Here is a 130,654-nt window from a genome sequence, read left to right as displayed (position 1 = left end):
GTGGGGGTGGGAGGACTTGGGGGCGGTGGACCGGCGGGGCAGGGCGCGGCCGGCGGTGGTTAGGCGCGGCCACCGACGTGTAGGATGGATCTAGCGACGGTGGGGTTGGACGAGTACGGGTCTGGCGGTGAGGGTGGGAACGGTCGGGAGGAGGGTGCGAGGGTAGGGGGTGTCTAGAACGCTCGAGTTTTGGTTTTAGTCATTTTTAGGAGGGGTGGGAAGACTAAAAGATTTGTTTTAGTCACCTTTTAGTCAGCCGGCTATCACCTTTTAATCACCTTTCAGTCACTTTCATTTTAGGAGGCGGGAAACCTTACGCTATCATAAAGCACCTAATTTCTTCTTGGGAAATAGAAAACAAGTCATTGACCAGCGCAAGGCACGAGCTATATATGCTAGTCCTAGAGAAATGTAGGCAGGTAGGCTAGAGACAGAATCAGAGATAGATCCACGAGGTGCAAGCAAGAATCCGACAAGGAAGTTTTCAAAAATAAGAACCGACAAGGAGAAACACGAGATCTTTCTATAACTTGAATTGCAACAAACCAAGAACAGAAGAAGCTGCAGATTACAGAGAACGAGGTCAACGAGGACAGTTGTGTCTGTTTGGACTTGATTTCAGTACGGACTGATTGAATATATACACTTCTGCCTAAGTTTGGACTATATGGCCTTTCTTTCTATTTCCTCCTATAAAAAATATAACTCCATCTGTGTTTTGTTACAAGTCATAATTTTTTACCTTTGACTAAAATATCTAACATTTTATATAGATTGACAACATAAGTCTGGCATTAGTAGACTCATAAAAATATTATTTCATAATCTATAACCTTTTCTATTTAAGATAATATATTTCTATAAATATTTACCACACAGCCATATGCTGATATGCTGAACCTGAACCGATAGAATAGTAGGGTTTTTATGGTTTTTCCATTTGTTAATTTCTCTGGCTTTCATGAGATTTGACCTTTTATTCAGCAACCATTTTGTTCCAATTAACTCTGTAGTATTTTGTCTCAACTTTTTCAAATATAAATTCACTAACTCTGTAGTATTTTGTATAAACTTTTTTAAATATAGTTTGGATAACTATATGCTACCTAGCTTCAGGTTATTAGTCATTTTCATCATGTTCAGGACTTTGTTACCAAAGAATTGGTGTCACACTGTTTTATGGAATGCCTATTGTCATCTAGAAAATTATGCATTTCGTAGAAAGAAATGATGTATGCTATTTCAGAACTGGTGTATTTCAGATTTTTACAATAAATTTGCACTGCTTTCTTAGAATTTGACACTCTACCTTACATTTAAGTGACTAAGAATGATCCTACGTATTATTATGACAAAAGTGTCAAATCTTGAAAGGCGCCAATTGAATTTTGTGCTGTATTCCAAAATCTCTTAGGAATAGTCTGTGAATATGGTCCCAACCACTAATTCTGAGCGAATTATTCGGTACTCTCACACTCTCAAAATTGGCAAAAGAACACAGATAATAGTGCAAGATATTAGAATAAACATCAGCTTGGAGTCTTGGGTTGGGTCATTTGTTTTGGTTGGTCACGAAAACACACTAAATACAAATGATCAGCCTACTCAGTGCTCACTCCTCTGAAATAGACTAAGTCGGTACCCATGAGTTGCTATAGGCAAAACAAATGTTGAAACTTATCATTTCTTGCAAAAAGGACCTAAATCATAGAGCGTCTAGAGAAAATAAATAATTTAGAATAATGTGCTTTGTTACTTGGTGCAAGATCATGGGGGAGCAGCTGATTTAAATTAATGTCAACTACAATCATAGAGATTCAACACTACATAGAATAGAAATACCAACACAATTATTTCAACCCTGCATATGAATAGAAAGACCAACACAATGATTAAAAAAATCATTACAAGAAATCTTTGGACCTATGACGAACCAAAAGTGTTATAAACGCGTTTTTTTGTCATAAACCGTGATTTATGATACGGGAGTGACGAAAATCCTTTGTTATTAGTCGAGCGTCATAAACCGCTACTAGTGACGTTCCTTATTTCACTGCGTCACTAAGATTATGACGCCTACGAATCGTCAAACAGAAACATCATAAATTGGTTCCTACTGTTTTGCCATGATGGATAGAATCTGATGTGGCATCCGATATGGCATGACAATTACGACAAATTGTTTCGTCATAAAATGAATTTGGCCCATTTGTTATTGGGTCGAGTCCAAAATTGTTCCCACAGGCCAATGTTGTTTAGATAGCCTAAAATTGATTCCAGTAGGCCCATTTGTTACTGAGTTGAGCCTAAATTTGTTCCTAAAGACCAATATTGTTAAGATAGCCCAAAATTGATTCCGGTAGGCCCATGGGTCGAGCCGAAAAGTTGTGCAAATTATTTGCGGCCCTTTTAGTCCCGATTTATAAATGAAATTGACTTTTAGCCCAATTATATGTGAACTAAGTCCACTTAAGGCAAACATAAATTTAACCAATCAGGCCTGATAACTAATTAATTTCATTTTAATTCTGATCCGGTTGGCAAAATAATAAACATAACACACATATTTATGTATACAAGAAAATAAATTATTGTTCCCCATCGAGACAACCACTACCATATTGTTCATCACATATCACAAACTATTACAAGATAACTATCTCACAAAGAATAGAAATTAACAAAGCTACATCCAGGTCATAATCGCAAGAGACAAAGTAGAGCATTGATCTTAACCTCTTGTATAGGTTAGCAGTTGACGAATGAGTGCTTCACTATCTTGTGTTACCTTCTTTAATATCTCAATCTCGGCTGACTGCAATTTGAGAGTTGATTCTGATTCTTCTGTCTTCTTCTTCAAGGTAGTTAACTCTTGTTGGTGAGCAACAAACCGTTTTTGAAGTTGTACCCCATGCTATTTGTCAGCGTCAACTTGCTCCTTGTTGACGGCTCTTAAGTGCCAAATCTACGCTGTGAACTCCTGCATAAACACAGAAAAGATGAACATCAATAGTAGTAGTATGAGTTATTACTAACAAATTCCATAAGTGTTGGTGAATATTTGTATGCAGGTCCATTAAGAGAGAAAACACACCTCAAAAGCAAGGAAACACACTCAACCAATCAGGAGAAGGCACACACGAATCCATCGGCCCACAACCAGAAGGAAATGGACTACATTCACCGCTAAGCATCCTGTACCCATATGAGGACCCACAGGGCAGCGACCTAGAGCAAAGGTGGTGCGAGAGGCGGTTGTGGGGGGTTGGCCGAACCCATGGTTCGGCCGAACCCCTCCTGTCTCGTCCTATCTCTAGCCGATGCATAGCAGCGGTCGACGGTTTCCCAAAGACGGTTGTGAAGATTTCCCAAATATTCCTGCCCGGAACTGACCCAAGTGCCTATAAATACAAGGGGAGGGGTCTCATTTCAAGACATCAACCACTGCTACACCTTCCAACTCCACTTCCACTCCTATCAAGAGAAGACCTCCATGGTGAAGCCTTGCTTAGGCTAGTGCTTAGGATAGGGAGAGAGTAAGAGAGAGGGAGTAGCTCGGAGGAGTGCTGAGTTCCTCAGCACTCTACTCCGGCCATGTACCTTTACGGATGCTAGCTTCCTTTGCTATAAGTAAGTAAGTATTCGTTATTCCTTCTTTGGTTTAATGCTTTTTTATAAGTGAGATCAATTCTCTTACTTGTGGGTTCGTCGAATCGTATTTATACGGAGTGCTGTATATCTGGTATGGGTTGACAGATGTAGTTAGATTACAGTAGTAATTAGTAGCGTAGACGTGGTGTCTGGGCTAAGGGTTATCCTTCATTTATCTTATATCCCACGGGCCGCAGAGGTAGGTCATAGGTGGTGACAGCCCTATTGGTCCTTCGTAATCCTCCACGTCAAGATATAGCGTAGAGCCATTGGCCGGAGGCGCCTGACTAATTCAGGGTAAGCTGGTGCCCGAAGCGAGTATTGTGACATAAGAGATCGACCTTTAACTTATCTAGCATTATCCATAGGAATCCTCTCTATCTTTCACCCACCTTTGGTTGGTGGTCCTTGGATACTAGAGTCGTAGATATACACACATGTTCCCCTAGGTTCAATACCCTTGGAATACTCTAAGGTGTGTAATGCAATAACTACTACAAATGACAATGGTCAACTCATGGATACACTGCCTCTTATAGGTGGGAGTGTGTCATTCCAAAACGGCCATTCGTGAACGTCCGTTACTAGTTTTGAATTGACACGTCCCTATTGTGCGGATAGTCTTGATTCCCAAAACTGCAAATGCACATTGTTCCGAAACTGCAAATGCACGTTGTTCTGACAGTGGTGGTCATGAACGCCCATTACCAGTCTTGATTCTCGCCCTTTGGCAGCATTTGTTCTGCCATATTCCGCCTAGACCTTGTTGCATCGGCCAGTTCACATTTTTCAGGATCTGTTGGCATTCGAGAATCATCTAGAGTGAATCCATGCCCTTCGCAAACCTTTTCAGCCACGCACCACATATGAGTTGGACTAGTTATGACATCCTACACCATGCATCTGATAATGTAAGGACTATCCGACCTTATGAATTTGTGCAACATGCCAACAATTATTCTCTTTCTCCAACTGCAGTTGATGATTATAACTATCACAAATGAACGGTGGCAACATCTTACTTACATTAAACTCACCTTCAAAAGGGAACCTATCACTCATAATTGCGTATGAGTTGTTTCGCAGGAAAGTCTTGTGTTGTATGCCGGACAATCCAGCGAAATGTACACATGCACACGTTGGGCTTATTCCGTGACACCCATCGTGCACACATGTAACCAATGTGTAGAATTGAAGATTCCTACCTAGATTCGTGGCAGGCATAGGTTTGAATATATTCTGAGCATCTCACATTTTTCATTGCAACTTTGGCCTGCCACACCGAGCTTGTGTGCCTGTTGTAGTGCTCAATAAATAGGCGGGTGCACAATGTTCTTGCAGGGCAATACCTTGACTCATTGGTTCACCATCTTGCATTGTTCGATTGGGGGTACGCGATGTCATTTTCTTGTCTATCTCATTCATTATATGCATGGTATTGATATGGTCAGCATTGTAAGCATATGGTGCCTTTGTTCTTCTCTTTTGTGTATGTAGTGGAGACTGGCCGAACATGGAAGAGATGGAGCATGGAACTTGGAGAAGTGGGAGCAGCCTGCCTCCATGGGACCTCAGCAGCAGCCAGCTCTGATGGCACCTCCAATTCTACCGCTAACAATGGCACCTCAGCAGCACCCTGTTCGCATGATGGCACCTCCACTTCAGCCACTAGCAACGGCACCTCAGCAGCGGCCTATCTGCATGGCACCTCCGACTCAGTCGCTGGCAATGGTACCTCTGGATCAGCTAAACCTTATGGCACCACCTTTTCACCCGTGGCCTAGGCCACCACCTCTGTTACTGCCCATTGAAATACCACCTCCAAGGCCAGTCATCATCAAACCAGATGAATCTCATCAGCTAAAATGGTCTGTTTTAGCTTGTCTTCAGTAGTCCAGGCTCAACTGTGTTTGTCTCCATGGTATGTGGGTCTGCCCTTTTTGCCACATGGGTCACAGGCAATGGACCATTCATGATCTCTTGTTCCATGCACATACCATTGCCATTTCACCTGCGTGGCTGTGGGATACTAGGGCGAGGTATTGTGCTCTAGAAGAGTATTTGCACCAGGATGGCCATTTTGCTGAATTCCGTGCTACCGCGGGGTTGCCATAATGGTAGTAGTATGTCGGTGCACCACTTGTTTCGTTCGTTAGAGTGTGTCATTGTACCGATAATGGATGTATGCCTTTGTATCCTTCATTCCTTTAGAGTGTGTCGATGTGCTTGTACCATCAGTGGATTTATGCCTATGCATGCTGTGACCTATGAATGTGGTGCTGGTAATAAAAAGGGTCATGTTTATCTATGTTCTAACACATGTTGTTGCAGTTGTGATTGGTACGTTGACATGGCCCACGATATCTTTTCTGAGGAAGGGGGAAAGTCCGTTGCTACGTTTTTGAACTGACCGTATGAAAGCCGTAGAAATAGGCCTTCTTGGTCTCTCAACAGTTGTGTAATGTTGGACAAGGGGGAAAGTCCATTGTTAGGCATTTGAACAGACCAGATCCAGCATCGCGCCCCCTCCCCTCCCACGTGGGCTCCGCTGCCATGGCACCTCCCCTCCGCCGCGGGCTCCGACGTTGGGCCACTCCTCTCCGACCTCTACTGTGCCTCCGCCACCGAGCCTCGACGTTGATAACTATGGCAAGTGGTCATTCTTTTGGCCATGATGGTGGTGGTCGTGGAGGTGGCCGTGGACGCTATATTCTCGAGGAGCCACCATTGGATCGTCCTCCAGGAATTTACTTCCCTAATCGCGTCATTAACTTGCCGACCGGCGATCAAAGTCAACGATCGATGCCCAACATAGTAATATTCTTTCCCCCTTGTAATTGTTTTTTTTTGTGCTACACATGAATAATTCCTAAATATACTTACATACAATGTAGTGTATCAAATCTATTAGATGGCTCAAAGATGTTGTCAAAGCTCTAGGTGGTACTTCTCCTTTAGTGCAATCCGAGGTTGTTGGTGCAAGGAATTTTATGAGAGTAAAGATCTCTTTTCAAATACATGTTCGAGGAGGATAGGCTAATTCGATGCAACCAGGACAGCCATCCCGATGGTATCAATTGCCGCATGGGGTAAAGAAGCACCAATTAAGAGTATTTTGAAAAGTCTGCCGTGGAGGCCTGTCTACAACAGTTTAAGGATCATGAGTACTTTGTGCAAGACTTCTCATATTTTCGAATAAAGGTGCTCGAGGAGGGAGAAAGCAATGTGACTATGACTACTGAGAGGCTTTGTCAGCTCAATATACATGACATGGTATGGAACATATCTAATTATTCTTCTATGATTTATGTTATATTTTTTAACTTTCATCATGTTTCTTTTGGGATATCTTTGATCAAACCATTGTGGCAATGAGCTTTCATGTGATTCTAGCTTAAGCCTGAGCTTAACAGAATATGAAATATGTAGCTGTTAGAGTCGCATTGTACTGACAGTGGGTCTATGCCTATGTTTGGATTTGTGTCATTTGTAATAAGAACGATCATGTTTATTGATGTTCTAAGACACAGTGTTGCATTTGTGATTGGTACATTGATGTGGCACAAGATATCTTCTAACGAGTTGGAAAGCTTTAGCGAGGAAGAGGGAAAGTCCGTTGCTACGTTTTTGAACTGACCGTATGAAAGCCGTAGAAATAGGCCTTCTCGGTCTCTCAACAGTTGTGTAATGTTGGACAAGGGGGAAAGTCCATTGTTAGGCATTTGAACAGACCAGATCCAGCATCGCGCCCCCTCCCCTCCCACGTGGGCTCCGCTGCCATGGCACCTCCCCTCCGCCGCGGGCTCCGACATTGGGCCACTCCTCTCCAACCTCTACTGTGCCTCCGCCACCGAGCCTCGACGTTGATAACTATGGCAAGTGGTCATTCTTTTGGCCATGATGGTGGTGGTCGTGGAGGTGGCCGTGGACGCTATATTCTCGAGGAGCCACCATTGGATCGTCCTCCAGGAATTTACTTCCCTAATCGCGTCATTAACTTGCCGACCGGCGATCAAAGTCAACGATCGATGCCCAACATAGTAATATTCTTTCCCCCTTGTAATTGTTTTTTTTTGTGCTACACATGAATAATTCCTAAATATACTTACATACAATGTAGTGTATCAAATCTATTAGATGGCTCAAAGATGTTGTCAAAGCTCTAGGTGGTACTTCTCCTTTAGTGCAATCCGAGGTTGTTGGTGCAAGGAATTTTATGAGAGTAAAGATCTCTTTTCAAATACATGTTCGAGGAGAATAGGCTAATTCGATGCAACCAGGACAGCCATCCCGATGGTATCAATTGCCGCATGGGGTAAAGAAGCACCAATTAAGAGTATTTTGAAAAGTCTACCGTGGAGGCCTGTCTACAACAGTTTAAGGATCATGAGTACTTTGTGCAAGACTTCTCATATTTTCGAATAAAGGTGCTCGAGGAGGGAGAAAGCAATGTGACTATGACTACTGAGAGGCTTTGTCAGCTCAATATACATGACATGGTATGGAACATATCTAATTATTCTTCTATGATTTATGTTATATTTTTTAACTTTCATCATGTTTCTTTTGGGATATCTTTGATCAAACCATTGTGGCAATGAGCTTTCATGTGATTCTAGCTTAAGCCTGAGCTTAACAGAATATGAAATATGTAGCTGTTAGAGTCGCATTGTACTGACAGTGGGTCTATGCCTATGTTTGGATTTGTGTCATTTGTAATAAGAACGATCATGTTTATTGATGTTCTAAGACACAGTGTTGCATTTGTGATTGGTACATTGATGTGGCACAAGATATCTTCTAACGAGTTGGAAAGCTTTAGCGAGGAAGAGGGAAAGTCCGTTGCTACGTTTTTGAACTGACCGTATGAAAGCCGTAGAAATAGGCCTTCTCGGTCTCTCAACAGTTGTGTAATGTTGGACAAGGGGGAAAGTCCATTGTTAGGCATTTGAACAGACCAGATCCAGCATCGCGCCCCCTCCCCTCCCACATGGGCTCCGCTGCCATGGCACCTCCCCTCCGCCGCGGGCTCCGACATTGGGCCACTCCTCTCCGACCTCTACTGTGCCTCCGCCACCAAGCCTCGACGTTCATAACTATGGCAAGTGGTCATTCTTTTGGCCATGATGGTGGTGGTCGTGGAGGTGGCCGTGGACGCTATATTCTCGAGGAGCCACCATTGGATCGTCCTCCAGGAATTTACTTCCCTAATCGCGTCATTAACTTGCCGACCGGCGATCAAAGTCAACGATCGATGCCCAACATAGTAATATTCTTTCCCCCTTGTAATTGTTTTTTTTTGTGCTACACATGAATAATTCCTAAATATACTTACATACAATGTAGTGTATCGAATCTATTAGATGGCTCAAAGATGTTGTCAAAGCTCTAGGTGGTACTTCTCCTTTAGTGCAATCCGAGGTTGTTGGTGCAAGGAATTTTATGAGAGTAAAGATCTCTTTTCAAATACATGTTCGAGGAGAATAGGCTAATTCGATGCAACTAGGACAGCCATCCCGATGGTATCAATTGCCGCATGGGGTAAAGAAGCACCAATTAAGAGTATTTTGAAAAGTCTGCCGTGGAGGCCTGTCTACAACAGTTTAAGGATCATGAGTACTTTGTGCAAGACTTCTCATATTTTCGAATAAAGGTGCTCGAGGAGGGAGAAAGCAATGTGACTATGACTACTGAGAGGCTTTGTCAGCTCAATATACATGACATGGTATGGAACATATCTAATTATTCTTCTATGATTTATGTTATATTTTTTAACTTTCATCATGTTTCTTTTGGGATATCTTTGATCAAACCATTGTGGCAAAGAGCTTTCATGTGATTCTAGCTTAAGCCTGAGCTTAACAGAATATGAAATATGTAGCTGTTAGAGTGGCATTGTACCGACAGTGGGTCTATGCCTATGTTTGGATTTGTGTCGTTTGTAATAAGAACGATCATGTTTATTGATGTTCTAAGACACAGTGTTGCATTTGTGATTGGTACATTGATGTGGCACAAGATATCTTCTAACGAGTTGGAAAGCTTTAGCGAGGAAGAGGGAAAGTTCGTTGCCCTGATTGTTAACAAACTAGATGATAACACAAACAAATAGGCCTTCTTAGTCTCACAACAGTTGTGTAAAGCATCCACAAGGGAAACTTTTGTGAGAAAGGGGCAAAGTTTGTTGCTAACCGGATGAAAGTGTAAGAAATTGGCTTTCTTGGTCTCAAAATAGTTCTGCTAGGTTCGACAAAGGGAAAAGTCTGTTATTTAGTTTTTTAATAGACCGGATGAAATTGTTACCAATAATAATGCTTCTTAATTAAACCCCTCTTACTAGGAAAAGAAAACTGCATCGCAAAGGGATGTAGATCCAAGATCACAACAGATTGTTACCACTACGACTACTACCACTAATGCTTCTTCTACTACTACTACTACTATTTTTTCTTATTCTTCTACCACTAATTCTTCTTCTTATTCGTCTACCACTAATTCTTCTTCTTCTTCCACCACTAATTCTTCTTGTACTACTACTACTACTACTAGTGCTACTACTACTACTTCTTCTACTACTAATCAAGGCGCCGCTTCTTGGTCGATGGTGTGTGCGAAGCCTTGATGCAGCTGCCCGATGATGAGGCCATCCCTCCGTTGTCACCGCGTGTGGAAGGTCGTAGGCCTCCTTGGCCGCCACCCAAGGATGAGGCCGTCCCTCCATTGCAGCCGCCCGTGGATGATGGCGCCGCTCCATGGCCGCCGGTTGAGGAGATAGAGGTCCATTGCCACCGCTCAACGATGATGGTAGAGATCGACTGCTGCCGACTGGCGAGGATGGTGGTTGTCCCTTTTAGCCTCCTCGAGCTCCACGCATGAGGACAGTGGTGCCTCGGCAAGTGGCGGTGCTTCCGCGCCCCTCACCATGGCCACCTCTGGCTGAATTGTGGATGGTGCGACGTCGGAGAGGCACCTGATTGGTGATTTCAATTTGTACCACCAACTCTGAATCATCAGTGGATGTGTTCGTCGTCGCTTGAGGAAACAATGAATCGCTCGGCTCCGGATCCATCAGCCCTGGAGCTTTCTCCTCTTCATTAGAGGATGTGACATATGCCGTCGCTCTAGGAGACGATGGTGCCATGGGGAGAGGAAGAGGCACGCTACCAGACTGGGGTTTTTTGGTGGTTGCAAGAATAAAGAAGAAGCTTACTCGAAAGGGAAGAGAACGAGATAATAATATAATATGACGCTGCTCTTATTGACAATTGGCCCCTGCAAAGTAATGTAAATCATAAAGCGGTTCTCCAATCTCTCCATGAGTGCCACATCATCGAGCTATTTCCAATACTACCCTTGTCATATCACAGTTTCTTTTGAGGTGTAGGTTCATTATTGATAGAAATACATAATTTCATTCCATGGATTCAAATACATAATTTCATTTCAAATACATACAAGCCATAGCATTTAAATAAGCGATACAAATACAGGAAGATCTAGCCTATGAAACAGTAGTTATACAAGATGATCCAGTGAACACGAACATACAGATGCAGTTGTTAGTATTCATACACAAGAAGGTCCTTTCTGCAAAACATCAATACGCTAGAAATTCACCAATCGGTTCCACTCCCTCATTATTACTCTATCTTGGAACTGCAATCTCTACCTCATCCATAACTTCCCTCTTCTCTATCTATTATGAGTTCTCCATTTTCTCCCTCTACCTTTTTCTTTGACTATTCAGTCACTAAGGTTAGTGATGCAAGAGATTTCATCAGGTTCAAAGTAGTCTGTAAGAGTTGTAACTGTTAGGAAGTATGTGTATTTTAGGATGTATTTATCCTTTCCTTGTACACTTGATGTATTCCTTGTACTCCAAGCCATATTGGCTATATATATAGAGGTGACGCCCCCCCTCATTAGGGTGTGTGGTGTTTTCCCATCTATTTCTCTACATGGTATCACGAGATTAGATATGGTATCACGAGATTAGATTGTGGGCCTCCTCTCCCTGTGCCTTCCCCCTGATCCACGCAACCCTAGGTGGCGCTCCCCCTACTACGCCATTGCCACCCACCCTCCGCTGCACCTCCCTGACCGTCCCCCTCCCGATCGTGCGTCATGTCTTCCTCCTACTCCTCTGTGTCCGGCGACACCACCGCTCCTGCTGCTAATCTTGTGCCGCCTTCTGAACCATCCCCTGCTGCCAATGGCGATGCATCTATGCTGCCACTGGCACCGATGACTCCTCTGGCGGTGCGCCCCAAGCTCCTCCTGTCGGCGACGCACCCGGCAACGGTGGCGGTGGCTTCATCGTATACTCGGCGCCGCAGCCCACCGTCCACCCCTACACCACCGTTTCTGTCAAGTCTCATGTCCCCGTGACATTGATGATGAAGTCCAATGCCTACTCCAGATGGGCATCCTTCTTCAAGGCCATGTGCGGCAAGTTCGGCCTCAAGTCGCACATCGATGGCACGGTGGCACATCATCTCTAGGACCTCAACTGGGATCAAGCGGGTTGCTGCATCCGCTCCTGGTTCTTCAGCTCTGTCGACGACTCCGTCCTCAACCTCGCTATGACCGGCAACGATTAGACCACCCAGGATCTTTGGCTCGCAATCAAGGGCCTTTTTCGCGCCAACAAGCAATCTCGGGCGATCTTCTTCAGCCACGACTTCCACTCCATGACACAGGGCGACTCCTCCATCATCGAGTACTGCAGCCGCATGAAAACCCTCGCCGACACCCTGTGTCCTGAACCTCCTCCACGACCTCATCCCACTCTTCTCCAACACCGCCGATGACATCACTAACTCCACCGCCGGCTTCCTGTCATGCTCGCCCTGAAGGAACTTCACCTCGCCAACGACGAGAAGATCTCCAACTCCACCATCCTCCTCACCGGGAACTCTTCGTCATCTCCATCCTCTGGTTGTGCGAGCGGGTGTCGGCTGCCGTCCGGTTCTGTCCAGACTAGCGGCGGCAGTAGCAACAATAGTGACGGCCGCGACGACGGCGGTGGCAAGAAGAAGTGGCAACAGAAGAAGGGTAGCGGCAGCATCCAAGCGCACCCTAGCGGCAGTGGCCTCCATGGCAGCGGAGTCCAACAACCCACCGGCTCGTGGTTCTGCTTTAGTCCGGGGGCTAGCTGTTGGAGGTATGCCCTAGAGGCAATCATAGAGATGATGATATTCCATTTGTATCCATGATTTGTATATTGTGTTCATTGAATATCCATTAAAGGCTACTTGAATTGATTTGCAATTATGTGAATTGTATGTGAAACTCTTTACTTGTATGGTTATTCTAAAGTTGTCCCTAGTCGGAGTTCATGTGAGGACACACATGAATATTAGACTAGCACATGTATTAGTTGATGACTATGTTTCACAAGTCATGGACATGGAGATGTTGAACTAATAATGTGGACACATGTGGAGACATGTGTTAGGACTGACCCAACGCGAGAAGTAGTTCTCTCTTTAAACAACATATACGCTTTGTCCTTAGACCTGAGATTGTCGCATGTATTCTAGATGTGGATCGACCTACTTAGGGGCTATCAAACGCTACGCCGTAATAGGGTAGTTATAAAGGTAGCTTTCGGGTTTGTCAAGAAGCATGCTATGAGACATGGTCAATCAAGATGGGATTTGCCCCTCTCTGATTGAGAGTGATATCTCTGGGCCCCTCGAGTGATCGGATCCGAAAATGCATGGCCATGCTACGTACGGTTAAGAGTTAACCTACAAAGGGATTCCGAATCACAGGATCGAGAAAGAGCGGTCGGCTTGAAGCTAGACCAAATATCGTGAGGCAAAGGGAATAGCATGTATATTATGTTGTGATGGTTCGTCTGATATGATCTTTGTGTGCGTATAGGAGTTGGCACGTCTTGCTAGAGGCCGCTACCGACTATTGGGCCGAGTAGGAGTACTCGGGCCATGTCTATACATATCCGAACCCATAGGGTCACACACTTAAGGGGCTGGAAGCCCAATTCGGATCTGATCCGAGTTGGATTAGGTTTAGGAGTACTAATGGGCCTCGGATCCAGAGGCCCATCAGGAACCTCTATAAATAGAGGGGTGGGGGCGCCCTAGGGTTTACACCTTTTTGGCGAAACACACCTGCCGCGCCTCCCACGCCCTCGCCTGTTGCAACTCGCGGATCTAGCAATCCGGCTTGCGATGCTTCCTCCCTGCACGTGTGGATACCTTGGAGGTGTTGCGCCTGCAGCACTTGGACGAGCCGCCGACGAGCCACGACGAGCCGACGACGAGCCGCGGTACCGGAGGCGATCTTGCTGCACGTGGACAAGCTGCTGAGGAGCTGCTGGACGTGATCGACTACGTACGACTACGTTGATCGACTACGTACGACTACGTGATCGTCTTCACTGCATCGACGCATATCTACATCTTCCGCACCTGTAGTGCGTCGAGTGGTAATCCTGTGATCCTTATACGGCAGTTCTTCCTGGTTATACGCGGTAGAAATTTTGATTTGCGCTAGTGTAGCCTACCTCGTATCCCAACAGTGGTATCAAGAGCCGTAGCTGCTTAGTTTTGGATTCGGGATGTGTGCATATGGAGATATGCGAGTTTTCTGTTTGATCTATGTCCTGGTTTCGTGCCCTTGCTGCAATGGTAGTGTAACGACATACTCCTACCGGTCGGTTTCCGCCATCGGAGTTAAGTGATACACGTAAATCCAGTTGCAGTGAGGGAAGATCAATATGATTGGTCAAATCGAGATCCAGGGTCATACGCCAGGCGCATTAGATGTGCAATGGTAGATGAGATCTACTGCTGGGGTCGGGATTTTGCCGTATGCGCATGCTTCGGTAAATCAGCCGCAACTTTTCGGTACGATCTCGGATCGGGGCGATTTCTATACGAAAATTGATCTACAGAAAAAGTTACACATGAAATTCAACCGCTTCGCCGTTTTCGGCGAAATTAGATTTCCCAAATTCGGCTTGGAAGATGGAGTTTCGGGCCTCCGAAGTTTGGAACGTTAGGACGCCTAACTCTCTTTTGCAGGATGTATGTATGTATCTTGTGATCAGTATGGCCCCCTTGTGTATGTGATGCATGTGTGTAACTCATTCGTGACCTGCGTGTCGCGCGTACGGCAACACGGCAGGAGCCATATGTGTTGTCACTTTATTGTATTTAATGGTCTGCGTACCAATCTGTGATGATCCAAGCAACTATGTAATCTTCATTACTAGATTCTTTACTAGCTATTAGGCGTAATAGCATGCTCTAGTTCTTGGAGGACTCATCACCAGAAGGATTGCGCACATGGAACATGGAGATGGAGATCACCATGGTGAACAGGTTCTATGGAGATGGAGATCACCATATGAAAACAGGCCATACTGTGTCACAACTGTGTGAATGCTATTCTATTTATGTTTTACTTTCTGCATGCTGTGATGTTAGAAGTAGAACGATCCCTCACAAAGTTTAAGTTAGTATGCCCTCCCAACTAAAACTTGCACCGTCCCATGTCTTGTACAATTAGTGGTGGGTCTATGAAATTAGGGTGCCACTAGTTTTCCTTGACTAGACGGGTTTGTGTCGGACACTTACACGCATAAGGGTTGGTTTGCTTAACGAGGTTATCTTAACGGTTAAGGACCTTGGGGCATAAAGGTTGGGCGCCGAGACATAGAGATGTCACCCAACAACAGGAGTCATATGTGATATGATTAGCAAAAGTTGCTTACCGATCTACCTCGTTTGCTAGCGGTGATGCTAAAGCTCACTAGTAGACTTGTTAGTTGTGGATCCTGAATCACTAAGTTTCAATAGAGGGATATTGATTTTAGTGGGAGTAGATTCTGTTAAAATAGTTTAATGTAATTTGCTCTATCATGGATACGTTTGTCTTAGTGTATTTTGCATTACTTTTGTTGTAGATTAAATGGCACCTAGCAACACCACCACATCGTTTGTTTTGCGTTCGGTCCTTGAGAAGGACAAGTTGAATGGAACAAACTACTCGGATTGGATCCGTAACCTGAGAATTGTTCTCAGGGCTGAGAAAAAGGAAGATGTTCTAGACAACCCACTACCAGAAGAACCTGCTGATGATGCACCCGCTGCTGCTAAGACTGCTTACAAGAAAGCATGTGATGCTAACCTTGAAGTAAGCTGCCTTATGCTTGCTTGCATGGAACCCGAGCTGTAGATGCAGTTCGAAACAAACCATGAGGCGCACGATATGATCGTGGCGCTTAGAGACATGTTCCAATAACAGGCCAGGACTGAAAGGTTCAATGTGTCTAAGGCCTTTGTTGAGAGCAAGCTAGCAGAAGGCGTAGCAGTAGGACCACACGTAATCAAGACGGTTGGTTACACTCAACGGTTGGAGAAGCTAGGCTTCCCACTGGGCCAAGAGTTGGCCACTGATTTCATTCTTTCGTCTCTTCCGCCTAGCTATGGGAACTTCATCTCGAACTACCATATGCATGGGACGGAGAAGGGTCTGAATGAGCTGTGTGGCATGCTTAAAACAGCAGAGGCTGACATTAAGAAAAGCGCTAGTACCAGCCATGTGATGGCTGTACAGAACAAGCCTACCTTCAAGAAGAAGGGCAATTCTTGGAAGAAGAAGGGTAAGGCTGGAGTGTCCAAGCCAAACCCAGCGTCCAAGGCTAAAGCTGGACCTGCTCCAGATAAAAAGTGCTTTTACTGTCATGAACTTGGTCACTGGAAGAGAAACTGCAAGCAGTACCTAGCTTCGTTGAAGAACGGCGGAAGTAAGAGTACTTCTACCTCAGGTACGCTTGTTGTTAATGTTATAGACAACATATTTCTCGCTGATACAATTATTAATTCTTGGGTATTTGATACCGGATCGGTTGCTCATATTTGCAATTCGATGCAGGGAATGATAAGAAGTAGAAGCGTGGAAAGAGGAGAAGTTGATTTCCGCGTGGGCAATAATGCAAGAGTTGCTGCTTTGACCGTCGGGACGATGCAACTCCACCTCCCGTCAGGATTTATTATGGAGTTGAATAATTGTTATTTTTTTCCTAGTTTAAGTCGAAACATTTTATCTCCTTCATGCTTGATGGAGGATGGTTATTCATTTGCGAGTGAAAATAATGGTTGTGTGATCTCTAAGAATAATATGTTTATGGCTTTTGCACCCATTGTGAATGGATTATTTGTTTTAAATCTTGATGGTTCACCTGTCTGTAATGTAAGTGCTAAAAGGCCTCGGCCTAATGATTTGAGTCCTACCTACTTGTGGCATTGTCGTTTGGGTCATATAAGTGAAAAACGCATGAAGAAGCTCCATTCTGATGGACTTCTAACTTCGTTTGATTTTGAATCATACGAGACATGCGAGGCTTGCTTGCTAGGCAAGATGACCAAGACGCCTTTCACAGGATTTCCTGAGAGAGCAATAGACTTGTTGGAACTCGTACATAGTGATGTATGCGGACCAATGAGCACGACGGCTAGAGAAGGATTCCAATACTTCATAACTTTCACTGATGATTTTAGTAGATATGGCTATGTCTACTTGATGAGGCACAAGTCTGAAACCTTTGAAAAGTTCAAGGAATTTCAGAATGAAGTTGAAAATCAGCGTGACAAGAAAATTAAGGCCTTACGATCTGATCGTGGAGGCGAGTATTTGAGCCACGAGTTTAGCAATCATCTAAAGAGTTGCGGAATTGTTCCACAACTTACGCCGTCTGGAACACCTCAGAGAAACGGTGTGTCCGAGCGACGTAATCGAACTTTGTTAGACATGGTTCGATCAATGATGAGCCAGTCGGACCTACCGTTGTCATTTTGGGGATACGCTCTAGAAACAGCAGCTTTCACACTTAATAGGGTACCTTCTAAATCCGTAGTTAAGACACCATATGAGATATGGACTGGAAAGGTTCCTAGTTTGTCTTTTCTAAAGATTTGGGGATGTGAAGTCTTTGTCAAGCGACTTCAGTCGGACAAGATCACACCCAAGTCGGATAAGTGCATTTTCGTGGGATATCCAAAGGAAACTTTGGGATATTATTTCTACAACCGATCAGAAGGCAAAGTGTTTGTCGCTCGGAACGGGGTTTTCCTAGAGAAAGAGTTTCTCAAAGGAGAAAAGAGTGGAAAGACAGTGCATCTTGAAGAAGTTCAAGATGAGCCGATCGGGTAAGAATCAATGAATGATGCTAACGTAGCAGAACAAGTTGAGATACCCATGGCAAGAGAAGCACCGCCACAACCACGAAGGTCGGCAAGGCTCCGCGAAATGCGGGAAATATTATTGTTGGACAATGATGAGCCTGCGACATATGCAGAAGCAATGATGAACCCAGACTCCGAAAAATGGCAGAGTGCCATGCAATCCGAAATAGAGTCCATGGGAGACAATCAAGTTTGGAACTTGGTTGACCCGCCTGATGGTGTTAAAGCCATAGAGTGCAAGTGGATCTATAAGAAGAAAAAGGACATGGATGGAAATGTTCACATCTATAAAGCACGACTTGTCGCAAAAGGTTTTCGACAAGTTCAAGGAGTTGACTACGACGAGACCTTCTCGCCCGTAGTGATGCTTAAGTCCATTCGGATTATTCTAGCTATAGCTGCATATTTTGATTATGAGATATGGCAGATGGATGTCAAGACAGCCTTCCTGAATGGAAACCTAGCTGAGGACGTGTATATGATACAGCCCGAGGGTTTTGTCGATCCGAAAAATGCTGGAAAGGTATGCAAGCTTCAGAGATCCATTTATGGATTGAAGCAAGCATCTAGGAGTTGGAACATTCGTTTTGATGAAGTGGTCAAAGGGTTTGACTTCACCAAGAACGAAGAAGAGTCTTGTGTTTACAAGAAGGTTAGTGGGAGCTCTGTAGTATTTCTAATCTTATATGTGGATGACATATTACTGATTGGAAATAACATTCCTATGCTTGAGTCCGTAAAGACTTCACTGAAAAATAGTTTTTCGATGAAGGACTTAGGGAAAGCGGCATATATTCTGGGGATTAAGATCTATAGAGATAGATCGAGAAGGCTTATAGGTCTGAGCCAAGATACTTATATTGACAAAGTGTTGAAGCGGTTCAGCATGGAAGAGGCAAAGAAAGGGTTCTTGCCTATGTCACATGGCATACATCTCAGCAAGACTCAGTGTCCTTCGACTGCTGATGAGCGGGATCGCATGAGTAGAGTGCCATATGCCTCGGCTATTGGATCTATCATGTATGCAATGATAAGTACTCGCCCAGATGTTTCATATGCGCTAAGTATGACAAGCAGACACCAATCTGATCCAGGTGAGAGTCACTGGACAGCGGTGAAAAAACATTCTTAAGTACTTGAGAAGGACTAAAGATATGTTCCTCATCTATGGAGGTCAGGAGGAGCTCGTTGTAACAGGCTACACCGATGCTACTTTCCAAACCGACAGAGATGATTCAAAGTCACAATCAGGATTTGTGTTCACGCTAAATGGTGGTGCTGTTAGTTGGAAGAGTTCCAAGCAGGAGACGGTGGCCGATTCTACGACAGAAGCCGAGTACATCGCGGCTTCGGAAGCCGCGAAGGAAGGTGTTTGGATAAAGAATTTCCTCATTGAGCTTGGTGTGTTCCCGAATGCGTCCAGCCCATTGAATCTCTACTGTGATAACAATGGGGCAATTGCGCAAGCATAGGAGCCAAGGAACCACCAGAAGAACAAACACGTAATGCGGCGATTTCATCTCATTCGAGACTTCGTTAACCGGGGTGAGATCAAGATATGCAAAATACACACGGGTCTGAACATTTCTGATCCGTTGACAAAACCACTCCCGCAGGCTAAGCATGATGCGCATGTAAGAGCTATGGGTATTAGGTACCTTCTAGATTGACTCTAGTGCAAGTGGGAGACTGTTGGAGGTATGCCCTAGAGGCAATCATAGAGATGATGATATTCCATTTGTATCCATGATTTGTATATTGTGTTCATTGAATATCCATTAAAGGCTACTTGAATTGATTTGCAATTATGTGAATTGTATGTGAAACTCTTTACTTGTATGGTTATTCTAAAGTTGTCCCTAGTCGGAGTTCATGTGAGGACACACATGAATATTAGACTAGCACATGTATTAGTTGATGACTATGTTTCACAAGTCATGGACATGGAGATGTTGAACTAATAATGTGGACACATGTGGAGACATGTGTTAGGACTGACCCAACGCGAGAAGTAGTTCTCTCTTTAAACAACATATACGCTTTGTCCTTAGACCTGAGATTGTCGCATGTATTCTAGATGTGGATCGACCTACTTAGGGGCTATCAAACGCTACGCCGTAACAGGGTAGTTATAAAGGTAGCTTTCGGGTTTGTCAAGAAGCATGCTATGAGACATGGTCAATCAAGATGGGATTTGCCCCTCTCTGATTGAGAGTGATATCTCTGGGCCCCTCGAGTGATCGGATCCGAAAATGCATGGCCATGCTACGTACAGTTAAGAGTTAACCTACAAAGGGATTCCGAATCACAGGATCGAGAAAGAGCACAGGATCGAGAAAGAGCGGTCGGCTTGAAGCTAGACCAAATATCGTGAGGCAAAGGGAATAGCATGTATATTATATTGTGATGGTTCGTCTGATATGATCTTTGTGTGCGTATAGGAGTTGGCACGTCTTGCTAGAGGTCGCTACCGACTATTGGGCCGAGTAGGAGTACTTGGGCCATGTCTATACGTATCCGAACCCATAGGGTCACACACTTAAGGGGTTGGAAGCCCAATTCGGATCTGATCCGAGTTGGATTAGGTTTAGGAGTACTAATGGGTCTCGGATCCAGAGGCCCATCAGGAACCTCTATAAATAGAGGGGTGGGGGCGCCCTAGGGTTTACACCTTTTTGGCGAAACACACCTGCCGCGCCTCCCACGCCCTCGCCTGTTGCAACTCGCGGATCTAGCAATCCGGCTTGCGACGCTTCCTCCCTGCACGTGTGGATACCTTGGAGGTGTTGCGCCTGCAGCACTTGGACGAGCCGCCGCCGAGCCACGACGAGCCGACGACGAGCCGCGGTACCGGAGGCGATCTTGCTGCACGTGGACAAGCTGCTGAGGAGCTGCTGGACGTGATCGACTACGTACGACTACGTTGATCGACTACGTACGACTACGTGATCGTCTTCACTGCATCGACGCATATCTACATCTTCCGCACCTGTAGTGCGTCGAGTGGTAATCCCGTGATCCTTATACGGCAGTTCTTCCTGGTTATACGCGGTAGAAATTTTGATTTGCGCTAGTGTAGCCTACCTCGTATCCCAACACTAGCTCCTACGGCGCCCCGGGTTTCCAGCAGGCTGGCGGTCGGACCGGTGCCCCTAGCCTTCTTAGCCCCCCTCCGCAGGCCCATGCCTACGCCCCCGTTCAGGCACCCCCTCAGGCACCAACCCGGGACCAGGCGGGCCTAGTAGCTGCCTTGAACCAGATGGCGCTGCAGAACAGCAGCTGGGTCGTTGACTCGGGTGCATTCGGTCACATGTCATTCTCGGACGGTATTCTTCTTTCCCACCTCCCTCCCTCTCACTCCTCCATTACTGTCGGTAATGGTCCACCCGTCGAGTCATCAGTTCTTCTCTGCTCCAAGGTCAAGACCAATTGTTCTTTTTTGTTTAGGAGAAGAGGATGCACAGCTCCTGGAGCTAGGACATCAATGAGAGAGATGTTGAGGTGGTGGAATTTATGCTACATTCATTCATCGGTGATATTTGGCAGCCTATTCCTTGAGAGACAGCTCTAGAGTTCCAGAATAAGATCATCCTATTTGGACCTAGCAAGTGCATTGTTGTACAAGAGCATGCCATTTATGACTTACCTAACTTGAAGGAAAGTCACATTTACTTCCTAGGAACTGATGGGCATGATGAGTAGTCGCAATACTGGCTCTACCAGTAGGGACTAAGAAATGTGGCAGGCGTCAACAATGATCCTACGATCCGCATTGGTTCCTGGGAACTGGATTTGGTCGCGAGGAACATGGTTGTTGCCTAGCTATGAGTAGAGCAAGTGATCTTTCATTTTGTAATAGTCGTGCCACCCGTTGTATTTTCAGACCACACATTTGTATATATAATATCAATATCTATATTATTAGTGTTCCTCAATTATGCAGCGTATCTGAATTATGAATGGTAAATATGATAGAATCAAATTGAAAGTAGATTAAACCAAAGTGGCATAATCAGATGGCATGTCATAGCCATTCATCACTACAAAGTTCATAATCATCGTTCTTACTTATCATAATTTGCCAGATAGTACCATCAGCTACCAAAATCAAAGCACGATCCCACCTCTCAACCATCTACCTCATCAATAACAACAAACATCACAGCAGTAACAGGTTTCATAAGATGGCATGTCATAGCCATTCATCATTACAAAGTTCATAATCATTATTAATAGCTATCATAATTTGCTAGATAGTATCATCAGCTACCAAAATACAAGCATGATCCCACTTCTCAACCGTCTACCTAGCAATAACACCAAACATCTCACCATCATCCTTGAATGACTTTCTATATGAGGCCTGCAACAGTGATTGCTTAACCTTCGTCACCACATTGGTGACCTGATTCAGGTGTCCCTTCACCTTCTACATCTCAGCGGTAGTCGCTTCAAGCTTGTTGTTAGCCTTTGCGCATTCTTCCTTCACATCCTTGCACCATTTTCAGCTTTTAGATCCCTATTATCATTTCCCATTTTTAGGTGAGACATCACTGCATCGTGTCTAATTCTCTTTGCTGTGTTCATCAGCTCATTGGTTGTATCCCCAAAGTATCCTCGTTTCATCATGTGAATCTCATAGATTTTGTCATCGGACTCCTTCTTAGAAATTCTCCATGCTTCTTCCCATGACCCTGCTTCCACTTCAGCTTTTTCCTTCCTCTTCATCAGCTCATTGGCTGTATACCCAAAGTATCCTCGCTTCATCATGAGGATCTCATAGATTTTGTCATCGGCCTCCTTCTTAGCAACTCAACATGCTTCTTCCCATGACCTTACTTTCTCTTCAGCTTTTGCTTCCTCTTCATCAGCTTCACCAGAACACCTTTAGTCCTAGCATCCCATTCAGGATCAACCCACCTAAATGATGCGCATTTCATCCCTTCATTCTGCAGACACCGATTACGTTCATACAATTTGCCATTTACAACACTAACATCAAAAGTAGAAGCAATATTTATTAGAATTGAAATGAGTTATCATTTACCTCGCAGCAGCATGCATACTAGCATCCATGGTTGTCAAATGTCCAATCATACCTCACATAGAAAGGCAACCCGTGCTTGCACTTGTTTTCAAGCAACGACGATCTATAGCTATCAATGACTCCAAGCACCTGTGGAAGCTAATAAAATACATGAACCTATCAAATTATAAATTACTCTCTCCGTTTCAAATTGTCGGTCATTTTAGCTTTTCTAGATACATGATTTTTGCTATGCACCTATGGGAGCTGATTCTACGAGAGAAGTTATTTTGCGGCTAGAAGTGATTCTCTTTGATTCTCTAACATAAACTCTTAAAATTAGGATGGAGAATCACTTCATAAACTATAGCCTATCAACTTCTAACACCAATCGGAATGCAAATCTAAGGGTACAACGAAATTGGAATCTAATATCTTCAACCCAGATCCCAAATCTAGAAATCCCCTTCCCTAGGACGATAGGGGAAAGTAGCAGCACAAAATAGGGGACTGACCTGATCGTAGCTCCTCCTCGTCCTCCCTTCACTGCTAGGATTCGCCATTTCTGCCACGGGCGGTTGTAGATCTGCGCACCGATGCTAGCTCTAGTCTTTGACATAGCCAACAGGAGCGCAGTGCCGATGAGTCTCTTGCAGTAGTGTACGCCGTATCGAGAAATGAGAAATATACCCCATGCTTGGGCCTGCAATTGGCATGTGGACCATACTTATTAGAACCAAAATATATAAAATGTGTCCTTTTGAAAAAAACATACATAGTTCATGTCTCAATGGTAGTGTTGTCTCAGCACTTTCAAGAGGTCAAATGTTCGAGCCTTGCTATCGGCACTATTTCCTTTTTATTTTTCTTTCTTTTTTTATCTCATACTAAAATAACTTACCGAAACTTCTTCCACCAACTCACCTGAAACTTACATGTGGGACCTGGTTACGTAAATACTTACTTCCCATTCGATCGGTAACAGGTTCGATCCACGGGAGGAGCATGTTTTCCTTTTTATTTTACCATCATATTTATCAGCTTAAATTTAAATGTGGGATCTTGGTTGTTTTATGACATTTTCGCGGACCTTATATCATCACAAAAGCACCATTTAACAGTGAGTGATGATTTCTTTTTGGCTACAGTGGCACATTTTTTGACATTCCTTAACTGTCACTAAATTTGCTTGGATGTAAAATTTTATGATGTTTTCAGCTAGAAACGTCATAAATCTATGACGAGAAAATATGTCATAAAATTTTTGTCATAGATCAACACATTTCTTGCAGTGAATCTTTTAGGACCAATGATCAACCAAAGAGAAAAAATATACAGAAATCACATAGAAAATATTCAATGGTTCTTTTTATTATGAAAGAACAGGAGGGCAAGCCTATTAAAGCAAAAAAGAGTTCCAGAACGAAAACAAAAGGAAAGGTAAAAACTACACTAGTCACAAAAACTGGAAGAAAAAATTACAAGGCTCGAAGCCACGCAGCCATATGCTGATATGCTGAACAGAAGTGGGTCTTGCTCTAAGAATCACTAAGGAGAATTCATCCATGAGTTTCCTTTTACAAGATTCCACTGATGGATCAAAGTTGTTGAAAATCTAGTCATTCCTTGTTGACTAATAAATACTTCATGACATGATGATTATTATCCTCGTAAAGAAAGGGACCGCAAGTTTTTCTTTAATTTGCCTGAAAATGTTCAAGAGTGGCCTTGTGGTGATGACTGCAACTCCAGTTGATGCCCAACAAGCTTTGATAAAATTGCATCGCAAAAAAAGATGGGAGATATATTCTGATCTTTTAAGTATACAAAGATCACAAGTGCAGGAATCAAGTACCATGTTTCTCCTTCTGAGAAGATCTCTTTTGCTTAATCTATCCTTGAGCAGAAGCCAGAAGAATACTTCATGCTTCCTTTGACGTTTAGATTTCCACAGCCAAAAGAAGGCAGGATGCACACCCCTGCTCCCAATAGTAGTTCTGTATTCGTTCCAGGTTCAATCGTTCTTGCATCGATGGTCACGCAGTTCAGGCAATAAATCCTCGGATCAGTTGCCGCAGGTGGCAAGGCAATCGGAGAGGTCAATTATGGTTAGTGTTAAAGAGGGATTTTTAAAGAGGGATTTGATGGAGTAGCTAGTGTTAGTGTTATCTATTGGATTGAGAGATTGCGGCTGCTTTGAGGGAGGAAAGAGGAACTGTGACGGCTTGGCACGCATGCAATGATAAAATAGTGGAATATGGGATTTAGTGTAGAGTTGTTCTTAACTGCTATAGCTCACTGTAGCGCCGCTATAGCCCGCTAATAGGGGCAGTTAGCATCAACCACTATAACCCGCTATTTTTTATATTGCATGCAGGAGAAGCAGCAGAAAAGGGAGGAAACGGCTTGGTGGATTGGTGGTGAAGGAGATGCAGCTGCTGCTTTGCTTCCTATGCAACGGATGGAGGCAGCGGCGGTGCAGAAGCAGCTGCCAGCGACGTGGCGGGAGGGCGGCTGGCTGAGGCGGGCATGCTTTGGCCGTCCGCTAGGAGCGACCCGCAGGGTAGGCTGGGTCCCACCTCTGATCAATGGGACAGAAGGAAGGGTCGGGATGACATGACAATACGCCAAGGCATGCATGTCGGACGACAGACAGACGAATATGAGCGTACGGGGATCGGACGGTGTCTGGAAAACTTAACAAATAAAAACTTGAAAATCGGCATGAATCTGCACAATCAACTAGATTATAGAAGGAAGGCGGGTATAATTAGGAGAACTTACAGATACAATCAGATTATTCCAGAACGTAACCTTGAAAGCTTTATGCAGATCAATACATGAAAGGAAGGGCCTAACAGTGCAATGGCCAATGAAGATGGTTCATGAATTATGGACAACCAAATAATTTGAGTAATACAAACTGGACTATAATAAACAAATATCAATATTTTGCAGATCCAAAATATGCATCAATAAAAATAAGAATTTTAACAAATGACTTGAATCGTTATGCATGTACATAGCTAGTAAGAATAATTTTAAGCACTGGGGAGCAAAGAAGGCAATTAGCAACAGATTATAAATAATAGAAAACAATTGGAAAATCTTACTTGCAAGCTTACTGTCATCAAAGGAGACAGGAGAGACAACAATCTTGAATACAGGAAAAGAAACCTAACAAACTAAAACAAAACATTAGGCAAGCTTAGTGTCCTCAATGGAGACAGGAGAGAACAATCTTGAATGGAGGAACATAAACCAAACAAACTAAAAATAATAGGATTTTGCAAATTACATCAAGTAGAGGACTTCATACAAATGACCATCGTCCTGGTTGGTTTAGGAGGATACATGCAACAGAAATTTCATGACAGTGCTCATATAAATGATTGTGTGATAACTTAAACTGAGATTGCATTCTTGATCCACTCATGAGTTTATTTTTCTAGTCACAGACTCACAATACAAGCTCTACACCAAAGGCAGAGCAACATGATAAGACAAAGATATATATATTTGAACATTTCCGTATAAAAAATACAAGATATATACTAATAATATTTTATTAATCAGTAGGCATTACCTCCACTATGGTGTTAGGACCTCCGTACCATATTCTTCTTGTATGTACCATTTATTGTTGGTCCTTTTTCTCCATTTTTTTTAGTATTTTCTCTTCTCATCGTTTGGTGGGAGGGTGAGGATCATGCAATTCGGTATAGTAGTGGCTCTATATAGCGCAACATAGAACTTGCCATAAGACAACAAGTTTAGGTAAGTACACACCGACATCGGAGATAGTTAAGTGGCGGGCTCAGGATTTGAGATATGGGTATTCAAAATTTTCAAACAGTGATTTTTTAATAGCTTAAAGTACGGATTCATAACACATAATTGAGTACCAATATCATAAAATTGATCATAAATTGTTCAACTTATAGACAATAGATGTACTAAATGATCAACATGGCAAAGGGCAACATCTTGAATCTAGAGAGAATTAAAACAGCAAATGTCATTGATTCATAGAGGACTAAAACAGCAAATGTCATTGCAATACTAATATGTTGAAATAGAGTGCAAAATTGCCAATCTAACAAAATTATCTTACCCATTTAGTAATGCTTGCCGGCTTGCTGCTGCTGTGTGAGTGTGTGGCAGTGTCATGTCGGAGAGGCAGAGAGAGAATGGAAGCAGGATTGCATGAAGAAGGCTGACTAGCCAAGCCGCCAGGAGCAGGCCACTGGCCGGGCTGCCACGCTCCTGCGCCGGCACGCACCGGCCGTCTCCACACAAGCTGTCGCATTGCCGCCTCCCGCCGATCGCCACTACACCGCGCTACCGCCTACAAGCCTAGGGTAGGATTTGTGTCGAGCCGTCGAGCGTCGGTCATGGGGAGATGGTGGAGTCAGATGGAGAGAGAGGCTGAGGGGCGGGCCGGGGTGGATAGGTGGGCTGGTCAATGGGTTGTTGGTCCATTTCAGATGGTGGTAGGCTGGGTGATTGAATAACCTGTATTCTTAACCTTTTCTCATTTTTTGAATATAGATATAGATGCAACATTATGTACTACATATACTTAATTTTTTGACAAAAATAATGCGTATTCAACTGAATACTCTTGAATTCAATGGGGCCTGCCCTTGGCCCCCTACAATTGAAGCAGTTCATGGCAACTAGGGTTTTATGAAGGTGGTTTTCTTCACACCCCCACTATTCACCCCCTGACTGTTTGAAGTCTAGTGGGCATTTTTCCCATATACACGCGCAAAACAACGTACTGCTACCAGGACAAAGGAGCAAACAAAGTTGAAGGAAATCAAGAATAGACTTAGGCGATGATAACGATGATGCTAATGCCCTGTTTGACTCGCCCGAGTGTTGTCCGCCTCGCCTGAGGGCTCGGCGGTGTCTTTTTCTTTTGACCGAGGGTATCTGTGTAAAATTCCGAGGACTTCTCTGTATTGAATCTGAGGATCCCGGTGCAGTTATTCTTCCAGTCTAAGGATCAGATCGTAAGTTTTTCCCAGACCGACTCTTTTAATTCGTTTTATATCGGCAGAAGCTTGGAAGTTTCATCTTAAATCGAGGAAAAATCGGAAAAATGTGAAATCACTTATGTTGGAATTCTTGTTCTGTTTGGGTTCTTACAAAATAAGTAATTTTGGAAGATGTACATAAAAATATTCAGAAGTGAATAACTCGCCTAATGCACTTGAACCGCCCCAAACGCAGCCTCTCTCTCTCTTTGCGCAAATTCTAAGTTGCAAGAATCTAAATGTGTACAAGCATGAATACAAGTGACCTCCTGCATGTGCCTGTCGTGTAGAAGCTAATCTCGGCGACGGAACCTACGAGCTCGACCCTGCACTGGAGGAAGAACTTGCTGTGGGACTTCATCATTTGGAGGGTGAGCCCGAGCTAGACCAAGACCCCAAGGAACCGCTAACTTTTCCTAAAGGCAAGCCCCGGTGCATGCTTCCCTGTTTTTAAATTACGTCATATGTTGATGCTTATGATTGTGCATTTACGTTTATAGGAGTTGAATGACACCTTAGATGCATAAACTTAGTATCTTGCTATGAACACTAGTTTTTGAAGTCGAGTAGTTGCAATGCTAAATAGGACTCGGTAAAAGTCGAGTGATTGCCTATCACTCGCAAGTTATAGGAGTTGTTTGTTTACTTATGTTACAACCCTAAGGACGACGGGTGGGGCAGGGCCTTGTGAACTATTTTGGTGGTCGATGGATTGCCCCGTCTGTCTAAATGAAATTGGTTTAGGTCGAAAGGTGATGGTGTTCGTGATCAAGTGTTTGAAAGTACTAATCTCATACCTAGTATGGGATGGGGAAGCCTAGTACCTGGTTGAACTGGGGTGTGGCTTTTACCCCTGCTGTCCCTGGAACGAGGTTCCCATTGTGCATCATATGGGTGCAAGTGCGGTCACAGTGCAGCAATAGGCCAGGACTGTGGAGCATTGCATGCCAAGGGAAGTTTGGACCTGACACGCGCCTAGGAATTGATGGGGACGGCTGACAAATGAAGCGACCCTTCGTGGTGTACGGATGTCGTGAGATTAGGTTCGCTATGCATGGTTAAGAATTTCGAATCGATTTGTCTGCCTCTCACAGTTTGGGACTGCTTGATCGCTATGTTACTGAGTAAGAATGAAAGATGATGGTGATCTAAACATTGTTACTTGCTTAATTGCTTGGAAACCATTGCTTGTTTAGTAGGGCTGCTAACCTAGAATGGTAAACAACAATAGAACTTGTGGCTAAAATGTTGAAAGTAAGGATCTACTGTAGTCGCTTTTGGCAAAACAAACCTCTCAGCCAAAAAAAACCTTGCATGTCTAGAAGTTGGTGGATTGGAACCACCCGTTGGGTCAGTCTTGCTGAATATTAGTTGCTCAGCCTTATTGTGGCTTAACTTTTCAGGTGATGTTAATAGTTTGGCTGCTAGCACCACTTGGCCGACCCAGCTCCCTCCAGGCTGGACAGACGAGTAGGATCCCTCCTCGGACGTTGAGGGCAGAGATTATTGATGTCATGATTGGCTTCTTCATTATATCATATATCGACGTTTAGCTTCTGCTTGTTTTCCTTCGTCTGGTCGAACCTTGCAAACTTGTTGAATTTTGAAAAACTCTAATGTAATAATTTGTTGAACTACGTTAATGTGATGGGAACGTTGTAATCTCTGTGCTACTCACCTTCGTGTGAACAATGCTTCTCGATCCTGTGTAAGTGGTTTATCGGATGAAATCCGACGGACGACCAAGTTGACTTGCTTAAAGTGCATGATCGCGTGTCAGGCGACTTAAGTGCATTTTAGTCAGGTTAATTTGGATGGTTCCGCCACACCAAGACAGTAGGCTGTAAATAGGTCTACAAAACTAAGGGCTTCACACAAAAAGAAGGGATTGACTATACTGAAACCTTCTCGCCTATCTCGAAAAAAGATTCATTTAGAATCGTTATGGCATTAGTAGCTCATTATGACCTTGAGCTGCATAAGATGGATGTTAAGACAGCATTCCTTAGCGGTGATTTGCATGAGAATGTGTACATGATGCAACCGGAAGGTTTGTTGTGGAAGGCAAGGAACAAATGTGATGCAAACTAAGGAAATTCATTTATGGGTTGAAACAAGCATCCATAAAATGATACCTTAAGCTTGATTAAGTAATTAAGAAACTTAGCTTCATTGAAAATAAAAAGGACAATTGCATGTATGTTAAGATCAAGGGCAGCAATATTATCATCCTAGTACTTTATGTGGATGACATCTTGTTAGCAAGTAGCGATAAGAATTTGCTACATGAGACAAAGGGTTTTCTCTCATCGAATTTTGACATAAAGGATCTTGGTGATGCCTCTTACGTTCAGGGCATTGAGATTCACCGAGACATGTCTAAAGGTGTGTTAGGACTGTCTCAAAGGGCTTATGTGGACAAGGTCCTTAAAAGATACAACATGCACCAAGGTTCAGGCACGGTTGCTCCAGTTGTTAAGGGAGATTAGTTCGGGTTATTCCAAAGTCCCAAGAATCAATCATGAACTAATTGGATGAAGTCGCTTCCTTATCCTTCAACTATTGGAAGCAACATGTATGTACAAGTGTGTACACGCCCTGACTTGGCCTTTAATACCGGGATGCTTGGCAGATATCAATCTGATCCAGTATTGGGTCACTGGAAAAGAGTTAAGAAAGCTTTGCGTTATATGCAGGGCACTAAGAATTACATGCTCACGTATAAGAGAACTGAGAATCTAGAAGTTATTGGCTATTTAGATGCTGATTTTGCGAGTTGTGTTGACACTAGAAGGTCAACATCAGGTTATGTCTTCACACTTGCAAATGGGGCAATATCGTGGAAAAGCTCCAAACAAACACTTATAGCAGCATCCACAATGCAATTTGAATTCGTGGCGTGTTATGAGGCCATGGGGCAAGCTGTGTGGCTTAAAAGTTTCATCCCAGAACTAAGAGTAGTGGACAACATAAATTGGTAAAAGATCAAATTGCACCTCGACCTTCCTTGGGAAATCTGCTAAGGGAGAGAGAAGATTGATGAGAGGTGGGAGGGACAAATATCTACTCAACAATCATTTAGCTGGTGGATCCAAACACGCCTAGCTAAAATTTAGCTAGCTAAAAAAAAAGAGGCACTAAAGTTTTAGCTAGCTAAACATTAGCTAAACATTAGATGGGAGGAGCCAAAAAGGGCCTTATCCATTTACCTCTGGTGTGGATGCATCCCTAATAAGATGTACAAACTCACGGATATACTATGGGTTCCCCATTGGTGATGGAATCCTAATTCAAATTGTTTGTTCAAAACTCTTCTTCTTTTATAGGCTCTCTTCCCCTCCACCCGGCGTCCTGTTTTACAACCTCTACGGTGCACTCCTTGCTGCCCTCTAATCAAGTGTCTTTGCATGATGCGATCACAAGACTATTTATTTCTTAATATCCTGTGTTCAACAAACATTGCTACATATAGGGCTCTGTCTCTCTCCTGTGTATGTACATTAGGAACCAATTGTGGTCGTGAATTGGATGCATTTTGATCACCTACGGTGAAATTAGCATAGCATATATTTAGACATGTTGTAGAGCCTATCATTATCCAAGACATCAAGTGAGGTATTATTCTACTTAGACTAGGGTGATATCAGCTAAGTCCATAATGTTGTCATTGTCTGTCTCTATAGCCCTGTGCGCATACCCCTATTTATAAATAATCCTCTGATAAAGCATGCCTAGCCTCGTCAAGCAAGGATTTGGAGCTATGCATGCGTTTGGATGGGTGTCGAGTTCACCTTGTAATCTGTGTTGGCAAGTTTCTTCTTGCTGCTGAGAGACAGCCAATTTGACTCGCCGGGTTCAGCAAGGTTTGGCCTGCATGTCTGGGCAAGGCGAGGCAAAGCTCGCTTGTCAACTGAATGGCCCCTAAGAATATGGGATCATATTATATAATAACACAATATATTAATATTATAACAATACCTGATAACTAGGTGGATATTTTATCATAGTCAATATTATGGGGCTTGTATGAATCATTCCTACGTAACCGATAACTATTTCATTGTGATCCACGTTTTCCTTGTTGAATGCAGCATCTCTTTCTACAAATTGTTTGCAAGGACATAAGAATGAAATAGAGGGTAGCGGAATATGATGCCAAATTCAGTAGTACAAATTGCTATCTATAAATACTGGTTAAGCTAATTGGATCATATTATAAAACAACAGAATAATCCTTTGCACATGTCATAACATTAAACATACCTGGAAATTGATGGATATGTTCGCATTGTCAGTGTTATGTTCATCAGGAACCATGTTTTCCATGTTTAATTCTTTGACCTTTCTTTCTTTTATATGATTCACGTTGCTTCTTATTTCTTTCATTTCTACATTGCTGCATATCAAGTCCTGCCCCCTCCCGCTTACATTCCCTAGGATATATGCCTTGTGGCCGTGAATTGGATGCATTTTGAGCATCTACAAGAAATCAGCATAGCATATAATCAGAGCTTGCACCGATCTACTTGAAAGGTCACCATACATTTGTGTATTCATTAGTTACCTCCATTGGTGGCGTTCCATAGGTCTTGGAATGGAGTTAGACGGCAATTCTTTTTCACCAGGTCCATCTATGATAGTCTGACAACCGCACATCAACCAATTGCTGCTATCAACCATCAATTGGAAAATTATTCTATATGAACACTATCGGATATACTGCTCCGAGGATAGCAATGGATATAGGAAAAATAGGCTCTGCTATGAATTTTGAAATTTAAAAAAATATGAAGCATTAGAACTAAAATTCAGGCAGATATCTGGGCACAGATTCAGGCACAAATGTTGGCTGTTGCTACTATATATTGATGCTGACAACCATCAATTGGATATAAAAAAGATGCTATCAGTTTCAGACATAAGAGATGCTCACAATTTAATCTCTAAAATTCATAACCACTTGTCCATTGAGATTCTTGTTTTAGCACAATATCAGTAAGACAGTTAAGGAAAGGTTTAAATACTTTGCTGGAGTTTTGTTTCTGCTTCTAGGATACTAAACTCATGGCATACAATAAATAATTGTACCTTAGGAACTACCTAATTGAATTTCACAGCCATCATTTGGATGTGAGTTGTGGAGGATCAGCTTTAGTTCTTCTCTCTTGTGTATATCGTTTACCCAGAAACTTTTCACGATGGTGCTACCTGAGACCTGTAGAACACACTTTGAAATAAACAATCATCTTATTGAGGTGTTAAAGTTCTACTGGTCATTATCATATCATCAGAAAACCAGCCAAAATCGTCTAGAGTTGTTGCTGCTATTTGCCTACCAGCAAACTCAACATGCCTATCTGAAAATTAGTGTTGTATACAGAACATACACAACAAAACTGAGCATGGCCATTACTGTTGAATCCTGATGCTTCTAGGATACTGAACAAATTCAGAACCACAAGAAGGAGTGGCATTTAACCACTAAGCATCAATTTAATTACTTGCTTAGCACCATTACATCCCAGTAAGTACTGTCCTAGCTTTTAAAAAGAAGTACCATATGTATTTTCTCAACATAAAACTGCTACTACATACATCAAGATTTTATTTCGATAGCAAGCGACACAGGTTGTCATACTGAACTATAATTTCAGAAGGACAAGTTCAAATAGATCCTTTGTCATTGTAGGATAAATAGTGTTACAAGTTCAATATAGAAGTCTGAAAACATGATGTAACTAAATTAAATGGTTACAATTAATGAACAAAAGTCATTGATAAAGACATGGTTTTGTAATTAGTACTCCAAGGAAGCACGATCTCAGATCTCTGAATGAGGCTACATAATTATTAATTATTTGAAGTTTAACGACTTAAGGAGAATATAGGACAATAATATCGAATACTTGTGAAGCTAAAAAAATACCTGTTTCTCAAGCTCTGCTGTCTGGGATTCAGTTGGCCTAAGCTTCTATTCCACTAGTCCTAGCTGAATTTGGAAAATAAACTATTGCTCCGAGTACAACAATGGTAAAAAAACAGTCCCCAAGATGCTATGAGTTCCTGAAATGAAAGAAGCAAGCATTAGGTCTAAGATTCAGGCACAGTATTGGCACAGATTCAGGCACAAATGCTGGCGGTTGCTACAATTGGTCACAACCATAAATTGGATATGTAAAGGATGTTATCAGTTTCAGACATCAATTGGCTGGAGTTTTGTTGCTGCTTGTAGTATACTGAACTCATGGCATATTGATTGAATAAAGACACAGCTTTTGCATGACACAGGGCTGTCCATCAGGTTTGCTAAAAAATGCAAGTGACATGAAGAATTGAGAATATATGTATGTCTGAGCCAATCAGTATTCAGAGTGCATTTTTTTTGGATAATTTAAGGAAGTAACAAGTCTGGATCATGGGCAGATATAAACCAAGGTAACCGGCATTGCTGAAGGGTTGAACATGGCCAATAGTTTCTGCTTCTAGCATACAGAAGTAACCAATTGATTGAATCATTTTTTTTTCGAGAATACCAATTGATTGAATCCTCCCAGCCTATTACTTCCCTGGACAAAACTGAATTCTTTTTTTTGAACGAACCGCACAAGATAGTGCGAGTTTCTATTGATATAGCAGGAAAAATACAAGACTATAGCCTTGGGAGGCCATAGGCAGGAAAAGAAAAGAAAGGAAAAAGAAACAGTTCGACTTGCCCGGTTGGATTGGGACGTCAACGCGGGTAACCACTCAACTCAAAACCACTAAACCCGACCGATTGAATTGAGACATCAACGCGGTTGCACCACTCTACTCAAACAGCAGCAGGTGGCACCTCCAACAATCTCGCGCTCATGTAGTCGCCGAACCTCCAGGCGTCAATAGGGAACCGAAAGACACAGACCGCACCGTACCAAGAAGCCCACCGCCATGTGGGACCCAACACCGTAGTGGCGCTGCAACACCACACTTCACCTGACGAGTGATACCACCTAATCCGGACCTCTCACAGGCTGCCTCGCAGTCGCTACCATGAAAACACAACACACGGGGGCCTCACCACATCCGCCGTAGGACTCTACCTCGCTCTCATCACCTTGAAGAAGACACCACGTGGGGGCCTCACTACGTCTGCCACAGTACTCCATGTCACGGATCCGTTTCTTTTGGCGCCGTCGGAATGGTGAGCAATGTTGCCTTGCTTCCTAAGGTCTCCATCAACAACCAAACCACTGCCGTAGGTCAACTTTTCCTCATTGTGTAGCCCGCGCACATAGCCTCCGCTGTCGTGCCAGCAAGCCAAGGAAGTCGCTTGCGCCATCTTTCAACGATGTACCGCACTGGAGTAGCCCAGCAAAGTTGAGCAACTTGCCGCAGTCCACTACCAGCCTAGTCATCCCACGATGTCTTGCTGCAAGCGCCGTCCTCCGACGTAATCCCACGCTGCAATAATAGCTGCCAAGCAATGCCTGCCGCCGCGGTTCGCTGCAAGTAGCCAACCCGACAGTCATGCGACGACCCCTGGTCGCCATCACAACTACGATCGCCCCCACGTGAGCTTAGCAACCCCCATCAAGCTTGCCATCCTGCACCATGCTGCCTTGCCACGCCGCCACCGGTAGCAGCCTTATATGACCATCGGCGTCACCAGCATTGCCATAAGCTGAGTTGGGTCTCTTAAAACGATGCCTCCAAGGAGGGCACAACGCCAATGGCACCGCCGTCGCTCGTCCATAATCTAGATAGGGTTTTCACCCAGAGAACCCCGTGCAGCAGGGAGACAACGCCAAAAAGGCGTCCCCCAATGGGGATAACGACGCCATAGGGCGCTGCCGCCATCACCACCAGCAAGATTGCCAGCAAAGGCTTTCGCCCAGAGCATCTCATCCCTAGTGCTGCATACACCCAGCCCGGCAATACCAGGACCATAGCCATAGAGGGCCCCCCGGGGCACCGCCGCCACCGTGCCTCCTCATCCGCTACCACTGCACGCCCACGGCCTGCTCTCGCCGCCATCCGCAGTGCCACAAGCTCCGCACTCGCATGCAGTCTGCACGTCGCGGCCGCCACCAAGACCGCGCGTGCTACTCTACCAGATCTACCACCCCCGGAGCCACCAGTCCCGTTGAGCTCGGCGGCACTCCGGTCAGCACGCCCCTCCACGCCCGCGCGCGGCCACCACCTGGGTGGCATGCCGACGCGCCGCTGCCGTCCGGTCGCCTCCGTCACTGTAGCCCAGCCCCGAGCGCCGCAGGGCCTCCTCTGCACCGCATTCTCCCTTGGCTTACCCCTCGGTCACGCACAGCTTGCCAAGCACGCGTGCCACCGTTGCCCCAGATCCGGTCGGGCCTCGCCCTGAATCAGGCGTGCGGCCTCCTTCTTAAAACCGCTGCTAGCCGCACCAAAGATGGCCGCTACTCCTTCTAGCCGCCGCATCAACCTGCCAACCGCTCCCGGGAGCTCCGACTCGCCCGACCATGGATACGTCTTGTGCGCCCACGCCGCTCCCCGCTTGATGCAGTTGCGCACGGCCAAGACCTGGCGAGATACCCCGCCACCGCCGTCCTAGGGGGCCGTGCGGATTTCCAGCGGCCCCCTCTAGCGGCGGCAAGGGGAGGGAAGGAGGGGAAGGGGTGGCAACGGCTAGGGTTGTGAGTCGCTGCCTGAGTCGCCTGAGCGGGAGGGCGACGCTGGCCAGCTTACTAAAAAAACTTGATAATTCACATTGTCTAGCGGCTAAATTACACATGAGTGCAAATAACGGTACCCTGCTGAAATAACTATAACGGTTTATAGCGATAGCTATAGTGGGAGATTTAAAACCTTGCAACCAAATATATGTGCATCTTCTCAACAATTTCAAAATGGCAAGTAGCAAGCTTCATGTTCTCAAATAATTCTAAACCGCAAGAAGGAGAGGTATTTTAACCACAATGGTACTTTCCTAGATGTTAAAAAGAAGTGCCAACTAATAAACTTCAGGACTTCAATTACATCAACTTTTAATTACAACAATTTGTAGTTTGAATGAATTAGAAGCCTAGCTAGGATAAAACTAACAGATTATATATTGACCTAAGCAAACAGGTGTAGGTTAGAAATTTCAGGGTAGCGTCCTGCATATCCAATCCTGCAGGGGATTGAGGAAAATAGCTGAACACAATTTAAAAGAATATCTAAAATAAACTGAATTCTTGTCAGATCTTTAGTACTGTTAGATATTGAACTAGCTGAACATATTAAAGTACTTAACATATAGAGATCGACAAAAAATAGCTGAAACTTTCCTTGCAACAACTTGATGCATGTGATTAGTGGCTACCGGCTAATAACCTAATGTTCAGTAAGCATCCAACAATTCGTACTTACTGAGAATGGTAGAGCAGCCGGGGGCGTTGATGCGGCGTCATGAGCTGCCGTTGCGGTCGACAAGTAAGAAATGCATTATATATGTAAGTGATCGGTCAGTAGATGAATGGGAGAAAAGCTAATGTGCAGAAATGATTTTTGGAACAAACGACACTAAACCTGATGTCTACCTCCTGGCGCCAGTAGGGATCTTGAAGCTGAGCAGGGAGTAACTACATGATCGTTACGGATCGAAGTCCATCCAGAATTAGTTACATGCGGGAAATAATTTTTCAGAACCACAATTAAGTACCAAGCATCAATGGCAGAATGATCGAGATACACTCACGTCGATCAGGTCGGGGTGTGTGTGATGGCGGCAGCCGCGCTGGCGATGATAGTGGCCGCGTGTCGACCTCGGGCGGCCACGGCAGTCTCGCTCGCTGCGTCCTGATGATGACGGTGATCGAGCCATAGCCCCTAGGCGTGAACGGAGTTAGTGAGGTGGTGAGCCCCCGGGGCAGACGATCGCAGGCGGTAATGATGGCGGCGTCGGCAGGGGCTGGCTCCCGCGTGGTGGCGAGCCCGGCCAACGATGGCTGGTAATAACGGAGCGGCGCACGGGTGGGAGCGGACGGCGAGGCGGAGCGGATAACAAGTGGACAGGCACGGCGACGAAACAGAGCGATGGGAGTCGAGGTCACCGATCCGTTTCTCTTGGAAGCACGCCGTTCGTGCTTGGCGGCGGTTCGATGCGGGCGAAGTTGGATCGCGAGGATGGCGGCTTCATTTACTGGGGTCTGGGGAATGGGGATGCGGCTTGCGGCGTGCCGTCGTGCGACCTGTGCGACGTGCGCGGAAGTGATAAGAGGACTGGTTCGGCTGGGCCGTTATTTGTTTCAACTTTCAACTGGGCTGCAATGAGTTACAAGTCTACCACACAAACAAGATTGGAAAACGGGCTCGTACAAGGCCCAGGACGCTGCCATCCGCACGGTCGCGGGTACCGCTGGCCCGAAAGAAAACCTTCATGGTTTGCGGCCACGGCGGCGGTGGCGGCGGCGACGGCGACGTCGGGCCCAAGAGTTCCAGCGGTCTGCAAGGCGTGGTCGAGAAGGCTAGCATCGGCTGGGATGGGCGTGGGCGGAGGTGGAGAGGCGGACCTCTAGCAGGGCTTGGGAGGAGCCGTCATGCCCGCCGGCGCCGCCGGCCGGGGGTGCGACGCGGTCGCGCTCAACGACGAGCTGGGTTTCTGGATGGTAACCTCTGATTTGGTGACGTCCTATTAGCTGCTCTAAGCGGATTGCGGTGATTAGTGGCTCTCTTTCTAGTCTCAATTGTTCTGTAAATTTGTTTATCTGAATGCTACTACTTCTCTATTACCGCTATATTTTGCTGAAAAATGTCCTGACATTGAGGAGAAAACACATGGCAACAGACCTAGGATGAGGCATAATGTGGTGACCATTGGTACCATTTTTGTGCAGCGGTGATGCCTTTTTGTTTTTGATGCAGAGGAACCCACATTAACGAGAAACAAACCACGATTCTAATATCATATTTGTTGATAAATAAGCGACAATGCTATATCTGTGTTAATGGTGCTAACCTCACATTCTTTTTTGTTCTATTTGGAATTGTTGTCGCTTTTCAAAAGTGTTTTCCTTTCTAATTTGGATGCAGTACTTTGAAACCTTTGCTTGCCATAAAAGTTAGAGTAGATCTAACTGGAATTAGTCAAAATTCTTTAAACCAACTATATTTCACAGAGCAGCATAACTACTGCAGATTGCCACTTTGTGCAATGTGACTGCATTCTTCCCTTATAGAAAAGCCAAACAACTTCCCAGACCGAACTGATGCAAACTACTAATCAATCAGTTCCATATTCTAGTTGTTAATGGGCTAATTACCTGTCTGAGGTTCCAATTAATGGTTCATACTTTCGAGACTAGCAATTGAGAGCAGATGGAGTTAATTTACAAAGGAACTAGGTGAACACTAGAGATAATTTACAAAGGAACATACTCCCTCCATTCCAAAATAAGTGTTGTTTTAGCTTTCAAATTTTGTCCTGCAAAGAGTGTTCTTTTAACTCCTAGTGAATCGCATCTAATTAAAGCAATACCCACATCAATAAAAAAGAGGGTATGGAGAAGTGTGTGGAGCCAATCAAATGAATTTATGCTATTTCTCAGGTTCCAATGCACATAAATTTACTTAGGATCCAGAAAACTAAATAGACATCACAACTTTCAATAACAACTAGTATGAATAATAAGGGGTAACATGGTTATTTCTCACAACTACTAATGTGTCCAAAATTTTCTAAATGAACACTTATCTTGGGACGGAGGGAGTATTTATTATTTATTGCATCAGCCAAAATTTTAGGTAGTCATGATTCAAAACTAGAATGAGGACTTCGACATCTAAACAAGTCATTGATCACAGAAAAACAGCAAAATAACATGTCATATAGATGCCACGATTGGTCTGAAGGTGCTAAGGTTACAGACCTTATTACATCAACATGTGAAAGTGGTGAGGTAGAGAAGACTTCAACAAATAAACTACAGGAATATGACATGAAGTAGGTGCTTCATAGGTCTGTCTACAAGCCACGCCTCTCTGACTCAGGAAGATTACCTTTGTTAGGTTTGCTTGAGCTATCTGGTTTGCTATCACTTCTGTTGTTCTTCATTTGCTGAGTATCAGAGGGGATTTTTTTCTTCCGGATTAACTTCTGAAGTTTTCTCATAGTTCTTATCTGCATCTGTGGAGATATCCTTCTTTTGCTGCACTGTTCCAGACCCCAGTGGTGTGGTTTCATAACCCTGCTTTACATTTTCTTGCAGTGATATACCAGACCTGTCTCCTTTCAGTTGCTGCTCTTGCTTTCTCTTCTCAGGGAGTGAAGGCAATACTTCTTTGGATGTTGATAAGCTAGAAGAATTTGTTGTCTCTTTCATTTGCTTGCCACCATCTTTTGACGGTTGAGGCTCTTTCTTGTCAGACTGTATCTGCAGCTTGGATGGCGCATCATGTGTTGTTCCTTGAGCCTGTTCAGTGATATTGTCACTGGTATTTGCCAAGGAATCTTCATCTTTGCGCTTGCCAATTCTAGTGGTTGGTGTTGCATCGTCGCCTTGCTTCTTCTTTTCAGCTAACTGAGCCCTGGATTGATCTCTTGGTAGCTCTTGTCTGGCTGCTTCTTCCTGGTATGTTTTGTTATCTTCTGGTGACTTCACTGCTGGAGGTACAGAAGCTGGTCCAGCATTCCTCGTAGCTTGCCCACCCAGCTGATCATTGGGTGATACCACACTAGTTTGAATGGTTTCAGCAATACCAGTCTTCTCCTTCCTTGTGTCAGATAAGGAAGATACTGGTGGAGATGGTTTTGACAATTGACCTGCATTATGTCATGATTATACCTATGATCAGCCAACACACCAAACATTATAGCTTATAAAGGTTCTAAAGAATCTCTCCGTAAGACAAGGACTAGTTGTCCTAGTGAAAAAAGAAATGTAACTAAATTTATGCATGACAGCTTAGCTGTCTAAAATAGTATTGTACTTAAACTTAATTTGTTCCATAAGAAACACCTAACAGTTTCCTGCTATATGAGAAATGATTTTACAGTAATGATGCAATGTCTACAGAAATGCAGAAATTTTACCTGAAGTGTCATGGGATTGTGTCTCAGGACTTGGTGCTAGCCTTCCTGGTGTAGTTGGGAGTGTGGTTCTTAGATCACCAGGAGATGGTTTGGCTGCCTCATTCTTGCTATTAGCATCAAGATTTCCTTCTCGGAGAACTGCAGAAGCATTCTGTCCACCCAAAGCTGGTGCTCCTACTGGTGCAGTCAGTTCTGCACCTGGATCAGCTGTTGCTGCTCTGGTTGACTTATCACCAGGGGTTTTAGGTGAGGTAGGGCCTGCTCCTTTAACTGGTTCTGTAATTTGTTGAGAACCTGAAGTTGGTTCTGCTGCCCTTTTGTTAATAATAGATTTTTTTGTTGTGTCCCGGTCACCGATATCTCGAACACCGGGGATTTCTTCTTGGCCAACTGGTGCTTGCTTCCCACGGGTATCAAGAATTGGTTCTTGGATCAATGCTGAAGTACCTTGACTGTCAGAAGCCTTCCTTGTTGCCTCTGGAGCTTTTCCACCCATGGTGGAATTCTTGTATGTCTGTTCATCACTGATAACACGAGCATGTGCATCAGCTCCTTGCACAAGTGCTGAACCACTTCTAGCATCAACTGTGGTTTGCTGTGGTGCTCCTTGTGGTCCTCTCATGCTAGCATCTTCTGTTTTGGACAATTTGTCAGTTCTAGGAGCAGCAGGAGGTACTTGTTGAATGGGTGGTGTTTTTTCTGGCCCAGAAGTAGCACGGTCATTGTAAGGCACTCCTTTAGGTGGCAAAATGGCTCCCCTTTCATCTGCTGTCTCTGGAGTGTAAGGAGCTCTTGTGCCTGTTGGAGGAGTGGCTGGTACTGTTGTGGTTTTCTTTTCTCTGTCATGGACATCTGAAGGCATATTGGATATGGCAGGTGCTTCCCCCTCCATGGCAGGGTCTTGAGAATCTGGAGCGTCTGGATCAAACATTCTCCTGAGCCTCTTAGTTGAGAATCTTTCATCTTCATCAATGCCACCTTGAGTATCTTCTTCAGATTCTACTTGCAATGGTGATGTGCCAGATGCTTTCTGATCAGCAGGCAGTGCTTTAGCTTGCTTCTGGGCATCCTGGACACCTGATTGTACTTCCTGGGCTCTAGGTGGTGGAGCCCGATTTTGATCAGCCTCTGTTGCTCTCTTTGCAATAGCTGGGTAACCAGAGTATGTAGATTGTTTTGCAGTTTCACCTTGAGCATAATGAGTGCCCATTGCACTTTTCTGTTTTTCACCTGCCTCAGGACCGACATAAGTGTGTGTAACTGTCTGTTCAGGAGGCTTTCCATAAGGTGTTTGTTGTTTTTGTGTGTCAGGCTTGTCAACCTGAGGGTGGACGCCAAAAGGTTTGCTCTCACTTTCACTGTAATCTGGTTCAGTAATTCTGTGGGGAGATTTGGCTGATCCTTGACTGGGCTTGTCACTAGCAACTGCTTCACTGGCCTGCCTAGCTCCAGGGGTCCCAGAGGGAGCTTGTGGACTGGGCTTGGCAACAGATCCTGCCTCATATTTATAGCCACTGACCTTAAAAAATCCAGAAAGATGGGGCTTATCAGGAGCTTCTTTGGGTGATATTTGACTGGTTTTGCTAGGAGATGAGGCATCTTTGTGGATGGGCTTCTCGGCATCGGTTCTCTGATGCATCTTGGCAGTGGTAGGAGTGGAAGGCTGGGTGAAGAAGTTACTTTTAGTGCTCTGGACACTACTAGGTGGTTTCTGAGTGGTAGAATCTGTCTGCCGTGATGGTGGTTGTGTTTTTTCAGTGGTTGTAAAGAAGCCACCTTGATTTCTTTCGACAGGCGAGGAAGGCTTATGTTCAGTGGTATTTTCATGTTCTCGTGGAGCTGGTGAAATAGAGGTTATGATGGTACCAGTGCTGGGAGGCGCAACCAGCACCGTCTGTGACTTTGTGCCCTCCTGCTGCCGATGGCTTATGTGAATGTCGCGGACAAACTGTGGCTCTGTCTGCCATCGCTGCTGCTGCTGCCTCTCATACTCCTCCTTTATGTGCTCCTCCTCCACGGTCTTCATGTCCCTCAGCACCTGCTGCCAGGAATCTCGGGCTGAGATCCTGTTCCACCAGTTTTGCACATTCTTCCTTGAGTCATACAGGTAGGCAAATCTCTCGGATGTAATGACATGGTGGGTACCAGGCAGATGAACAAGGTCGGCAAGAGTGAACTTGTTCCCAGCAAGGTAGTCGCTCTCACCAAGCCTCTGCTCGTAGACTTCCAGAACTTCCTCCAGCTTCCGCTTCTCTCGGTTGATGTCTTCATTGTTTTCATCATCCTCATCATGCAGTGGGAAGGCGATATGGCAGAACAATGCCCGGCTTGGAGGGTCGAAGGCATGCTCCTCATTCCGGAGCCATTGTTCAATGGAAGCCCTCTCAAGGACATCCTTTCCCAGAAGGAAAGGATACCCCTGATGCTCATAGGTCTCTGCTAGATAGCGGCAGATTGCTCTTGAATCTGCAGTTTATGGGACAGGTCAGTTCTGCATTCTGTCTCAAGGTGTATCATCTATATTTCTGGTTTATTTGCTTCACACATTTATATTTCTGGTGTGATTCATGGAAAGAAGCACCATTTTGTGTTGCTACCATGCAATCCTGCTAGTACAGACATGTAGAATACTTTAATGTATATATTCATTCTGAAAACATTTCTATAAAACATATAAACATCGTTGCATTCCGTTTCCAAATCGTGATCCTGGAACAATTTGCTTCTAAAGCTTCATGCATGATTGGGAACAAACCAGTTTACATTATAACAAGTGCATTGTAATCAAAAGAGTGGGTAAAAAATTTGGAAATAGAATGCTGAAGGATGAACATCTAGACAGAGTAGTCTTTGTTTTGTTTTGTAGTTGTCATATTGCTAGTCAGTGGAAATCCTATATAATCTTATTTTTTTTGTGAGGGAGGAAGAAATTATATTTATTGGACCTACAGATTGTTCCAATATCTTTTTTATTCTTTCTGAGAGTTACTTTTGGTATCAAGAAGTATAGTTATTGGAATGTGATGCAAATCCCTTATACTTAATTGGCACCATAGTAGTCTTTGTGCATTTTTTCTTTGATGTACCCTGCTACTCGCACACTTCCCATTCTAATTGTTTCAGGTAGCAGGTGATACTAATAATAAGAATTGAGAATGACACATATAAAGGTTTACTTTTTCAAATCTAGCGCATTTTCATTGCTCTTCACAGCAATTACTGCTAAAAAATATCTTCAATCTTTGTGAGAGAATAGTATCATCAGTATGTCTCCTATATCAGTTTATACACTGAGTTGATCTTTTATGCACAGATTATGTAAGCTCTGCTTCTAAAGTTAAGATTATTAACTTAGTAGTTACTTTGAGGAAGAAAATAGGAATTTTAAATCATGTCCTTTGTGGCTGCTAATATACTGATGTCATAACAATTTTAGATCAACAGAGTATTACAAAATGCTGGCTTATAGTATGGCCTTTTCAGCCTGAACTAATGTGCAAGAAGATTAAAAAAAGAACCTAAAACTAATTGGAAGCATTTTTTGCAAGTCTAGTGGATGAACATGTTTATTATGCACCTTTTCCCGTAAAGATTCTGCCTTGGAATGATAATAATCACCTTATGACCTTTTTTTTAATCTGATTGTTTTCTACTAATATGATCATTTTACTTGTGGTTTACTTCTTGCTTTCTCTGAAAGATGTATATTCTGGCTTTTACTCAAAAATGTTATTCATCAAGCTTCTCATACTGTTTTTCTTTTTTGTATGTCACTGATTTAAGTTATTCACTTGGACAACAAACATATGATTCTAGTATGTGCATGTGTGGCTTGCAAAATACTATGTCACTGTAACTATGCAACCCAATCGTTACACAACAAGCTAGGGGCATTACCTTGCAGAAACAGGGGACCATCATAGAATGGAACCGGAACACTTCTTGATGCCTGCAGAGACAAATGAACATGATACAAACTTTAGATGAGGGTTGAGTTGTTCTAAGCCAAACAAACTGCTGCTTCTACTATTTGGGTGTTGCAAAGGACATTGGGACATATACCTGGAGGCTGAGTATGTCCTTGTAAGAGGCTTTGATTGTCTCAAACTTGACATTTTTCTCATACAGGCATGTGAGCACCCTTGACACATCTGGTAGGATCATGGACTTCTCATGGTACACATTCACCACGGGAGGCCCTGCTCCAGTGCTAAGGCTTGCCATGGAGGCAAGAGCTCAGGCTCACTGGTTGGAAGAACTGAAGTTAATGGTGTGCAAGCGTGGTGACCCAACCGTCATTGTTTTAATATTAGAAGGTTCTGTTCGTGCCTGCCTGAGGAAGCAAAGAGAAGATGCTTAAAGTGTGGTTGAGGGAGAAGCAGGACTAGAAATAGATAAAAGGGAAAAGGAAAAAGAAAAGAGGAGAAAAGCAAAAGGTAAAGTTACCTACATCTGGAGGATTTGGATTGTGGATGATCTTATTTATAACTTCATGCCATAAGTTTATATGTGGGGAATTTTGATTGTGGGCGATGTTTAAAGGGAAAGAGCAAAAGAAGCCTATTTGCCAAGGAACTGGGATCAGCTGAGCTCTATGTGGCTTTATTCATTCTGCACAATTGCTCAGCTAAGTGACTTTATTCATTCCTTGCCGCTTTGATCAAAGGAGATGCAAATTGCTGGTAGGGAAGCACACAGGTTCTGCCTAAGAAGGCAAGCTTAGCATCAGACCTGATGTCCCCTACACGTACCGGCGTACCAGCAGACAAACTGGATGGGTGATGGACGCCCTGAGTTTCCTAGGCTTTTACCATGCAGAGAAACTTCTTTCGAAAAAATAGCTTGTCCCCAGGGATAGGAGCAATATTGAGATTTACATGTAGCGTGATTATATTGTCTACTTTTACCCTGCATCAAGTTCTTCCATTGGAATTACTCACCTAGCAAGGCTGTGGGCACCCTTGTTTGCTTTGCATTCATATAAATGATTTCTTGATACAGCGTATCGATTTGAGCTCCATTTGAGTAATCTGCTTTGAAGATCTCTTGCACGCAGTCCCTGCACAGGATAGGATTATCATGAAGCATAGAGGCTGCAAGCCCTGCAAGTAGTGTGGTCCTGCAAAGCAAACAGGCAGAGCATGAAAGGAAGTGCTTCAGTTCGTAATAAGGAATACTCCTAAATCTTAATGCGTTCGCGCTAGTTAGTAGTTATAATGTTTATTGGGCAAACCTTCTGAAACTTGGCGATTGAAGAGAAAGAACTCCAGATCTGCTTTTCAAGGTGCATGTTAGATGACGGGGATCGTGTATTCCTGTTTGCTCTTTTTGTTTCAGAAATGATATATGGGAAGTGCGAAAAATATTTCTAAAAGCCATTTGGCTAAGGAAAAATATTGTGAACATTAGATGCATTTGAGGGTGGCAAGTGGAAACTCAAACTTAAACAGGATGCTTGGAGTATCCCCCATATGGTGATGATATATGCACTAGAGAAAAATTGAATAGCACATACTAACATTGATGTACTAGTAGGCATGCAACGGTAGTGAGTTCATGAGTATGTTCCAGGCCGGACGGAGATGAACCGATGCATTTTGTTAAGCGCTACCTTTTTGTGGCAAATTTGTGGCTTCCTGCCTGGATAAAATCGACAATCATGAGCAAGCCTTTTCCATTGTAAGTTCAGAAAATAACTAGCAATCAAACTACGCTTTGCCAAAAACATTTATCTGCCAAGAAATACTGTGTAATTAGAATGATTTAGCACAACTGAGAGTTACGTGAGGCACCCATATACGGATCGGACAACTGAGAATCCGGCACAACTTTCATCTGGAGGATAAGGCTAGTCCCAGTGAGGTTTCATCGTACTGTTTCCAAGGATGCCACATCATCCAATGAGATGTATTCTCATGAATGAAACAGAGAGTCCCAGTGCATAGTTTCATTTCACGATTTCATAGGATGACCATGACATTTAATTATGAGGCATGTGATTGGATATGGTTAGATGAAATGAAACTCTATAGCCCCCAATGCAAGTTTCATAGTCTTGGAAACAGTGTATACACAGTTTCATCCTGATGAAACTCCTTCCCTCTCTCACTTCATAACTATCATGCCATGTCATCACATATGCTGATGTGTCACTGTATTTAATGTGCATGAAACCTCTATGAAACCCTAATAGTTTCACTACGACCTTTTGCAATTAATGATGTTAATGATTACTGCAATTGCTACAAATGCTGATGTGTCACACGTTTTTCACACAAAATACGGACACATGCGATCTGTAGGACTTGATCCCAGGACCTCTCACCACCTCATTTGAGTCCTCCTTACTATTCCAACATAGAAGTTGTTTCAAAAAACACAGAATTTGTTACTGGTGTCGATAGTATAAACCCTCTATTTCAACCTTTGTGGAAAATTTTCAGAGGGGTTTCGATGAGGGTTCGCGGGACAAGGCACCAGGTGCCATTGTCGATGAGGGCTTTGGAACTTGCCCACCGTGACAGCACGGCAGTCGTTGGGATCGGCAAACCCACTGTGGTAGTTTGCCGGGATCGGTGAGATCGACGAGTGTGCTGTAGTGAGGTTCAGAGAATGAACCGGACAGAGGAACCCAGTTTGGGACCGAATCACCGGTAGGTGTTGTACAGGAGCAGGCATTGGAGCGGGTGCGCGAGGTTGCGGCATGGGAGCTGGGGCCGGCATGGGGAGGTGGGGCGAGGCTTGGTCGACGGCCGTAGACGAGATGATAGGAAAAGCGCGATATGAAAAGGTGCTCCCATATGGCTCATAGTTCTTCCATATGATTTGCAATATTATGAGAATAATCCAATAATAAGAAAGGCCCAATAAATTTTAATGCATACAAAAAAAATTTGCGAGAACTTGCGTTCATTCTTCACTAACAGTTGTGTGAGATTGAGGTAAGTGGGTAAATTTTGAATACATACAAAAAATATGCAAGAATTTGCTGCCGGCCCGATAAATAACCTAAACCATTTGTAGCGTCTAGCCAGGACAGATAGAGCTCACAACTGAACAACATTTTTGTCTTCTCTTCCCTATAAACGCATGGCCAATTCCGTCCTCTGAAGAATCACAATACCGGTTGACTACTGATCACCCAACAAGTCTTTAAAGACACGATTGAGGCATAAATCTCCAGAACTTTTGAGATACGCATCCACACACTCACACACTCAAAGATGATCAGTGAACTGGATGCCGATGGGGTTGTAGGATACTTCAGGGGCAAGAGCATCCTGATCACAGGTTCAACAGGCTTCCTAGGGAAAGGTATGTTTTCAATTTTTCACGGACACATTCAATAATCTTCCACAGGGTTATCATCTCAGATTCTAAGCATTTTTTTTTGTTTTTTGGTCGTTGTGTAGTGCTCGTGGAGAAGATACTGAGGGTTCAGCCTGGTGTCAAGAAGCTCTTCCCCCTTATTCGAGACATCGACGCCGAGTCCGCAAAGCACAGGGTTCAAACGGAGGTGAATGGATTTTTGTTGTCCCTTCCCGTCACACCTTTTGAAGTCACATCTATCCAGTCTGATTTTTTTCTCCTGGAATAAATGATTGCTATATACGTGCATCAATTATAATATTGCGTGTAAGGAAAATGGCCATAGATCATAATAATCTTGGTGATCAATGACAATATAGTCATTTGAACTAATATGTTTGCGAGATGTACCTTTGTAGGTGTTTTGTAGGTCCCAACGATAATTTACAAAACCATCAAAATGAGAAGAAAAAGAAAGACTTATAAGAATTCTAGGGCATCCAAATGATAGTACAAATGATGGTAATGAAGTCGGGATAAGAACACATAAAAATTGTCGCATGTATTCTAGATGTGGATCGACCTACTTAGGGGCTATCAAACGCTACGCCGTAACAGGGTAGTTATAAAGGTAGCTTTCGGGTTTGTCAAGAAGCATGCTATGAGACATGGTCAATCAAGATGGGATTTGCCCCTCTCTGATTGAGAGTGATATCTCTGGGCCCCTCGAGTGATCGGATCCGAAAATGCATGGCCATGCTACATACAGTTAAGAGTTAACCTACAAAGGGATTCCGAATCACAGGATCGAGAAAGAGCGGTCGGCTTGAAGCTAGACCAAATATCGTGAGGCAAAGGGAATAGCATGTATATTATGTTGTGATGGTTCGTCTGATATGATCTTCGTGTGCGTATAGGAGTTGGCACGTCTTGCTAGAGGCCGCTACCGACTATTGGGCCGAGTAGGAGTACTCGGGCCATGTCTATACGTATCCGAACCCATAGGGTCACACACTTAAGGGGCTGGAAGCCCAATTCGGATCTGATCCGAGTTGGATTAGGTTTAGGAGTACTAATGGGCCTCGGATCCAGAGGCCCATCAGGAACCTCTATACATAGAGGGGTGGGGGCGCCCTAGGGTTTACACCTTTTGGCGAAACACACCTGCCGCGCCTCCCACGCCCTCGCCTGTTGCAACTCGCGGATCTTGCAGTCCGGCTTGCGACGCTTCCTTCCCGCACGTGTGGATACCTTGGAGGTGTTGCGCCTGCAGCACTTGGACGAGCCACCGACGAGCCGCCGACGAGCCACGACGAGCCGCGGTACCGGAGGCGATCTTGCTGCACGTGGACGAGCTGCTGAGGAGCTGCTGGACGTGATCGACTACGTACGACTACGTGATCGTCTTCACTGCACCGACGCATATCTACATCTTCCGCACCAGTAGTGCGTCGAGTGGTAATCCCGTGATCCTTATACGGCAGTTCTTCCTGGTTATACGCGGTAGAAATTTTGATTTGCGCTAGTGTAGCCTACCTCGTTTCCCAACAGTGGTATCAGAGCCGTAGCTGCTTAGTTTTGGATTCGGGATGTGTGCATATGGAGATATGCGAGTTCTTGGTATTAGGCGTAATAGCATGCTCTAGTTCTTGGAGGACTCATCACCAGGAGGATGGCGCACATGGAACATGGAGATGGAGATCACCATGGTGAACAGGTTCTATGGAGATGGAGATCACCATATGAAAACGGGCCATACTGTGTCACAACTGTGTGAATGTTATTCTGTTTATGTTTTACTTTCTGCATGCTGTGATGTTAGAAGTAGAATGATCCCTCACAAAGTTTAAGTTAGTATGCCCTCCCAACTAAAACTTGCACCGTCCCATGTCTTGTACAATTAGTGGTGGGTCTATGAAATTAGGGTGCCACTAGTTTTCCTTGACTAGACGGGTTTGTGTCGGACACTTACACGCATAAGGGTTGGTTTGCTTAACGAGGTTATCTTAACGGTTAAGGACCTTGGGGCATAAAGGTTGGGCGCCGAGACATAGAGATGTCACCCAACAACAGGAGTCATATGTGATATGATTAGCAAAAGTTGCTTACCGATCTACCTCGTTTGCTAGCGGTGATGCTAAAGCTCACTAGTGGACTTGTTAGTTGTGGATCCTGAATCACTAAGTTTCAATAGAGGGATATTGATTTTAGTGGGAGTAGATTCTGTTAAAATAGTTTAATGTAATTTGCTCTATCATGGATACGTTTGTCTTAGTGTATTTTGCATTACTTTTGTTGTAGATTAAATGACACCTAGCAACACCACCGCATCGTTTGCTTTGCGTTCGGTCCTTGAGAAGGACAAGTTGAATGGAACAAACTACTCGGATTGGATCCGTAACCTGAGAATTGTTCTCAGGGCTGAGAAAAAGGAAGATGTTCTAGACACCCCACTACCACCAGTACCTGCTGATGATGCATCTGCTGCCGTTAAGGCTGCTTACAAGAAGGCATTTGATGCTAATCTTGAGGTAAGCTGCCTTATGCTTGCTTGCATGGAGCCCGAGCTGCAGATGCAGTTCGAGACAAATCATGAGGCACACGATATGATCGTGGTGCTCAAGGACATGTTCCAGACACAGGCTAGGACCGAAAGGTTCAATGTGTCCAAAGCCTTTCTGGAGTGCAAGTTAGCAGAAGGCGCAGCAGTAGGACCACATGTAATCAAGATGGTTGGTTACACTCAGCGATTGGAGAAGCTGGGCTTCCCAATGGACAAAGAGTTGGCCATTGACTTCATTCTTTCATCTCTTCCGCCTAGCTATGGGAACTTCATCTCGAACTACCATATGCATGGGACGGAGAAGGGTCTGAATGAACTGTGTGGTATGCTCAAGATAGCAGAGGTAGACATTAAGAAAAGCGCTAGTACCAGCCATGTGATGGCTGTACAGAACAAGCCTACCTTTAAGAAGAAGGGCAATTCTTGGAAGAAGAAGGACAAGGCTGGAGTGTCCAAGCCAGACCCAGCGCCCAAGGCTAAAGCTGGACCTGCTCCAGATAAAGAGTGCTTTTACTGTCATGAACTTGGTCACTGGAAGAGAAACTGCAAGCAGTACCTAGCTTCGTTGAAGAACGGCGGAAGTAAGAGTACTTCTACCTCAGGTACGTTTGTTGTTAATGTTATAGACAACATATTTCTCGCTGATACAATTATTAATTCTTGGGTATTTGATACCGGATCGGTTGCTCATATTTGCAATTCGATGCAGGGAATGATAAGAAGTAGAAGCGTGGAAAGAGGAGAAGTTGATTTCCGCGTGGGCAATAATGCAAGAGTTGCTGCTTTGACCGTCAGGACGATGAACTCCACCTCCCGTCAGGATTTATTATGGAGTTGAATAATTGTTATTTTGTTCCTAGTTTAAGTCGAAATATTTTATCTCCTTCATGCTTGATGAAGGATGGTTATTCATTTGCGAGTGAAAACAATGGTTGTGTGATCTCTAAGAATAATATGTTTATGGCTTTTGCACCCATTGTGAATGGATTGTTTGTTTTAAATATTGATGGTTCACCTGTCTGTAATATAAGTGCTAAAAGGCCTCGGCCTAATGATTTGAGTCCTACCTACTTGTGGCATTGTCGTTTGGGTCATATAAGTGAAAAGCGCATGAAGAAGCTCCATTCTGATGGACTTCTAACTTCGTTTGATTTTGAATCATACGAGACATGCGAGGCTTGCTTGCTAGGCAAGATGACCAAGACGCCTTTCACAGGATTTCCTGAGAGAGCAGTAGACTTGTTGGAACTCGTACATAGTGATGTATGCGGACCAATGAGCACGACGGCTAGAGGAGGATTCCAATACTTCATAACTTTCACTGATGATTTTTGTAGATATGGCTATGTCTACTTGATGAGGCACAAGTCTGAAACCTTTGAAAAGTTCAAGGAATTTCAGAATGAGGTTGAAAATCAGCGTGGCAAGAAAATTAAGGCCTTACGATCTGATCGTGGAGGCGAGTATTTGAGCCACGAGTTTAGCAATCATCTAAAGAGTTGCGGAATTGTTCCACAACTTACGCCGCCTGGAACACCTCAGAGAAACGGTATATCCGAGCGACGTAATCGAACTTTGTTAGACATGGTTCGATCAATGATGAGCCAGTCGGACCTACCGTTGTCATTTTGGGGATACGCTCTAGAAACAGCAGCTTTCACACTTAATAGGGTACCATCTAAATCCGTAGTTAAGACACCATATGAGATATGGACTGGAAAGGTTCCTAGTTTGTCTTTTCTAAAGATTTGGGGATGTGAAGTGTTTGTCAAGCGATTTCAGTCGGACAAGATCACACCCAAGTCGGATAAGTGCATTTTCGTGGGATATCCAAAGGAAACTTTGGGATATTATTTCTACAACCAATCAGAAGGCAAAGTGTTTGTCGCTCGGAACGGGGTTTTCCTAGAGAAAGAGTTTCTCAAAGGAGAAAAGAGTGGAAAGACAGTGCATCTTGAAGAAGTTCAAGATGAGCCAATCGGGCAAGAATCAATGAGTGATGCTAACGTAGCAGAACAAGTTGAGATACCCATGGCAAGAGAAGCACCGCCACAACCACGAAGGTCAGCAAGGCTCCGCAAAATGCGAGAAATATTATTATTGGACAATGATGAGCCTGCGACATATGCAGAAGCAATGATGGACCCAGACTCCGAAAAATGGCAGAGTGCCATGCAATCCGAAATAGAGTCCATGGGAGACAATCAAGTTTGGAACTTGGTTGACCCGCCTGATGGTGTTAAAGCCATAGAGTGCAAGTGGATCTATAAGAAGAAAAAGGACATGGATGGAAATGTTCACATCTATAAAGCACGACTTGTCGCAAAAGGTTTTCGACAAGTTCAAGGAGTTGACTACGACGAGACCTTCTCGCCCGTAGTGATGCTTAAGTCCATTCGGATTATTCTAGCTATAGCTGCATATTTCGATTATGAGATATGGCAGATGGATGTCAAGACAGCTTTCCTGAATGGAAACCTAGCTGAGGACGTGTATATGATACAGCCCGAGGGTTTTGTCGATCCGAAAAATGCTGGAAAGGTATGCAAGCTTCAGAGATCCATTTATGGATTGAAGCAAGCATCTAGGAGTTGGAACATTCGTTTTGATGAAGTGGTCAAAGGGTTTGACTTCACCAAGAACGAAGAAGAGTCTTGTGTTTACAAGAAGGTTAGTGGGAGCTCTGTAGTATTTCTAATCTTATATGTGGATGACATATTACTGATTGGAAATAACATTCCTATGCTTGAGTCCGTAAAGACTTCACTGAAAAATAGTTTTTCGATGAAGGACTTAGGGGAAGCGGCATATATTCTGGGGATTAAGATCTATAGAGATAGATCGAGAAGGCTTATAGGTCTGAGCCAAGATACTTATATTGACAAAGTGTTGAAGCGGTTCAGCATGGAAGAGGCAAAGAAAGGGTTCTTGCCTATGTCACATGGCATACATCTCAGCAAGACTCAGTGTCCTTCGACTGCTGATGAGCGGGATCGCATGAGTAGAGTGCCATATGCCTCGGCTATTGGATCTATCATGTATGCAATGATAAGTACTCGCCCAGATGTTTCATATGCGCTAAGTATGACAAGCAGACACCAATCTGATCCAGGTGAGAGTCACTGGACAGCGGTGAAAAACATTCTTAAGTACTTGAGAAGGACTAAAGATATGTTCCTCGTCTATGGAGGTCAGGAGGAGCTCGTTGTAACAGGTTACACCGATGCTAGTTTCCAAACCGACAGAGATGATTCAAAGTCACAATCAGGATTTGTGTTCACGCTAAATGGTGGTGCTGTTAGTTGGAAGAGTTCCAAGCAGGAGACGGTGGCCGATTCTACGACAGAAGCCGAGTACATCGCGGCTTCGGAAGCCGCGAAGGAAGGTGTTTGGATAAGGAATTTCCTCATTGAGCTTGGTGTGTTCCCGAATGCGTCCAGCCCATTGAATCTCTACTGTGATAACAATGGGGCAATTGCGCAAGCAAAGGAGCCAAGGAACCACCAGAAGAACAAACACGTAATGCGGCGATTTCATCTCATTCGAGACTTCGTTAACCGGGGTGAGATCAAGATATGCAAAATACACACGGATCTGAACATTTCTGATCCGTTGACAAAACCACTCCCGCAGGCTAAGCATGATGCGCATGTAAGAGCTATGGGTATTAGGTACCTTCTAGATTGACTCTAGTGCAAGTGGGAGACTGTTGGAGGTATGCCCTAGAGGCAATCATATAGATGATGATATTCCATTTGTATCCATGATTTGTATATTGTGTTCATTGAATATCCATTAAAGGCTACTTGAATTAATTTGCAATTATGTGAATTGTATGTGAAACTCTTTACTTGTATGGTTATTCTAAAGTTGTCCCTAGTCGGAGTTCATGTGAGGACACACATGAATATTAGACTAGCACATGTATTAGTTGATGACTATGTTTCACAAGTCATGGACATGGAGATGTTGAACTAATAATGTGGACACATGTGGAGACATGTGTTAGGACTGACCCAACACGAGAAGTAGTTCTCTCTTTAAACAACATATACGCTTTGTCCTTAGACCTGAGATTGTCGCATGTATTCTAGATGTGGATCGACCTACTTAGGGGCTATCAAACGCTACGCCGTAACAGGGTAGTTATAAAGGTAGCTTTCGGGTTTGTCAAGAAGCATGCTATGAGACATGGTCAATCAAGATGGGATTTGCCCCTCTCTGATTGAGAGTGATATCTCTGGGCCCCTCGAGTGATCGGATCCGAAAATGCATGGCCATGCTACGTACGGTTAAGAGTTAACCTACAAAGGGATTCCGAATCACAGGATCGAGAAAGAGCGGTCGGCTTGAAGCTAGACCAAATATCGTGAGGCAAAGGGAATAGCATGTATATTATGTTGTGATGGTTCGTCTGATATGATCTTCGTGTGCGTATAGGAGTTGGCACATCTTGCTAGAGGCCGCTACCGACTATTGGGCCGAGTAGGAGTACTCGGGCCATGTCTATACGTATCCGAACCCATAGGGTCACACACTTAAGGGGCTGGAAGCCCAATTCGGATCTGATCCGAGTTGGATTAGGTTTAGGAGTACTAATGGGCCTCGGATCTAGAGGCCCATCAGGAACCTCTATAAATAGAGGGGTGGGGGCGCCCTAGGGTTTACACCTTTTGGCGAAACACACCTGCCGCGCCTCCCACGCCCTCGCCTGTTGCAACTCGCGGATCTAGCAGTCCGGCTTGCGACGCTTCCTTCCCGCACGTGTGGATACCTTGGAGGTGTTGCGCCTGCAGCACTTGGACGAGCCACCGAGGAGCCGCCGACGAGCCACGACGAGCCGACGACGAGCCGCGGTACCGGAGGTGATCTTGCTGCACGTGGACGAGCTGTTGAGGAGCTGCTGGACGTGATCGACTACGTACGACTATGTGATCGTCTTCACTGCACCGACGCATATCTACATCTTCCGCACCAGTAGTGCGTTGAGTGGTAATCCCGTGATCCTTATACGGCAGTTCTTACTGGTTATACGCGGTAGAAATTTTGATTTGCGCTAGTGTAGCCTACCTCGTATCCCAACAGTCCCAAGGATAATTTACAAAACCATCAAAATGAGAAGAAAAATAAAGACTTAGAAGAATTCTATGGCATCCAAATGATAGTACAAATGATGGTAATGAAATCGGGACAAGGACACATGAAGATTTGAAGCGAATCCTGCTGGAAATGTGCACCGACACATTCCACCGACTCATACTCTGGGAACAGGAAGTGTCACCGATTCAGTCGATGACCACAGGCATGTGACGCTCGGCCCAATTTGGTTGGCCCAGTAGTGGCCCATGAGCATAGGTGTGCATGTGTTAGTACCACCTTGGTAGTTGAGTAAGGGTGGAGCCAATTTTAAGCCTTTGTCTTCCATCCATAACACCTTTGGGTTAATTCTTTTACACGAAGCAAGAACGAAAGTGTAAGTATGGTGCTATGTGTACACGTGCCCGCCCCTCGGAAGGGCTGGACAGTGCATCTTTGGAGGACGGGGTGTTACAAGTGGTATTAAAGCCGACCCTCATGGTTGCGCGTAAGGATCAGTGTGCGGGCATATGGCGCATGACGCGTGTGGGCTCTGGATGGGACACATGGCATGGCATATGGTGCCGGCACTAGACGTACGGTCATGCGCTAAGAGGGAACATTCCTAGACATGTGCCCAAGTGTAGGTGAGTTGGACCGACGAGGACGTCGGGTTCTTTGAGGGGGGTGTATGTGATGCCCGACCCAATTTGGTTGGCCAGTAGTGGTCCATCAGCACAAGTGCGCCTGTTTAGTACCACCTTGCTAGTTGAGCAAGGGTGGGCCAACTTATAAGCCTCTGTCTTCTAGCCATAACACCTTCAGGTTAACCCTTTTACACGAAGTAAGGACAAAAGTGTAAGTAGATTGTTATGTGTAAGTGTGCCCACCCCTTAGAAGGCCTGGGCGGTGCAGCTTTGGAGGACAGGGTGTTACAGTGCACTGTTACCATCGAGTCATTCGATGGGAATAGTGACCATCACCGATTCAGTTGGTGACCACTGGACAATGCTAGGGTCAAGCGTGCACTGTTACCATTCTATGGGAACAATGACCATCACCGATTCAGTCAGTGACCACAGAACAGTGGCAGGATCAAGCATGTATGTTACCACCGATTCATATGGTGGCTACAGTAACCATCACCGAATCAGTCGGTGATTGTCGGCTCGGCTCAGCATCAGCTCAAAATCAGCTCTGTAAGTTTTGGAGTATAATTTGGGCCTTACCGATTCATACGGTGGGTACATTGATCAAGGCATTGAATGAGTCGGTGGTACGCAGAAAGTTACAATGGCTATGTAATGGCTAGTTCTTGGAGTTGGGGCTATATATATTCCATTATCCAAGTATTTGAGGGGTGTTAGAGCTTGGAGAAGCTATAGGCTTGGTTCTCACATACACACAAGTGCTCTATCCACCAAAGTGCTAAAGAGAAGATTAAGGCAATTAGCATAAGACTTAGGTCTTGGTTAGTGCTAGTTTAGGCCTTTTAGCGCATTGCTTTAGGGTTTAACCTAGAGTTAGGTGAGGTTTGCACACCTCCTTTGTTTTGGGGCTTGCGCGCACCAAGAGTTGTAAATCTGGGGCTTGTAAGCTTGCGAGACCCTCCAACTGCATTTGTGGAGTGGGCGCCGGTGCTTGTGAGAGGGAGGAGAGGCTCTCGGCATTTCGCCGAAGCTCTACCAAGTGAAGAAAGGCAAGGAGCATCCGGGAGAGGCTAGGTGGCAACCCACTTGCGTGTGGGGAAGGCCCACCGGCTATCCTATGAAGTTACTTGATCGGGGAGTTTATGCCCTTGTGCGGACATTCCCTTTGAGAGGGGCTCCAACAACGAGGACTAGTGGAAAACTTTGCTTTATGATACCTCGGTAAAAATCACCATGTCGCCACGCCGGGAGTTTGCCTTCTCTACCTCATTTACCTTCCGCATTTCTTATTGCACTTACTTTCCACGTTTACCTTTCCTAAAATTTCCATGTGTAGTTCATAGGATTGTAACTTAGGGTGCAAAACTCTTTTACGGTAGAGATAGAAACACATAGAAAAACCTAGTGCACATCTAGATCGAAATTGAAATAGGTTTTTATATGTGCTTGGAGCCTTAGATTTTAAGAACACCCAATTCATCCCCCTCTTAGGGTGTCACGGTCCCTTCACAATGCATTGCCTATATATTCCTCAAGATCAAGTAAAATTTTCAAAATATGCTTACAAGTAAAAAAACATTTTGATCATATTATTGTAGCAAAGAGAGGAGCATCATACAAACTATCTATTATTCCCTCTACACATCAGAGTATTTTTTTATATACATGCCAATATCTAGCAACCCTTTCACAGTCATGCATCCACCAAAAGATTCACTCCAGTTGACATTGCATGTCTTCTATCACAATTCACAAGTAACTATATAGAGAAGAAACAATTAATGACACAATGTGTGAGGAACCTGCAAGTTACACCCATTTAATCAAGTCATCATCTTTTGATCAACTCAACTAAATAAGAATAACTCCAATCATCCTTGAGATTTGTCATGAGCATTGCCAAAGATTTATACACACCTCACAAGCACAACAATATAACATCATCAGCATACAGGAATCCATACATAGTCCATCACATTACATAAAGAGGTTCAAGTTCACATATATAACAAGTTCATAGAGTTTGCAGCGGAAGGTTCTATCATCACGCTCATCATACGATACAACTCAAAATAAGAAGGTTAACACTATATACCAATAGCGCCCTTCCTAAAGCCATGGCCATCTATTCCCTTTCCACTGCACCTCCGTCCATGGGGAAGAAGTACCCAAAAACAGCCCCCGGTTGCAGTTCACTTGCAACAACTTAACGGTGGCACCGTTGGGCGGACTGTCCGCCGGTCAAATGCGGATCCTTTTGGCAAAACTAGACAAATTCGATATGGTTTTTGAGTTTGAATGGCGGACCATCCGCACCTCAGGGGTGGATCATCTACAGTACAAAATTAGCACATGTTGAAAAGTTGTGCAGAGGCTTGGTTGGCGATGTGGTTGAATGGCAGACTATTCGGTCACCAAGGGCGGACCATCTGTAGGCCAAAAATTGAGGCCACAACAAGGAAGTTTTAAATATAAACTAAACCTTGATTAATGCTTAATGATGCATATGATGGCATGCTTATCTTAATAAAGATTAGAGCTGTTACACAATGAAAATAAGTAACTATACACATGGAACCGTGTTTGCAACTCTAATCACAAACATCGTCTTTCTCTGCAAATTTTGTTTCTTTTTCTTCAGTTGACAGGGAGGGACATGATGAGGACATCCACCAATCGAACTATCCCACGTCCTCTCATCGAAAGATCGGGAATCAACCCTAGCGGGTACCTATCAGCTAGTAATCAGAGCAAGGTTTATCAGTGAGAGACTTCCAATCCTTCGCTGTTTTCATTTTCCTATAGTCCAGAAAAAGCAAAAAAAACAATAGATTAGTTTACCTGCAATCTTATAAACCCTTTGAGCCTTTGCTAGCACTGCTTAGTTAGGGCTTGTTGAGTTTTCGGTTGCATCGGTTGTGTCAAGTTGCTGGTCTTAGTTTTAGTCCTTTAGAGTTTCGAGTTCTTATCACGTTCTAGTCACAGCCATGTGCTACCTTTTGATTTCTCTGTTGGCCGAATCTGAGTGCAGTTTGGAGTTCAAGTCCGACGTGGACTCGGCTAACCGTGCACGTCCTTGTGCTAGGGTTGGTTGAGATCGAGTCCTGATCTTGTTAAAGACTGAGTTGGAATCAGTTAGCAGCTCAAGTACGAGTTGGTTGTTTGGCCGTGTTGCCTGCTGTTCTTCATATCCATATTAATCACACAGCAGTTCTTCATATCCATATTAGCAGTCCTAATCTTGTTAAAGACCGAGTTGGAATCGGTTTTGAGCTGGAATTGGTTGCTGCGCCAAGTTACCAAATATTGTTGTTGTTTGCACTTGTGCTACATATATTGAAGTGTTCCAGAAAGGCAGCACAGTCCATACCTATACTCGACTCCTCCACATTGTGCATATACATTTTGGCTCGGCTTACTCCAGCGCGCGCGCGCGCGAGAGAGAGAGAGAGAGAGAGAGAGAGAGAGAGAGAGAAAGCTTGTGTGGTGTGTGACTCTTGTGAAGTCTTTTTGTTTATATAATCAGTTTTGAGGATCCCCTGAAAAAATAGGAAAAAAATAGAAAAGAAAGAAAAAGAAAAGAATGAAAGAAAATAGGAAGAAAAGGGGTTTTCATTGTGCTTCTCTATTGTTTCCCGATGGTGTATTGTGATTTCTTTTGTGTCCAGGCTCGCACCTCTAGCACGGTCTAGGCTAGGACTAGCACAGTACCACCGTTCAACAATTATTCAGATTGCTTTAGTAACTAACGTGGTGCTAGTACTTCCTTGCTTCAGCCCACCTACAGCTCCACATATTTTGACTACAGCTTGACAGGTTTTGTTGCTGCAGTATCGATACACTTCGTTCCACGGTTGCAGACTTGTTGGTTGCTGTCCCCTCTTGTTGAGCAAGGTAAGAATTGGTAAGAGCTTGTAAAACAGGTTGAGAGTGAGTGCCTTGCAGTAGCTACATCCTAATAGCTGTAGGGCTTTTATTTCATCACCTGTTTTCTTGTTTCCACTATTCTTTTAACCATGATAGGTTCCAAGATTGGTGCAGTATGCAACATTCGCCTCGCACCAAGAGCATCATACAACATTTTGAAAGACAGGTGAAGCTGTACACAGAAGGGCTTTATGATGATTTGCAGGTGACGAATGACAAGACTGGGTAGTTGGAGGCCACACAGCTTGCCACCAACACAAAGCTTACAAGGTTGGAGACATCGGTTGCTCGTATTGACAAAAGTCTTGCTACTATTTTGAGGTGCTTTGATGAGATGCATGCCAAAACTACTAATGGGCATGATGGAGATAACAAGAAGGATGAGCGTGTCCAGAACAATTGGGATGCTGATACTGAATAAGATGACCAAGACGCTCATGATCGCCGACAGCTATGTAATAATCGTAGAGGTATGGGTGGTTATCGACGACGCGAGGTACATAATAATGATGATGCTTTTAGTAAGATAAAATTTAAGATACCTCCTTTTGATGGTAAATATGATCCTAATGCATACATTGCTTGGGAAATTATTGTTGATCAAAAGTTTGCATGTCATGAATTTCCTTAAAATACATGTGTTAGGGCTGCTACTAGTTAGTTTACTGCTTTTGCTTCTATTTGGTTGATAGAAGATGCCAAGAAAAATCATAATAACATGCCACAAACTTGGGATGCTTTTGAAATAGGTCATGCGGGCTAGATTTGTTCCTTCTTACTATGCACGTGATCTGTTAAATAAGTTGTAACAACTGAGATAGGGTACTAAAAGTGGTAAGGTTAAGGAAACTAGACTGGTGCGAATTAATTTTGCTATTGGATCATATCATGATGTTGTTGAATATGATGTTGTGCCTATGGAAGCTTGAAATATTCTGTTAGGTAGACCATGGCAATTTGATACGAATTGTATGCATCATGGTAGATCAAATCAATATTCCATCATACACCATGATAAGAAAATTATTTTGGTTCCTATGTCTCCTGAAGCTATTGTGCGTGATGATGTTGCTAAAGCTACAAAAATTAAAATTGAGAGCGATAAAAATGCCAAATCTGTTAGTAGTAAGAAAGATGAGATAAGATTGAAAGGACATTACTTGCTTGCTACTAAATCTGATATTACTGGTTGCTTCCACTTCTGTTGCCTATGCTTTGGTGTGAAAGGATGCTTTAATTTCAATTCATGATATGCAACATTCTTTGCCCCTTGATGTTGCTAACATTTTGTAGGAGTATTCTGATATTTTTCCAAGTGAGATACCAGTGGGGCTGCCACCAATACGAGGTATTGAGCACCAAATTGATCTTATTCCTGGTGCATCTTTGCCAACCGTGCACCATACAGGACAAATTCGGAAGAAATGAAAAAAATTCAGCGACAAGTGAAAGAACTACTTGACAAAAGTTATGTACATGACTCTCTTAGCCCTTGTATTGTTCCGGTTATTTTAGTGCCTAAGAAAGATGGAACATGGCGTATGTGTTGATTGTAGAGCTATTAATAATATCACCATTCGATATCGACACCCTATTCCACGTTTGGATGATATGCTTGATGAATTGAGTGGTGTTGTTTTGTTTTTTCAAAGTTGATTTGCGTAGTAGGTACCACCAAATTCGTATAAAATTGGGAGATGAATGGAAAACTGCTTTCAAAACTAAATTTGGTTTATATGACTGGTTAGTCATGCTTTTTGGGTTAACTAATGCACCTAATAATTTCATGAGATTAATGAATAAGGTTTTGCGTACTTTCATTAGAAAATTTGTTGGAGTCTATTTTGATGATATATTGATTTACAACAAATCTATGGATGAACATCTTGATCACTTACGTGTTGTTTTTAATGCTTTACGAGATGCACATTTATTTGGTAACCTTGAGAATTTCACCTTTTGCACCGATTGTGTACCTTTTCTTACCAATGTTGTGAGTCCACAGTGACTTGAGGTTGATCAAGCCAAGGTAGATGCTATACAGGGATGGCCTGTACCAAAGACTACTACATAGGTGCGGAGTTTCCTAGTACTTGCTGGTTTCTATCGCTGTTTTGTGAAGGACTTCAGCACCATTGCTGCACCTTTGAATGACTTACGAAGAAGGGAGTGCCTTTTAGTTGGGGCAAAGTACAAGAGAACTCCTTCAACATGCTGAAAGATAAGTTGACACATGCACCCCTCCTCCAACTTTTTGATTTTAATAAGACTTTTGAGCTTGAATGTGATGCTAGTGGAATTAGATTGGGTGGTGTTTTGTTACAAGAGGGTAAACCTGTTGCGTATTTTAGTGAAAAATTGAGTGGGCCTATTCTGAATTATTCTACTTATGATAAAGAATTGTATGCTCTAGTTCACACATTAGAAACATGGCGGCATTACTTGTGGCCCAAAGAATTTGTTATTCATTCTGATCATGAATTTTTGAAGCATATTCGTAGTTAAGAAAAATTGAACTGTAGACATGCTAAGTGGGTTGAATTTATTGAATCTTCTCCTTATGTTATTAAGCACAAGAAAGGAAAAGAGAGTATTATTGCTGATGCTTTGTCTAGGAGATATACCTTGCTGAATCAACTTGATTATAAAATCTCTGGATTAGAAACAATTAAAGAACTATATGTTCATGATGCTAATTTTAAAGATGTGCTGGTGCATTGTAAAGATGGGAAAAGATGGAACAAATTCTTTGTTAGTGATGGGTTTGATTTTAGAGCTAATAAGCTATTCATTCCAGCTAGCTCCGTTCGTTTGTTGTTGCTGCAGGAACCACATGGAGGTGGCTTGATGGGGTATTTTGGAGTCAAGAAAACGAAGGACATACTTGCTGGTCATTTCTTTTGACCAAAGATGAGAAGAGATGTGGAGAGATTTGTTGCTCGTTGCATGACATGTCAAAAGGCTAAGTCACGGTTAAATCGACACTATTTGTATTTGCCTCTACCTGTTCCTAGCGCTCCTTGGGAAGATATTTCTATGCATTTTGTGTTGGGATTGCTAAGGACTAGGAAGGGATGTGATAGTGTGTTTGTGGTTGTTGATAGATTTTCTATAATGGCATATTTTATACCATATCATAAAACTGATGATGCTACTCTTATTGCTAATTTGTTCTTTCGAGAAATTATTCATTTGCATGGTATGCCCAACACAGTTGTTTCTGATCGTGATGCTAAATTTATTAGTCATTTTTGGAAGACTTTACAAGGAAAACTAGGAACTATGCTTTTGTTTTCTACTACATGTCTGTAACAACCTAGATTAAATAAGCTATGTTTTAATCTTAAAACGAGTCATTAGTGCTTAAAGAAGAGCTTTGGCAACAAGAAGGCAAGTGAAAGTACCCTTTTGCCCCTCACAAGGTTAAAATGCTTCCCAAACCGTAGCTCCAATTTTTGCTTAAGAACTTAAAAATCTGTCCAACTAAGAGTTGTAGAACTCACTTTTCCTAACAATTTTTATTTTTGGTGTCTTGCTTGGATCTGAGCAGAAGCCCTCCAAAAACCCGAAATACCAATCTATGTTGTTTTGTTTTAAAACAAGCAAGGTCCCAACTTTGGGGCTCTATATTTCGAAATTTCTAATATGAACTTAAGCTGAGACCTATACCAAAGTTTTAGAGCTTCGGGACCTTAACAACTTTGCTTTAAGGAGAAAGTTTCAAATCTACCCCAAAGACCTTCGAAATCTAGGTCAAAGTCAGTTAGTTTGGTCAACTCAGCCTCCTTTAGCAATTCCGGCTAAGTCTGGAGATCAGCCCAACCTGGCACTTTAGGGTGGCTTTATCTCTTAAAAGTTGAATAGAACAATGGAAACTCCCTTTATAAGAGTTTGAGAACTGAGTTTCTACAACAACTTTGTTAATTGGACCTTGGTCCAATTCACCTCCGAAGCTTTCCAAAAGTGTAGCTCAAGTCAGCCCAGAACCCTGAAAACCAGTCAAAGCTGCCGTTTTTCGCCAAAGTCCGGAAAACCAGTGTTCCTCCAAACTTTGAAGTTTTGAATCTCCAAATTCACCACGATTTTGAACTCGGTCAAATTACAAAAGTTGGACTTTGGTCTATGTACTACAACTTCTGTAAAGGGGGTCAACGTGGTGCGGTTTGAAAATCGGCAGATCAAGAGGCTCGAAGACGGGCCTGGCAAAAGATCCCGCGCATCCGTCGGCCAGAGCGCGCCCGAGCGCGCATGCATCGCGCTCCCGAGCGCCGCCACCGCGTGGCGTGGCCTCACCGGCAAGCGCCGCCTTGCCCAGTCGCCGGTCGCAATAAGATGGATCGACGTGCCCGTTCCCCCACTCGCGAGCAGTGACGCCCTGCAGCCCCTCCGCCCCATCTCATCTCACCCGAGGCCTCGCCAACCGTGCCAGGCGCGCTCCCCGTAGCTCCGCCGCTGCCCCGGCCACTCCGCAGCCGAAGCAGGCTGCTGCCGCGCCAGTGCCGCCTCTGCTCGCACGCGCATCCGCCCCACCCGGATCTCCGACCGCGCGCCCCAATGCCTTCCAGCCCTCCCGTCAAACCCCGGTCATGCTGCCCATGCGCACGCCCCGCAATGCTGCCGCCTCCACCAACCACCGCGTAGGCCATGACAGCTCCTCCCCCGCCTCGCCAGTAGCGTGCCCCAGTAGAGCCGCTTGCCCCACGCACGCTTGCTTCGCGTCGCTCACAATGTCACCTCGCCTGTCGTGCTCCTTCCCTTTCGCCTGTCCACCTATGGCGCTGTCGCCATTAATGACCACAGCAACGCTCGGCTTCCCTCTAGTCTCGCCTGCCAGAGCCACAACCCTACCTCATTCGCCACTCTGCCCTGGCCCTATAAATAGGAACCCAGCACCGCCGGTGCCCCCTTCCCCGCTCGCCCGAACCTCGCCGCGCCTTCCCTGTTTCCACTCCCCGTGCCACCGCCTGAGCTCTCCGTGGAGCTCCCCCTTCCGCCCGACCCCGCACCTTGCCAACACCACCAGCCGCTTCACCAACCTCTCGCGCAGCTCTAGAGCTTGCTTGTTGCCCGCGAGAAGCACCACCGTCACCGGTGTTGGAGGTATGCCCTAGAGGCAATCATAGAGATGATGGTATCTGATTGTATCCATGATTTGTATATTGTGTTCATTGAATATTCATTAAATGCTACTTGAATTAATCTGCAATTATGTGAATTGTATGTGGAACTCTTTACTTGTATGGTTATTCTAAAAGTTGTCCCTAGTTGGAGTTAATGTGTGGACACACATGAATATTAGACTAGTACATGTATTAGTTGATGACTATGTTTCACAAGTCATGAACATGGAGATGTCAAACTAATAATGTAGGCATATGTAGAGACCTGTGCTAGGACTGATCCAACATGAGATGTAGTTCTCTCTTTACACAATATGTACACTTTGTCCTTAGACCTCAGATTGTCGCATGTACTCAAGATGTGGATCGACTTACTTACGGGCTATCAAACGCTACATTGTAATAGGGTACTTAAAAAGGTAGCTTTTGGGTTTGTCAAGAAGCATGCTGTGAGGCATGGTCAATCAAGATGGGATTTGCCCCTCTCTTATTGAGAGTGATATCTCTGGGCCCCTCGAGTGATCGGATCCGGAAATGCATGGCCATGCTACATATGGTTAAGAGTTAACCTACAAAGGGATTCCGAATCACAGGATCGAGAAAGAGCGGTCGGCTTGAAGCTAGACCAAATATCGCGAGGCAAAGGGAATAGCATGTACATGATGTTGTAACGATTCATCTGATATGATCTTCGTGTTCGTATAGGAGTTGGCACGTCTTGCTAGAGGCTTCTACCGACTATTGGGTCGAGTAGGAGTACTCGGGCCATGTCTACATGTATCCGAACCCATAGGGTCACACACTTAAGGGGCTGGAAGCCCAATTTGGATATGATCCGAGCTGGATTAGGTTTAGAAGTACTAATGGGCCTCGAACCAAGAGACCTGTCAGGAACCTCTATAAATAGAGGGGTGGGGTGCCCTAGGGTTTCATCCTTTGGTCGAAAACACATCTGCCGTGCCTCCCACGCCCTCACCTTGTTGCAACTCGCGGACCTAGCAGTCCAGCTTACGACACTTCCTCCCTGCACGTGTAGATATCTTGGAGGTGTTGCACCTACAGCACTTGGACGAGCCACAACGAGCCGCCGATGAGCCACGACGAGCCGCCGATGAGCCACGACGAGCCGACGACGAGCTGCCGACGAGCCGCGGCACGAGGACGACCTTGCTGCATGTGGACGAGCTGCTTAGGAGCTACTTGACGTCGACGTGATCGACTACGTGTCCGACTATGCTGGTCGACTTCGCTGCCCTGACGCGATTCTACATCTTCCGCACCAGTGCGTCGAGTGGTAATCCCATGATCCATATACGGCAGTTTTCCTGGTTTACGTAGTAGAAAAATTTTGTTTTGCGCTAGCGTAGCCTACCTCGTATCCCAACAGCCGGAACACCGCCGGACCTCGCCGCCACCCAAAGCTTCCTGCCTTTCACCGTTCTGCCCCGGCCAAGCCTCCCCGTCACCCCCAACCGCTTCAAACCGGACCAGGGTGAGCCCGTAAGCCCTCCCGGCCACTCACCGTCCCAAGGTCGCCGGCGCATCGCCGGGATTTTACCCGCCGCCGCCGCCCTTGCGCCTGAGGACCCAATTGTTTTTGGGAAAGATGAACCAGGGGCTTTAGTGTTAAAACCCGGGACCTTTACACGATTAAACCCTAGACCTAGGGGTTAGTCCGCAAGTTTTGTTGGAGGTATGCCCTAGAGGCAATCATAGAGATGATGATATTCCATTTGTATCCATGATTTATATTGTGTTCCTTGAATATCCATTAAAGGCTCCTTGAATTGATTTGCAATTATGTGAATTGTATGTGAAACTCTTTACTTGTATGGTTATTCTAAAGTTGTCCCTAGTCGGAGTTCATGTGAGGACACACATGAATATTAGACTAGCACATGTATTAGTTGATGACTATATTTCACAAGTCATGAACATGGAGATGTTGAACTAATAACGTGGGCAATTTTCCTGGATTACGCGGTAGAAATTTTGATTTGCGCTAGTGTAGCCTACCTCGTATCCCTACAGTGGTATCAGAGCCTTAGCTGCTTTGTTTTGGATTCCGGATGTGTGCATATGGAGATATGCGAGTTTTCAGTTTGATCTATGTCCTGGTTTCGTGTTCTTGCTGCAATGGTTGTGTAACGACATACTCCTGCCGGTCGGATTTCCGCCATCGGTGATACACGTAATACCAGTTGCAGCGAGCGAAGATCAATGTGATTGGTCGAAATGAAATCTAGGTTCATACGCCAGGCGCATGAGATGTGCTATAGTAGATTGGATCTACTACCGGGTCGGGATTTTGCCGTGTGCGTGTGCTTCGGTAAATCAGCCATAACTTTTCGGTACGATCTCGGATCGGGGCGAATTTTATATAAAAATTGATCTATAGAAAAAGTTACACATGAAGTTCAACGGCTTTGGCGTTTTCGAAAAAATTAGATTTTCCAAATTTGGCTTGCAATATGGAGTTTTGGGCCTTCGAAGTTTGGAACGTTAGAACGCCTAACTCTGTTTTGCAGGATGTATGTATCTTGTGATCAGTATGGCCCTTTGTGTATATGATGCATGTGTGTAACTCATTCGTGATCTGCGTGTCGTGTGTACGGCAACACGGCTGGAGCCATATGTGTTGTCACTTTAATGTATTTAATGGTCTGCGTACCAATCTGTGATGATCCAAGCAACTATGTAATCTTCATTACTAGCTTCTTTACTAGCTATTAGGCGTAATAGCATGTTCTAGTTCTTGGAGGACTCATCACTAGAAGGATGGCGCACATGAAACATGGAGATGGAGATCACCATGGTGAACAAGTTCTGTGGAGATGGAGATCACCATAAGAAAATGGGTCATACTGTGTCACAACTGTGTGAATGGTATTCTGTTTATGTTTTACTTTCTGCATGCTGTGATGTTAGAAGTAGAACGATCCCTCACAAAGTTTAAGTTAGTATGCCCTCCCAACTAAAACTTGCATTGTCCCATGTCTTGTACAATTGGTAGAACGATCCCTCACCATGGAGATGTCACCCAACAACAGGAGTCGTATGTGATATGATTAGCAAGAAGTTGCTTACCGATCTACCTTGTTTGCTAGTGGTGATGCTAAAGCTCACTAGTAGACTTGTTAGTTGTGGATCCTGAATCACTAAGTATCAGTAGAGGGATATTGATTTTAGTGGGAGTAGATTTTGTTAAAATAGTTTAATGTGATTTGCTCTATCATGGATACGTTTGTCTTAGTGTCTTTTGCATTACTTTTGTTGTAGATTAAATGGCACCTAGCAGCACTACACCGTTTGCTTTGCGTTCGGTCCTTGAGAAGGATATGTTGAATGGAACAAACTACTCGGATTGGATCCGTAACCTGAGAATTGTTCTCAGGGCTAAGGAAAAGGAAGTTGTTCTAAACAACCCACTACCAGAAGAACCTGCTGATGATGCACCTGCTGCTGCTAAGAATTCTTACAAGAAAGCATGTGATGCTAACCTCGAAGTAAGCTGCCTTATGCTTGCTTGCATGGAACCCGAGCTGCAAATGCAGTTCGAAACAAACCATGAGGTGCATAATATGATCATGGCGCTTAGAGACATGTTCCAAACACAGGCCAGGACTGAAAGGTTCAATGTGTCTAAGGCCTTTGTGGAGAGCAAGCTAGCAGAAGGCACAGCAATAGGACCACACGTAATCAAGATGGTTGGTTACACTCAACGGTTGGAGAAGCTGGGCTTCCCACTATGCCAAGAGTTGGCCACTGATTTCATTCTTTCGTCTCTTCCGCCTAGCTTTGGGAACTTCATCTCGAACTAGCATATGCATGGGATGGAGAAGGGTCTGAATGAGCTGTGTGGTATGCTTAAAATAGAAGAGGCTGACATCAACAAAAGGGCTAGTAGCAGCCATGTGATGGCTATACAGAACAAGCCTAGCCTTAAGAAGAAGGGCGATTCTTGGAAGAAGAAGGGCAAGGCTGGAACGTCCAAGCCAAACCCAGCGCCCAAGGTTAAAGCTGGACCTGGACCTGCTCCAGACAAAGTGTGCTTTTACTGTCATGAACTTGGTCACTGAAGAGAAATTGCAAGCAGTACCTAGCTTCGTTGAAGAATGGCGGAAGTAAGACTACTTCCACCTCAGGTACGCTTGTTATTAATGTTACACACAACATATTTCTCGCTGATACAATTATTAATTCTTGGGTATTTGATACCGGATCGGTTGCTCATATTTGCAATTTGATGTAGGGAATGATAAGAAGTAGAAGCGTGGAAAGAGGAGAAGTTGATTTCCGCATGGGCAATAATGCAAGAGTTGCTGCTTTGACCGTCGGGACAATGCAACTCCACCTCCCGTCAGGATTTATTATGGAGTTGAATAATTGTTATTTCGTTCCTAGTTTAAGTCAAAATATTTTGTCTCCTTCATGCTTGATGAAGGATGGTTATTCATTTGCGAGTGAAAACAATGGTTGTGTGATCTCTAAGAATGATATGTTTATGGCTTTTGCACCCATTGTGAATGGATTGTTTGTTTTAAATCTTGATGGTTCACCTGTCTGTAACGTAAGTGCTAAAAGGCCTTGACCTAATGATTTGAGTCCTACCTACTTGTGGCATTGTCATCTGGGGCATATAAGTGAAAAATGCATGAAGAAGCTCCATTCTGATGGACTTCTAACTTCGTTTGATTTTGAATCATACGAGACATGTGAGGCTTGCTTGCTAGGCAAGATGACCAAGATGCCTTTCACAGGTTTTCCTGAGAGAGCAGCAGACTTGTTGGAACTCGTACATAGCGATGTATGTGGACCAATGAGCACGACGGCTAGAGGAGGATTCCAATACTTCATAACTTTCACTGATGATTTTAGTAGATATGGCTATATCTACTTGATGAGGTACAAGTCTGAAACCTGTGAAAAGTTAAAGGAATTTCAGAATGAAGTTGAAAATCAGCGTGGCAAGAAAATTAAGGCCTTACGATCTGATCGTGGAGGCGAGTATTTGATCCACGAGTTTAGCAATCATCTAAAGAGTTGCGGAATTGTTCCACAACTTACGCCGCCTGGAACACCTCAGAGAAACGGTCTATCCGAGTGACGTAATCGAACTTTGTTAGACATGGTTCGATCAATGATGAGCCAGTCGGACATACCGTTGTCATTTTGGGGATATGCTCTAGAAACAGTAGCTTTCACACTTAACAGGGTACCATCTAAATCCGTAGTTAAGACACCATATGAGATGTGGACTGGAAAAGTTCCCAGTTTGTCTTATCTAAAGATTTGGGGATGTGAAGTGTTTGTCAAGCGACTTCAGTCGGACAAGATCACACCCAAGTCAGATAAGTGCATTTTCGTGGGATATCCAAAGGAAACTTTTGGATATTATTTCTACAACCGGTCAGAGGGCAAAGTGTTTGTCGCTCGGAACGGGGTTTTCCTAGAGAAAGAGTTTCTCAAAGGAGAAAAGAGTGGAAAGATAGTGCATCTTGAAAAAGTTCAAGATGAGCCGATCGTGCAAGAATCAATGAGTGATGCTAATGTAGCAGAACAAGTTGAGATACCCATGGCACCACCACAACCACGAAGGTCGGCAAGGCTCTGCGAAATGCGGGAAATATTATTGTTGGACAATGATGAGCCTGCGACATATGCTGAAGCAATGATGGACCCAGACTCCGAAAAATGGCAGAGTGCCATGCAATCCGAAATAGAGGCCATGGGAGACAATCAAGTTTGGAACTTGGTTGACCCGCCTGATGGTGTCAAAGCCATAGAGTGCAAGTGGATCTATAAGAAGAAAAATGACATGGATGGAAATATTCACATCTATAAAGCACGACTTGTCGCAAAAGGTTTTCGACAAGTTCAAGGAGTTGACTACTATGACACCTTATCGCTCGTAGTGATGCTTAAGTCCATTCGGATTATTCTAGCTATAGCTGCATATTTCGATTATGAGATATGGCAGATGGATGTCAAAACAGCTTTCCTGAATGGAAACCTAGCTGAGGACGTGTATATGATACAGCCCGAGGGTTTTGTCGATCCGAAAAATGCTGGAAAGGTATGCAAGCTTCAGAGATCCATCTATGGATTGAAGCAAGCATCTAGGAGTTGGAACATTCGTTTTGATGAAGTGGTCAAAGGGTTTGACTTCACCAAGAACGAAGAAGAGTCTTGTGTTTACAAGAAGGTTAGTGGGAGCTCTATAGTATTTCTAATCTTATATGTGGATGACATATTACTGATTGGAAATAATATTCCTATGCTTGAGTCTGTAAAGACTTCACTGAAAAATAGTTTTTCGATGAAGGACTTGGGGGAAGCGGCATATATTCTGGGCATTAAGATCTATAGAGATAGATCGAGAAGGCTTATAGGATTAAGCTACTTACATTGACAAAGTGTTGAAGCGGTTCAGCATGGAAGAGGCAAAGAAAGAGTTCTTGCCTATGTCACATGGCATACATCTCAGCAAGACTCAGTGTCCTTCGACTGCTGATGAGCGGGATCGCATGAGTAGAGTGCCATATGCCTCGGCTATTGGATCTATCATGTATGCAATGATAAGTACTCGCCCAGATGTTTCATGTGCGCTAAGTATGATAAGCAGACACCAGTCTGATCCAGGTGAGAGTCACTGGACAGCGGTGAAAAACATTCTTAAGTACTTGAGAAGGACTAAAGATATGCTCCTCGTCTATGGAGGTGAGGAGGAGCTCGTTGTAACAGGTTACACCGATGTTAGTTTCCAAACCGACAGAGATGATTCAAAGTCACAATCAGGATTTGTGTTCACGCTAAATGGTGGTGCTGTTAGTTGGAAGAGTTCCAAGCATAAGACGGTAGCCGATTTTACGACAGAAGCTGAGTACATCATGGCTTCAGAAGCCGCGAAGGAGGGTGTTTGGATAAGGAATTTTCTCATTGAGCTTGGTGTGTTCCCGAATGCGTCCAGCCCATTGAATCTCTACTGTGATGACAATGGGGCAATTGCGCAAGCAAAGGAGCCAAGGAACCACCAGAAAAACAAACACGTAATGCGGCGATTTCATCTCATTCGAGACTTCGTTAACCGGGGTGAGATCAACATATGCAAAATACACACGGATCTGAACATTTCTGATCCGTTGACAAAACCACTTTCGCAGGCTAAGCATGATGCGCATGTAAGAGCCATGGGTATTAGGTACCTTCTAGATTGACTCTAGTGCAAGTGGGAGACTGTTGGAGGTATGCCCTAGAGGCAATCATAGAGATGATGATATTCCATTTGTATCCATGATTTATATTGTGTTCCTTGAATATCCATTAAAGGCTACTTGAATTGATTTGCAATTATGTGAATTGTATGTGAAACTCTTTACTTGTATGGTTATTCTAAAGTTGTCCCTAGTCGGAGTTCATGTGAGGACACACATGAATATTAGACTAGCACATGTATTAGTTGATGACTATGTTTCACAAGTCATGGACATGGAGATGTTGAATTAATAATGTGGGCACATGTGGAGACATGTGCTAGGACTGACCCAACAAGAGAAGTAGTTCTCTCTTTACACAACATATACGCTTTGTCCTTAGACCTGAGATTGTTGCATGTACTCAAGATGTGGATCGACTTACTTAGGGGCTATCAAACGCTACGCCGTAACATGGTAGTTATAAAGGTAGCTTTCGAGTTTATCAAGAAGCATGCTATGAGACTTGGTCAATCAAGATGGGATTTGCCCCTCTCTGATTGAGAGTGATAACTCTAGGCCCCTCGAGTGATCGGATCCGAAAATACATGGCCATGCTACGTACGGTTAAGAGTTAACCTACAAAGGGATTCCGAATCATAGGATCGAGAAAGAGCGGTCGGCTTGAAGCTAGACCAAATATCATGAGGCAAAGGGAATAGCATGTATATAACATTGTGATGGTTCATCTGATATGATCTTCGTGTGCGTATAGGAGTTGGCATGTCTTGCTAGAGGCCGCTACCGACTATTGGGCCAAGTAGGAGTACTCGGACCAAGTAGGAGTACTCGGGCCATGTCTATACGTATCCGAACCCATAGGGTCACACTTAAGGGGTTGGAAGCTCAATTCGGATGTGATCCGAGTTGGATTAGGTTTAGAAGTACTGATGGGCCTTGGACCCATAGGCCCGTTAGGAACCTCTATAAATAGAGGGGTGGGGCGCCCTAGGGTTGACACCGTTTTGGCGAAACACATCTGCTGCGCCTCCGACGCTCTCACCTTTGCATCTCACGGACCTAGCAGTCTAGCTTGCGACGCTTCCTCCCTGCACGTGTGGATACCTTGGAAGTGCTGCGCCTACAACACTTGGACGAGCCACCGACGAGCCACGACGAGCCGACGACGAGCCGTGGCACGAGGGCGATCTTGCTGCACGTGGACGAGCTGCTGGACGTCGACGTGATTGACTACGTACGACTACGCTGATCGACTTCGCTGCATCGACGTGAATCTACATCTTCCGCATCAGTGCGTCAGGTGGTAATCCCGTGATCCTTATATGGCAGTTTTCCTGGATTACGCGGTAAAAATTTTGATTTGCGCTAGTGTAGCCTACCTCGTATCCCTACAAGTTTACCTCGGTTTAAATGTTTTAATCGGCAGAAATTGTGTTTAACTTTAAAAATTCACCAAAATTTGTAGAAAACTCAGAAAAATGCCAAACCAATTTTGCTAGGCTCAGAATAAAGATTAGTTTTTAATAAAAATACTTTTGGCATGTATCACTGTTGGAATTAATGTGGTATGTTTTAATTCTTGTTTAAGCCATTTAAATCATAACAAATCATAGAAATATCATAAAAATATGAAACCAACTCTCACATGTTTGTTTCAAGCAGTAGAAACTAGGAAAAATGTTTTAGAGCCCAGCTCAGAAGTTTAATCATCTGTTTAAGTTTTGCCATGGAAATCTAAGAGTATTTCCATCTTTTTGCATAACAATTAATCTGGAGCTGAGAAAAATATGAAACCTTCTGATTAAATCAGTGATATAACTCAATTTATTGGAAAAATATTGAAGCCACTAGTATTACTGTGGTGGAACCATCCAAATTAACTTGGCTAAAATGCACTTAAGTCGCCTGACACGCGATCATGCATTTTAAGCAAGTCAACTCGGTCGTCCGTCGGATTTCATCCAATAAACCACTTACACAGGATCGAGAAGCATTGCTCACACGAAGGTGAGTAGCATAGAGATTACCACATTCCCATCACATTAATGTAGTTCAACAAATTATTACATCAGAGTTTTCGGAATTCAAACAAGTTTGCAAGGTTCGACTAGACGAGATAAAACAAGCGGAAGCTAAATGTCGATACATGATATCATGACGAAGCCGATCATGACATCAATAATCCCTGCCCTCACCGTCCGAGGAGGGATCCCACTCGACTGTTCAGCCCGACGGGAGCTGGGTCGGCCAAGTGGTGCCAGTAGCCAAACTTGTAACATCACCTGAAAAGTTAAGCCACAACTAGGCTGAGCAACTAGTACTCAGCAAGACTGACTCGTCGAGTGAAAACCATTTTCACCAGAACCTAGACATGCAAGGCTTTTTAGCTGAGGGGTTTGTTTTGCCAAAAGCGTATATAGTCGGTCCTTACTTTCTAGATTTTAGCTCAAGTTCTACGTTCTTTAACCAGTCTAGATTAGCAACTTAAACTAAGCAAGCATAGTTTCCAAACAATTACAGAATAAACATCAAGATTAATATCATCATCATGTTCCATCTTTACTTAGTGCAGAATAGCGATCAAGCACTCCCAAATTGTGAGAGGCAAACGAATCGATTCAAAGTTATTAACCATGCATGGTGAACCTAATCTCATGACATCCACGCACCACAAAGGGTCGCTTCATTTGTCAACCGTCCCCATCGATCCCTTAGGCACGTGTCAGGGCCAAACTGTCTTTGACGTGCAATGCTCCACAGTCCCGGCCTATTGCTGCACTGTGACCGCACTTGCACCCACATGATGCACCATGGGAACAGCGTTCCAAGGACAGCAGGAGTATAAGCCACACCCTAGTTCAATCAGGTACTAGGCTTCCCCATCCCATACTAGGTATGAGATTAGTACTTTCAAACACTTGATCACGAATGCCGACACGTTTTGACGTAAGTCCAATTTCATTTAGACAGACGGGGCAAACCACAAAGTATCGAACATAAGCCCTGTCCTGCCCATCGTCCTTATAGTTGTAGCGTAAGTAAAACAGTCAACTCCTATAACTCGCGAGTGACAAGAAATCACTCGACTTTTACCGGGACCTATTAAGCATTGCAGCTACTCGACCTTAGCAACTAGTATTCAGATCAAGGTACTAAGTTCATGCATCTATAGTTTGAATCAACTCCTACGAACGTAAATGCACAATCATAAGCATCAACAACTTGCATAAATTTAAAAACATAGAAGCATGCTCCAAGGCTTGCCTTCAGGAAAAGTTAGCGGTTCCACGGGGTCTTGGTCTAGCTTGGGCTCGCCCTCCAGGTGATGAAGCTCCGCAGCAGGTTCTTCCTCTGGTGCAGGGTGGAGCTCGTAGGTGCCATCGGTGAGATTTGCTTCTACACGACATGCACATGCAAGAGGTCAGTTGTATTCATGTTTGTACCCAAACGATGCAAGGCAAGGATTACGGTAGAAAGGAAGTTGCATTTAGGGCAGTTCAATTGCATTAGGTAAGTTATTTACTTCCGAATGTTTTTATGTACGTCTCCCAAAATTGCTTCATTTTGCAAGAAACTGGACAGAACAAGGATTCCAACAAAAGAGATTTGGTATAAAACTGATTTTTCTACGATTTAAGGTGCAACTTCCAAGCTTCTGTTGATTTAGAACACGTTAAAAGAGTCGAACTGGGAAAAACTTGCGATCTAACCCTTAGACTTTAAGGAAAGACTATACCGGGATCCTCAGATTCAACACAGAGAAGTCCCCGGAATTTTTACACAGATACCCTCGGTCAAAAGAAAAAGATACAGCCGAGCCCTCGGGCGAGGCGGACAGCACTCGGGTGAGGCGGACAGCACTCGGGCGAGGCGGATAGGGTCGAGGGAGACGGACAAGGGTCGGGCGAGACGGACAAGGGACGGGCGAGACGGATAGGGACGGGCGAGACGGACAAGGGTCGGCAACTTACCTCCGGTCCTACGGACCAGGTCTTGGGTCGGGGAAGAAAACAAGCCGAAGTGGAACGGCGGAAGGCGGTAAGCTTTGGGCGACGGCGAGGTTCGGCGGTGCTCCAGCGGCGGTGGTGCTTCCCGCGGACAACAAGCAAGCTCTAGAGCTGTGCGAGAGGATGGCGAAGTGGTGGGTGGTGTTGGCCAAGTGCGGGGTTGGGCGGAAAGGGGGAGTTCCATAGAGAGCTTAGGCGGGGGCGAGTGCGGTGGATAAGAACAGAGTAGTAGAGCAGCAAAAGTAGTGATGGCCAGGGGGGCTCCGGTAAGAGGTTTCGGTACCCCTTTTCTAGCTACGCGGAAGTGCTCGGAGGAAGGAAGCGAGCTCAAGCGGACGAGAGGATAAGATCAGGGAAGAAGGAAGTGTTGTGTTACGGCGGCGATTGGGCGGTGCCTCCATTGGCCGGAGAAGTGGAGCTCCAGGGGCAGGATCCTCCAAGCATTGGGAAAAGGAGATAGCGTCAGGCAAGCGTGGTTTCGCTGGGTGGAAGGATTGGTGAGGTCGAGCGTGCGTCTGGTCGCGCCAAGCATAGGATTGGGTACGGCGGCTCGGTCGGTGTGCGGTAGGATAAGGCCGGGGAAAGGTGGGTGCGCGAGCGAGGTGACCATTGGCTAGCGGCACCATTGGCCGTGGGAAGCGGAGCTCTGGGTGCGCTCTTGCCGTGGTTGGCCACGGGCGAAGCGTGGCGCGTACATCCGGTCGGGCGGGCGGGCGAAGCAGAGCGCCAAGGCTCTGGTTGGGTGAGCGGGCGGAGGCGTAGGACGATGGCGGTGTGGCAGCTTTTTCGGCGAGCGGGCGAAGCTCGGGTTGGCGGCGTGGATGCGCGGGAGGGGCAAGGATGTGCTCGGCCGGCAATTGGCCAGCACGGTGCTCGCTCCGTCTTGTCGTGGGCGCGGGTTGGGCGTCGAGGCTCCCATCCTTTCGCCTCCTTGTCAGGGATAGGGTGCCGGCGAGATGCCAATGGCCAGCGGCCACGTGGCGCGCGGGTGAACATGCTCGATCGCACTGGCATCGAGGCAGTGTCGGGCAGCAAACTTGACCGACTTTGGGGGCTCTCCTCTCAAGATTTTTTTTTTAAACTGAACTTTCGAAAACCCCTTAAGCAAACTTGTAGTACTCAGGTCGTAGTTCAAACTTTATTACAGGTATTTGCTCAGATTTTGAAAGGATTTGGGGATAACTCGAGCCAAGGTTTGCCAAAAACCACAGTTTTCAGACTTAGGCAATTCAGCCGAGTGGGTGGGATTTTAGGGGTTTGGCTATCTTTGACTCGACTTTGGGGCATCTTCTGAGTAGAAATAGCCAAAGTCGTTTTAACAAAATTTGTTTGAAATTAAAATTTTTACAACTCTTATTTGGGCAAAAATTCAAGTTTGCAAACCAAAACTCAAGTTTTTAAATTAAACTCCAAAAAGAGCTTTTTAGGGTCGAAAAGGACATGTTACCTCTTTCATTTAGAAACTAACAACTGGTTTAGGTTTAAGTACACCAAATTAAGGCAGAGTTGTTACAGCCTACCCTCCTTAAGGGAATCTCGTCCCGAGATTCAAGTGCAGAAAAGAACTAGTGTGGCTGGTGCAACGTACCTCCCTGGTCGAAAAGAAAACCGCGGAAGTTAGTGTTGAGATACTCTTCTATCTCCCATGTTGCTTCATCTTTCGTATGGTTACTCCACTGAATTTTGTACATTCTCACCATTTGTCTACGAGTATGTCTTTCTTTCTGGTCGAGGATCTTGACAGGATATTCCTTGTATGATAAATCGGGTTCAATCTCCAATTCTTCCGGGGCAAGAACTTCGGTTGGAACTCGAATACACTTCTTGAGTTGCGAAACATGGAAAACATCGTGTATCACAGCAATCTTCTCCGGGAGATTAGCTCGGTACGCTACAGGTCCACAAATCTCCACAATCTCATAGGGACCAATATAGCGTGGAGCCAACTTTTCCTTTCACTCCGAAACGCTATACGCCCTTGGTCGGCGATACTCGAAGGTATACAAAATCTCCAACCTCAAATTGGATAGGTATTCTCCTCTGATCGAAATAGCTCTTCTGTCGGGACTGGGCGGCCTTAAGATTTTCTCGGATAACTCTCACTTTTTCTTCAGCCTCTATGACCAAGTTAGGTCCATACACTGTTCGTTCTCCTGGTTGTGACCAACTTAGCAGGATTTGGCATCTACATCCATATAAGGCCTCGAAAGGTGCCATTTTCAAGCTAGCTTGGTAGCTATTGTTATATGAGAATTCTGCTAAAGGCAAACATTTCTCCCAATTCTTGTCATAATGCATGACACAAGCATGTAGCATATCCTCCAATATCCGATTGACTCTTTCAGTTTGTCCATCGGTTTGAGGGTGGTATGTGGAGCTACGAATTAGCTTAGTGCCAAGTGAAGACTGCAATTGTTCCCAAAAGCATGCTACAAACTGGCTACCTCGATCAGAGATGTTAGTTTTAGGCGCACCATGCAAGGAAACAATATGGTCAAGGTACAGCTCTGCATATTTTTGTACGATGCGGGTAGTGTGTACCGGAAGGAAATGCGCTATTTTGGTAAGTTGGTCCACTATAACCCATATGGAATCATGCTTGCGAGAGGTATTGGGTAATCCGACTATGAAGTCCATGCTTATGTCCTCCCACTTCCATGAAGGAATAGGCAGCGGCTGCAAGGTGCCAGCTACCTTCAAATGGCTTGCTATTGACAAGTATCACATTCTAAAACATATCAAGCAATATCTGGTTTCATCCCATTCCACCAGAAATTTTGTCGGCCCTCAGTACAATCGGAAGCAACTGGGTCATCAACATGTGGCAATCATGGGCCTTGAGATTTATGAACTTCTTTTCTTTCATATTTATTATTCTCTTTATATTCGACTTCATAATTTACAACTCCCTTCCAATTCTGTCAGAAGTGCTTATATCCCTCATCTTTCTATGCGAGCTTCTTTTTGATAAGTTTTATCTCTTTATCTTCCAATTGTGTTAACACAATCTGGTCCTCCAGGGTAGGCTCAAGAGAAATATGATTTAAGATTTCATGGGAAACAATTTCCAATTTAAGCTTAGCCATCTCATGACATAAGGTCTAGGCATAGTTGGTTGCAGACAAGCAGTTACAATGGCTTTTGCGGCTGAGAGCATCGGCAACTACATTGGCTTTGCCTGGGTGATAATGCACTTCTAAGTCATAGTCCTTGATCAATTCTAACCATGTTCTTTGACACATGTTGAGGTCTGCTTGAGTGAAGATATACTTGAGACTCTTGTGATCTGTATAGATATTGCAACGAGTCCCCATAAGATAATGTCTCCACATTTTCAGAGCATGGACGACTGCTGCTAACTCAAGATCATGGGTAGGATAATTTAGCTCATGTGGTCGTAGCGCTCGCGAGGCATAGGCAATGACTCGGTTGTCTTGCATAAGAACACACCCAAGTCCAGTGCTAGAGGCATCACAATAAACATCAAACGGCCTAGTGGTGTCTGGCTGAGCTAAAACCGGTGCAGAAGTCAACAATTGTCTCAAGGTGTGGAAAGCTTCTTCACATTTGTCGCTCCACACAAACTTAACTCCTTTCTTCAATAGTTCAGTCATTGGCTTAGCTATTTTTAAGAAGTCAGGAATGAATCGATGGTAGTAGCCTGCTAAGCCGAGAAAACTTTGAATTTGATGAACTAAAGTGGGTGGCTTCCAGTCCATCACTTCTTGAACTTTGCTTGGGTCTATTGCTATGCTGTCGCTAGATATAGTGTGCCCCAAGAATTTAACACTATCCAGCCAGAAGTCACACTTGGAGAATTTGGCATAGAGTTGGTGATCTCTTAAGCATTGGAGCACAGTAAGAAGGTGCTCTGCATGTTCTTCCTCATTCTTCTAGTACACCAGGATATCGTTGATGAATATCACAACGAACTTGTCAAGTTCAGGCATGAACACCGAATTCATGAGATACACGAAATAAGTCGGCGCATTAGTAAGCCTAAACGACATGACTAAGTACTCATATAGTCCATACCGCGTAGAGAAGGTGGTCTTAGGAATGTTGCACGGTCGGATCATGATTTGATGGTAGTAGGAACAAAGATCAATCTTAAAAAATACTCTAGCTCCAGCTAACTAATCAAACAGGACATCAATGCGGGGTAGTGGGTACTTGTTCTTTATTGTCACCGCATTGAGGGGTCGGTAGTCCATACACATACGTAGACTCTCATCCTTCTTTTTCACAAACAAAGATAGACAACCCCAAGGTGATGTACTTGGACGAATAAAACCTTTTTCCAGGAAATCATGCAACTGAATTTTTCATTTCCGCCAGCTCTGCGGGTGGCATTCAGTATGGTATCTTTGAAATTGGGGCAGTCCCTAGTTGCAACTCAATAGCAAACTCGATATATCTATCAGGCGGCATACCTGGCAAATCATCTGGAAACACATTGGGATACTCACATACTACTGGAATGTCCTCCAGTCGGGCTTCAATTACAGGATAGGCACAAGAATTTTTGCACTTGCGGTGGGGTAAGTGTATGATTGAGCTACCATAAATGGGTGAATTTATGTAAACTGCTCTGGCAGGGATGTCTAGTGCCACTCGATGCCGAGTCATCCAATCCATTCCCAAGATAATGTCTATCCCCTCTATCCCAAGGATAAGGAGGTTTTCCTTAAAAAGGGTTCTTCCTAGATTGATAGGTACCTGGTGGGTCAATTGGTATGAGGATACTTTCCTACCTGGGGTAGAGATTATATATGCCCCTTTCGTGTGACAGAATCCTAAGCCACACTTAGCACAGGTTCTGGACCCAATGAAACTATGGGATGCTCCCAAATCGAACAGAATAAGGAAGGGTTGGTTATGGATAGAGAAAGTACCTGTCATCACTGGTGCGCCTTCCAGAAGTTCGGCAAGGGTGGTGAAGTTCAGCCTGCCTTGTCGGACCTGAACTCTAGGCTTCTTTCCCTTGTTGATCATCGCATTGTTCTGACCTAGGCGCTGATTCTTGTTGTGGGGGCAGTCCTTGGCAAAGTGCCCTGGATTTCCGCAGGTGAAGCAGCGGTTTCCAATAGCAGGGCGTGGCGGCATTGGTAGGGTCGGCCGCGGTGCCTGCTGTTGAAATTCCGGGAAACGAGGTGCTGCCTGCGGTGGAGGTCGGGCAACCCATCTCCCCAACTGTTGTGGTCGGTGGGGCGCCTATGAGGGAACCATCATGTATCTCTATGCAGGTGGGCTGGGTGCTGACATTGGAGCCTTCCGCTTCATGTCGGTCTTGACAGCCTTCATGCAATCCTCTTGTGAGATGGCCAAGTTGACCAGCTCATTATATGTATTCACCTTTATCGGGTTCAACCTCTCCCTGAGCTCCAGGCTCAATCCCCTGCGGAACCTGTCCCGCTTCTTCTCATCGGTGTCCGCATGGTAGCCGGCATAGCGGCATAGATCGTTGAAAGCCTGCGCATAGTGCAGGACATCGCGACTTCCCTAGATGAGAGCCAGGAACTCATTGAGCTTGCGCTCCAAGAGACCCTCAGGGATATGATGGCCCCTGAACGCCGTCTTGAACTCCTCCCAGCTGACGAGGTGGTCGGTCGGCTGCATGGCATGGTATTGATCCCACCATAGGAGGGCAGAACCATGCAGCTGCTGCGCGGCAAATCGAGCCTTGTTCTCATCCGGGCAATGGGCAGTGAGGAGGGAGAACTTGGACTTGATGGCATGAATCCAGGTGTCGGCGTCGAGCGGATCCTCCATCTTATGGAACAGAGGAGGCTGTGTCCCCAGAAAGTCCTCGTAGCGAGCAACATGAGGTTGCTGATGAGCTCTTCCTCCCTGGGGCTGCTGATGTTGCCCCTGGGCGATGTGCCTCAACAACTCAGTTCGAGAAGCCAAGATTGCCTCTAGTGTGGGCGGATGCGGAGGCGGTGGAGGCACCTGCCTCTACTCACTGCCACTGGGAATAGAGCCGGAGCAGGTGCGGTGCACCATCAGCAAGAGTCATCTTTCCATTAGTCACATAATCCCTAAAGCTTTCCAATCATAAGGGAAATTATGTGCTGAATCTTTAAATGCTAATCTTGCCGATAATGCAAACACAACAATCATATCTTTTATTAAGTAGGTGCATATCTCAGTCAGCAATTAGCTGGCTCCTGGCGCGCCAACTGTCGGTGTCAAAATAATCACGGCCAAGATTCCGGCAAGTATTTTTTTTCTATGCGCAAGGCTCGGATGGTGGCCATCGGGTCCGTCCGACCCGTAGCGTCTAGGGTTGGGCGAGGCGAAGCTCTGTCTCGTGGGTCAGGATACGTCCAACCCGTAGCGCCCGGGGTCGAGCGAGGTGGAGACCCACTGCGAGGGGTCGGGCCAAGTCGGCGGAGGTCACCGTTTCTATTCTGGGCTGATCTTCAGCAAGCTGAGCTGCGGAGTTGTAGTTCTAACGCGAGTTTGACAGATCCAAAGGAGCTAAAATTTGACGAGCAGTTAGAACACATGTTCCCGCACAGCTTTGGTATTCAATCCTCGGATCAAAAATGAGTGGAGATAGGGTAAAATGGAGGAGAACAGCCACTGAAATTCTGCCATAAACTTTCGGACATTACACTAATTGGTAGCAACGGCAGATCTACGCATGGAATCAGTTCTTCAACACCCGACTACTCAACTCAAGCTAACCTATTACATCACTAGCCAAAACTATAGGTCGTCGAGGAGTACAACAAAAGGAATCGCTCACAACAAGCCGATTCATCTAAAAGTCGTTAAGGTTGCCTACGGAGGCAAAGCTGAGTGCCGAAGAGTGAGCGTCGCTGACTCGAGGCTGCGGAGTGGCTTCCTCAAAATCCATACTTGAAAAGCCCTCGATCTCCTCGGGCTCCTCCTCCTAAGCCATGGCTCATCCAGCTGCACCTCTAAAGCGTGGATAGCATCAAGCTCAGCATGATGCTCCTGTAGGTGCTCGTTGGTGTTTGTCAACTCCATGTTCACATCATGGAATTGGTCGGCCAACATCTCCATGTCATGCTCCATCTCTACTATATTCTCCTCTAAACTAGTAATCCGGTTCTGCATATCAGAAATCTGGACATCCTTCTGTACTAACTCAAGTGACAAGTCCACCATGCCATTTTGCACGGTAGTGAGGGCAATCTGGTTGGCCATGGCCATCCCAATCACAGTGGTCATCACCCTACTCTGCATCTCAACCATCCGGTAGAACGCATTCAGGTAGCGAGCTGAAACAAAGATCGTGCACTGTGGGTCCAAATCATCTAGCAAGTCCATGTGCTCCATGCGGTCCAACCAATCCGGATCTCTCCTATCTCTGGTAGGGAACAACCCAATCGGGTCTAACACAATCTTCAGGGGGGGTGCCCTGCAAAACTGTGTCAGCGCCTGCAAAGCTGCAAACTCCCAAGTGTCCTGCAAAGTGTGTCCCTCGTCCACGACCTCCAACAGTGGCCACTGGGGCTATTCCGGGGGTAGGGGCACCTTCATATGCATGCAGCTCCGAGGAATCCCATGGTCCTGGTACGCGCGTCCCACATAAACAGGCGGCCACGGGTACCCAAAGGAACGCAGGGTGTCCCACAGTATGGTCAGAAAACCCTCGTAGTGGAGGCACCTCGAGTGGGTGGTGCCATCTACACCAACCGCAACGTACACGGGGTGAGCCATCTGTAACAAAAGGACAAGTGAGAAACGGAATCAACACTCGGAAATCAAAACAGATTTTGGACAGTTAGAGAAAAGCTCATAACTCGGCAAGTGTTTATCCGAAATTTCTCAAACTTTACCAGCATATTTTTTAGGTAGTGCGCAACAAGTTTGGTATTCAAAGGTAGAGCTAGAACAGGACCTAATAGGGTGATAAGCTCAGATTTCTATTAAGTGGTACATGCTGGAATTTTTCAAACCGAGCTGAAGGAAACTGAGCATAACTTCAGAACCAGAGTCCTAATGAAGCTGAAACTTTACCACCAAGTCCTTTACTAAGCTCTGAGCAACTTAGATAAAAGGGCTCCTGGCAAAAAAAGGTGTTAGGGGGGAGGTCGAAACAATAACACTCCAACTGGTATACACCCAGTGTTATCAGCCAAACAAAGCCGACCCTAACTTCCAACCTAGGTGGTAGCATTTTGTAAAAATTTTACAGCAAGTTATTTAGGATATTTAACAAAATTTTCTTATAAAAAGTTTCTGGAGTTATCGCTTGGAACAACCTAAAAGATTTTTATCACAGCTCGCATGGCGGAAAAAAGACGGCTAGAAAATCCTTATTGCGGTGTATTTCTTTTACGACACACACGAGCTCGGATTTATTCTTTAGGTTGCAATTTTTATTTTCCAATGCATGCACGTCCTAGTCGTCCTCACAACCCAAACAATCGCCAAAAAGCCTTGGACTTACGTAATTAGTGCTGGTGGCAAGGCAACAATATGACTCTCACTATAATAACTAGTCGAGTTGCTAGGCATCGTTTCGCACGTAAACGTAGTTAGTGTACCTGCAGGAAAACACAACCACCTGAACCTTTCGTGCTAGCACCCACGAAAGCATCCACAACCATTACCGTTCACTATAGAAATGGCACCCATGCGTTTAACGCTGCATGGACAGCGCAACAATCGTGGAAATAGGTTCCTTTGAATAGAACCATATAACCCTTCGCATTCTCGCGATGCGAAACTCTGCACACGTATGATAGACGTGGGAGATCAACCGTGATGATAGGCTCGTTGGAATCGAACCATACCATCCTTTGCATGAGTTAACATACAGAACCTGCGCACGTATAATAGACGTGGGCGAAAACAACCGTGATGACAGGCTCGTTGGAATCGAGTTCCCATCACCCTTCGCATACTCGCGATGTTGAACTCTGCACACGTATGATAAATGTGGCGACAAGTGCTGGAAGTTAGAAAATAACCAATAGGTACTAGCCACCTTAAATGACCCAAAAATTCCCCAAGGGCTTCTCGTACAAACTCATCCTTAACGAACTTACGAATTTTTCAACTAGTTTCATGCAAATTTTATTCAGAAAAAGTGCTTTAAGGTCTGTTGTTCTCTGTACCGTGCTTCAAGCTCTGATACCAGCTGTGGCGGAACCGTCCAAATTAACTTGGCTAAAATGCACTTAAATCGCCTGACACGCGATCATGCACTTTAAGCAAGTCAACTCAGTCGTCCGTCGGGTTTCATCCGATAAACCACTTACACAGGATCGAGAAGCATTGCTCACACGAAGGTGAGTAGCACAGTGATTACAAGATTCCCATCACATTAATGTAGTTCAACAAATTATTACATCAGAGTTTTCAGAATTCAAACGAGTTTGCAAGGTTCGACTAGATGAGATAAAACAAGCGGAAGCTAAATGTCGATACACGATATCATGACGAAGCCGATCATGACATCAATAATCCCTGCTCTCGTCGTCCGAGGAGAGATCTCACTCGACTGTCCAGCCCGGAGGGAGCTGGGTCGGCCAAGTGGTGCCAGTAGCCAAACTAGTAACATCACCTGAAAAGTTAAGCCACAACAAGGCTGAGCAATTAGTACTCACCAAGACTGACCCGTCGGGTGATAACCATTTTCATCAGAACCTGGACATGCAAGGCTTTTTGGCTGAGGGGTTTGTTTTGCCAAAAGCGTCTATAGTCGGTCCTTACTTTCAAGATTTTAGCTCAAGTTCTACGTTCTTTAACAAGTCTAGATTAGCAACTTATACTAAGCAAGCATAGTTTCCAAACAATTACGGAACAAAAATCAAGATTAATATCATCATCATGTTCCATATTTACTCAGTGCAGAATAACGATCTAGTAGTCCCAAACTGTGAGAGGCAGACGAATCGATTCGAATTTATTAACCATGCATGGCGAACCTAATCTCACGACATCCGCGCACCACGAAGGGTCGCTTCATTTGTCAGCCGTCCCCATCGATCCCTTAGGCACGTGTCAGGGCCAAACTATCTTTGGCGTGCAATGCTCCACAGTCCCGGCCTACTGCTGCACTGTGACCGCACTTGCACCCACATGATGCACCATGGGAACGGTGTTCCAAGGACAGCAGGAGTATAAGCCACGCCCCAGTTCAATCAAGTACTAAGCTTCCCCATCCCATACTAGGTATGAGATTAGTACTTTCAAACACTTGATCACGAACACCGACACATTTCGACCTTACTCCAATTTCATTTAGACAGACAAGGCAAACCACCAAGTATCGAACATAAGCCCTGCCCCGTCCATCGTCCTTATAGTTGTAGCGTAAGTAAAACATTCAACTCCTATAACTCGCGAGTGACAAGAAAATCACTCGACTTTTACTGGGACCTATTAAGCATTGCAGCTACTCGACCTTAGCAACTAGTATTCAGATCAAGGTACTAGGTTCATGCATCTATGGTTTCAATCAACTCCTACGAACATAAATGCACAATCATAAGCATCAACAACTTGCATAAATTTAAAAACATGGAAGCATGCACCAGGGCTTGCCTTCAGGAAAAGTTAGCGGTTCCACAGGGTCTTGGTCTAGCTTGGGCTCGCCCTCCAGGTGATAAAGCTCCGCAGCAGGTTCTTCCTCTAGTGCAGGGTGGAGCTCGTAGGTGCCGTCAGCGAGATTTGCGTCTACATGACATGCACATGCAGGAGGTCAGTTGTATTCATGTTTGTACCCAAACGATGCAAGGCAAGGATTACGGTAGAAAGGAAGTTGCATTTGGGGCGGTTCAAGTGCATGAGGCTGTAACGACCTTGGTTGATCAGCCGAGTTAATCTTCAACTGAAAGTACCAAATCCCTCTATCTCAGCTCCCCGAAGCTTAAGCGCTCCAAAACCGATTCTTAGTCCCGACCCCTGAGAACCCAACCAAAACCGTCGGTTCCTTCTGAGTCCCCAAAGGTAGTGTTCCTTTCAATCTTGGAGCTGTGGAACAACCGAGACTGACTGGTGGACCCAAAATCCTTCTCCCCGGATCTCCCGAGGCAGACGCGCCGAGCAGCATGCGCCCGCTTCAGAGCTTCCCCACCACGTGGCTTGATCTCTCCAACGCCCGCCGCTTCGCCCAGTCGCCGGCCGTGACAGGATGGATCCACGCGCCCTCCTCCCCAATCGCAGCGGAAGCACCTCTGCAACCCTTTCTGCATCGCCTCGTCTCGCTCGCGCCCTCGCCGACCGCGCCAAGGTGCCCCGTCGCCGCCGTGGCAGAGTTTTGCTGCTATTGCGTCAGACCGCCTCGCAACCCGCGCCCATCATCTTGCTGGATCCCCGGCTGTAAGACCCGATGCCTTCCGGTTTTCCTTCCTCTCCACAGTCGCGCCGCCCACGAGCTCACTCCACGATGATTCCTCCCTTGCCAACCCTGACTTCGGCAGCGACAGCTCCTTTTCTCGCCTCACCAGTGATGTGCCCCGGCAATGCCGCTGTTTCACGCTCGCCCGCGCTGCCGCTCGCCCTGTCACTTCGCCTGTTGCAACCTCGCTTGTAGCACCTTTCTCCCTGTCACATCAGTCAAATCCGCCGCTCGACGCGACCAGGCTACGCTCGCCTCCGCCAAATCTAAACCCCGGCAAAACCGCGCCTGCGCCACCTTGTCTCCAGTGCCCAATAGCCGAAGACTCTATCTCCAAGGTCCTGTTCCGCCGCTCAATCGCTGCCATGGCAGCGCACTCTATCCTTTTCTTCCCGGTCTTCGTGCTGCTCGAAATCTCTCTCTTCCACGCTGCTATAAAAGGGAATGCCAGAGTCCCACCGGAGTTCCTTCGCCATTGCTGTTTCACCACCCCTACTCTGAGCGCACTTGAGCAATCCCGCTGAAACTCTTGAGAAGTTCCCCTCACCGCTCAAGTCCGCTTCTCCCTGATCTACCCAGCCGTCTGCTCCTCCGTGCTGTGCTAGAGCTTCCTTGTCGCCCACAAGAAGCTTCGCCGCTGCCGGAGCACCGTCAAACCTCGCCGCCGCCCAAGCCTTAGTGCTTTAGTCTTTCCACCCAAGTCTGCTCCTTCCCGACCCCAAGCTTCACCTATAAACCTGAAGGTAAGCTGCCTACCCCTTTCCGATTCGCCCGACCCCTTCTCCGCCTCGCCCGACCCTGTCTGTTTCGCCGACCCTTATCACCTCGCCCGAGGACTCGGCGATATCCTTTTCCTTGACCCGAGGGTATCTGTGCAAAATATCGGGAACTCCCCGGTGTTAAGTCTGAGGACCCCGGCACAGTTATTCCTTAACTTTAAGGGTCAGATCCCAAGTTTTCCCCCATCCGACCCTTTTATCCTGTTCTCCCCCAACTAAAGTGAACTTTCCCACCTTTTCTGTAGCTTTGCTATGAATGTCTGAGCTTAAACTTGCAAGTGTTGTTGAAATAACCGTCTAAACACTAACCCCTGCAGTTGCGTTCATGTAGAGTTACATCTCGCTGACGGCAACTACGAGCTACACTCGGCGCCTAAAGACGGAGCCGTAGCTGAGCTGCCAATCCCAGAAGACGAAGCAGCCCCAGCTAAAGACCAGTTTCCCTCCTCTCCGCTTGAAGACAAGCCCCGGAGCATGAACCCATCTTTCCAAACTTGCGCATGCCTTCCTTCTCATGATTGTGCATTTACGTATAGGAGTTGTTTGCAACCATAGATGCATGCCATAGTTCCTTTGAAATGTACACTAGTCTGTTGGGTCGAGTAGTTGCAATGCTTAAATAGGCATCGGTAAAAGCTGAGTGATTTCCGGTCACTCGCGAGTTATAGGAGTTGGTTGTTTTCTTCTGTTACAACTATAAGGACAATGGACGGGGCAAGGTTTTGGTTAACTCTTTTGGTGGTCGGCTGATCGTCCCATCTGTTTACTGAACCTGTTAAGGCCCGATAGTGGTGGTGTTCGTGATCAAGTGTTTGAAAGTACTAATCTCATACCCAGTATGGGATGGGGAAGCCTAGTACCTGATTGAACCTAAATGTGAGCGATCGCTCCACTATCTTTGGAACGAAGTTCCCCTGCGGCCGCACGTGGTGGCAAGTGTGGTCACAGAATGGCAGAGGCCGGGTCTACGGAACCTTGCACCAAAGGAAGTGGACTCGACACGGGTTAGGGAATTGATGGGGAAGACCGACACAGGAAGCGACCCTCGGTGGTGCGCGGATCTCGTGAGGTTAGGTTCACCATGCATGGTTAAAGAACTCGAATCGATTCGTCTGCCTCTCACAGTTTGAGACTACTTGATCATAATGCTACACTGAGTAATGAAGGAGTCTGATGATGACATGGTCTTGATGATGAGTTGATATACATAAAGTTGGATCTATGTTTGCTCAGTGTAAGTTGCCAACCTAGACTCGTAAATGAACTTAGAATCTGAGCTAAAACTTGAAAGCAAGGACCTAACATAGTCGCTTTTGGCAAACAAAACCCCTCAGCCAAAGAGCCTTACATGTCTAGACATGGTGGAGTAGCTTTTCCCACCGGTCGGTTAAGTCTTGTTGAGCTTAGAAGCTCAGTCTTGTTTGTGGCTTCTCTTTTCAGGTGAAGTTGCAGCTTCAGAGCTTGCTGCTGGCACTTGGCCGCCCCAGCTCCCTCCGGGTTGGACGGTCGAGTGGGATCCCTCCTCGGACGGCGGGGAATGGGATCACTGATGTCCTGGCTAGCCTCACTAGCGACATCCGACCCCGACGATAGCTTCCGCGATGTGTTTACCTTCTTTTGTTTTCTTCAGAACTTGTAAAACTCTGATTTTCAACCAAGGTGTCATGAATTGTTAATTAATTGGTGGATCTATTGTATTCTCTGGAACCACTCACCTTCATGTGGGTTATGCTAACTCGGTCCTATTAAGTGGTTAAATCGGATGAAATCCAACGGCACATCGAGTTAACTTGATTAAGGCATGAGTGTCGCGTGTGAAGTGGCCTAACCGTGCTTTACTTAAGTTAATCCGAGGTGGTTCCGCCACAGAGGCGAGTTATTTACTTCCGAATGTTTTTATGTACCTCTCCCAAAATTGCTTATTTTTGCAAGAAACTGGACAGAACAAGGATTCCAACAAAAGAGATTTGGTATAAAACTAATTTATCTACGATTTAAGGTGTAACTTCCAAGCTTCTGTTGATTTAGAACACGTTAAAAGAGTCGGACCAGGAAAAACTTGCGATCTAACCCTTAGACTTTAAGGAAAGACTGTACCGGGATCCTCAGATTCAACACAGAGAAGTCCTTGGAATTTTTACACAGATACCCTTAGTCAAAAGAAAAATATACAGCCAAGCCCTCGGGCGAGGTGAACAGCACTCGGGCGAGATGGACAAGGGTCGGGCGAGACGAACAAGGGACGGGTGAGACAGACAGGGTCGGGCGAGACAGACAAGGGTCGGCAGCTTACCTCCGGTCCTACGGACGAGGTCTTGGGGTTGGGGAAGAAAACAAGCCAAAGTGGAACGGTGGAAGGTGGTAAGCTTCGGGCGGCGGCGAGGTTCGGTGGTGCTCCGGCGGCGGTGGTGCTTCCCGCGAACAACAAGCAAGCTCTAGAGCTGTGCGAGAGGATGGCGAAGCGGTGGGTGGTGTTGGCCAAGCGCGGGGTTGGGCAGAAAGGGGGAATTCCACAGAGAGCTTAGGCGGCGGCGAGTGCGGTGGAGATGAACAGAGCAGTAGAGCAGCAAAGGTAGTGATGGCGAGCGGGGGCTCCGGTAAGAGGTTTCGGTACCCCTTTTGTAGCTGCGCGGAAGTGCTCGGAGGAAGGAAGCGAGCTCAAGCGGGCGAGAGGATAAGATCGAGGAAGAAGAAAGTGCTCTGTCGCGGCGGCGATTGGGCGGCGCCTCCATTGGCCGGAGAAGCGGAGCTCCGGGGGCAGGATCCTCCAAGCATTGGGCAAAGGAGATAACGTCAGGCAAGCGTGGTTTTGCCAGGCGGAAGGATTGGTGAGGTCGAGCGTGCGTCTGGTCGTGTCAAGCGCAGGATTGGGTGTGGCGGCTCGGTTGGTGTGTGGCAGGATAGGGCCGGGGAAAGGCGGGTGCGCGAGCGAGGCGGCCATTGGCCAGCGGCGCCATTGGCCCTGGGAAGCGGAGCTTCGGGCGCGCTCTTGCCGTGGTTGGCCACGGGCGAAGCGTGGCGCGTGCATCCGGTCTGCCAGGCGGGCGAAGCGGAGCGCCAAGGCTCTGGTTGGGTGAGTGGGCGGAGGCATGGGACGACAGCGGCGTGTCGGCTTTTCCGGCGAGCGGGCGAAGCTCGAGTTGGCGGCGTGGATGCGTGGCACGGGCGAGTATGTGCTCGGTCGGCGATTGGCTAGCACGGCGCTCACTCCGTCTTGTCGTGGGCACGGGTTGGGCGTCTAGGCTCCCGTCCTGTCACCTCCTCGTCGGGGATAGGGCGCCGGTGAGATGCCAGTGGCCGGTGGCCACGCGGCGTGCGGCGCGCGGGTGAACATGCTCGGGCACTGGCATCGAGGCAGTGTCGGGCAGCAAACTTGACCGGCTTTGGGGGCTCTCCTTTCAAGATTTTTTTTAAACTGAACTTTCGAAAACCCCTTAAGCAAACTTGTAGAACTCAGGTCATAGTTCAAACTTTATTATAGGTATTTGCTCAGATTTTGAAGGATTTGGGGATAACTCGAGCCAAGGTTTGCCAAAAACCACAGTTTTCAGACTTACGCAATTCAGCCGAGTGGGTAGGATTTCAGAGGTTCGGCTATCTTTGAGTCGACTTTAGGATAGCTTCTGAGCAGAAATAGCCAAAGTTCTTTTAACAAAAGTTGTTTTAAATTAAAAGTTTTACAACTCTTATTTGGGAAAAAATTCAAGTTTGCAAACAAAAACTCAAGTTTTAAATTAAACTCCAAAAGGAGCTTTTTAGGGTCAAAAATGACATGTTACCTCTTTCATTTAGCAACTAACAACTGGTTTAGGTTTAAGTACACCAAATTAAGGCAGAGTTGTTACAATTACATAGGTGAACCCCTTTCCTGTTTAGAGAAGAATAAATGGGGTAAATGCATAGAAAACGTCACCTTTTCACAAAAATAGTTAAATACCAGCTACCTTAAGGTAATAAAGGCTGTATTGGAAGAGGTACAGAAGAACATTCAGAAATAGGATAACTTTCTGATCTAAAGCTTAACAAAGTGATGTTACATATATGTACACAATCGCCATCAAACCAACCCTGGCCTATACCACACCCTACCTTCTTCATGTAAATAAAGAAAGTTCAAAATCTTGTCTAGGTGAATGTGGCCTATATAACTTCTTCTTCTTCAGCACTAAATTGTGTTTGCGTTCTATGAGAAGTGGAGATTTTAACTTGATGCATTGCATTTCGTATAGAGCTGAACCTCGCAGACGGAACCTACGAGCTTCACCCGGCACCAGAAGATGGAGTCATAGCTGAGCCACCACCTGCAGGAGCCGAGCTCGAGCACACCGAAGACCAGTTTGCTACCGCCCCGCTTGAAGGCAAGCCCCGGAGCATAAATCCCTATCTTTAACTACTTGCAACATAATTGGTTGTTTGATTGTGCATTTACGTTTTTAGGAATTGCTTGAAACCGTAGATGCATGAATTAGTGCCCTTTGATCTGACAACTAGTATGATAGGCCGAGTAGTTGCAATGCTTAAATAGGACTCGGTAAAAGTCGAATAATTTTCTGTCACTCGCGAGTTATAGGAGTTGATTGCTTTACTTATGCTGCAACTATAAGGACGATGGACGGGGTAGGGCTCTGTGAACTATTTTGGTGGTCGGTGGATTGCCCCGTCTATCTACTTGAAATTGGACTAAGGTCGAAATGTGATAGTGTTTGTGATCAAGTATTTGAAAGTACTAATCTCATACCTAGTATGGGATTGGGAAGCCTAGTACCTGATTGAACCAGGATGTGAGCGGTTCATTCCACTGTCTCTGGAATGAAATTCCCTTGCGGCCGCATGTGGTGACAAGCGGTCATAGAACGGCAGAGGCCGGGTCTATGGAGCCTTGTACCAAGGGAAGTGGGCCCGATATGGGTCTGGGAATTGATGGGGACGGCGAACAAGTGAAGCGACCCTTCGTGGTGCGCGGATGTCGTGAGATTAGATTCGCCATGCATGGTTAAGAAATTCGAATCAATTCATCTACCTCTTACATTTGGGACTACTTGATCACTATGCTACACTGAGTAAGAACGGACTTGATGATTCTAATGTTAATGCTTGTCATTAATTGTTCGAGAAATTTGCTTGTTTAGTGTAGTTGCCAACGTAGACAAGTAAATGAAGTTAGAACCTGGGGCTAAAATGTTGAAAGTAAGGACCTACAGTAGTTGCTTTTAGCAAAACAAACCCTAGAGCCAAAGAGCTTGCATGTCTAGGCGTTGGTGGATCAGAACCACCGGTCGGTTAAGTCTTGTTGAGCGTAGTCGCTCAGCCTTGTTGTGGCATATCTTTTCAGGTGATGTTGACGCCCCCGAGTATACCGCTAGTGGCACTTGACCTCCCCAGCTTCCTCCTAGGTGGACGGTCGAGTGGGACCCCTCCTCGGACGGCGAGGACCGGGACCACTGATGTCATGAGTGATCTCGTCATGACGTCCGACATCGGCGCTAGCTTCCGTTTGTTTATTTCCACTGCTTAAGAACTCTGCAAATTATGTTTGAATTTTGAACCTGGTGTTGTAATAAATTAATGCACTTGTTTAATTTGGATGATCTATTGTATTCTCTGTAACCACTCACCTTCGTGTGAGCTATGCTTTCTCAGTTCTGTGGAGTGGTTTATCGGATGAAATCCGACGGACTACCGAGTTAACTTGATTAAGGTACATGATCGCGTGTTAGGCGACTTAATTGTGCTTTAGCTAAGTTAATTAGAGCGGTTCCGCCACAATGTCATCCCCAAACTGATGGTCAAACTGAAGTTGTAAATAGAACTTTGTCTACTATGTTAAGGGCTATTTTAAAGAAGAACATTAAGATGTGGGAATTGTTTGCCTCATATTGAATTTGCTTATAATCGTTTGCTGCATTCTACTACAAAGATGTGCCCATTTCAGATTGTTTATGGTTTCTTACCTCGTGCTCCTATTGATTTGATGCCTTTGCCATCTTCTGAAAAACTAAATTTTGATGCTACTAAGTGTGCTGAATTGATGTTAAAACTACATGAAACAACTAAGTTTTGAACCTAGAGATTTAGTTTGGTTGCACTTGAGAAATGATAGGTTTCCTGAATTGAGAAAGTCTAAATTGATGCCTAGGGCTAATGGACCATTTAAAGTGTTAGAGAAAATTAATGATAATGCATATAAGCTAGATCTACCTGCAGATTTTGTGGTTAATCCCACATTTAACATTGCGTATCTGAAGCCATATTTGGGAGAAGAAGTAGAGTTTAAGTCGAGGACAACTCAAATGCAAGAAGGGGAGGATGATGAGGACATCCACCAGTCGAACTATCCCACGTCCTCTTATCGAAAGATCAGGAATCAACCCTAGCGGGTACCTATCAGGATATCTTCCATGTTTTGAAGGAAAAGCATGGTAATGGGTTTGAAGATTTCATTGAAGAAAAGGTCTGCCCTTTGGCAGGAGATAGCATGTATGAGAACTTGAGGCTATCGAATGCAAGTGACAGAATTGTCTAATGAAATTGACATCATTGTCAATGGAGCTGCAACTACAAATTTTTTTTGAAAGGTTTGAGGAATTTATCCGTTGTTGAATTTCTTCGCTATAGCATTTTGCTATAGTAACAGGTCAGCTTGTGACTATTTTGTAGATATGGTGTGGCTTTCTATGTGAACATCTTAGGATCCAAGCACACATGCGAATTTGCAAAGAGATGTACTAATCTCAAGATGCTGCTTCATGTTTCAACTGGTAGGAAGGTGTAATCCTATGTTCTTCCATTCTCAATTCATTCTATGTAGTGATTACATTACTTTACCAGCCTATGTACGTAGCTGGTATGCAAGAGGGAACACTAATAGAGAAACCACTAATGATGGGCGATGCCCTGAAGGAAGGCACGGACTTGGATATCAAATATGAGATAAATCTGATCAGAGAGACTAGGAGAGAACAGGAAGCTAATTGCTATTCAGAATGGCATGGCAAGAGAACCATGAAGGAGCTTGGTCTCAAAAGAATCAACTCGTCAGAAAATCATGTTAAGCTTACAATATTGCATGTCTAATACATTTTCCTTTCGTGAATATGTGCAATAAACTAACTTAAGGGCAAGGGATTTGGGGTGGCCAGACACCTATGTTTTCACCAAGGCAATGGGGGAGATGCTGCTGGGGCACCTGAGACGCGACCTCCTGTTGTCATTGTCCGGCCAAGCATCATAACCAGTGTCCTGACCAAGCCCTTGCCTGGATGGATCGAAGGAGTCAGGTTACCAAACTCTACAAATTCACCAGTTGCAGATATCCAATTGTTAGCACTTTTTCATGTTAGTATAGTATATACTGAATTTGGTTGCCTTAATAATTTTACAGGACAATCGACTAAGTTATTATCGGTTACACCAAGCAGACCTTGTCATCCTTCTTGGCCGACTTCACTTTGATAGTTGACGTGGTGAGTTTACAAACAATGCATCAATCTAAAGAACTGAACTAAATTAATCTACCTGCATATATGTAGAATTGTTTTATCGGTATTAGCAAACGAACCCGGGTGCTCTGCATGCTTTGAACAGATCCCGAGGGACATGGTGGTGAATGCTATGATGGTGGTGACGGCAGCGCACTCGGAGGAGTTGGCGCAAAACATCTACCACATCACGTCCTCGGTGAGCAACCCACTGTCCTACGGCACTTCCGTGGAGTCATTCCACCGCTATTTCTTTGACAACCCGTCGTGCATCCGGGAGAATGGTGAGGCTGTCCGGCTCAGCAGGATGCACTTCTTCAGCTCCCTCTCAAGGTTCCACGCGTACATGGCCATCTCATGCAAGCTTCCCTTGGAGGTGCTAACTTGCTATCTACTGTTGTGAATTCCTTCTGCTCATTTCTACTTGAGCGATCAATATTGAATTGGATTCATTTCTGGCAACTCTCAGATCCTTCGCCTACTGAACATTGCTTTTTGTGGTGCGTTCTCGTGGCGCTACAAGAAGCTCAGGCGGAACTACAACTACACCATGCTTCTTGCGAAGTTCTGTGCTCCATACGTCTTTTACAGAGGGTGGTAAGAAAGCAATCCATTTTCTGGAGTATAAAAAGAGGTATTATGTTCAGCTCACCATTTTGTGATGGCTCACGGTTCAATGTGTTCCATATTCTGGGATCATTTTCAAGCTTTGATGACATGAACACGGAGAGGCTGAGGGCTGCGATGAAAAACAAGGAGCAAGTCAAGAGCAAGGGATATGACTTTGGCTTCGATCCCAAAATGATCGATTGGGATGACTATTTCCGCAGGGTCCACGTCCCCAGTTTGGTCAAGTACCTATAGGATTAATGTGAATAATGTGAATTGAGCTCACATTTCACCGTATCTTTCCTAGATTACAATACGCATTTGATATAAAAATGTGTGTGGTTCTACGAACGAAAATAATGAGCTCTGGGTTATGTACTATTGTGTCTATTGTAACAAAAATCATATATGTAGCGACCCAAGCTAAATAAAGGAAGGTTGTTTAATTCCCGCAGTGCCCCGAGCCGAGCAACACCTACCACATCCGAAAATGAGAATCAAATAATCTAGAAGTTCACTCAATCTGGCACGAACACAGCCTCCTCTGCGTACCGTGCACACAGTTCATTAGGCACGCGGGATCTAGCCCAGTTCTACTCATTTGGAAGCCTTGGGTACCGGCTAAATGCAAATTCTTTGCGTGCCTGATAATACCAAATAGGATGTGGACCTCCGGCCGCTTGGCCACGCGCGGTTGGACGAGGGCTGCTTGCTGCCCGCTGTGTAGGAGAGACCCGGAGACGGCGCACCACCTGCTTGCTGGCTATCATTATTCACTGAAATTTTGGAAAATGGTGGCTGGCTATCATTATTCACTGAAATTTTGGAAAATGGTGGCCGACTGGACAGGATATACCCAAATCAGACCGGATGAGTGGGGTCAAAGCCTTGCAGTAGCCGATTGGTGGAGCATGTTAGTAGCAAGGTCTAGAGTGCCAAAGAAGGGGTGGCGCTTGGTTATACTCTTGGTGAGATAAGCGCGCGTATGTTCCAACAAAGGAGAAATCGACACTGACCCTAATGGGCAAGATCAGAGAAGAAGCTCGCGCCTAGGAGTTAGTGGGGTTAGGCACATGGCTGCGCTGATCGGCAGCATTTGAGATCATTTGGTGTTATATAAATTTAATTTATTTTATGCTCGCTCCTGTAGGTGCTCCGCTCGGAACGACGGCTTGTAAACTCCTTTAATTAATGAAATAGCGCACAATCGTTAAAAAAAATCTGCTCTCCGAGCGAAGAAAGCTCGGAAGATAATGATTTTGACATGACTGATTGAGAAGGGAAGAGGTCGATAACGTTAAGTCTGTTCAACAGCGGTTTAACATGAGTTTAAGCAGTTTCTCAAATCAAATCGCATGATTACGGGTTAGGCAGGTTGGTTTGCGGGTTTGTATATGGTTTAAAACCAGGGACAACGGAACTCATTGGCAGCTGCGAGCGGCTCTCCATCACGTCATCGGCGGCAACGAGCAGCTCCGTACTCGCCAAAGACATCACCGGCAGGAAGGCAGTGGCAGTTGGTGCAAGACCGGACTCTCCCGTCCCTTCCCCAATTCATTTGGAAATTGCTTGCCACTCGTCACATCGATTTACAGATTAGGCGAGATGTTGACCCAGCTTGATTTCACTAGCTTCCTTGGGGTTGATGAGGCACTGCTCGAGCAAGGAGCATGTCCAGGGGGTGTCCACCATCATAACCTATGGTACTCGCGCAAGAGCGGCCGTCGATGCCGCTGCGTGGTCGCCGACGAGCTCTTTGCACGTGTTGATTGGTTCAAACTACGGTTTACCCGGATGGAAACCGTGTAGCCGGTTTATATGGACTACTTCAGTGGGTTGAACGAGTTGGCACCAACCCGGTGAATAGGCCTAATAACGTATATAGAAGAGAAGTAGCTCAATGAGAGAGGAAGCAGATTTTGATGCGTTTTTTGCGGATTGAGTAAATGCAAATTGGCACCTTGAATTCTACCATTAGGCAACTGCTGGATCTTCGCTGCCACCAGGTGCATTTTTTGCGTGAGGCTGATAGGTGAGATGTTGAAACATTGAGAGTGCTTGATCTGATTTTGGTTTGTGCCATTCTGCTGTTATTGCTCAATTGGTTTTTGTTGTATCTTTAAACTCACATCAAATTGACCGTTCGGTCCTGGATAGTGACCCGTCCGTTGAAAATGCATCTGGGTTAGATCGGACCTAGGAGGGAATATTCCTTTTAGACGCGGGTCGAATGCATTCGCTCAAAAACGAGCGGACGCACTCGATTCACATCAACGGCGTTGCTCTCCGTCCGCTCCTGGAGGTCGACGCGCGCCTAGAGCCCTGCGCCGCCAGCCGAGCAAGCTTGAGCCCCGCCGTGGCTGGATGAGCTCAAGCCCAGCCACCACTGGCCGCCGGGTAGGTTGGGGCGGGGGCACTAGCATCGTGGGGAGGGAGAGGGCCAGACGGCGCAAGAGGGAGGGGCGGCGGCCTGCGGCCGGCGCACCTGTGCAGTGAAGAGGGAGGGGGGGCCAACGCCGGCCTGTGCTAGGAGAGGGATCGGGCGGCGTGGAGGATCGGACGAGTGGAGGGAGGATGAAGAAGATAAGCTGAGGTAAAAAAAGAAAAGATGGCCCCGCAGCTGACAGGTGGGACCCGTTGCTAACGGTGTTAAAATGGCATCTGGCCCATTTCTCTCAACCCTTTCAACCAAATAAAAGACTGGAATGAACCCATCCCTTTCATCCAAACACGAGATGTTAAACCCAACCCATAAAAGTAGAATTAACCCAACCCATTCCACCTCGTCCCGAAACAAGGCACGACCGTTACCCCTTCCCTTCTTTTTTTTTTTTTGTGACATGGGTTTCATTCATAGATCAATCAGGGTTACAGTCTGAAATCAGCAGGTGTGCTACACAGGATGGGGCTAAATGCCACATTCCCAACCTAATGTCACCTGAGACTTCCTTTGCTAACTGATGAGCTACTCGATTACAAGATCGGCTTACAAAAGTTACATCAAAATTCTCAAAACAAGAGCTAATCAAGCGAGTTTCCCTGATGATCGGAGCGATGACCGAGCGCTGATCTGTAGACATTTGCCAGAGCTTCACTAGTTCTTGACAGTCAGTTTCCACAATGAGGTTGGTGACCCCTTTGTCCCGGGCGAGCAGGACACCGTCTCGACACGCCAATGCCTCCAGAGTCAAAGCATCAAAACCGTGAGGATACCATACCGCTTTGGCGCCCACAAACTGGCCAGACGCATCTCGGAGGACTACCCCAGTTGCTCCTTCGCCTCTGTCAGGGTTAAAAGCTCCATCGGTGTTGCATTTGGTCCAGCCCGTAGGCGGTGGCTTCCACCGATTCACCTGCTGACGCACCTCCACTTGTCTTACAGTAGCCTGTATGTTCCATAGATCAAAGGCCGTATCCAAACACCATCGAACCAAGATGTTAATGGGTTTGCTTGAATCATCATGTCTTCTTTGGTTCCGCTGTGTCCACAGAGCATACATTCCTATAATAATGATACTTCTTTCTCTTTCATTGCAAACCTCAGACGAAAGCAAGTCACGCTCCCAAGTAGCTGGGTGCATTGACGGCAGTTTTGTTCCATTGAGAATCTTGACTTCTCTCCAGAAACTTTTTGCTACCGTGCACTCCATTAAAATGTGCCTGATTGATTCCACATCGTTGCCACACACTTCACAGAAACATGTTGGTTCAATGTGTCTCCGGTGGAGGATTTCTTTTGCGGGGAGAAATTCATACAATACTCTCCACCAAAAAACTTTCACCTTGGGAGGAACCAAGAGTTTCCAAATTTTGTTCCATGAAACATCTCCTGATCCTCCCAGCACACTCTCCTCTTGTCGGCCGCTCGATTCATACAGTTTCCTGTATGCAGACTTAACTGAATAAACTCCATGTCTTTCAGGCTCCCAAGCCCATCGGTCCTCATCCTGTTGCCTCCTCGGTATGCTGAGAATGGCATTGGCATCTACTGGCACAAAGATATCCCTGATAAGCTGTTCATCCTACTCCCCTTCCTCTGTCAACAGATCTGAGACCATGGTGACACCCTGTCCATCTTCTGGAGTAATAGGTTGGCCATTGAAATGAGCCGGTATCCATCTATCCCTCCAGATGTTTGTCAGCGTGCCATTGCCTATCCTTCTTATCAGCCCCTCCTTCAGAGCATCCTTGCCGGCCAGTATTGCACGCCATGTATGGCTAGCATGCTTCTTTACCCCTTCCCTTCCGTGCCGTCTCCTGGAACCGTAACGGCCGTCACCCCTCCGTCCTTCCGCTCCCGCTCCCGTTCCCGCTCCCGTCCCATTCCGTTCTCTCCCACTCCTCCTCCGGCTTTTACTACAACCTCTCTGCTGCGGTCAATGTCAGTCAAAAAGCTCCCCCTCCTCTTCCTCTTCTTCTCACCCACCTCTCGAACTCTCCGGCCTTCCAAACCCTAGCTTTCCCCACCTCCCCTCCATGGCTGACAGCGATCCGGAGCCGGCGCCGGCGCCGGCGCCGGCCGACGATAAGTGCCCGGCCCCGGCGGCGGCGGTCGAGGTGGAGGAGGCGCGCCCGCCGCCGCCGGAGGGTACGGCTGAGGTGAAGCTCCCGTCCCAGGAGGCTTCGGCGGCTGAGGTGGAGACGCGCCCGCCGCCGGAAGCCCCTGGGGCGACGCCCGCTGAGGACTCGGAGAAAGAGGCGGAGGCGAAGCCGAAGGAGGGGAAGAAAGGGGAGAAGGAGATGGGGGATGAGACGAAGGAGAAGCGGTTGGAGGAGGATAAGGGGAAGGGTGCGAAGCAGGATAAGGAGGAGACGAAAGAGAAGGAGAAGGTGGATGCGAAGGGCAAGGTGCTTGCGGTGGTGAAGGTGGAGGGGACGGAGAAGGAGGTCAAGGCGACCCGGCGGCCGGCCGGGGCCAGCGCGGAGACGCCTATCCTCGCGGTGCCTGTGGTGGCCGTGCCGTGCTTCATCGCGCCTCCGGGGTTCGCGGTGCGTCTGCTGTTCCTCGCTCCCTATGCGTGTATCTTTCTCTATAGATGGGCTGTGGATGAAGTTTCTAAGCGCGCATTTCTGTGTTGATTCGTTCGTGGACATAGTGATACTTGATTTCATATCCTACTTAGCCAATTAGAACTGATGTTAAACGTAGTATGATGTCACCTATGATGGCCAGTGCCAGAAACGGTGCTGATTATTTAGGTCACATGTATGCAATTCTAGGTATATGCTAGATTGGAATTACAGATGTTGTGGCAATACAATCTAGAGGAGGTTTGACACTGGTGTGGTTATGAAAGTGACATGCCTTAAAGTCATGCTCTAACTTTTAAGTGCAGCTGTGTACTGCTGCAGATCTTCTTCCTTTTGTTGTCGTTTTTATTGCTTTACCATCTTCTGAAATTGGTGCCCTTGTAGTTAATTCACATGTCGTCAAACTGATAGTTGGTTTGTGTTTCTAGCCTTTGTACTGAATCAGAAGTATAATAAAAAGTAGTAGCGACATGAACAGATTGGAGTTCCATAATATTCACAGGTTCTTGTGCAGTTATTCTGGTAGGCCTTGCAATTATGCTGCAGTTCTGTAGTTAAATCATTTATTGCTGAGAGTTGAGTGATATTCCTGCAACATATTTAGTCCCTGCATAAGGCAACTTACTTACCACATGGATTCAAAACAGGGGAAAACGACATGTCTTCTTTACACCACGAGGTGTTAGAATTGCATAAGATGATGACAAAGTGACTGAATATGTTGCAAACTCACTGAACTGTCAATAAATTGTTGAGTAGGGAGGATTGTCTGTTGTTGAAGAGAACTAACAAAAAGCAAACTTTAGAAAACCCTAATTTTTTTGCTTTAAAAATTATGTCATATTTACACATAAACATGTTTCTGTGGGAGTTTGTAGTTTCTTGTAACATAATAGCAATCCAGGCAGGGTTTAAAAAAAGGGTATACTCAACCATATACAAGGAATTGGTGCCTGTACCATTTACTGTAAAATCAGCGGTTAGGCCAGATTATTCCCCATTATACCAATAGTTACCTCTAAGTTGGGTGATTGGTCGATTACTGGTTACCAAAATTTTCAAACCTTGAATCCAGGCAGTGCTTTCCTTGATATGAGCACACAACTTTATATTATAGATGACATTCTTATGCAAGGTAATAGTATCTTTGTTATCTTACAATGCAATATCTTCTGTTTCATGTGGCAAAGGGCTGGATTAATCTTGTTCAATATATCACAATATCTTGAATTCCCGTGTTCCTTTTTTTGTTTGTGTAGTACTCACTCAAATTTTAGTTTGGCAGATCTCTGTCAGTGATGTACATAGGTTATTAAGCTTTCATACAGACCTATAGCATGCCTCATAGGACATTACTATAAATGCACTGCTTGCTACTTGGTTTTCATGTCTTGTGTGTGCTATCATATTACCCCCCAGTTCTATATAGGGCTTTATTTTGGTGGACTACTTCGTTTGTAAAATTCTCTCTTTTTTTTTAATCTTAGGGTCAGTTTGCAATGACTCATCAAGCAGCTTTGGCGAGTGTAACAGCACATGCGCAAATGCACATGCAATCCCCAACCACATCTGGATGTTCAGAAGCTCCATCAAGTCCATTTTATATAACACCAAGATCTATAGTACCACTGCAGCAATCACCGTCAGTAGCTGAAGGGAATGTTTGTAGACAATTAGCAGACAAGCCATTTTCATCTGAGCCAAAATCACCCCACCATGCTGTTGTAAATATGGTGGCTGATGGCTTCAACTGGAGGAAATATGGTCAGAAGCAGGTGAAAAGTAGTGAGAATTCAAGGAGCTACTATAGATGCACCAACTCAGGTTGTTCGGCTAAAAAGAAGGTTGAGCATTGCCCTGATGGCCGTGTTGTGGAAATCATTTATAGGGGAGCTCATAATCATGATCCACCTCCAAAAACCAGATTTGCAAAAGAAAAAGTGACTCCTATTGGTGTTCCCTCTGGAGGTGAAACCTTGAGACTTGTGAATACAGAAATTTTAGAATCCAGTACACCTACCACCTATAAATTGGACCATAGTTCTGTCTCAGAAACCTCTGAGCAGCAGCTCTTTTGCTCGAGTGATTGCGAAGGTGATGCTGGTAACAAATCTGAGGATGAACATCCTAGTGCAGAACCCCTACCGAAGCGAAGGTCATTATGTTGTTGCACTATTTGCTTTGTTTATGTTTATGTTAATTAGTTGGTTCTTACCTTTTGTTTCCTCTATTATGTTCTTTGAGCAGGGTGATTGAAACCACAGCACCTAACTTAACCCCAGTTCTCAGAACTGTCAGAGAGCAAAAGATTATTGTGCAGGCTGGAAAGATGAGTGATGGATACAGATGGCGCAAGTATGGACAGAAAATTGTCAAGGGAAATCCAAACCCCAGGTGGGAAGCCTCTCATTTATTGTTAATGCAATAGACAACTGATACAGAGCAATTTTACGCCATCCTATTTAAAATCAGTATAGTGTACTGTTACTTCAGATTCTCAAAGTTGAGTTCTCGACCCATTTTCTATATGCTGCTGTGATATTTTGTATCTCTTATTTGTAGCTATGGAGGCTTATTACCTCCTTTTGCGGTTACTTTTCTTTTAGTTTTCCCCAGCTATACTAAGGGGTTGGATTTTGTTCTGATCTCAACATTTGTGTAATGGATTCTTGCATTGAGCCTGTTGTTAGTATTTTGGTTTGATAATTTAGAAAAACTTTTCATCCCTTATGCTTAAAATTGACCGTGCACATTACATCTGATGGTGCTTCTAGAAACTGAATTTCTGGTGTAAGAATGAAATATTCAAAATAAAAAATGGACGCATTTGTGCCTTGGTCTCCAGGATTAGGCTTTGAGCATTTATTTGTATTACCATATAGTAGCAACATCTGCAAAACTACTGTACTAGAAAGTTTCTTTGACGTGTGTAGATAAGTCTAGAAGCTTGGTCTATGAGAATGAATAGCATAAGAATTAGTATATCGTTGAAATGGAAAGCATTAATGGATGGCAACAAAGAAAAGCTTGACTTTAACTGTCAAAACAGAAACTAAATTTATGGACTGTAGCCGTGAAGAGTAAATCTCATAAACTGTAGCTATTTACATCTAACTACTAAAAACTGCAACTTTTACATGAAATTACTACTATTCTTGCTCTGTTTTATCACCACACAACATGTTACTAAAGGCAGAAATAGTTGTAGTTTTGTGAAATTTGCTCTTATCTTTTAAGCAAGTTGCGTAAGATTTTAGACTCTGATATGTAAGAAGCAAAAGGGCTTATAACAATTAATAAGTACCTTTCCTGTGCCACATTGTTATATATTCATTTGGTCCCAAGTCTGTGTGCACCTGTAGCCCACTAGGCCTTGGTGTTAAGGATGCACATGCAAATTAATCCTGCAAATATCTTTCAACAAGTTTCAGGCTACTGCTATGGGTTTGATGCTCATGAAGTCTTAATCTTTGTTAGTGATAAAGGTTTTTTTAATCTTTGCAAATGTTTGGTTGCCATTACCCTTGTGTTCTTTTGGAATATCGTAATGAACAAGCTTTTGATTAGGATAAACTGATATTCGAAGTGCATAACTAATTGGTCTATGTAGGTGCTATTTAATTTTGTTCTTATTTGTTCTTGTAAAATAGCTATCCAACCTCACTGTTATCACACTTAAGAAAAGGCTATGATCCTCCCTCTATATAATGCTTGGCCAGCTATCCCATTGACCAGGAATTAAGGTGTTGATCCCTTAAATATATAGTGATTATGCTGTGCATAACTGCATATGCCTGTTAATGTGATCCTGCAAGATCTTCCGCTTGCAATGTGCATCGAGTTTGGGTTCAACTAAAATATGAGGGAGGTTTGTGTGGTAATTTAAAGGAAAGGTGTTTGTATAACAGCATTGAGCTGTGGAAATTGCTGTACTAGATGGATAGTGGAGACACATTGGGAGCCAGGTGGGGAACCTCCATTGTGCACTTGATGTTCTGTATGACAACTTAAACTAAAAGTGATAGCGCTCAGTTCTGTTGATTGGTTTGTGGTTGAAAATAAGTCATTTAATTATTTGTTCCAATCTGTGCATTGTTTCTGTTGGTATAATCACATATTGTCTAAGGGTCAAAATTTCCCTGTTCATTTTTCTTAGCTGTCTTCTGTAATAGCTTTCATATATTCAGAATATATTATAGTTGCATTTTCCTTTGTGATATGCTGCATAAACTCTCACTACCATGGCGCAAGTAGTTTCCAATTACCAACAAAAACTTGCCAATGAGTGAATACACAAATTCACTAACTGTACTGTGTCTCAAATACAAAATTTAGTTACGCCTGTCACGGCCATGCGGCAGTGACAGATCAAGTAGTGTGGGTTGTCACCGGCCGTTCCTTGGCTGATTTCTCACCCATGATGAGGGAGCTGATGTTGGCCCTCAAACAGCATGATTGGCTGCAGGCATGTATGTAATCTGCCAAACTTAATGACCAAGCTACGGTAAACAGTTTATTCCTAACAAACTTAATCTATTCCTAACCAAACAAATCTCAACTAACTAATTGTAGATTCTGACTAATGTGGTCGCGTCTGCTCCTGGATTCCTGGTGGCACTTGTTGTCAGACATGACTTTGGTACTAGCGATTTCGCATTACTAGCAATTTCATGTCCACGAAACTAGTATATTAAGCTTTTCTTTGCGCATTCTTCCTCAAATCCTTGTTTATGTTCTGCCGATATGCCCTGTTTCACTAGGTGCTGTTTTAATTAAATTGCTCTCTGAACCAACCTCGCAGGAGTTATTACCGCTGCACACATGGTGGGTGTCCTGTCCGTAAGCATGTGGAAAAGGCACCAGATGATGTCAACAATATCGTTGTAACTTACGAAGGTAAACACAACCATGATGAACCATTTAGAAGCAACAGCATACCTGTTTCTGCGATCAGTCAACCAGTGGCAGCCATTGAGCAACCCAGCACATCAATCACAACAGCAGATGAGAGACCTCCAACCATCACTCAGAAGGATGCCAACGGTGTGTCTGATAAGGAGACAACTTTGGAATTTGGAGGTGAGAAGGCACTCGAATCTGCACAAACGCTGCTCAGCATCAAAACTAATTCCGACGACATGAAGAACTCTGTTCTGAAAGAAACTTCCGCTGCAGTTCCTGTCCAAAACAGCTGAGTTCGGTTGAGATAGGGTGATTCTATTGACGTATTAGCCTGTGATATTTATTGGTTCTGTTATTGTGTTAGCTTGTGTATGAGGTGAGGGTTGGTGTTCGGCATTCCGTGGAGCACTGGGGAACAGTTGAGAAAGCATTTAGGTTCTGGAAGCCATGACTGGTCGTGTACCTGTATAGAATTTCAATCCCTAGTGTGTATAGGTACTGTATTTCTTTACCTGAGGCTAAGCAACGAAGAGACCAGATGACGTGTGGGGTGTTCTTCTTCAGAACATTGTGTGCTGTATGTTCTAGTTCCATTTATTGCATAGCTGATCTGAGATATGGTGATTAATTTATCGGTATGGCACCAGAAAGCGCATTGTCTGGTATTTGCAGTTGTAATAGCTGCAACATTGTGTGTGGAATCCCTCTGATTCTTATACTAATCTAGAAATGGCATTAGTGCTGAATTGAAATTGCGAAAGACACTGAAATCTTGTTGCCAGCTTTGTGGCTCATATAAATTCTCTGTGAATCTCTATGTACTGTTATGCCAATGCGAAGCTTGGAGCGGGCTCGAAGTCCTTCACTGCCTTCTTCACGGCCTCGATGTCGATGTCGATCAGCTTCCCTGTTGCCGATGCAATGACGGTGCAGCTCCCCTTATCCTCGACGTACGGCAGGAACAGCTTCGCCTTCTCAGCCGAGGAGAACAGCGCCACACTGGCAAAATAACAGAGACCGGAGTGGCATGAGGAAGAGGAACTAACAACTGCAAACACTGGTAGCTATGGTGAGTTCAGTTTCCTCCGCACCATGGCTTGTCGCGGGCATTGGCGAGCTGGACGGCGGCGGTGTTGGTCGCGACGACTCCGGCGGAGTCATTGATGAGGCAGGTGAGCTGGACAAAGAAGGCATGGAGAGAACTTTTTAAGCCATCTCTGAAAGACTGAAATGTTGTACTCTGCAACATGAAGATTCGTTCAAGGAGTCAATAGCCGCCTACCTGGCCTGGGGTAGTGAGGAACAGGATGTTGGTGTCCTCCCCCACCTCCTCCTCAATCTCCTCCCTGTGCTTCTCATGGGGGATCACGAACAGAGGCTTCAGCCCCTTGTCGTCAGAGCTGCAAGTTAATAAAAGACGGTGCCATTACTCACTGCACGTCACTGATTCACGATGACAAGAGAGAGAGTAAAATGGGAAGCGAACGGTGAACCTGATCTCCTTGGCAATTTGAGCCCAGTGCTCGAGGGGGAGTAGGCAGTCGTCGTCGCCCCTGGACTTCATGCTGGCAACGGAGTCGGAGGCGATGCCGTGGACGACGACGTACTTACCCTTCTCGACGCCGGCGCGGCTGTACTTGCCCTCCACGTACGCCCGCAGCTTCTTGGAGATGGACACCCGCAGCGGCGGCGTCGGCTGCCGGGGCACGTTCTTCGCCGGCCGGCCGATCCACTCCAGCATCTCCGTGTACCTGGTTGGATCGAGTGTTACTTGGAATTTTGTTAAAAGTTTCAAAATTCGCTTAATAATTTGTCTAAACATTCACAGGGAACTGTAAAACCTTACATGTGGTAGCCGCCGTCTGAGAGGTTGGTGGTCGGCGCCTTGAACATCTCGTTGAGGAACAGCCCCGCACCGACGCTGTTGACGTTGGGGTAAACGTAGCCGACCTTGTCCCGCGACGACGACATGAAGAGGAAGAGCGCGTGCCCGATCCCGGCCAGCCTCGTCGACAGGATCAAATCATAGTATCTATTCTGCAAATTGCAACGACAACATCACGAGATTCAGCCAAATCAAGATGTTGGGATGAGGCTAATTAAGAGCAGCACTAAGTGGCCAGGTTTAGCACTTCAAATGCAACACTATATTCAAAAAGTTTGTGCCTACTATCCACAATTTACTCATCAAATTCTGTCACTAGCTCATAATTGCAACAGAGGATTGCTCGACCAATCCCAAGTCCAAGAGAAGTACCTTGAGGATGCCGAGCTGGTGAGTGTACTCGGCGGGCTCCGGCCAGTCGTCGTCGGGGTCGTAGACGGTGGCGTACCTGACGTTCTTGCACATCTCGTAGACCTGCTTCCCCCTCGCCGACGTCACCACGTCGATCAGCACGCCGGGGTACCGGTCCTTGAGCATCTGCACGACGGGGAAGAAGAGCACGTTCTCGTAGACGCCACCCGACACCACGCAGCAGGCGCGGCGCACGTCGCCGCGGACCTTGGACGCCAGGCTGTCCAGCTCCGGGTTGTACCCCTGCGGGAACCGGAGGAACCCGTAGGGGTTCGCCGGGTCCTCGGGCGGCCGCGGGTCCTCCTCCTGCTTCCCGCCGGCGAACATGCCCTGGTAGTCGAACTCCTCGTCGGGACCGTCGTCGAACGGGTCCAGCCACGGGTTCCTCTTCTTCGCCGACCGCGCCACGACGCTGCCGCGGCGGCGGCGGTGGCTGGTGGCGGAGGGGAGGAGGTGGTTGCAGTATTGCCGTGGCGCGGGGGACTTTGCCGCCGGCGCCGGCGCCACGGCACGGGTCGTCGTGGGCGTGGCGGCCATGGACGTCGACATGGCTGGCGTCTGCATGGCGGGCTTCCTTCTTGCTCACTTGCTAGCTCTTGCTCTTGAGCGTGTCGATGAGCTGCTGCTAGCTTCGGAATAATTTGGATATTGTTGGTGCTGGTATCTGTCTGTGACTGTTTCTTTTCCGGGTCCTTTTTTCCCTTTGGATGAGGGAAGAGTGGAGGGAGAAGAGGTTGGGTTTGAGCCTGGATGTGTGGACGAGGGATAAAGTGCATGCGGAATTGCTGATGCTGGCATGCATCTGAGTTTTGGTTTTTTGTGCTCTTTTCTCATTTGGTTGAGACGTTGAGTGCTGATGTGGCAGCTCAAAGCCAAGTGCCCCAATCTTGTAATCCATCACACTGTGCACCAAATAATCCTGTGAATTCATATTCTGGTCCGGAGTTGGTTTGACCACCTGAACAGAACTATTCATAAGTTATCCACTCCAAATGATCTCTAAACTTGAACTAGTTTTCTGCGGGTGGTTTGCATTGCCACTAGGGCTGCTACAGTGTGGCCGTATGTTTTGTCGCGTTATTCTACTGTGCAGTGGCACTTGAAACATGACCTCAAGGTAATCCAAATGAGGATCCTGTGAATTTGGTGTAACGAGATGCCTTCTGAGGCTCTTGGCTTCGTATTAATATAGCTAGGAAAAGCCCTAGCTTAGCACTTACATCCTGTACAAGAAGTTAACTTAGTGTCGAATTTAATGATTGGCAGTTCACCAGGGGTTGTCCAAGTGGTAGATTTATAAGCAGGGAAGATCGTAAGATAAAAACTCAAATGGTAACACAAGGACATAAGGTTTTAGATAGGTTCAGACCTCCGAAGAGTAATACCCTACGTCTGTATTCTGGTGGATCGTATTGCTGATCGCAGGTGCAAAGAGTTAACGTAAGGTGGGGTCAATTACCCTAGGAGGTGCCCCTGGCCACCTTATATAGGCTGACGACCTAGGTTATAATTGGATAGGATCTAATCCTAGTCAGTTGTTACATGGAAAGCAATCTAAGTCGGTTTACAACAAGTATCATGTGATATCCATGTAGAATTGTTCGATCATAAAGACATCGGCGGACACTGGGTCAGTCTGAGGCTCGGCGTTGCTGACAGCTTGGTCTGGGTCCAGGATCTTAATGGATGGTTTTCTCAAGTTCTAGACGAACACGCCGACCGGGACTTGGGCGGGTTTCGAGCCGAGCTTGGATTGGACGTCGGCGGCGATGTTGTGTTCTCTGAGGACGTGATGGAACTCGAGACCTTCGATGTGAGCCTTGAGTTTGCGGACCTCAGCGCAGTAGGTGTCCATGGTTTCCTTTGTGCACTCCCAAGACTTGTTGACCTGCTCGACGACAACCTTGGAGTCATCAAACGCGAGGATGCGCTTAATGTCGAGAGAGGCGGCGATGCGGAGCCCGTGTATGAGGGCCTTGTACTCGGCGCCGTTCTTTGTAGCCTTGTAATGTATTTGGAGAACGTACTTAAGCTGCTCGCCTTTGGGGGATATGAAGAGGACCTTAGCGTCGGCCCCTTCAAGGTTGAGGGTGCCGTCGAAGTACATCGTCCAGTGCTCCGGCCTCTCCAGGGAGGGTGGCTCTTGAATCTCAGTCCGCTCAGCGATGAAGTCCGCCAGGATTTGGGACTTGATTGCATGACGCGGGCTGAAGTCAATGTCGAATTCGCCGAGCTCCATGAACCATTTGACGACTCAGCCATGGACATCCCTATTGTGCAGGATTTCGCCGATTGGGTAGGAGGAGACCACTCAGATCTTGTGTGCTTGGAAGTAGTGACGCAGATTATGGGAGGTGATCAGTATTGTGTAGAGCAATTTCTGGACCTGTGTGGAGCGGACTTTGGAGTTGCTCAGGACCTCGCTGACGTAATATATCGGCCTTTGCACCATGTGGGCGTGGTCAGGTTCTTCACGTTCTACAACTAGCACCGTGCTCACAACGTGTGTTGTTGCGGAGATGTATAGCTGCAGCGTTTCTTGGTCGGCCAGGGCCATCAGGATGCAAGAGGTGGAGAGGAGTGTTTTGAGTTTCTCGAGGACCTTGCGGGCCTCGTCATCCCACTCAAACTTGTCCGCCTTCTTGAGCAGCTTGAAGAAGGGGAGTCCCTTTTCGCCGAGCTAGCTGATGAAGTGGCTAAGGGCCGCTATCATGCATGTGAGCTTCATGACATCCTTCTTGCCAGCTGGCTGCACCATGTTCTTGATGGCATCCACTTTGACAAGGTTAGCTTGGATGCCGTGTTGGCTAACCATGAAGCTTAGGAGCTTTCCAAACGGGACACCGAAAACACATTTGCCCGAGTTGAGTTTCCAGCGATAGGCCCAGAGGCTATCGAAGGTTTGGGCAAGGTCAGCGATGAAGTTCTCTTCATCTTTGGTCTTGATGACCATGTCATCGACGTAGACCTCTACGTTTTTGCTGAGTTGTTTCTTGAGGCAACCCTAGATTGCCTTCTGATAGGTGGCGCCGGTGTTTTTTTAACCCGAAGGTCATGGTGTTGTAGCAGTAGATGCCATAGGGCATTTTGAACACGGTCCTATCTTGGTCGGTGGGGTTGAGGGCGATCTGGTGATAGCTCGAGTAGTAATCGAGGAAGCACAACAGGGTGCAACCACCCGTGGAGTCCATGACTTGGTCGATGCGAGGAAGAGGGAAGGGGTCTTTAGGGCAGTGCCTGTTGACACCAGTGTAGTCGATACACATTCTTGATTTATTGGTTTTCTTCTTTACAAGGACTGGATTTGCTAATTAGTTGGGGTGCTTACATTCACGGATGAAATCGATAGCTAAGAGCTTATTTATTTCTACCCTAATGGCCTCCTTGCGATCTTGAGCGAAACGGTGAAGCTTCTGCTTGACCGGTCTTGCTATCTTGCTCAGCTCCAAGGAGGGCTCAGCCAGCTCCCACGGGATACCAGGCATATCATATGGTTTCCACGTGAATATGTCCGAGTTTTCCCAAAGGAAGCTAGTGAGCACGTCTTCCTATTTGGGGGTGAGGCTGGCCCTAATGAGGGCCGACCGAGGTTGATCTTCTTGACTTGTGGTCGGGCTGCAGCGCTATGGGCATCGGGTCCGCCTCTAGGATCTTTAGCTGACTTTGATCGACCTTCTTGGACTCGGAGAGCATCATGGTGGCGTTGGCTAAGTACTCCTGGGTCTCGGCGAGCTGCACAGCTTCTGTGTCGCACTTGTAGAACGTTTCAACATCGCCGAAGATGGAGAGGATGCCATTTCGAGTTGGCATCCTGAGGATGAGGTAGGTATCGTTGGGAATCGCCATGAACCTCGCCAGCATTGGCCTGCCAAAGATGGCATGGTAGGAAGTTTTGAAGTTGGCAACCTCGAAGGTGAGGTGCTAGGGCAGGGCGAGTCTCCCAATAGGATAGGATCCTTTGTCAGGTACTATGCCATAGAATGGGTCTTCGCAGGGAAGGAGCCGCTCAAAATTGAAGTCCACACGCTTCAGGATCTCAGTGAAGATGATGTTGAGGCCGCTGCCACCATCGATCAGCACCTTGGAGAGGAGGACTCTGTCTATGGTGAGGCACACCACCAGTGGGTAAGATCCGGAGTCTGGGATGTGCACCCAGTGATCTTCTCTGAAGAAGGTTATGGGCATCTCCGACCAGCGCAGATACTCGACTGGGGTGACGGAGACGAAGTGCACTTCCCGCCTTTGCAATTTGTGCTTGCGATTGCTGCAGAAAGCCTTAGGGTTGTCGATGGTGGTGTTCACCTCCTGCTCGGCGTGTTGGAACTCACCGTTGTCATTGCTAGCACCCTGGTTGGCGTTTGGGTTGCGCTGGTCACAGTGCTCTTCCTTGCATAGGTCATCGCAGTCGGCGCTGCGGCGGTTGTCTCGGTCGTCACAGCGGCGATTGTCGTTGTGGTTATCTTCCATGTGGTAGTCATTCCAGCAAGGCCGCTTGTATTCCACCAGGGTGCCAAGCTCTTTCTTGAGGACTGTGTAGTCCCGAAGATTGTGGCGTGCGACCTTGTGGAAGGGGCATGGTTAGTTCAGCATATCGTCCAACTCCTCTTGGAGGAAGGTTGTTTCCCTCGCAGGGTCAGCTTCGGTGGCGAGAACCTTAGGGGCCCTCTTCCGAGGTCGGGAGGGCTCCGGCCTGGGCTGGTGCTGGTCTTGATGGGTCAACGGTTCATCGTCATTGTTGTGGCAATTCTTGCCATCCTGAAATTGGACGTGCTCAGCCTCATCTGTGTCTGCGTGAAGGTTGACGATCTGCATCAGGTGTCCAACTGTCTTGGGAGCAGCCTGGAACATGGTGCAGAACATCGAGCGGTTCTTGAGGTTGGTGTGGAAGTACCAGATGACATCGCGGTCTTCAACGCCGGCAAGCCTGTTGCGATTGTCAAAGAAGTAGTTAACGTACTCGCGGAGAGTTTCGTTCTTCCGCTGGCGGACTTGGCCGAGGTTTTCCGTGTTTCCAGGTCGAGTGTATGTAGCCTGACAATTCAGGGTGAAGACTCTGGCGAGCTGTCCCCATGTGTCGATGCAGCCTCGTGGGAGGTTTTCGAGCCATAAGAGGGCTACGCTTCCCATCACCACCGGAAATTAGGCGGCCATCTGGTCGTAGGTGGCTAGCTTGAAGGTGGGTGGCCACTGGACAACCCTGAGGTGGCAGGTGAACACAGCAAACCCGTCGATGTCCATGTCATCATCTTCCATGAGGTGGTAGTGTACCGGCAGGGCCCTGGGGCATACGCCGTTATCATGCTGGGGCGGGTTGTAGGCATTGCCAGGGGCGCCGCAGCGACGATCGTAATCATTGTGGTGGCATAGCTCCTCCTCCCAGCGGTTGTGGGCCTCCTGCTCCACATCATGGTTTGGCTGGTTGCCGACCCCTGGAGCACCGAAGTCGCGGTCGTACTGGGCGCATCGGCGGAGCTCCGCCTCATCCCGCTCCTAGTGACGGTTGTTGAGTTCGCCACGGAGGTAACGATGGTCGCGGAGATGGTTGTGGAGATCGCGGTCAGGTTGATGACCAGGCCAACCGCGGTGTACATCGTCTCCTTGTCCATCACGGTGATGGTTGTCGTGGTGGTGGTTATCTGATTGGCGTTCATCGTCATCGGGATGGTGGTCATTGCTTTGGGACCAGTCCACCTCCTCCTCTTGAATAGGTTCCAGCTGACCTCCCTTTCGGTGGTCATGATCAGCTCGGCTACGATCGGATCTACTTTGAGTAGATCAGCTTCGAGAGTGCCAAGTAGATGTAGATATGGAGTGCGACGATCGGCTTCTTGAGCACATTGGATCCTAAGCCTTTTCCTCTATCTCAACGTTAGCAACACGGAGGCATGCCCGGATCCACTGCAATTGCTCTGAATCCAGAAGGTTTTCCAGATTGGCAAAGATAGCCCTCAGGTTAGCCTGGGGTCTAGCGAAGACGTAGTGGCCAGCTTGTCCTAAGTCGGCCTGTAGATTGCGAGCACGCAGGGGATTAGGGCACCTCTACCGACCCCTGCGTCATCCTAGCCACCATTGTTGCTGCCGTTAGGTGACGGCGGGACGAGCGGTGTGCAGGCTGCTACGGGGGCGGCAGGCAGTTGACGAACTTGCACGGCTTGTTCCTAGTGGCGGCGCCTACTGCAATCTCGATTCCTCTTGTTGTGCCCTTCCTCCTGGGAGAAAATTTCACCATCACGTCGGCGGAGACAACGAAGACTTTCTGATCTAGTAACGTAGAGCTTCTGCTATCGCCTTTGCTGTAAGGGTTTGGGGTTAAGGCGAAGCGAGGGACCTGGAACTCGCCGCAGTCCGAAAACTAGGTGGGTTTGGCTGGGTCGTCAGATTGGATCTGGAAAGACTGTATGAGTTTTTCGGAAAATACGGCATCCGAGTTCTTGATGCCAAAAGGTGCGGAGAGAGCCCCGCGCCGACCTTCCGGGGCGTAGTGCCACCTCGAAGAGGTTGATGCACTCAACAATGGTGTTGCTGATGCGATCTAATCCCGCGATTAGATCGGAGGGTGTGGGTGGGCGGGTTGCCGTGAGGATGCGCGGGATCCTCTTTGAGAGAGAGAGAGATCGCCGACCTGCTGGGCAAGAGGCGTGATGATCCTTAGGTGAAGACCTTGCTCCATCGATGCGAATCCGATGGATGTTAAGCTAGCGATGGACACCGAGTCGGCGATGGAGTCGGCGGAGTCGGAGTGCACCGGCATGCTCCCAAAGTGAAGCTAGATCGGATTGGCGAGGAAGTTTTTCATGCTCTCGAGGAAGATGATGCCGGGGCGCGATGCCATTGAGCTCGGTTGGGAGGATCTCACGATCACCCCTACTTGGCACGCCAACTGTCAGATTTAGTGACCGGCAGTCCACCAGGGGTTACCCAAGTGGTACTTTTTAGGCGGGGGGATCGAAAGACCAAAAACTCGAATAGTAACACAGGGACACAAGGTTTAGACACGTTCGGACCTCTGAAGAGTAATACCCTACGTCCTATGTTCTGGTGGATTGTATTGCTCATCGCAGGTGCGAAGAGTTAACATGAGGTGGGGTCAATTACCCTCGGGGGGTGCCTCTGGCCGCCTTATATAGGCTGATGACCTAGGGTTACAATCGGATAGGATCTAATCCTAGTCGGTTGTTACATGAAAGCAATCTGAGTCGGTTTACAACAAGTATCCCATGATATCCAGGTAGAATCTGTTCACTCAGCCTCCAGACTTGTGCTCCATGTATGTTCATGCCTTGGCCCGCACGGTGTGGTCGGGTGGGCCATTCTTAGGGCCGACCAGTATCCTGGTCGGTGGGGACCCGTGGGTACCCTTATCCTCACTTAGCTTACAAGAAACGATTAAAATTCCTATCCAGGGGAAAGAGATACAAACTACCAAAGCCAACTAAACCTATCCATGACAATATCTCCAAGATATTCTCAACAGTTTAACACCCCTGGTCAATCACAACTGAGTTGTCAAGCTGAAATTGTTCCTGAAGAGGTTTAGTTTCCTAATGCTGAGAGGTTTTGTAAATCCATCGGCAACTTGATCTTCAGAGCTTATGAACGTGATGTCTTACTGTTTCCATGCAACCTGCTCCTCACAAAATATAGTCAATCTCTATATGCTTAGTTTTAGCATGGAAAACCAGATTCTCTGAAAGATACTTAGCACTGATGTTGTCATACCATAAACAAGCTGCTCTAGGATGTGAGATCCCTAATTCATCGGGCAATTTCCGGACCCACATAATCTCAGCAGTCGCATTGGCCATTTCTTTGTACTCCGCTTCGGTGCTTGAGTGTGAGGCAGTCGCTTGTTTGCAAGCACACCATGAGATTAAATTACTGCCAAAGAAAACAGCAAAAACCCCCGGTGGATCGCCTATCATCTAGATAGCCTGCCCAATCTGCATCTGTAAAAGCACTGACCAAGCTTGATCTAAACTTGCCAATTCTTAAACCCAGCCTTATGCATTGTTGTTGGCATATGTAAGAACTGGCATACCTTATTTACTGCAAAGGAAATATCTAGCCGAGTTAGAGTAAGGTATTGAGAGCTCCAACAACACCCCTATACCTTGTTGCATCTTCTGGTCCTAGCTTGTCACCTTCTGATACAGAGAGCTTTTCTATCGAAGAGAGAGGTGTACCAAGAGATTTGCATGTCTCCATACCAACATGCCTAAGGACATCCGTAGCATACCTGTCTTGAGTTAGGAGCAATTCACCTTTGGATCTCTTGACTTATATTCCAAGGAAAAAATGAAGTTCTCCTAGATCCTTAATAGCAAACTCCTTCTCAAGATCTCGTAGAAGAGCATTGGTTATTTCTTCTGGTGAACTGGCCACAATTATATCATCAACATATACTAACATGAAGATAGTATGTTTCCCTTTTCTATAGTAAAATAGAGACATGTCAACTTTAGATGGCAATAAAACCTAGTTTTTGTAACTTGGTGCTCAACCGAGAATACCATGCACGAGGAGTTTGTTTAAGGTCATAAAGAGCTTTGTCCAACTTACACACATAATGTGGTGTACCTTGTCTTCAAATCCTAGTGGTTGGTGCATAAACACCTCTTCTTCAAGAATTCCATGGAGAGAGGCACTCTGTACATCCAACTGGCGCAAACTCCAACCTTGAGACATTGCTATGGACAATATGAGACGAATGGTGGCAGCCTTTACCACAGGGCTAAAGGTTTCATCATAATCAATCCCATAGCGCTGCTTAAATCCCTTGGCCACCAGACGGGCTTTATATCTGTCAATAGTACCATCAGCTTTGCATTTCACCTTGTATACCCACTTATAGTCAATGATATTCTTCCCTTGTGTAGGTGGTATTAGGTGCCAGGTTTTGTTTCACATGAGAGTTGCAAATTCAACATCCATAGCAGACTTCCAATTTGGATTAGACAAAGCTTCATGGAGACTAGTAGATTCTTCAAAAACTATAGCCAGGTGACCATAACAAACAGTACCATCTATATAAGTGTTGGGCTTTCGAATACCTTGCTGGAGACGTGTTATGGGTCTAGTTGAGGTTGTAGGAGCTGCAGAGCTGGGATCAAGCATCTCTAGTGGAACCTCTAGTGCCACAGCAGATCCAGGAGGAAGCGTAGAAGATCCGAGTGGCACAAGCGCCGATGAAGATCTCGTGGCCCCCATCGTCGGAGCCGGGGACACTAAGCGCGCGGACGGATCCCCAGCCAGCGGGCTCCACATGACGGAGCGGTGGGCGGCCGAAGTAAGGGCCAATGACGGCCCAGCACGTGGCGGAGAGGGGGCCGCAACCCGTGTCGGGGATGCATGCCTAGTCCCAGCTGCGGTCGACACAGGCAGGGAATGTCCCCCAGGTGGATTTTTCACAGGATCCGAGGGCGATGCTGGTGCAGGTTGCGCAGGCGAATCAGCCTCGAGGCTGCCGTCGGTGGCTCCTTCCTCCTGCATGAAATAACGGCTATTTGGCCCTGAATTATGCTCAAAATTTTCATCTGAGGACCTTGCAACTTCGTTAGAAGACTCATGAGCTAGGTTAGTGGTAGAAGCTTAACAAAATCGGAATGAGTAGCACGATCTCCCCAAAAGTGAAATCAAAATTCGGATTTTCGAGATCGGGTGGAAGGAGAAGAATTTCCTCACGGAGTCGAGCGCCAGCGTTTGGATGAAGATCAGCGAATGGGAAAACAGTCTCATCGAAGATAACATCACGGAAGATGTAGACTCGGCCCTCAGCAATGTCCAAGCACTTGAAACCCTTGTGAATGTTGCTAGATCCCAAGAAGACACACCGTTTTGATCGGAATTGTAACTTGCGAGTGTTATAGGGATATAGGTTTGGCCAGCAAGCACAACCAAAGATGCAAAGAACTGAATAATCTGGTTCTTGTTTGAGGAGATGTTCAAGGGGTGTTTGATTGTGGATGACTTTGCTAGGAAGTCTATTGATTAAATATGTGGCGGTAACAAAGGCTTCATCCAAAAATTTCAAGGGCATAGATGCATGAGCAAGCAATGAAATGCCTATTTCAACAATGTGGCGATGCTTGCGTTCTGCTGAACCATTTTGTTGATGTGCATAAGGACATGAAACATGATGGGATATGCCAATGCGTTGGGAAAAAACTATTAAGTTTTTGATATTCACCACTCCAGTTGGTTTGCATAGCTATGATTTTTCAATTAAACATGAGTTGAGTTCAACAAGTTGTTGGAAATCATGAAAGCATTGAAACAAGGTGTTGATGCCGTATGAAGTTGTTGCAGAAGACACCAACTTGGCCTCAAGCAGCCCCATGACGACGAGTCGAAACGCTTATAGCAGCGTAGCATGGTGTGGCCCTCCTTGCCACACAGCTAGCAGGTGGGCAGCTCAGATGAATCTGAGCCGCCCTAACGTCCTCCGTTGCCGCGACCATGACCACATCCACCGCACCCGTTTGAGCGCCGACTGAACTTGAGCCTTCCGGAGTTGATGGTTGTTCTGAGCTAGCTTCTCTGTCACCGAATAGCCTAGCGAGGGAACAACAGATGTGGAGAAGCTTGAGTTTGGCGTGGATCAAGTCGGCAATGAACTGAGCTCTAATTACCATGTGAATTTGGTGTAATGAGATGCCTTCTGAGGCTCTCAACTTTGTGTTAATGTAGCTAGGAAAAGCCCCTAGCGTGGCACTTACATCTTGTACAAGAAGTTAACTTAGCTTACAAGAAAAGATTACAACAACTATCCAAAGGATAGCGATACAAACTACCGAAGCCAACTAAACCTATCCATGATAATATCTCCAAGATATTCTCAACAGTTTAACAAACCTCCTCTCTATTCTAGAACAAAAGGATATTTCTTTCATTAGGACAGGATTTTGACTAATAATTATTTCTATATTAATGTCACTTTTGTTTTCATGATACAAACAATTATGTAAGTACTTTTGAATATGAATCTAACAACACAAACTTTGATCACAAAAGTTATGTAGTAAGGGAGCAAGAGCATCTCCAGCGGATTGATTTCTCCCATTCCCCTTTATTACCTTACTGGGGAATCCCCTTCCACGGTTTTTGGATTATAGGGAGACGTACTGCAGTAGATCCCCTTTGCCCTTTCCATCTCTCCTGACATGTGGGTCCCACCTGTTAGTGTCCTAATCAAAATTTTCCTTTCTTCTCTCCCACACGCCTCCCTCATCGGTGCTTGTGACCTCCTCGCTGATGCCCCTAGGTAGTGAGTGATGGTGGTAGCCTTCGGCGTGCAAGGGCCCACGCCAGCCATGGCAGCTCCAGTGCTTAGCAGGCTAGCTCATCGCAGAGGCGACGCTCACTGACGGACTCGCGATGGCCGGCTGAGCATCGGCTTGAGCATGACGGCCTCCAACGAAGGACGAGAGTGGCCGGGGCAGTTAGCGTTGCCACTCCGGCCGGCGGCGTCGCTGGACCAGCATGCAGCGCGGAGGGTGGCCGCGGCAGGTGGCGTCTCTGGACCGACGGGCAGTCCGCGGTGGATGGCGTTGCCAGGCCGGCGGGCAGCTTGAAGGGTTGTCCGAGTGGGTGGCGCGGAGGGTAGCTGGTAGTGGCGTCGAGCTCGTGGCCGCCGCCTACGACATGGGTGGCGAGGTAGTTGGTGGGCAGATCGAACAGCTAGGAAATAGCGTGGGCTGTAGATCGTGCGGCAGGAGACGAAGCAAGAGGAAAGGGAAAGGAGTAGATTTCCCTTTGTAAAGGGGATATGGAGGTGAATAAAGGGGATTAAGAAAAAAGAAAGGAGAAAAGGGGTCTGCTGGAGGAGGTTTTCTCCTCTAATCCCCATTATGACTGAAAAGAGGAAAGGGGAAAGAGGAAATGTGATCTGCTGGAGATTCTCTAAGGGTCTCTTCAGCACGCAGAGCCTCGAAACACTTTATAGAGCACTCCACCAAACCTATCATCAGTATCTTTCTATCTAAGCTAACATATTTTGCCTGTGGAGCTCAATATTAAGCACAATAAAAGTATTTTAGCTTAAATCACGAGAAAACCGCAGCACGACAGTTTTTTCTTTCTTTCATTTTGCTACTATAGCTTCTCACAAATGGAGTGACCAACTTGTTAGTTACAGCTAGAAGAACAAGTAGCTATGGTGCATGCCGAGCCATGTGTACAGTTTTCATCACGCAGTATGTGCAGCGTTGAGCATTGTGCATTTGTGATGCTCACGGGATGGTGCGGCACATTCTTCGGCGGCCTCCACGGCGGGGACGTGCTGCAACGGTCGTGCTTGCAGGGTTTGATGACATCAACGGACATAGATCCAGCCTCTCGGGGTCGGGGCTTGTCCCATTGCAAACCTCTTCCTCCGCCGGTGAATAGAGGAGGCTCCTCTGCTTGGGATCTGTTCGGGATTTCGGTGATTCGATCCAATGGCTGTTTGGTTCCAAGAGTCATGGATCCTTGATTATCTTTTTATTCTTCTCCAAATTAAAAAGATGCACCCGACCCATCATAAATATATGGATTAACATAAGTGCAGTTCTTAAAGGGTAGTATAGTAATCAACCAGCCGATCTAGTTAAAGCAATACTAGCTTGCACCAATTAAAAAAACGTGCAAAGAAGTTCATAGCGCTCATAAAATGACTAATCGACGCTACTTTTTTGTTCAACTATCTGCGCTTTTTTTAAGATCTAGAGAATCGATATGACAGTACGGCTTAGGCAATAATATCATTTCTGAAGACTAGTCGGTTTGGAATATGTTACTTTAATAGAAAAAGTACAAGATCTCCAACATAGCATTAGTAAGTATTTTTACTAATAGTAACAACAATTTCTTCTATGCCTCGTTTCTTCTGCCAACGGTCCCCAAAGCAAGCGCAATGTGAAGGACAATTGACCTAAACTCGAGTCCGGATTCCTGAAAGAAAACCAACAACCTCCAAGTTGAAAGGCAAACAAAGAAAACTATTGCGTTGCAGTAGGTTGCTTAGGAGGTGTTTGATTCTTGAACTAAAGTTTAGTCCATATCACATCAAATCTTCAAAGGCTAATTAGGTGGACTAAACATGAGTTAATTATAAAACTAATTATACAGATGGAGGCTAATTCACGAGATGAATCTATTAAGTCTAATTAGTCCATGATTTGACAATGTGATGCTACAGTAAATATCTGCTAATCATGAATTAGCCTCCATCTGTGCAATTGGTTTTGTAATAAGTTTATATTTAATACTCCTAATTAATATTTAAACATTCGATGTGGTAGGAACTAACTTTAGTTTTTAACAAACAAGGTCTTTAAGGGCCTGTTTGGATCCATGGACTAAATTTGAGTCTTGCACTTTTAGCTCAAAATTTAGCTCTTGGGATCCAAACAGGAGGGTTAAAAGTGACAAATAGCTAAGGGGGTGTTTGGAGAAGGAGACTAAATTTTAGTCCCCATCACATCGAATGTTTGGACACTAATTAGGAGTATTAAACCTAGACTAATTACAAAACTAATTACACAACCCCTAGGCTAAATCACAAGATGAATCTATTAAGCCTAATTAGTCCATAATTTGACAATGTGGTGCTACAGTAACCATTCGCTAATGATGGATTAATTAGGCTCAATAGATTCGTCTCGTGATTTAGCCTAGGGGTTCTGCTATTAGTTTTGTAATTAGCTCATGTTTAGTCCTCCTAATTAGCATCCGAACATCCGATGTGACACGGCTAAAGTTTAGCCCCTGCTATCCAAACACCCCCTAAACTTTGGGAGCTAAATTTTAGCCCCCAAAGAGGCTCTAAAAGGGGCTAAAAGTGCTCCTCCCCCAATTTCCACACCTGCCCCCCTTCCTCTCTCCTCTCCGCGTGGTCCCTCTCCTGCACCCCTCCCTCTCCTCCGCCTCCCACGCCCGCCTCCTCCGGCCGGCCCGCCGCCTCCGCCCGCCGCCGCCGCCTCACCAGCCCCGCTGCCGCCGGCCTCGATGCCGCTGGCCGCCAGATTTGGGGGCCGCGGCCGCCGGCAGGAGGGAGGACGGGGAGTTCGCCCGCCGCTGCCGCTGTCTCCGCCTCGCCTCGCCTCGCCGGCCGCCGCCACTGTCCCCGCCACCTCTGCCTCGCACGGCGCGGAGCTCGTCGGTGAGCGCGGCGCGGGCACGACCGGCCTCGGCGTCCCGCGCCCGGAGCTTGACCTCCAGCTTGCGCACCGTGATCTCGTAGGTCCGGAGCAGGTGCTGTCGGGGATACATCCCCAGTACCCGCAAAGAAGGAAGAACTCGGACTCCTACTAGGATTCCCCTGCAATCCGACTAGTACTAGTCCTGAGTACTCCTACTAGGACTCCTCCTTGTAATCCGACTAGTACTCTGCCCCCTGGACTTTATAAAGGAGGGCAGGGGTACCTAGCTCGGCAGGCCAGATCCCTCAGGACCAGAACATACATCAATACAAACCAACACATAGGACGTAGGTGTAACGACCGACCCCTAATCTTTTCCGGTTAGGTTTGATCTCAGCCCTTAACCTCAGTCAGTTGCTCTGTTGACCGCACCTAAGTGCTCAGTCTTCCGCCAGTTCCGACCCCTGAGATCCGACCTCTACCGCTTCGTTCCTTTTTCCCGACCCTGGCGAGTTCAGCCCTCCGTCGGATCCTGCAGATCTTCCTCACCCGTCCGATCTTTTCCTTCGGTGAACCCGTGAGATCCTTTTCCAGATCCCCCGCGTCAGCCGCACTCGAGTTGCATGGCCGCCTCAGAGCTTTCCTGCCGCGTGGCTCGTCTTCTCCGACGCCATCGCCCAGTTTTGTCTCTGGCGAGGAACAGAGTTGGTTCCCGCGCCCTTTTCCCCAATGGCAGCGGAAGCCCTCTGCACCCCTTTCTGCAGACCCTCGTCTCCCGCGCCCATCATCACGATACTAGATCCCGGCCCCGGAGACCGATGTCGCCCGTCTTTTCCGTCCCTTCCAGCAACAGTTGCGCCGCTCGGTCGTCGCTACACGACGATTCCCCAACCGCCAACCCCGACCGCGGCCGCGACAGTCCCTTTCCCCGCTCTGTCAGAGCCGCCCGACAATCTGTTGTTCCGCGCTCTCCCCCGCACCGCGTCCGCTTGTTCTCCCACCTGTGCGCCCTCGATCCTAGCGTCGTTTAACCGGTCGCTTCTATCACCTCTTCCGCACGACGACGCCCGCTCTCCGCCAAATCCCAACCACCGGTCTACCCGCGCCTACGCCGCCCTGACGGAGTAGCGCAATGATCGCTGGCGTCACCCCCGGAGTTCTGCAGCACCGCCCGGTTTGCTCAATCGCTGCCACGGCAGAGCACTCCATTGCTTCTCCCCGGCCTTCGCACCGCTCCCCTTCTCTCTCTCCGCGACGTTTCCGTTCCCCTGCGCCCGCAGCTATAAAAGGAATGCCCCCCGTCGCCGGAGTTCCCTCCGCCTTTGTTGCCTCTAGCCTCCTCTAGCTCCCTGCTCAAGCTTCTAGCGCCACCCACCCAGTTCTTGAAAGGATCATCTCCCAGTTCCTTCTCAGTTCATCCAAGTCACCATCAGCGTGCTCCCTTGTGCTGCGTAGAGCTCTCTTGTGATCCGCAAGAAGCAGCGCCGCCGCTGGAGTATCGCCAATCTTAGTCCCTGCTCGAAGCTCTAGTTCCGCGCCCAAGTCTGCCTCTTCCCGACCCCAAGCTTTCCTTTTAGGAAGAAGGTGAGTGCCGACCCCAAGTCCACCTCGCCCGACCCCTCCTATCCGCCCGACCCCAGTTCCGTCTCGTCCGACCCTGTCTGTTTGCCGACCCTTGTCCGCCTCATCCGAGGGCTTGGCTGTGATCTTTTTCTTCAACTCGAGGGTGTAAGTGTAAAACGTGGGAACCCTTCAGCGCCTACGTCTGAGGATCCCAGTTATCACATCCTCTAGTTCAAGGATCAGACCACTAGTTTCCTTCCTGCCCTTACCTCATGGTCATCATCAGCTCTCTCAAACAGCCTCAACTCCTGCTCTTTGTCGCAAGTTTCTGGGCTCAGGAGAGCCAGTGTTGCTGTTGAACTAACTGTTTAAGTTGACCCCTGCATTGCATTCGTGTAGAGCTGCATCTCGCTGACGGCTTCTACGAGCTGCACCCGGCGCCCGAAGAAGAAGCTGTAGCCGAGATCCTGCCCGCGGAAGTCGAAGCCGTCCCCGAAGTCGAGCAGTTCCAGCCCTCTTTGTTTGCAGGCAAGCCCCGGATGCATGAACGTCCTATGAGTCTTACCAGACTTGCGCATGCCTTCTGTAACTTGCTTGTGCATTTACGTATAGGAGTTGTTTGGAACCTTAGATGCATGCCTTAGTTATCCCTGTGATCTGAACACTAGCTGTTGGACCGAGTAGCTGCATCGCTTAAATAGGAAACGGTAAAAGCCGAGTGATTGCCTGTCACTCGCGAGTTATAGGAGTTGCATGTTTACTCTCCTGTTACAACTATAAGGACGGTGGACGGGGCAGGGTTGGTAACACTTTGGTGGTCGGATGGTTGCCCCGTCTGTTTATGAAAACTTGCTAAGGCCCGACAGTGGTGGTGTTCGTGATCAAGTGTTTGAAAGTACTAGCCTCATACTTAGTATGGGATGAGGAAGCCTAGTACCTGATTGAACCTAGACATGAGCGGTCGCCCCATTATTCTTGGAACGGAGTTTCCCCTGCTGGTTGTCGCACGTGGTGGCAAAGTGTGGTCACAGAACGGCAGAGACCGGGTCTGTGGAACCTTGCACCAAAGGAAATGGGCCCGACACGGGTTAGGGGATTGATGGGGAAGGCCGACACAGGAAGCGACCTCCGGGTGCGCGGATGTCGTGGGGCTAGGTTCACCATGCATGGTTAAAGAACTCGAATCGATTCGTCTGCCTCTCACAGTTTGAGATTACTTGATCGCTATGTCACCCTGAGTAAATGAGGAATCTGATGATGGCAATGTTGTTGTTTTTATCCATATACTTGATTGACTCGATGGTTGCTTAGAATAGGTTGCACAACCTAGAATGGTAAGTAAATCTAGAACCGGAGCTAAAACTTGAAAAAATAGGTTACTCAGTGCTTTTGGCAAAACAAACCCCTCAGCCAAGAAGCCTTGCATGTCTAGTTGGGAGAGTAGTTGGCTCCTCCCCGGTTAAGTCTTGTTGAGCTTAGTAGCTCAGCCTTGTTGTGGCTCCTGTTTTTCAGGTGAAGTCGCAGTTCCCGACCCCTCCCTTGTTGGCGCTTGGCCGCCCCAGCTCCCGCCAGGCTGGATGGTCGAGTGGGACCCCTCCTCGGACGGCGAGGAGAGGACTCAGTGATGTTCTGGCTGGCCTCGCCCGGACATCCGACCCCGACGAAGTCTTCCGCTAGTGTTCTCTGTCGTTTTCTTTGAACTTGTAAAACTCTGATGCAAATTTTTATGGCCGAACTAATCAAGTAAGACTTGCTTAACTCAGTGGACTTGTTGTATTCTCTGTAACCGCTCACCTTCGTGTGGGTTTGCTGAACTCGATCCTGTTTAAGTGGTTAAATCGGATGTAATCCGACGGCGCTTCGTGTTGGCTTAAGTTAACCAGGAGTGTCGCATGTTAGGCGGCTAAACTCTGATTAATCGAGCTAATCCGGAGTGGTTCTGCCACAGCTGGTATCAGAGCCGAGTTTAGCATATCAGAGAACCCAATGAGCCCTAAACACTTCTTTGAAAACATAAAAGTTGCAAGAGCCTTTCGAAAATCTCGTACAAACGTTAAGGATGACTTAGGGCGAGAGGCCCTAGGGGATTTTGGGGTTGTTTCAGGTGGCTAATAAGTATCTGGTTATGTTGCTAACTCCTCCAGCACTTCGCCACGTCTATTATACGTGTGCCGAGTTCCGCATCACGAGCATGCGAGGGTTGATAGGGAGTTCCATTCAAGGGACCCTATCTTCGCGGTTGTTTTCGCCCACGTCTATTATACGTGCGCAGATTCCGTATGTGATCCATACGAAGGTTGATATGGTTCGGTTCCAACGAACCTATTGGCACGGTTGTTTCGCCACGTTTGTCATACGTGTGCCGATGCCGCATCACGAGTATGCGAAGGGTTATATGGTTCTATTCGGAAGGAACCTATTTCCACGGTTGAGTGCTGTCCATGCAGCCTTAAACGCATGGGTGCCGTTCCTATAGTGAACGGTAATGTTTGGGAACGCTTTCGTGGGTGCTGGCACGAGAGGTTCGCGTGTGTGTTTTCTGCAGGTTGCTAACCGCGCTCGTTAAGACGTTGCTAGAACCAACTAGTTAATATAGGGAGAGACGTATTGTTGCCTTGTCACCGGCGCTGACCGCGTAAGACCCAAGGTTTGGGCAGTTGTTTTTGGTTAAGAATACGGTAGGCCGTGCATGCGTCATACCAAAAATCTGTAATGTTCTCTTCTCAACAGCAACCCTGTCCGACAGAGTTCTTTTGGATCTAAGGATTTCTAGTTCCTCTTAGTTGCTTTCGGTTAAGCCCTTCTGCTTCTCTATCCGATCACTGATCCTCGGAGTTATCTCATGTGGCTTCGGTTTTCTTGGTTCCAGATGGCTGCTCCCGGGCATGTGGTGTTTGGAGCGGACGGTACCTTCCAATCAACATGCCTACATTTCGAGGGGTTTCCCGCGATCTTGTGGGATACGTTGAGATGGTTCGGGTATCAGTCCCCACCCCTGTATTCTGGGCGGCTGTATGTGGAGCAGGGCATCCAGACGTGCCAGGTGCAAGCACTGGTGCCACCCCCTTTTGCGCGGCCCGACTGGCCCTCTCTGGGCATCATAGCCTACGGTCTTTCTCCGGAAGATACGTGGGAATCCGCCGCTCTTCAGTTGCTCATGCAATTCTGTCAGTTCCACCCTGTGGAGATCACCCTGGACCCGATTGGTCTTTTTCCCGTCAGGAGTCGGTTGGACCCGGCCTGGCTGGACCGCATCGGAAACCTCGAGGTGTTGGCCACTACCTGTGCTATGGTCACCATCTCCACCAACGTCCGTTGCATGGCTGCTTTCTACCGACTGATCGAGCTCCAAGGAAGGGCCATGACTCTCTTTGCCCGGACGGCTGCAGACACCCACGGGTACCTCCAAGCAGCTAGAAGAGACCTGGTAGGCCAAACCTACCAGCTGATCCAACGTGGAATCCAGATCCACGACATGCAAGACCGGATCTCCGAGCTGGAAGGAGAAGTTGCCGACCTCGTGGACGGTATGATCGAGCTCTCGGAGGAGAAAATGGAGGTGGAAATGGAGTTGGCCGTTGCCAATGCCCACCTAGAGGAGCACCAAGCTGAGCTTGAAGATATGCATGCCCTCAACATGCAGCTTGAAGCTCAGGAGGACCCTGAGGAAGACGAGGGAGCGTCCAGCATGGACATAGAAGAAGATGGCGCCCCTTCTCCGACTCATAGTGTCCAGTGGTAGCTTAAGGGTTCTCAGGGAACCTTCCTTCTTTTGTTGTACTCCTCGGCAGCCTAGTTTTGGAAAGTTGTAATAGGTTAGCCTTGAGTTGAGTACTCCCTGTGTTGAAACGTCGTTTGTATAAAGTCAACCCAGTGCAGTGCATAGTTTTATCCTTCTCGTATGGTGTGGATGCTAAGGTTGAGTGAGTGGTATCGTAACCCTGTGTTGTTTTCGGGGAGCCTGTTCAGTTGGCCGACCCTAGATTGCGAGCTAGAGTGCGCCGACCCTTAAGGTAGTTATCGCCTTGTCCGACCCTCTTTGAGTATGGACCGTATCCGACCCCTTGGTTCGAGTGGACCCGACCCTAGGAGTCTGTATGTGGTGTGGGTACCTGAGGTAGAGTACCAGGGCAAGTAGGGGCTATCGGTGATGAAAATGGGAGGAATGTGCTTCCTCTATAAGGACGTGTGATGCACCATTGGCAAGAGTCGCATTGAAGGATTTAATTCATACGTTCCCAATTGCTGGAGTACACCTAAGGTTATGAGATTGATGGGGCGTTAACTCTTGCAGATGGCGCACCGCACGAGGTCTGGAACTATGCCCAGTGGTAGTGATCAGCGACAGGATCTTCCCCCGCCCCCGCCACCATCGCCATTGGAGGCAATCCTAGCAACTCAAACCGAGCTGCTCAGGCATCTGGTGCAAGGACAACAGCAGCCACATGGTGGTAGAGCACAGCAGCAGCATATCGCAAGATATGAGGACTTTCTGGGGACGCAGCCCCCGTTGTTCCAAAAGACCCAAGAACCGCTCGACGCTGATGCATGGGTTCGTACGATCGAATCCAAGTTCGAGCTCCTCACCGCTCCATGCCCTGACAACAACAAGGCGCGGTTTGCAGCTCAGCAGCTGCGTGGTTCCGCACGGCTTTGGTGGGACCACTACCATGCCATGCTACCTGCTGACCACGTAGTCAGTTGGAACAAGTTTAAGACGGCGTTTAAGGCGCATCACATTCCTGAAGGTCTCCTGGAGCGCAAGCTCAACGAGTTTCTGGCCCTGACCCAAGGAACTCGGGATGTGCTGCACTACGCCCAGGTGTTCAATGACCTATGCCGTTATGCGGGATATCACGCGGACACCGATGAGAAGAAGCGGGACAGATTCCGCCGAGGACTGAGCTTGGAGCTCAGGGAAAGGCTGAACCCCATCCGAGTGGATACCTATAACGAGTTGGTCAATCTGGCCATCTCCCAGGAGGACTGCATGCAAGCTCTCAAGGCCGACCAGAAGAGGAAAGCCTCTGTGGCTCTTCCGAGCCCGCCAGCCCGAAGGTTTCGGATGATCCCTCCACAAGCCCCTGGCCGACCCCAACAGTCAGGGAAATGGATTGCCCGACCCCCGCCGGCAACAATGCCTAGTTTCCCAGGCTTCCAACCGTAAGTACCCCGGCCGACCTTGCCAACGCCACCTCGTCCGGCAGCCAGTAACAGATGTTTTACCTGCGGCAATGAGGGACATTTTGCAAGGGACTGCCCCAGGAGCAAGACTCAGCAGCAAGGCCAGAACCCCATGGCAGCTAGAGGAAGAAGGCCCAAGGTGCAAGTCCGACAAGGCCGACTCAACTACACCAGCTTGACCGAACTTCCCGAAGGTGCGTCAGTAATGACGGGTACTTTCCTTGTTTTAAATCAAACTGTTGTGGTGTTGTTTGATTCGGGAGCCTCTCATAGCTTTATCGGGAGTAAGGCAAGGGAAAGATGTGGGCTAAGTGTAGGTCACACTAAGGAACCCTATGTGATCGCCACTCCTGGAGGAAGGATAACGTCGGATCAGGTCGTTATTCTTGTACCTCTCCAGCTAGGCCCCACCCTCTTCAAGGAAAACCTTATCATCCTTGACCTCGAAGGCCTAGACGTCATCCTTGGCATGGATTGGATGGCCCGACATCGTGTTGTTTTAGATACCTCAGCCCGATCTCTTTTCATCAGCTCGCCCTCTC

The 130,654-nt window shown here is 46.1% G+C and overlaps 3 protein-coding genes, 2 long non-coding RNA genes and 1 pseudogene across 5 annotated transcripts; 3 read left to right on the top strand and 3 right to left on the bottom strand.

Moving 5' to 3' along the window:
- Window positions 1–32,204: 32,204 nt before the first annotated feature.
- Window positions 32,205–33,974, bottom strand: LOC111257565. Its single transcript, XR_002678067.1, has 4 exons — window positions 33,862–33,974; window positions 33,036–33,162; window positions 32,500–32,601; window positions 32,205–32,414 (listed from the first exon to the last, which is right to left on the bottom strand). It is a non-coding gene; the product is annotated as an uncharacterized LOC111257565 (long non-coding RNA).
- A 5,739-nt stretch (window positions 33,975–39,713) lies between these two features.
- Window positions 39,714–45,197, bottom strand: LOC101775855 (proteoglycan 4). Its single transcript, XM_004973087.3, has 4 exons — window positions 45,025–45,197; window positions 44,860–44,911; window positions 40,963–43,428; window positions 39,714–40,692 (listed from the first exon to the last, which is right to left on the bottom strand). Exons 1-4 carry the CDS (start codon window positions 45,184–45,186, stop codon window positions 39,995–39,997), a joined length of 3,378 nt encoding a protein of 1,125 aa, XP_004973144.1. The 5' UTR covers window positions 45,187–45,197; the 3' UTR covers window positions 39,714–39,994.
- Window positions 42,795–46,245, top strand: LOC105914673. The gene is made up of 3 exons (XR_001164377.2): window positions 42,795–43,153; window positions 43,259–43,446; window positions 44,746–46,245. It is a non-coding gene; the product is annotated as an uncharacterized LOC105914673 (long non-coding RNA).
- A 1,940-nt stretch (window positions 46,246–48,185) lies between these two features.
- LOC101775183 lies at window positions 48,186–97,274 on the top strand (annotated as a pseudogene).
- A 4,134-nt stretch (window positions 97,275–101,408) lies between these two features.
- On the top strand, window positions 101,409–107,549 carry LOC101774371 (probable WRKY transcription factor 32). The gene is made up of 4 exons (XM_004973085.3): window positions 101,409–102,008; window positions 103,538–104,205; window positions 104,298–104,444; window positions 106,852–107,549. The coding sequence occupies exons 1-4, from the start codon at window positions 101,496–101,498 to the stop codon at window positions 107,243–107,245; spliced, it is 1,722 nt and encodes a 573-aa protein (XP_004973142.1). The 5' UTR covers window positions 101,409–101,495; the 3' UTR covers window positions 107,246–107,549.
- Window positions 107,550–107,590: 41 nt separating this feature from the next.
- On the bottom strand, window positions 107,591–109,961 carry LOC101774774 (photosynthetic NDH subunit of subcomplex B 1, chloroplastic). Its single transcript, XM_004973086.4, has 6 exons — window positions 109,210–109,961; window positions 108,799–108,989; window positions 108,446–108,703; window positions 108,235–108,352; window positions 108,044–108,129; window positions 107,591–107,951 (listed from the first exon to the last, which is right to left on the bottom strand). Exons 1-6 carry the CDS (start codon window positions 109,810–109,812, stop codon window positions 107,777–107,779), a joined length of 1,431 nt encoding a protein of 476 aa, XP_004973143.1. The 5' UTR covers window positions 109,813–109,961; the 3' UTR covers window positions 107,591–107,776.
- Window positions 109,962–130,654: the final 20,693 nt, after the last annotated feature.

The sequence above is a fragment of the Setaria italica genome, chromosome VI (genome assembly GCF_000263155.2).
Source record: "Setaria italica strain Yugu1 chromosome VI, Setaria_italica_v2.0, whole genome shotgun sequence".
Lineage (NCBI taxonomy): Eukaryota > Viridiplantae > Streptophyta > Magnoliopsida > Poales > Poaceae > Setaria > Setaria italica.
The sequence above is the reverse complement of the archived record's forward strand: the minus strand, read 5'-3'. Positions and strand labels throughout refer to the sequence as shown.

Bases quoted from the DNA above. Each gene is read 5' to 3' on its own strand.
- LOC101775855 (XM_004973087.3), bottom strand. From the start codon at position 45,186: ATGGCAAGCCTTAGCACTGGAGCAGGGCCTCCCGTGGTGAATGTGTAC. The intron at 44,912-45,024 runs GTATATGTCCCA...TTGTCTCTGCAG, and splicing joins AGGACATACTCAGCCTCCAG to GCATCAAGAAGTGTTCCGGT. The intron at 40,693-40,962 runs GTAAAATTTCTG...GACATAATGCAG, and splicing joins ACAATCCCATGACACTTCAG to GTCAATTGTCAAAACCATCT.
- LOC101774371 (XM_004973085.3), top strand. From the start codon at position 101,496: ATGGCTGACAGCGATCCGGAGCCGGCGCCGGCGCCGGCGCCGGCCGAC. The intron at 104,206-104,297 runs GTCATTATGTTG...TTCTTTGAGCAG, and splicing joins GAACCCCTACCGAAGCGAAG to GGTGATTGAAACCACAGCAC. The intron at 104,445-106,851 runs GTGGGAAGCCTC...CCAACCTCGCAG, and splicing joins AAGGGAAATCCAAACCCCAG to GAGTTATTACCGCTGCACAC.
- LOC101774774 (XM_004973086.4), bottom strand. From the start codon at position 109,812: ATGCAGACGCCAGCCATGTCGACGTCCATGGCCGCCACGCCCACGACG. The intron at 108,704-108,798 runs GTAAGGTTTTAC...CGATCCAACCAG, and splicing joins TCAGACGGCGGCTACCACAT to GTACACGGAGATGCTGGAGT. The intron at 108,130-108,234 runs GTAGGCGGCTAT...TTCTTTGTCCAG, and splicing joins TCCTCACTACCCCAGGCCAG to CTCACCTGCCTCATCAATGA.